This window comes from Myxine glutinosa, chromosome 4, assembly GCF_964187855.1.
Source record: "Myxine glutinosa chromosome 4, kmMyxGlut1.1, whole genome shotgun sequence".
Classification (NCBI taxonomy): domain Eukaryota; kingdom Metazoa; phylum Chordata; class Myxini; order Myxiniformes; family Myxinidae; genus Myxine; species Myxine glutinosa.
Window position 1 is genome coordinate 9,709,175 of NC_136264.1, and position 131,601 is coordinate 9,840,775.

General features: G+C 48.8%; 1 protein-coding gene and 1 long non-coding RNA gene across 2 annotated transcripts; one reads left to right on the forward strand and one right to left on the reverse strand.

Annotated features, from left to right (window-relative positions):
- Positions 1-11,992: 11,992 nt before the first annotated feature.
- On the reverse strand, positions 11,993-81,394 carry LOC144891499 (epiphycan-like). Its single transcript, XM_078775120.1, has 7 exons — positions 81,281-81,394; positions 62,547-62,716; positions 49,984-50,101; positions 41,898-42,056; positions 41,087-41,289; positions 31,398-31,493; positions 11,993-12,458 (listed from the first exon to the last, which is right to left on the reverse strand). Exons 2-7 carry the CDS (start codon positions 62,709-62,711, stop codon positions 12,291-12,293), a joined length of 909 nt encoding a protein of 302 aa, XP_078631246.1. The 5' UTR covers positions 62,712-62,716; positions 81,281-81,394; the 3' UTR covers positions 11,993-12,290.
- On the forward strand, positions 41,684-81,464 carry LOC144891500 (uncharacterized). The gene is made up of 3 exons (XR_013622947.1): positions 41,684-41,799; positions 76,877-77,040; positions 81,327-81,464. It is a non-coding gene; the product is annotated as an uncharacterized LOC144891500 (long non-coding RNA).
- Positions 81,465-131,601: the final 50,137 nt, after the last annotated feature.

The following is a 131,601-nucleotide window of genomic DNA, read 5'->3' on the forward strand; positions in this document are numbered from 1 at the left end:
GCATGTTGGGGTGTATATCCGTGTTAAGATAGCTTTATCGTGGCGTTTTTCCAAGGATGCTTCTAATACCAAAAGCTTAATATTGATGTTATTACAAAACAAAATTAATACTGATATCTTCCCCTCCCCAAAGGGTGTTTCCTCCTTGAACAAACACATGTCAACATCTATTAATAGCTTATCGTTCCATTTTCATGGGAGCACCTCTACCAGAAGTAAAAATATTAGAAACTACAAACACATATGATTACCTTTTTAAACAGTTGGTAATACTGTTTAACACTAAACTGATAGAAATTTGGAGGAATCCTCACATCTGTGAGGCAAATTTTACTTACGGAACTGAGCGAAGATCTACTGTAATCTATATACCCCACAAAGGTGAAATCATGACCCTGCTGCTAACGTGGCGTTTTTTGTGGCGGTCTTTTGAAACAGTCGCTACTGCTGTTTAACACTAAACTGAAAGGGAGGCAACCCAACGTGTGTTCGGTTACCAAGCAGCTAGCTAGCGCTTGCCAAACCACTCGGTTTTGAATGGAGTTTGAATAGTTACAGCTTGATGGTTTTGAATGGAGTTTGAATTGTTACAGCTTAACGGTTTTGAATGGAGTTTGAATCGTTACAGCTTAATGGTTTTGAATGGAGCTTGAATAGTTACAGCTTAATGGTTTTGAATGGAGCTTGAATAGTTACAGCTTAACGGTTTTGAATGGAGTGCTTGCTCGAATGCTTAAGCCCCTTGGAGAGCACTCTACAAGAAACTTGGTAAATGAACACATCCCCTCCCCCTCTCAATGTTCTCGAGGCCCGGCCATCGATCTGCTGTAATCTATATTTCCCAGAGGAATGACCTTTCCTGCCGCCCCCGAAGTGAGCGGGTGTACTCGTCTGTGAAAACTTTTTTTTACTCCAAGACTAATACTAATAGTGCAGAAGGTCTTAAAATAGAATGGTTGTTTTTCTGCAGGTCCGCATGTGCTCCACCCCGGGCAGGGCTCTTCAGCTGGTAAATCCTGAAAGGAAACCAAGTCCGGACACCTTCATGGCCCAATTCAATTTCTATGAGAAACGTAATGGTTGGAGAGAAAATAAACACATAGCTAATAGTCAGGTTCACTATGTTTTTTCGTTCAAAATCATGGTAGATTAGCAAACCTATACATTTTTGGAAACGTTATTACATGGAAAATCTGAAAATCAATGTTTACATTTGCCAATTCCGACCAATTCGATTCGACCAATTCGACCAATCGACCAATTCCATTCGACCAATTCGACCATTCGACCAATCGCTTCATTCGACCAATTCGATCGATTCGATTCATCGAATTCGATTCGATCGACCATTCGACCAATTCGATTTGCCAATCAATTTGACCGACCTTTGCTTGTGTGGAACGGACTGTGAAAACGATGCGGACTATATTGTCGGATACGACACACAGGACAGTGATGACGAACTCTAAATGGCATATTCTGTAATCGTGTATGTTTGATGCCATTGACTGCCTGTGTATATTTTGTCATTGACTGCCTGTGATACTGACTGCATGTGTATATATGATTTTGCTGACTGCCTGTGTATGTTTGGTGATATGAATTATTGTGACACATTTTGATGTTATTATCTGCCTGTACAAAATGATAACGTGTATTTGATTATGCAACTTATCGCGAATATAAAGACAGTATTTTGCAATTCAAAACCTTTGATTCGTGTCTTACCATTCGATTCCCCATAGCACTAATTTGATACTTTCATTGGATTCCTTGTCCCTGAAAATATAGGTTTAGTATATTTTAAAAAGTTTTTAGGGTAATTAGAGGCAGAAATAGAACAAAATATGTATTTTACAGTGGCCATTTTGAAAATCCAAAATGGCCGCCATACAGGTATCTCTCCAAATGTAAACATTGATTTTTAGTTTCCTTATGCTGTAACCTTTCCAAAAATGTATAGGTTTGCTAATCTACCATGATTTTGAACGAAATATAATTTATTGACATAGTGAACCTGACTATAACCTGTTGATGTAATGCATGTCTTGATGACACTGCCCAGAGGGCCAGTGATTTGTCTAGGGTTAGGGTTGATCATTTAGACATTGAACGTGGGAATGAGCTATTGCAATCCCAGCTCCAGAGTTGACATTGGATACCAGACCAAACCATTTTCCATCTCGATGGTATTCATATAATATTTCCTGTGCAGTCAACATGGTGCGAGCCAACTCTTCTGTTTTTGAAGGGTTTTTTTTTCTTTGATCTAATATGGCTGCCAGACCACATGAGCGATTACATCATAAATTTATATTCTATAATATAATTGTTGCATGGATCACGCTCAATAAATTTCAAACTGATCAGCAAAGCGTTGTCCCTGTCAAATTATGACGTCATAATTAAGGCACCAATGAAGTCATCGTTAACAACACCAATTCCCCATAAGGAGTTCTTTACAATGAGCCACGTTGAAATTTTTCCCATGGAGCAGTCTTTGAGATGTCGAGGTACGTTTTTTTGGTTTTGCTAAGATGGTGCCTGTACCACGTGACCTATGATGTCATAATTATCACAAATATTCAACAGGAGGGGCGCTCCAAAGGTAAATTTTGTCAATTGGACCAAGAATTGCAGAAAAAAAAAATTCATACTGATCGGATGAAGCGTTGTACTTGTCGAATTATGACATCATAATTCATCAGAAGAAGACACTGATGACATCATTAACATATTGTTGCGGATATGAGATTGGCCTCCATCCATATCCGCTTGTAAATATTCCCCTATTTCCTCCATACTTCCCAACTATCCCCAATCCCCCATCCCCCATTCCCTAGTCCCATTTTCTGTAAACAACACTCTGTAGACCCGACCTTCCCCTATTTCCCCCATTAAATGTCGCATCCAGGTCCACCGCATCTCACGTAGACAACTATAGGACATCTTGCTAGTTATTCTTAGTCTATGTCAGTTAAGGACTCGTTTCCATTAATTCTGACTCTTCGTTGCACCAGAATGTGATTGTATGGCACCGTTAGGAAGTTTAGGACCTCCCAATACCTCCCCGCAGCTCTTCCTCATGGTACAACAACAACAACAACAACAACAACAGCGGCGGCGGCGCGGGGAGTGTGCGTCCTCACTCCGGCTTGGTTGGTAGGGGGTGTTGAAAGGGCACCAAGCCTTTCCAACGAGCCGCCATCGAGCATGTGCTCGACGGGGTTACCACGTAGGGGCTCGCTGTCAGCTCCTCGTCAAGGGCGGAGCCCGGTAACCCCCCGCACCCAATAGAAGCGGCGGACCGATCCCATCTGGGGGGAGCCAACGAGCCGAGGGCGTGTCACTCCCCGCTGAGCATGCGCAGGAAGAGGGAGGTGACGTCAGATGCGCGCTGGACTTGAAGGAAGAGAGACGCCACCTCCGAGCGCTGCAATACCTCCCCGCATCTCTGGACTGGACCGTGCTTGATTCTGCCCCTGAGCCAAGGTGCACCTTGTGCTATCGACTGCCTGTCCTTCCCTGCCATCAATCCCTGTGTAAGTCAGTCTTGTTCCGTTTGTCTGTGGTCTGTCTGGGCTGGATAAGATTGTGTCTAAGTGCCTATCTCTTCTGTGCTTTACCTCTTACCTTGTAATCTACCCCTTTTCTCCACCACCAATTATATCCTCCTCCGGAGGTCTTGAGAACTGTACCCCTTGTGTCGTTTCATTTATCCCAGCCGTTGTGTCCTTTCCTTCATTGATTTAGCATAGCGCGATTTGGTCAACGTCGGGTGGAATCGGGTAAACTGTGCGAACACGGCGGCCATTCCGCTCGGCCCATCATAACATCTTAATCCGCGTGTCCGTAACAATTGGTGTCGGGAAGTGGGATTGGACCCGAAGCGCGCTTCACGCGCTCGAAATTATTAACGGTGAAATTTGTTTTGTTTTAAAATAAAAACCCGAATTTTGAAAGTCGCGCTATGGCAGATCAAGACGGCTGGGTTCCGGTAGAGGAGAGTGAGGCAGGGTCGATCCAGGACCAAATTGAGGGACATGAGAGCGAAGCAGTGAGGGCGGCAGGTTCGCAAAATGGCGTCCTCGCGCACGAGGTTGCGGGCGCGCAAAATGGCGCCTCGCACATAGCTACGGCGGCCGCACCCGCTGCACAAGTGGGAGGGATGGCCCAAATGCAGGCCCCCTACTCATGGAGCAATTTATGGCGCAAATGCAGGCGTCCCTCAAACTGCAGAGTGAGCAATTGGGGGTAATGGGGAACCGGATGGATGCTCAGGGTGAGCGATTGGAGGGCCAAATGGGGGTAATGGGGTCCAATAGCGAGAAATTGAGGGAGGACATGGGGTCCAATAGCGAGAAATTGAGGGAGGACATGGGGTCCAATAGCGAGAAATTGAGGGAGGACATGGGGTCCAATAGCGAGAAATTGAGGGAGGACATGGGGGCCAATAGCCAATGGTTAGAACAAAGGATGGGGGCCCAGATCGGAGGGTTAGGGAGTAGAATAGAGGGATTAGACAATAGATTAGGGGAAATACAGGAGGGGTTAATGGGGGTAGAAAACAGAATGGCCGTTCAGGAGAATCAAATGGAAGGGATGAAAAAGAGGTTAGAGGGGTTAGAAAACAGTATGGAAGGCAAATTGAGGGACATGAGGGACCAAGCGGAAAGGGAAGTTAAACAAATGGGGCAGCAGATAGAGGGGGTCAGAATGGGGGTAGAAACTAAATTGGATGCTCACAGGGAGGAAATGGAGCAGATGAGGGTGGCATCTGGGCAGGAGATGCAAGTGATGGGAGAAGAGATCAGAAGAGGTGTGAGTGAGGAGGTCGGAGGAGTGCGCGAGGAGGTGAGGCACTGTAAGGAGCGCATGGAGAAGGAGGTGAGAAAGGGGACTGTAAAATTGCAAGGTGGTATAGAGGAGTTGACGCTGGGAGTAGAACAACTGACAGTGGGACAAAAGGAGTTGGGGGACCAGGTAAAGAAGAACACAGCGGTAATAGAGGGTTTAAAATCGACACAGAAGGAGATGAAAAAGGACGTAGGGGTAATTAAAAAAGAGTGTCAGACGGTACATGAGGACCTGACGAGGAAAATGAACAAGGTGGTAGAGGTGATGGAGGTTAAAGAGCGGGAGGTGCGGGAGCACATAGAAAAAAATTAAGTGGAGTTAGAGGAAGAACTTAAAGGGGCGCACGAGGAGATGAAGGAGGTGAAGCAGAAATTAGAAGAAGTGGAAGAAGGGGTGAGCGAAATTAAGAAGCGACAGAGAGAGGATAAGAAAGAGATAAAGGAGGAAGTAAAAGAATTGGTCCAAAGTCTGTGTTCGGATCGTGATGATGTGCTCATTAACCGGATGAGGGATTCGCAGGTGATGGAGGAGAAGCGAAGAGAAAGAGGACCCGGTGTAAGTGGTGACCAATATGGTCGTGCGTATGATGCGCCAGGTGATTTAATAAGCTTGGGGGTCGAGATAGACCCGGATGTTCGTGAGAGGCCAAGAGTGAGGTGTATGGCTGGTCCGGAGGGTATGGAACGAGGGTGCGAGCGAGAGGGTCCGGTGATGGGAGAGGTGCGAGGTGTGAGTGAGCAAGGTTGTGGTGGTGTGGAATGGGTAGCGGGTTGCGGAAGTGTGACCCATGCATCGACACCAACAGGGGTAGTTTTTAGAGGGACAGGGGAGGCACGGGAGCCCCTTGGGGGTAGTGTACTGTGGGGGCCCGGCCGGTTCGGCCCCGCGCTGACCCCGCAAGGGGCGACGCACGGGGTCCGGCAGGCGGGCAACGACTCGCATACGAGGTGGTCCCACAAGGTCCCACTCGCGCCGTATGACGGCAAGAGTGATCTACGTGCGTACCTGGCGCAGTTTGACTGTGTGTGTAAGGGCAACGGTTGGGGTGAGGACGAAGGTGGAGTACACCTGGTGGCCGCATTGCGCGGCGCGGCGGCGGAGGTGCTGACGGCATTACCACCGGGTGCTCTCACCCTGCCAGCCCTCCGCGACGCCCTAATTAATCGATTCGGCATTGAACAGCAGAGCGAGCTTGTTAAAGCTCAGCTCGCGCTGCGAAAACGCAAGCCCCAGGAAGCCATCGGGGAACTTGCCCACGACATTCGCCGCGCAGTGGGGATCGCACATGCTAGCATGGCAGCGGATTCCCGGGAAAGCCTGGCGCTGGACCATTTTATCCAGGCCCTCCCGGATATTGAGCTCCGGCAACAGCTCGCCATGTGGCGCCCGCAGACTCTGAGCCAGGCGGCTGACGCTGCGGCCCGTTGGGAAGCAGCGAGGCCCCTGGCCCGGGGGAGCGAGCGTCACGCAATGGCGGTCCGCCAGGTGGGACCCCCGATGGAGGGCGGACCCCTTAGGGGGCCCGCCCCCGACGTGAGTCCTGACCTGGCGGGCATGGTCCGGAGGCTGGTGGACCAGCGCCTGGCGGGACCTGGACCATGGCAGGCGGCCCCGGAGGTGGCCCGCGGTGGACCACGAGCGGGTAATCCAATTCGGACCTTCAGGGGGGGAAATTTGGAATTCCGGAGACAAGCACCTTATCAGGTGAGGTGCTATACTTGCAACCGTCTGGGTCACCTGGCGCGGCACTGTCGAGCCACGCGCCGGGATGATCCCCGGCGGTTGAGGTCGTCAACTCCGCCCAGGGGGGAGCGGGTTAGCCGACCCCAGACACCCCCCCGCCAGACCCCGGGAAACTAGAAGGCCTTACACCGGTGAGCAGGCGCCCCCGTGGATTGCCTCGGCTTTAGATGCCGAGGCGGGACCCAGTACCTCTGAATAAGGGGGGTTGATTAGTGCCAGAGGACTGGGGGATTGATGAGCGATGGGCCCGGTGGGTAAGGGTGGCATCCCTGCCACCCTTCCCATGAGATGTGGGGCAAATGCGCTATAAGATTATGGGGTGTATGGCAGTGAAAACTAGCCCAGGTGGGTTAGGATATTGTGTGTAGGGATCTAGAAGAGATTGACATTAGGTAACGTTAAGGTTTAGTTAGTGACTGATACCTGTAGTGGGGACGCAGGTAGATTAGTATGGATGATAATGACGAGGGAGCGCAATAGTTTAAAGGGACGACTGGGAAGCGCAAGTTTCAGAGGGGAGTAGTTAGATGAGATGATGCTGTGTGAGAACTGGACAGGTGTGTGGAGCAGTGTATGAGTAGTGAGTGTTGTGGATCAGCCCGAATGCGCTTGGGGGAGAGAAGGGTGCAGGCGGCACCAAGTATGAGAGCACAGGTGTGCAAGTACAGGTGTGTGGAATATATGGAGCAGAGAATGAGTGGTGTGGAGAGAGTTGGAGTAAGTGGTACGGAGTGGTGTGCATGGTGCGAAGGTGTGGATGGGGGAAGAGTGGACCCTTTCACGAGTACCCGGGGCGGGTAGTGTAAGTGTTAGGTAGAGGGTATAGGTAAATTGTGGTTGGATATTGGCATTTGTGGTGCGGTTGCCGAATGGTATTGTGGATGGGTGCATTAGTGTTGTGGAAATGGCTGGGCGTGTAGCCTGTTAGTGTGTGTAGTTGGTTTGGGCACTCCACCACTGTGAGGATGTCGGCCAGGTGAGGCCGCAGGTGGGCTCTGGGAGCCGTTAGTGTCAGTGGGTGCCTGAGGATCCCGGGTGTGGATCGGGCAGCCCGTGCCAGAGAGGGCACTGAGGGGGTGAGAGTGCGAGAGGGCCTTCCCCAGTTAGTTAGGTTAGGGTGAGGAGCAGGTAAGCTCGGGTGGCAACTACAGTGGTGGAGGTGTGCAGGTGGGTAGACCTGCTGGGAGAGCTACACGTCACAGCCCAGAAATTGTGCAAGGGCACCGGGAGATGAATCGGGGGAGTGAGACCCCAAATTGAGAAGCACCACAGTTTGGTCAATGGGAATTGGTTTTTAGAACCCATAGTGTAAGTTGGCCAATGGATTGGCAGGGAAAGACCCCGGGTAATGTAAAGTTGTTAAAGTCATTTAGGAAATAGTTAGGATTGATGAACCTGTCGCACCATACGCAGCCACTTACCTGAGGTGATGATGATGATTCCACACCTGTGTTCCTTTGTTCTGTATTGCAGGAAGGGAGAATTGCTGTGTGGATTTGTGAGACGCATCACGACGTGGATGAGACATTGGGGTGATTCCATCTCTCCCTCCTTAGGAGGGACTGATGATGAATTGGTGATGGCAAATTTTGATGTTGAATTGGAGATGGCAAATTTTGATGAGAGTTGGAAATGGCAAATTTGATTGGTTAGGAGGGAGAGAAGACGAATTTGGTTTATGGGAGGAACGGGGAAGACAGTAGGGACGTTGTTGATGTGTAAAGTAGATGTTTATGGGTAGTGTTGTGTTTTGTGGATACAGTAAGGGGTAAGGGAGGGGCACTGTAGGTTACCTGGTGGGGGAGGGGGGGGCGTACGGTAGGAACGTACCTGTCTCACCTGGTTCCCATGTGCCCCCAGTGTGCATTACCTTATATTGCGTGCACTTTTGCGCCCTTACCACCTTACTCACTTGTTTTCTTTTGTCTCCCACCTCCGAGGATCTGGCTTTGGGGCAGAGAGAGAGGAGAGAGAGGTGCTGGCTCTGCAGTTGTGGGCCTGTACTTTCGCTGCTTGCTGCCTGGATCGATACACCATATGGACCGCAATTTTTGTGGCCGCCCACCATGGACCGCAGTTCTTTTGCGGGCAAGCACCACCCGTCGATGGACCTCTGGGTCAACGTGGCACCTATGCCATACAGGTGAACCACTTATAGTTGGCCCCCCTGACGGCCACAATTTAGAAATGGACGCGGTTGGCGCCTTTCTTTATTTTTAAAGAAGCCAGAAGGCCAAGTGCACTCCAGGAAGGCAAGACCAGCGGCAGAACATCGGCCGGCTGCGACACCACCGGTGACTATGAACACTTTATTGGTGCACCGGATGGTGCTGACTGTGTGTATGGGGTGGTGCTTTTGGTGCTTGGACGGGGTGCTCTGCACATTATTAAAGGCCGTAGGGCCACAGGGCACTCGTGGGTTGGTGTATCGATGCTGGCATGCGTGCTCTCTCTCTATGCATAACATCTGCATGTGTTCCTCAAAGAACAGGTCCTGGATCGTAGTGTAAATATCAGTCTTGTGTAAATAATGCTCCCTACCGGCTGTATGTTTAGTTTGAGAATGCTTTCCGCGATTCGGTTATCCTGTGGGTGTGTTTCTGTTAGGAGAAGGGTGCAACGTCGCAGGGGGAAATATTTACTCATTTGTGAACATCTGTAAAACTGTCGCACTCAGGGTTGAGTTAATAGTAGAGGGAACTACATCTGAGTGCCACACTAACGTAGGTAAAAATTTATCGGGTCGGGACGCCCCGAGGTAGAGAAGGGTGCAATGTTGCGGATATGAGATTGGCCTCCATCCATATCCGCTTGTAAATATTCCCCTATTTCCTCCATACTTCCCAACTATCCCCAATCCTCCATTCCCTAGTCCCATTTTCTGTAAACAACACTCTGTAGACCCGACCTTCCCCTATTTCCCCCATTAAATGTCGCATCCAGGTCCACCGCATCTCACGTAGACAACTATAGGACATCTTGCTAGTTATTCTTAGTCTATGTCAGTTAAGGACTCGTTTCCATTAATTCTGACTCTTCGTTGCACCAGAATGTGATTGTATGGCACCGTTAGGAAGTTTAGGACCTCCCAATACCTCCCCGCAGCTCTTCCTCATGGTACAACAACAACAACAACAACAGCGGCGGCGGCGCGGGGAGTGTGCGTCCTCACTCCGGCTTGGTTGGTAGGGGGTGTTGAAAGGGCACCAAGCCTTTCCAACGAGCCGCCATCGAGCATGTGCTCGACGGGGTTACCACGTAGGGGCTCGCTGTCAGCTCCTCGTCAAGGGCGGAGCCCGGTAACCCCCCGCACCCAATAGAAGCGGCGGACCGATCCCATCTGGGGGGAGCCAACGAGCCGAGGGCGTGTCACTCCCCGCTGAGCATGCGCAGGAAGAGGGAGGTGACGTCAGATGCGCGCTGGACTTGAAGGAAGAGAGACGCCACCTCCGAGCGCTGCAATACCTCCCCGCATCTCTGGACTGGACCGTGCTTGATTCTGCCCCTGAGCCAAGGTGCACCTTGTGCTATCGACTGCCTGTCCTTCCCTGCCATCAATCCCTGTGTAAGTCAGTCTTGTTCCGTTTGTCTGTGGTCTGTCTGGGATAGATAAGATTGTGTCTAAGTGCCTATCTCTTCTGTGCTTTACCTCTTACCTTGTAATCTACCCCTTTTCTCCACCACCAATTATATCCTCCTCCGGAGGTCTTGAGAACTGTACCCCTTGTGTCGTTTCATTTATCCCAGCCGTTGTGTCCTTTCCTTCATTGATTTAGCATAGCGCGATTTGGTCAACGTCGGGTGGAATCGGGTAAACTGTGCGAACACGGCGGCCATTCCGCTCGGCCCATCATAACATCTTAATCCGCGTGTCCGTAACAATATCTTATTCCCCATGGGGAGTACTTGAGAATGAGCCATGTTTCAATTTTTCCATGGAGCGGTTTCAGAGATGTAGAGGTGTGAAGTTTTTCCAAGATGGTGTCTGTACCACGTGATCTATGACGTCGTAATTGTCATTATATTCTACAGGAGGAGGCGCTCCTATGGTGAAAATTTCGTGTCCATCGGACTAACAGTTGCAGATAAATACATTTTCATACTGATCAGATTAAGCATTGTACCTGTTGAATTATGATGTCATAATGAAGGTACCAATGACATCATGATTAACATATCTTATTCCCCATGGGGCGTACTTCGCAATGAGTCTGGTTTCAATTTTTTTTTCCATTGAGGTGTTTCAGAGATATAGAGGTGTGATGTTTTTCCAAGATGGCATCCATACCATGTGACCTATGATGTCATAATTATGAATTTAAAATGTTTACAGGCAGAGACCTATCTCACACCAACGGTTGCCAAAGAGTATGGTAAAATTTCGTCTCTATCGCACCAACAGTTGCCAAGAAAATGAATTTTAAAAATGCTACCCGAATGCAACCGAATGCCTAACCCTGCTTTTCGCTTCGTGAGCGCAAGGTAAATATGCACAGGACGTCCAAGCAGGCCATTATAGTCATGTATGCGAAGGTACAGCAGAGCCTGGCATTGAATAAATTAATGGAGGCTCTACCGGACCACAATCTGACGTTGCAGTTATCGTACCTGAAACCTGGAACAGTTGATGACCCATTCGTGCATGTGGCCTGCTGGGACACCCTCGAGTGAACCCATTATGGGGCTAACCCCAACCCTAACAACTTGGGCTGCAATAAAGTGGTCTGGGGCCAAGGTTGGGTGGGTCAAATACACAAACTCAAATGGTAGACCTTGGCTGGAGGGTTCAACTGGTATCTACCAAATCAAATGAAAGACCAAATGCTGCATTTGAGTGATCAGAGGGTAGAGGCGTCAGATGGATACATTTTGTAAGACATCCAGGCCAGGCAACATATTCCGTTGCCGAACAGGACCATCAGAGGTAATACCCAGCCGTAGGGTTCAGTTGGGGTCTTCAACTGACTGGAAAATAGAGGCTGAGCACAAAGAGGGCATGGAGCCTCCTCGGGAACGCTCAAAAGCTCAGGATGTTGCCAGTGTTTACCATTCCAACAGAAAACCGCAAAACTTCTGAAATTGCCGCAAGAGGGTTTTTTTCTATACTGAGAACTCTGAGCTGCCACACATTTGCATTTTCCATTAGCACGTAATTCTTGTTGGTTTTAGTATCTCCATCAGGTTTCTTTAAAAGAAGTGAAATATTGTGGCTTTGCCTCAACAACCCCAAGGTTCTGTTCTCAACAACCTGCACAGTTTGACAACGTATCGGCATTGCCCTTTCAAGAATGATATTCATAAAATCCCTGCCACATTCCCTGTTCCTGTTTGATCAAGATTCGCAAAAGGACCATTTATTTTCCTACTTTTAAAAAAATTGACAAGATTTGTAGAAAAGCAAATACAGTATATTTGTGCACAAAATAAAAGGATACAGATAGGAGAAGAACACAAGGTCGTATAAGACCATCAGAGCCAGCACTGCAAAAAATATTCAAGACTGTAATGTAAAAGGTGAGAAAGATGGAAGGAAATAGAAAAAAAGGTGAAAAGTGCAAATATAAGAATAACTAGGAAAGGAGGGGTGGGGGTTATCTGAAAGCTATATTGGATCGTTTGAATTGATAGAGTAAGGAAAATGCATGTGTGTGTGTGTATAGTGAGACATTGATGAAGCAGCAGGTGCTGATCTAGAAGCGTCCAGTGGGAGTCCGAGGCAGGCATGTGTAAGCATCAGCTGAGTTGCTGAGGTTGATGGGATTTCCGTCGAGCCTGATGTCCTCTAGGCCTTTGCGGAAGTAGTGCAAATCTTTAGGATTACAGAAGGTGTCATCCTGGAGGTGTTGGATGTTGTTGTTCTGCAAAATGAAGAAGTGTTAATTACAAATTAAAGATGTTTCAGAGAAGAGAGTTTTGTGAGGAGGAGGGAGGGATGTAATCTGACTTGAACTTTATCATTTGATGGTAATACTGTATAAACATGACTTGATTCCTGAGACTGTCCACTTCTGTTATCTCTTGTGAAACTTCTTTTACAAATGGTTGTCACACTTTTGCTACCACAGCGCTGTGAGAGCACAAAGGGCTGCCTATAAAAGGCAGTAAAGCTGAGACCCAGAGACAGCATGGAGAAGCACGTGCACAGCGAGACCGTCACCCTGGAGAAGACAGTCAGCCTGGTGTATTACACAAACAGCCAGACAAGTCAGCTTTGGGAACCACATGCACAGCCGGGCAGTCAGCGAGTTGGGCCTCACACACAGCCCAGGACCCACAGATAGCAAGCCATACAGCCATCGAGACAGAACAGACAGCCGAGGATGGCCATCGAGAGGGTGAGACGTGAGCCAGAGGCGCACAGCCCAGTCAGGATGCCCTGCCAGCTGCAGAAAGCCATGCCTTAGCCATGGAGACCCAAAGGAGAAAGAAGGCACACCAGGAGAGGGGTCTGAAGCCATGCTAGAGCCATGGAGACTCAAAGGAGAAAGAAGCCAGACCAGGAGAGGGGTCTGAAGCTATGCCAGAGCTATGGAGACCCAAAGCAGAAAGAAGCCAGACCAGGAGAGGGGTCTGAAGCCATGCCATAGCCATGGAGACCCAAAGCAGAAAGAAGCCAGACCAGGAGAGGGGTCTGAAGCCATGCCAGAGCCATGGAGACCCAAAGCAGAAAGAAGCCAGACCAGGAGAGGGGTCTGAAGCCATGCCATAGCCATGGAGACCCAATGGAGAAAGAAGCCAGACCAGGAGAGGGGTCTGAAGCCATGCCAGAACCATGGAGACCCAAAGGAGGAAGAAGCCAGACCAGGAGAGGGGTCTGAAGCCATGCCAGAGCCATGGAGACCCAAAGCAGAAAGAAGCCAGACCAGGAGAGGGGTCTGAAGCCATGCCAGAGCCATGGAGACCCAATGGAGAAAGAAGCCAGACCAGGAGAGGGGTCTGAAGCCATGCCAGAGCCATGGAGACCCAATGGAGAAAGAAGCCAGACCAGGAGATGGGTCTGAAGCCATGCCAGAGCCATGGAGACCCAAAGGAGAAAGAAGCCAGACCAGGAGAGGGGTCTGAAGCCATGCCAGAGCCATGGAGACCCAATGGAGAAAGAAGCCAGACCAGGAGATGGGTCTGAAGCCATGCCAGAGCCATGGAGACCCAATGGAGAAAGAAGCCAGACCAGGAGAGGGGTCTGAGGCCGTGCCAGAGCCATGGAGACCAAAAGGAGAAAGAAACCAGACCAGGAGAGGGGTCTGAAGCCATGCCAGAGCCATGGAGACCCAATGGAGAAAGAAGCCAGACCAGGAGAGGGGTCTGAAGCCATGCCAGAGCCATGGAGACCCAAAGGAGAAAGAAGCCAGACCAGGAGAGGGGTCTGAAGCCATGCCAGAGCCATGGAGACCCAAAGCAGAAAGAAGCCAGACCAGGAGAGGGGTCTGAAGCCATGCCAGAGCCATGGAGACCCAAAGCAGAAAGAAGCCAGACCAGGAGAGGGGTCTGAAGCCATGCCAGAACCATGGAGACCCAAAGGAGAAAGAAGCCAGACCAGGAGAGGGGTCTGAAGCCATGCCAGAGCCATGGAGACCCAAAGCAGAAAGAAGCCAGACCAGGAGAGGGGTCTGAAGCCATGCCAGAGCCATGGAGACCCAAAGGAGAAAGAAGCCAGACCAGGAGAGGGGTCTGAAGCCATGCCAGAGCCATGGAGACCCAAAGCAGAAAGAAGCCAGACCAGGAGAGGGGTCTGAAGCCATGCCAGAGCCATGGAGACCCAATGGAGAAAGAAGCCAGACCAGGAGAGGGGTCTGAAGCCATGCCGGAGCCATGGAGACCCAAAGGAGAAAGAATCCAGACCAGGAAAGGGGCTTGAAGCCATGCCAGAGCCATGGAGACCCAAAAGAGAAAGAAGCCAGACCAGGAGAGGGGTCTGAAGCCATGGAGACCCAAAGCAGAAAGAAGCCAGACCAGGAGAGGGGTCTGAAGCCATGCCAGAGCCGTGGAGACCCAAAGGAGAAAGAAGCCAGACCAGGAGAGGGGTCTGAAGCCATGCCGCACACGGGCGTTTCCAGTCCAACCTGGGCTTCATAAGAAAGACCCCCACACAAGGTTTACATTTTTGTACATTTTCCTGTGCACCCTGTATTTCCGACTGAGTCTGCTATGATAAGATTAGTGGCCAATAACAGCCGGGAAATGATCACCAAACCGTAAAGCACGCCATTCAGTTTGTCTATTTTTTTTTTTTCCTGCCATTTTCGTTTCTCGCTCCCACTTCTCCATTATTTATTAAATCTGTCACTTTAAGAATAATTTGCTGTGCATTCTGAGCCCCGATCTTATCTTCTGATGTTGTGCTCCAGCCTATTCAATCCCCACTCCCTCACGCATGCGCAGAAACAGCTGTGCGGTAAAACTTTAAAAAATGTAACCGCACCACCTGCAGACTCTCCGGGTATGCATAGAATGCCTCCGATAACTCGAGTTCATAGAACACCTTATGCCCCTTATGGCCCCTTATGGCACCTTATAGCAGTCTTGAGAAAAAAGACACGGGAAGGGTCTTTTGAACTCTTATTTTGCATTTCGGAGCGCAATCTATATTGTAGCTTTGAATACCAGGTGCGATGGCAACCGTACAAAACCGATGGGACAAACGGAATAGTCCAGATCTGAACCTTCTGCCAATTCTTCTCGAATAAACTGAAGATTTTGGAACTGTCTTTGAGAAAAGATAAACTTTAAACTAAAACTAAAAACAACAACAACAACAAGAAACGGATATTTTGGATGAAGTAAGCTGTGGTTGCATCACTTGGTGCCGCCATTTTGTCTGAATCTCACTGTTCTCCGCCCTCAGACCACGTGCCAGATTTGATTGGTTAAGACCCCGGTAAATTTTTGGCCAAGTACTGCTAAACTGGAGGTTTTCAAATTGCAAACCAGACGATTTGTGTTCTACAGTGTTCATATTACTATAATTCACCAAATGTCCGTCCGCCTGTCTGTTTGTCCGTCCGTTCGAAGGTACCGCAAAAACGGCTGAACCGATTGCAACGATATTTTAGGTGGGTAGTCATGGGATCTCCAGGAGTAAAATAGGGTATATTGTTTTTCAAATTTCAGCTTTGGCCTCCAGCATTTTCAGGTTTGGACTCCCGCATAACGTTATTTTCCTGGGTGCCGCACAAATCGCTGCACCGAATGCTGCACGGCTGCACCGATCGGACTCGGTGACCTCGGACAAAGACCTTTCATAAGGACATGGGTTGAATCCCTGCTTGAGAGAATGCCAACCCCCTCCCCGCCATCACCGTCGTCTCTCCAACTCACAATCCCACGAGATATGTGGGAAGGATGACCCAAAACCAATTATCTTCTTTTTGATTCGTATATAAACATCATTAAAAGTAAATAATGACCTCGGCTAAAGTTCAAACGACGTGAGTTTAATCTCTACATGAGAGAATTCCACATTGCTATTTGGGCGGTGTATACGCTAACAGATCGCCGTCTCCATCGATCTTGCCAAGGCCGTAACACCTATCGGCTCAAAATCCTTTTAACTCTTGACTTGGTAGTTTTTACAATGAAGGAAACATTAACAATGTTGTTAAAAGTGTATTTTGTGATTGGAGTTATGTTGTTTGGAATGAAAAAAGATATATCGAGTTAAAGTGAATGACGACATGCCGTGATGCTTTCTACTTTCCAAATGTGAACTTCGCGGATCGCCATATGCAGATTCACCACGGACCCACGATCGATGTTTCTATACGTGAATGTACCCGCTTGTTTGCGAACGGGTACGTTTTTCATGGAAGTCCTTCACGAACTTGCTGTCCATGTCTGACGTGCGACTGAAGGTGCCACAGGAATGTGGAATTTATTGGTTTCATGCTTTAGCATTTGCCGTATCTGCATTGCCTGTTTGCTTCTGGTCTCCCACCCGTGCATAGCACGGGTATCTCACTAGTATATATAATTTGATTGAAGTGAAATGAAAGTTTTAATGGTTCTAGAAAAGAAACGTTTATTCGGAGGTTTACCGCCACTGATGCATCCTCTATTACACCACCTTATTTAACACATTAAATTACTTATTTGTGCCAGTTGTTTGTGATCTTTATGACGTCCCAAAAAACAAAGTTTCCTGTTTGTAATGATTTTCAATTTTGTTTGACTGACAAACAGACACAGACTGAGGCCATTGTTTACCTTGAGCGCCTTGAGATGACACTCAGTACAATTTCCCAAATTCAGAGGCAATGTACTGCTAAACTGCAGATTCATGTTCCGTCTCGCGTTCTCCAGTGTTCAAAATATTGAATTCATTTGAAATTATTAATTCCTCGATCATAGAAATAGAATGACAGACGGACAGACAACGAACCGATTCCTTTATCCCACTTTGCGCTATCCTCACGGGGTTGCAAATGTTGGCTAATGTCAAAAAAGATAATATTGCTGCGGTTTTGAGATTGGCACATTGAAGTCATTAAAGGTTAAAGTGTTGCCCCCCATAGTTAGTCACACGAGCAACATAAAGGCCCATTTGTAGTATAGTTATGTCTTAGTATGTGTAAGAATAGGCCATTTCCCCTCTTCTTAGTGCCTGCGTTGTGTAAAGACAGGAGAGTAGGCCCCATTCATTTTGCGTCCACCCTCCAATTCTACCTCTATGGGCGTAATCCATCCCGTGCCCCATTTGGCTGCCCACTTGTCGAGTAACACGAGGTAGGCCTAAAAGGGTGGCGGCGGCGTTGAGGTCGGGAGCGGCAGCGGGAGACGGTAAGAGCCACCAACCAATCAGAGCTCTAGCGGCATGGCGTAAGAGGGCGTGGTAAGGCGCGTCTGGTGAGTTCCAGAAGGTTCGCAGGATGTGCCTACATAAGCCGCTGCGCAAAGCCCTCAAAAGGACTTGAAGGACTTGTACCAGTGGCGAAAGGACTTGAAGGGTTTTTGCTTAAGGACTAGCACAGGAACACTTGATTGAGAAGGACTGGCAGAGGATAAGCGCAGTGGCGAAAGGACTTGCAGAGGATACGCGCGTTGTTTGAGGACTTGCGCAGAGAGAGAGAAGAAGAGGTGTTGAACTGTACAAAGTACGTGGGTGCAGCCAGACGCGCCGGTAACGCATATTGCGCTTTTCAGCCACGCGAGTAAGCGCGGCCATAGCCGCAAGTGAATAACTGCCAGCCGCACCAAAGTCCGCTCCCTACCAATTTGCCCCGTGATAACCCGCTCCGTTCAGACGACACGCGGAGAGCTCCTGCTTACACCTACTTCCATCTCCAAAGGACGTGCCGGGGACCGGATAGAACTGCACGAGAGCCATCCCTGGGCAAGCTGGTGAACATCATCCTGCTCATCAGCAATCCCCATGTGAGTGTGTGTGAGACGGGCCCGTTTGTCCTGGGTATTAAGAATAAGACTGTATAAGCTGCGCTGTGTCTCTTCATCCTGTACTGTATGAATGAATGAATGATCGTTTTAAGTCCATTATTTCCCCGCTAGAGCGGGGGCTGGCCTTGCGGGCCCCATGACAATCATGGTTCCCTGTTTGAGGCAATGTTTTTATGGCCGGATGCCCTTCGTGACGCCAACCCTTGGTCGCCTCTTACGATGCGCAGGGATACGGTGTACCTATTCTAAACCGGGGTACACACCGGGATCATTCATCCCAGCAAGCTGGTACTCAATTGGCCGACCTCGGAAGGGTGAAAGGGCTGAGTCAACCCCCCTGGTGTTACTTTAGCGATCGACCGGGATTCGAACCCAGGATCCTAGGATCCCAAGCCAGCACCCTAACCGCTAAGCCAACACCAGGCTGTACACTGTACATACGTGTAATAGTAATTAAACTATTTGTTCTTCCTTTCTTCCCAATTCGATCGTCTTTGTGATTTCGCCATTGACTAAGTGTGGTACGAATAGAACCGCTTGAATCAGGGTCTAGTAAGTAATAACGGCACGGATCACGTGTACGCAACCGCTCGGCGTCTCACCAACACACGTGGTTGGTGCGGGGCTTATTTCCTCGCTTCCAGGGCAGCGCGAGTACTTAGACAAAAGCGAATTTGGTCCTGAAATCCTATTTCGCGCTGTCCGGGAGGGGCGTAATAGGTCCCGGGTCGCGCCAGGTCAGTCAAAGACAAGGGGACTAATCCCCCCTTGGTAAGGGGAGAAGGCCGGCGGCAGATCCGCAACAATTGGTGTCAGGAGTTGGGATAGGACCTGAAGTGCGCTTAATGCACTCCAAATTACGAGCGACCGAAATTTAGTTTTGTAACATCCAAATTAAATTCGTGCCATGGCTAGCCAAGACGGTGGAATGCCGGTGGGGGTAGAAGAGGAGATAGAATTTATAACCCAGGACCCTCGGGAAGAAGTGGGAGAAGAGGAGGACATTGATGAAGGGCCGGCAGTAGGGGTAGAAAATGGCGGTGCCTCGCACGTAGTGGCGAGGGCCGAGCCCGCAGCGCCAATAGATATGAGCCTTTTTATGATGCAACTCAGAGCGTATATGGTAGAGGAATTAGGTAAATTGACTGAAAAATTGGATGCCCAGAGTGACAAATCAAAAATGGAAATAATTGACGCCCAAAAGAATGACATGAATAAAATAAATGGGAGAATGGACATCCAAGAGAATCAAATGAAAGACGGGTTAAATAAGTTGGAAAACAAAATGGACACCCAAAGTGACAAATCAACCAGAGACATTAAAAAAAATGGGTGAGCAATTGGAAGAGGTGAAAAACGGGCTGGGGAGCAAAATGGACACCCGAAAGAACGAATTGAGAAAAATGAGGGTGGTGTCGAAAAAGGAAACGAAAGAGATGGGGAAGGACATAAGGCGCATGTTGAGTGAAAAGGTCTAAAAGGGACGCGATGAGGTAACGCAGTGCGAGGAACACGTGGAGAGCGAGGTGGAGCAGGGCGCGGCTAGGTTGACCGAGGGGATAGAGATCGCAACTCGGGGAATAGAAAAGCCGACAGCCGTCGAATTGAATAAAGGAATGTCGGGAGCGCCGGGGAAGGTCGAATTGGAAGACGAAATTTTATTGGCACCGGCGGTCGTCGAGGACAATGAAATGATGATAGTTGAAATTGGGGCCGAAGAGACGGCAGAGTTAGAGATTAAATCGAGGGAAGTGATGGAATATGTGCAAAGTCCGTGTTCGCATTGTGATGTCGTGCTTCCTAACGAAAATGAAAGTTTGCAGGTGCTGGTGGAGAAGAGAATCCCGAAGGTGAGTAGGAGCGTGTATGGCACGAAAATGTTTGGCGCGAAAAGATTTTTGGCGCGCTTGGGACCGCGACGTAACCCGGGCGCTCGTGGAAGGTCCGTGGTGCGATGTACGCGGGTGAGTGGCACGCGTGTGCGAACGGCACCGAAGCGCGAGTGTATAACGGAATGTGCGGGGAACGAGTGTGCACCGGAGTGTGCGGGGAACGAGTGTGCACCGGAGTGTGCGGGGAACGAGTGTGCACCGGAGTGTGCGGGAAACAAGTGCGCACGAGTGTGCGGGAAACGAGTGCACACCGGACCGTGTGCGACGAGCGAGTGCAGTAACGGAATGCAGGGGGCGTATGGGAGGCGCTGGCGCGCCGCGTTGTGCGAGTGAGGAACAGGTCGCGTGTGGGTGTGAGAATGCGACTCGGGCATCGACCCAGACCGGGGGATTAGCGCGCAGGGCGACCGATAGCCGACGCGAGCCCTCGGTGCGTGGTGCGCTTTGTGTGCAGCGGGAATCGGCGGGTATCGTTGCCGCGGTGGCGTGCACGATTCGTGCCAGGCACCCCCCCATTGTATGGTCGGTGCCGCGCCTTGGCGGGAAAGGCGATTGGCACGGTTTGAGGGGGGGGGGGGGGTAGGAGAGGTCGGAGCTTCACCCCCTGGCGGGTGCGTTGCTCCGATCGTGGGTGGCTGGGCCATCGTGTCGGGGACCGAAAGGCTCTGCGCAGGGATGGCGCCTGGAACCTTGGCCCAACAAAACCTCCTCCCCTGAATCGAAAATGCCGGACGGACCCAACCAACCGGAGACCAACCACCCGCATGCATTGCTCGGCTTTGCGAAGCCGAGCTGTGACGACGATGTATTTCCGCACCGAGAGGCTCAAGTATAGTGGACAAATGGCAGTAGTATTGGGGAATGGTACCCGGCGTGGGGGAATCGAAGTTTTACCATCCCTCAGTTGGGGCGCATGAGCATTAGATTATAGGGATGGCAGTGAAAGCTAGCTGTGGGCGGGCTAGGATAATTGATAGGGATTTAGTAAATGACGGTAGGGACAAGATTTAAGTAGAGACATTGGTGCAGGTAGAGGGGACGTAGAGAGATTAGTTGGATGATAATGACGAGGGAGTGCTTAGTGTAAGGGAAGACGGGAAAGCACGAGTATTAGGGGGAAAAGCAGCTAGTTGGATGATGCTGTGAGTGTAGTAGTGTGGAGAAACTCTGTGTGTGGATGAGCTTGAGCAAATGAGGAATTGAATGTAATTGTGTGTGAGGATGAGCTTGAGATTGAGGCGCAAATGAGGAATTGGTTGGGGATAACCAGTGGTGGTGTATGAGTGGTGCATTGAGAACATATGGCGTTGTGTTGGTATGAATTGACTTGCATGGGGTGCAAGTGGGGAACAGCTGTGTGAGCACAAGAGGTGTGCAAAATAACTTGGTGTGTGGAATAAATGGTGTGGAATGAGTGGTGTGGAATGCATGGTGCGAAGGAGTGAATGGGGGAAGATGGACCCCTTCACGGATACCCGGGGAGGGTAGTTTAAAGTTAGGTAGAGGGTTTAGGTAAATTGTTGGATATTGACACCTGTGGTGCAGGAAGTAGCCAGAAGTGCTTGGATGGGTGCATGAGTCTATGAAATGGCTGGGCGTGTGGGCTTTGTTGGTGCGTATGGTTATTGGGGCACTCCGCCACTGGTAGTTTGTTGGCCAGGTGAGGCCGCAGGTAGGCTCTGGGAGCCAGTCAGAGTAGTGTTCAGTGGGGCCCGAGGATCCAGGAGAAGGACCCGGGTAGCTCAATGCCAGAGAGGACATCAGAGGGGGGGTGAGAGAGCCAGGAAGGGCCTTCCCCGATTTAGGGTAGTCGCAAGGAGCAAGGTAAGCTCGGGTGGCGACTTCAATGGCGGAGGTGCGCAGGTAGTTGGACCTGCTAGTGGAGCCACACGACCCAGCCCCGAAATTGTGCGAAGGCACAGTAGTGAAAAATTGGGGAGTGAGACCCAAATTGGATGGCATCACAGGGTGGGTCAATGGGAATTTGTTTTTAGAACCACATAGTGTAACGATGGCCAATTGAATTGGCAGGGCAAGACCCCGGGTAGTGTAACTGAGTTAATGTTATTAGAGTATAGTTAGGATGAGGAATCTCTTCGCACCATCCACATCCACTCACCAAGGGAGACGGAACTCCACACCAGGTTTTGTGAACTATTTGAGTGGGTGAGACGCATCTCGACGTGATTGGACAACATGTTTATTCCATCTCTTCCTTCTTGGGAGGGATTGGAAGACGAATTTGGTTTAGAGGGGGATATGGGAGACAAGACGTAGAGACGAATTTGTAAAGTGTAAATACAGGGAGGGTTAAAGGTACTGTAGTGTAAGCTGACATGGGGGGTTACGAACGGCTAGGGACGAGCTTGCTCTGCTCACTCTCCCGTGCCCCTCATGTTGCATTACCTTGTATTGTGTGTACCTTTGCATCCTTTCCTTTGCTGACTGTGCTTTGTCTTCCTCCCCACCCATGGACCCATTTTGGAGGGGAAGTGTGCAGGAACACTGAACTGTGCAGCTGCAACTGGCTGCACCTGTGCGGCACTCCTGCTGCATTTTGCTGCACCACTATACACCTTATGGACCACACGTTCTGTGGCCTTGCCTTTTTGCTGAGCAGTCATTTGCTGCAAACTTACCTTGCACCTGCGGACCACTGGTTTTAAGTGGCGTCGATGTCACGCAGTCGGAACACATGAGATTGGCCCTGCTGGCAATAAAAACGGACACGGTTTGTACATTGTATTCTGGTGTGCCAGAAAAGAAGACCTTTAAGTTTTTATTATTATTATTGCACACCGAAGATGAAGCAGGAAGCAAGAAGATGCAGTCAAGCAGCAAATATGACATTTGAAATGTGAACCTTTTGTGAAATGTGTATTGGTGCATTGGTGCATTGCTGTGTTTTCTCCCCTCCAAACTTCTTTCCAAAAAGAACAGGTCCTGGGTTATAGAAATGTAAATAATTAGGTTTAGTGTTGTAAATAAGAAGCTACCCACCGGCTTCAGGTTTAGTTTCAAAACAATTCCGCAATTCGGTTAGCTGTGGGTGTGAGTCTGTTAGTTAGTTACACAACGCAGTAGGTGGGACATATCTAGTGCTGTAAAACTGTCACATACAGGGAGTTAGATTAAATGTTAGACGGGAACCACATCTAAGTGTCACACGTAATTTAAAAACTAGTCCCAAACCTTTCTCAAAACCGGTCGTTCTCACTTGTGTCGGTTCGACTCAGGGACGAGTCTGGCAAGGGAGGGGGGCAGTGCTGCGGTTTTGAGATTGGCACATTGAAGTCATTAAAGGTTAAAGGGTTGCCCCCCATAGTTAGTCACACGAGCAACATAAAGGCCCATTTGTAGTATAGTTATGTCTTAGTATGTGTAAGAATAGGCCATTTCCCCTCTTAGTGCCTGCGTTGTGTAAAGACAGGAGAGTAGGCCCCATTCATTTTGCGTCCACCCTCCAATTCTACCTCTATGGGCGTAATCCATCCCGCGCCCCATTTGCCTGCCCACTATTCGAGTAACACGAGGTAGGCCTAAAAGGGTGGGGGCGGCGTTGAGGTCGGGAGCGGCAGCGGGAGACGGTAAGAGCCACCAACCAATCAGAGCTCTAGTGGCATGGCATGAGAGGGCATGGTAAGGCGCGTCTGGTGAGTTCCAGAAGGTTCGCGGGGCGTGCCTATATAAGCCGCTGCGCAAAGCCCTCGAAAGGACTTGAAGGACTTGTACCAGTGGCAAATGGACTTGAAGGGTTTTTGCTTAAGGACTAGCGCGGGAACACTTGATTGAGAAGGACTGGCAGAGGATAAGCGCAGTGGCGAAAGGACTTGCAGAGGATACGCGCATTGTTTGAGGACTTGCGCAGAGAGAGAGAAGAAGAAGTGTTGAACTGTACAAAGTACGTGGGTGCAGCCAGACGTGCCGGTAACGCATATTTCGCTTTTCAGCCACGCGAGTAAGCGCGGCCACAGCCGCAAGTGAATAACCGCCAGCCGCACCAAAGTCCGCTCCCTACCAATTCGCCCCGCGATAACCCGCTCTGTTCAGACGACATGCGGAGAGCTCCTGCTTTAACCTACTTCCATCTCCAAAGGACGTGCCGGGGACCGGAGAGAACTGCATGAGAGCCATCCCTGGGCGAGCTGGTGAACATCATCCTGCTCATCAGCAATCCCCGTGTGAGTGTGTGTGAGACGGGCCCGTTTGTCCTGGGTATTAAGAATAAGACTGTATAAGCTGCGCTGTGTCTCTTCATCCTGTACTGTACATACATGTAATAGTAATTAAACCATTTGTTCTTCCTTTCTTCCCAATTCGATTGTCTTTGTGATTTCGCCATTGACTAAGCGTGGTACGAATAGAACCGCTTGAATCGGGGTCTTGTAAGTAATAACGGCGCGGATCACGTGTACGCAACCGCTCGGCGTCTCACCAACACACGTGGTTGGTGCGGGGCTTATTTCCTCACTTCCACGGCAGCGCGAGTACTTAGGTAACAGCGAATTTGGTCCTGAAACCCTATTTCGCGCTGTCCGGGAGGGACGTAATCGGTCCCGGGTCGCGCCAGGTCAGTCAAAGACAAGGGGACTAATCCCCCCTTGGTAAGGGGAGAAGGCCGACAGGAGATCCGCAACAACATGTTTTCTCTTCAATCCTAAATCATACAATAGGGGGTGATGGTAATGAAGGAGCTCACATAATAAGAGCATGTATTTCTTATCGACATACTTTCTAAATATGAAATTTTTATGATCAATAATATTACATCACCCCATTATAGACAGTGAGTACATCATCATGTAGGGCTGACTGGATGGCCTAAAGGTACTCACACTCACCGGTAAGCTGTCTAGCCTGGGTTCGAATCCTGACCCAGCGAAAAGCTGTCATCCTGGTACTTCACAGGCAGGGCGATTCATCAATGTGTGTGCCGTCCTTCGGATGGACGTTAAATTGGGAGTCCCGTCTACCGGCATTAGTTAGTTGACTTTAGAAATCCCACAGTGATCTTCACGAAGAGTAGGCGAGCTATCACCAGCACCCTGAACGAATTACAAATTCCTGCCCTAACCAGCAGAGGGCACTGCATTGGCGGAACAGACCACACACCCAGGTAATGATGCTACCCCGCAGTCCTCCTTGTGCTGCATACAAAATAAGAACTTTATTTACCCACTAGTATAAAAGCCCATCAAAAATGACGGGTTGGAACAGCCTATTCGACGGTGCAGCCTCGTGAGCGTGCCAAAGTCTGAAGCCTGGGCCTCGTGTCAGGTGTGCTTATAGCTTCTTTATTTGACATCATACGAATGTAAATAAACATTCGTTTTACTCTGCGCACATTGCCCATCATGTGCAGCGAATTTCACCTCCCTGCGCCTTGTATTTATTATGTTTAAAAAAAAACAAGTTTTATGTACACCGCCCTTGAGGCTCGGTTTGCAAGCCACCGCCTACAATTCCAATAGTACATTATGTTGAAACTGCACATTGTGGTTGAACTGCCAAAATCTAGGCTCTCTGCTCACCTTCACTCTTTCATTCCCCTTTTCTCCCGCCTCTGGAACAAACTCCCTCACACCCTTCAATCCTACTCCTCCCTCCAGGTCTTTAAAACAGCTGTTCACCACCATCTCTTATCTTCCCCATCCAAAACCTTCATCTTTTCTACACCCGCTAATTCACCCCAGATACACTTTTTTTTTGAAATTCCAACTTCTTTCCTGGAAGTCCTTGCAGTGTCCATGTGTTATATACCTCTCCCACCTCCCCCCAAGCCCTCCCCCTCCCACATTTCTCCCGATGTCCCTGCTCTCAAATGTTGTGTTTGTGTCCTTCCCCTCTCTCCCCATCTTGTCTACTGCTCCCCTTATTGTATGTTTTATGTGTCGGTTTGACTTTTTGTGTGATTAATGTTAGCTCTTTCACGAGCCTCGATCTTGTATACAAAAAGAAAAAAAAGAAGAAACATAATTACCCTTTTGCGGAAAATGTTTTTCGAGTTTCTTTTATCCTCCAAAATAGAGTGTAGTGAACACACATTCCTGTTAAAAGCTTGGCCTTCAAAACTACACTTATGAAGGGGGACAGACAATCACACAAACTGATAATGTGCTTTATATGGCAGATAACGATGAGGAGCTTGGCAATTTAAGGGGAAATGTACACAGGGGTTATTCATAAGGGAATTTACTACTAAATTTACATGTGAAGGTTCTAAAAACCGCAACAATATTAAAGGTAAACAGCCAGGAAATGTTCACCAACCCGTAAAGCACGCCATTCAGTTTCTTTTTTTTTTTTACTGCCATTTGCGTTTCTCATGCCCCCTTCTCCATTATTTATTAAATCTGTCACTTTAAGAATAATTTGCTGTGCATTCTGAGCCCCGATCTTATCTTCTGATGTTGTGCTCCAGCCTATTCAATCCCCACTCCCTCACGCATGCGCAGAAACAGCTGTGCGGTAAAACTTTTAAAAATGTAACCGCACCACCTGCAGACTCTCCGGGTATGCATAGAATGCCTCCGATAACTAGAGTTCATAGAACACCTTATGCCCCTTATGGCACCTTATAGCAGTCTTGAGTAAAAGGACATGGGAAGGGTCTTTTGAACTCTTATTTTGCATTTCGGAGCACAATCTATATTGTAGCTTTGAATACCAGGTGCGATGGCAACTGTACAAAACCGATGGGACAAACGGAATAGTCCAGATCTGAACCTTCTGCCAATTCTTCTCGAATAAACTGAAGATTTTGGAACGATCTTTGAGAAAAGATAAACTGTAAACTAAAACCAAAAACAACAACAACAAACGGATCTTTTGGATGAAGTAAGCTGTGGTTGCATCACTTGGTGCCGCCATTTTGTCTGAATCTCGCTGTTCTCCGCCCTCAGACCACGTGCCAGATTTGATTGGTTAAGACACCGGTAAATTTTTGGCCAAGTACTGCTAAACTGGAGGTTTTCAAATTGCAAACCAGACGATTTGTGTTCTACAATGTTCATATTACTATAATTCACCAAATGTCCGTCCGTCTGTCTGTCTGTCCGTCCGTTCGAAGGTACCACAAAAACGGCTGAACCGATCGCAACGATATTTTAGGTGGGTAGTCATGGGATCTCCAGGAGTAAAATAGGGTATATTGTTTTTCCAATTTCAGCTTTGGCCTCCAGCATTTTCAGGTTTGGACTCCCGCATCACGTTATTTTCCCGGGTGCCGCACAAATGGCTGCACCGAATGCTGCACGGCTGCACCGATCGGACTCGGTGACCTCGGACAAAGACCTTTCATAAGGACATGGGTTAAATCCCTGCTTGAGAGAATGCCAACCCCCTCCCCGCCATCACCGTCGTCTCTCCAACTCACAATCCCATGAGATATGCGGGAAGGATGACCCAAAACCAATTATCTTCTTTTTGATTCGTATGTAAACATCATAAAAAGTAAATAATGACCTCGGCTAAAGTTCAAACGACGTGAGTTTAATCTCTCCAAGAGAGAATTCCACATTGCTATTTGGGCGGTGTATACGCTAACAGATCGCCGCCTCCATCGATCTTGCCAAGGCCGTAACACCTATCGGCTCAAAATCCTTTTAATTGTTGACTTGGTAGTTTTTACAATGAAGGAAACATTAACAATGTTGTTAAAAGTTTATTTTGTGATTGGAGTTATGTTGTTTGGAATGAAAAAAAGAGATATCGTGTTCAAGTGAATGACGACATGCCGTGATGGTTTCTACTTTCTAAACGTGAACGTCACGGATCGCCATATGCAGATTCGCCACGGACCCACGATCGATGTTTCTATACGTAAACGTACCCGTTTGTTTGCGAACGGGTACGTTTTTCATGGAAGTCCTTCACGAACTTGCTGTCCATGTCTGATGTGCGACTGAAGGTGCCACAGGAATGTGGAATTTATTGGTTTCATGCTTTGGCGTTCCCCGTATCTGCATTGCCTGTTTGCTTCTGGCCTCCCACCCGTGCGTAGCATAGGTATCTCGCTAGTATATATAATTTGATTGAAGTGAAATGAAAGTTTTAATGGTTGTAGAAAAGAAACGTTTATTCGGAGGTTTACCGCCACTGATGCATCCTCTATTACACCACCTTATTTAACACATTAAATTACTTATTTGTGCCAGTTGTTTGTGATCGTTATGACGTCCCGAAAAACAAAGTTTCTTGTTTGTAATGATTTTCAATTTTGTTTGACTGACAAACAGACACAGACTGAGGCCATTGTTTACCTTGAACGCCTTGAGATGACACTCCGTACAATTTCCCAAATTCAGAGGCAAAGTACTGCTAAACTGCAGATTCATGTTCCGTCTCGCGTTCTCCAGTGTTCAAAATATTGAATTCATTTGAAATGATTAATTCCTCGATCATAGAAATAGAATGACAGACGGACAGACAATGAACCAATTCCTTAATCCCGCTTTGCGCTATCCTCACGGGGTTGCAAATGTTGGCTAATGTCAAAAAAGATAATATGTTTTCTCTTCAATCCTAAATCATACAATAGGGGGTGATGGTAAGGAAGGAGCACACATGTATGAGCACACATGTAGAGCATGTATTTCTTGTCGAGATACTTTGTAAATGTGAATTTTTTATGATCAATAATATTACATCACCCCATTATAGACAGTGAGTACATCATCATGTAGGGCTGACTGGATGGCCTAAATGTACTTACACTCACCTGTAAGCTGTCTAGCCTGGGTTCGAATCCCGACCCAGCTATAAGCTGTCATCCTGGTGCTTCACAGGCAAGGCGATTCATCAATGTGTGTGCCGTCCTTCGGATGGACGTTAAAATGGGAGTCCCGTCTACCGGCATTAGTTAGTTGACTTTAAAAATCCCACGGTGTTCTTCACGAAGAGTAGGCGAGCTATCGCCAGCACTCTGAACGAATTACAAATTCCTGCCCTAACCAGCAGAGGGCACTGCATTAGCGGAACAGCCACACACCCAGCTAATGATGCTACCCTGCAGCCCTCCTTGTGCTGCATACAAAATAAGAACTTTATTTACCCACTAGTATAAAAGCCCATCAAAAATGACGGGTTGGAACAGCCTATTAGACGGCGCAGCCTCGTGAGCGTGCCAAAGTCTGAAGCCTGGGCCTTGTGTCAGGTGTGCTTATATCTTCTTTATTTGACATCATACGAATGTAAATGAACATTCGTCTTGCTCTGCGCACATTGCCCAGAATTTCACCTCCCTGCGCCTTGTATTTATTATGTTAAAAAAAAAAAACTTTTCTGTACACCGCCCTTGAGGCTCGGTTTGCAAGCCACCACCTACAATTCCAATAGAAGAAACATAATTACTCTTTTATGGAAAATGTTTTTCGAGTTTGTTTTATCCTCAAAAATAAGAGTGTCGTGAACACATTCCTGTTAAAAGATTGACCTTTAAAACCACTTATGAAGGGGGACAGACAATCACACAAACTGATAATGTGCTGTATATGGCAGATAACGATGAGGAGCTTGGCAATTTAAGTATTACGAGTATGTTTGTTTGTTATTGCAGATTGAACACTTGATCTTTAATGCTGTAATTTCATGTTCATACAGTGCCTTCAGAAAGTATTCACACCCCTTGACTTTTTTCACACTTTGTTGTGTTACAGCCTGAATTAAAAATGCATTAAACTGAGAACTGATTGACACATAAGACCCTATAATGACAAAGTGCGATTTTACTTTTAGAAATTTTCGCAAACTAATTAAAAAGAAAAGCTGAAATGTCTTGAGTCAATAAGTATTCAACCCCTTTGCTATGACACTCCAAATTGAGCTCAGGTGCGTCCAATTTCCTTTGATCATCCTTGAGATGTCCCCACAACATGATTAGAGTCCAGCTGTGGGCAATTCAATTGACTGGACATGATTTAGAAAGAAACACATCTTTCCATAGAAGGTCCCACAGTTGGCAGTGCATGTCAGAGCCGAAACCCTACCATGAAATCCAAGGAACTGTCCGTAGAACGCCGAGATAGAACTGTGAGGAGACATACATCTGAGGAAGGGTGTAAAACAATTTATAGTGTGTTGAAAACTCCCAAGAGCACAGTGAGCTCCATCATTAGGAAATGGAAAGAATATGGAACTACCCAGACCCTCCTAGAGATGGTCATCCGACCAAATTGAGCAACTGGGCAAGAAGGACCTTGGTCAGGGATGTGACCAAGAACCCAATGAACACTGACAGAACTACAGAGTTCCTTGGCTGAGATGAGAGAAACTGCCAGAAAGACAACAGTCTCTGCAGCCCTTCACAAATCTCTGTTTTATGGGAGAGTGGCCAGATGGAAGCCACACCTGAAAAATAGAACATTACAGTACACCTAGAGTTTGCAAAAAGGCAAATGAGCCTCTTCGAGCATGAGGCAAAAGATTCTGTGGTCTGATGAGATTACAATTGAACTCCTTGGCCTGAATGCAAAGTGCTACGTCTGGCGGATATTGAGCAAAGCTCATCATCCATTTAACATCTCTACCTTGAAGCATGGTGGTGGCAGCATCATGCTGTGGGGATGCTTTTCAGTGGCAGGGACTGGGAGACTTGTAAGGATAGAGGGAACAATGAAGCAGGTTCTCCAAAAGGATTTGCCTGTATTTAGCTCCATTCAGAGTGCAAAAGATCTTAGACTGTGGCGAAGATTTATGTTCCAACAGGACAATGACCCCAAGCGTACAGTCAAAGCATCACTGGAGGATAGCTTCAGAACAAGAATGTGAAAGTCCTTGAGTGGCCCAGCCAAAGCCCAGACTTGAATTCCATTGAAAATCTGTGGAAAGACTTGAAGATTGCTGGTCACCGACACTTCCCATCCAAGTTGACAGAACTGAGCAAATTTGCAAGGAAGAATGGGAGAAACTCCCCAAATGCAGATGTGCAAAACTGATAGACATACCCAAGAAGACTCGAAGCTGTAATCACTGCCAAAACGTGCTTCTACGAAGTATTGACTCAGGGGGTTGAATACTTATGTAAATTAGATGTTTCTGCAATTCATTTTTAATTGTTTTGTTAAAATTTCTAAGAAAATAATTCCACTTTGACATTATGGGGTATTATGTGTGGATTTCTGACAAAAATTCTCAATTTAATCCGTTTTAAATTCACGCTGTAACAACAAAATGTGAAGAAAGTCAAGGGGTATGAATACTTTCTGAAAGCACTGTATTTCGTACACTGTGCTAATTGTCCATTCTCTCCTGATGTCTTCATTGCTGATAATAAAATGCAGGTATCCTCATGTCTACATCATTCACGTGGCCTGGACAAGCTTCTCAATTAGCCGAAGATATTGTAAATGAAAATTAAATGCAGGATCTCTAACTTTTAAAATTAAATCAAGCAATGAAGATTATTATTATTATTATTATTATTATTATTATTATTATAATAACATGACTGAGTGTTCATGGTGATGTACGCCATGATTTTGAGACTAGAGCGTTCCATGATAATTGCAGAATACTGACCTGAAGGTGCAGTACTTTGAGGCTATCAGGTAGGGGGACTGGTACAAAATCCAGGTTGTTATCTGATAGGTACAGAAAATTCAGATTCTCCATATTCTGTGAATCAAGGGTGGGGCAATCACAATAACATTGAAATTAGCTTTCATCATAAGGTTCAACCAGGGCAAACAAGAAATCGATCAGAACAAGGATGAGCAGTGAGTACAAGTTGTACCAGAAAGAGAAATTCATGATGTGGGGTAAATGGTCATGTTATGGCTCAAACTTGGGAGTAATAATGTCTACATCTACATCTGCAACGCAAATTGATTGCACAAACTCAACCTGATGTAAATATTAGGATAGGGATTGATGAAACGTCTGTAACTCAAGAGTTCATAGAACACGATACCCCACACACTGATGATGTATTTACCTCAATTTTAATAAAACAATGATTTTAAAGATCTTTTTTTTTAATCTGGAAGTTTGGCGTTAATAAAGACACCACCCTGTATATACTTGATGCTACTCCGTATACACTTGATGCTACCCTGTATACACTTGATCCTACTCCGTATACACTTGATGCTACTCCGTATGCACTTGATGCTACCCCGTATACACTTGATGCTACCCCGTATACACTTGATGCTACCCCATATACACTTGATGCTACCCTGTATGCATTTGATGCCACCCTCTATACACTTGATGCTACCCCGTATACACTTGATGCTACCCCGTATACACTTGATGCTACCCCGTATACACTTGATGCTACCCTGTATACACTTGATGCTACCCCGTATACACTTGATGCCACCCTCTATACACTTGATGCCACCCTCTATACACCTGATGCTACTCCATATACACTTGATGATACTCTGTATACACTTGATGCTACCCTGTATACACTTGATGCTACCCTGTATACACTTGATGCTACCCTGTATACACTTGATGCTACCCTGTATACACTTGATGCTACCCTGTATACAGTTGATGCTACCCCATATGCACTTGATGCTACCCCGTATACACTTGATGCTACCCCATATACACTTGATGCTACCCTGTATACACTTGATGCTACCCCGCATACACTTGATGCTACCCTGTATACACTTGATGCTACCCCATATACACTTGATGCTACCCTGTATGCATTTGATGCCACCCTCTATACACGATGCTACCCCGTATACACTTGATGCTACCCCGTATACACTTGATGCTACCCCGTATACACTTGATACTACCCTGTATACACTTGACGCTACCCTGTATACACTTGATGCTACCCCGTATACACTTGATGATACTCTGTATGCACTTGATGATACTCCGTATACACTTGATGCTACTGTAGCGGTTACCGCTGGATGCACACAATCGCCTTGCACCGGCCAGAACACGGCCAGACGCGCCTCTCCCGGGCATGCCCGGACTCACTGTTCCCGGGCACGCCCGAACCTCCCGGGCACGCCCGGTCTCGTCTTTCCCGGGCATGCCCGCTCTCGCCTTTCCAGGGCTCGCCCAGAGCGTCCGGGCATGCCCGCTATCGCCTTTTCAGGGCTCGCCCAGAGCGTCCGGGCGTGCCCGCTATCGCCTTTCCAGGGCTCGCCCAGAGCGCCCGGGCACGCCCAGCCTCGACTTGCCAGGCCGCAGCCAAACACGCCCGGGCAGGTCCAGACTCGCCTTTCCAAGGCTCGCCCTTGACACCCGGGCATGCCCGGTATAGCTTTTGCCGGGCAAACTTCCCGACATAAATGTGTATATATATTGCTGCCCGATAAACGGGCTTGTGAGAATACCTGAGCTGTTTTGTTTCAATAAAGCAACTCGGACGAATTCCGTCTTTGGTCGCGTCAATTCTTTCGACTCGCGTTGGAGCGCAGTTCCTTCATTGGTGACCTACCGACATGGATACGGCAGTGACGCTTAAACTGCCTACCTTCTGGGAGGCTCACGCGGCTGTTTGGTTCGCTCAGGCGGACTCTCAGTTCGCCCTGCGAGGCATCACCGCGGACGACACCCGCTTCCACCATGTTGTGGCGGCGCTCGGTTCTGCCACCGCGGCCCGCGCCTTGAGCCTCCTCGAGCACCCGCCGGCTGCTGACAAATACGACGCGCTGAAGACACTCCTCCTCGACGCTTTCGCCCTCTCACCGGCAGCACGCGCACGGCGCCTGCTCGCTCTGCCCGAACTCGGCGACACGCGCCCGTCAGAGCGCATGGACTATATGCTCTCGTTGCTCGGTGAGCACTCTCCGGATTTTCTGTTCCACGAGCTGTTCCTTCGCCAGCTGCCTCACCCGGTACGCCTCGCCCTGGCTGGCACGTTGATCACGGATTCCCGCGCCCTCGCCAGGGAAGCCGATAAGATCTCCTCGGCGGGCCAGCACATCGGCGCGGTTACCTGGAGCCCGCCGCCGTCAGAGGCGACGCCCACGACGCCCGAGCGCCCTGCGCGGTTGGAGGCCGAACTGCCGGTGCAACTGGCGGCCGCCACGCCGCACCGCCCGCTTCCGACACGACGGCCGGAGCCTCCACCTGACCGGGCGTGGTGTTATTACCACGCCAGGTTCGGACACAAGGCTCGGACGTGCCGGCCCCCGTGCACTTTCGGCAGGTCGGGAAACGGCCGGGCCGGCGTTCATTCCCAGCCATGAGCGCCGGCCACTCGGGCAACTTGCTGTTTATTCGGGACAAAGCGTCTGGGCGGCGTTTCCTGTGTGACACCGGCGCCCAACTGAGCGTCATACCCGCCTCCGAGCAGGACAGGCGGGACGCCGTTTGCGGCCCCTCTTTGGTCGCTGCTAATAGCTCGGCCATACGCACTTTCGGCCCACGCGTCGTCACGCTCTGCTTCGGCAGCCAGCGTTTTCAATGGACTTTTGTGACCGCCTGCGTCCCCATGGCTTTGCTGGGCGCCGACTTCCTCTGCGCGCACGGGCTGCTGGTCGACGTCAAACGTCGTCGCCTTGTCAACGGTGAGACCTTCAGCTCCCTGGCGTGCACGATGAGCAGCTCCGCGCCAACCGAACTGGCGTGCACCCTCCCGGCAGCGAACGAGTTTGCTCGCCTGCTCGCGGAATTCCCGGCCCTCACGCGGCCGACGTTTTCGGCCGTCGCGGTGCGGCACGGGATTGAGCACCACATACCCACTACGGGCCCGCAAGTCTACGCCAGGGCCCGCCGCCTCGACCCGGCCAAGCTCGCCGTGGCGAAGGCCGAGTTCGACGCGTTGGAGCACCTCGGCATCGTGCGGCGCTCCGATAGCGCGTGGGCCTCGCCACTGCACATCATGCCAAAGCCGGGGGGTGGATGGCGCCCGTGTGGTGACTACCGCCGTCTCAACGACGCTACCACCCCCGATAGGTACCCGATCCCGCATATTCAGGACTTTTCCGCCCGTTTGGCGGGACGGGTCATCTTTTCGAAAATTGACCTGATACGGGGCTACCACCAGGTACCTGTCCGGGCGGCCGACGTCCCGAAGACGGCCGTCATCACGCCGTTCGGCCTGTTCGAATTTTTGCGGATGCCATTTGGCCTCAAGAACACGGCCCAGGCATTCCAGCGCTTGATGGACGGCGTGCTGCGCGACCTGCCGTTTCTTTTCGTCTATCTGGACGATATCCTCGTCGCCAGCACGTCCCGCGCCGAGCACCTCCTCCACCTCCGAACACTGTTCGGTCGCCTCAGCGAGCACGGCTTAATTGTCAACCCGGTCAAATGCCACTTCGGCGCGACGACCGTTGACTTTTTGGGCCACCGCATCACCAAGACCGGGGCCGTGCCGCTGCCGACCAAGGTCGAGGCCATCACCACGTTCCCGCGTCCCCGTTCCATCAAGGCCCTCCAAGAGTTCCTCGGCATGGTGAATTTTTATCACCGATTCGTGCCCCGCGCTGCTCAGCTCATGCGGCCCCTTTACGAGGCCCTCCGGGGCAAGCCGGCCAAGCATGACATTGTTTGGTCCGCGGCCATGGACGCGGCCTTCGCCAGCGCCAAACGGGCCCTCGCCGACGCAACGCTGCTGGCTCACCCGGTGCTCAACGCGCCCATTGCCCTCACTACGGACGCCTCCAACTACGCGGTGGGCGCCGTCCATGAGCAATGGGTGGACGGGGTTTGGCAGCCACTCGCTTTTTTCAGCCGGCAACTCCGGCCGAACGAGTTAAACTACAGCACGTTCGACCGCGAGCTGCTCGGGCTATTCCTGGCCGTTCGCCATTTCCGACACCTCCTGGAGGGCCGCCCGTTCACGGCTTTCGGCGACCACAAGCCGTTGGTCTACGCAATGGCTAAGGTCATGGAGCCGTGGTCGGCCCGCCAGCAGCGCCACCTCTCCGCCGTGTCGGAGTTCACCACGGACATCCGGCACGTCGCCGGCAAAGACAACGCCGTGGCCGACTGTCTTTCTCGGGCCAGCCCGAACGCGGTCCACCTCGGCGTGGACTTCGCGCTCATGGCGGCCGACCAGACCACCGACGCCTCGGTGCAGGCACTCCGTGCGGCGGACACGGGCCTCCGCCTGGCCGACATTCCCTTCGCGGGCACCGTCCTGCTCTGCGACGTCTCCCAGGGCCAGCCTCGCCCCATCGTGCCCGTTTCCTGGCAGCGCCGCATCTTCGCCTCCATCCACGGCCTTTCTCACCCGGGCCGGAAAGCTTCTCAGAAGCTGGTGTCGGCGCGTTTCGTCTGGCACGGCCTTCGACGAAACATCCGCGACTGGGCCAACGCCTGCACGGCCTGCCAGCGGGTCAAGGTCCACCGCCACACCCAGGCCCCGCTGGCACCTTTCGCCGTGCCTGAACGGCGTTTTGACCACGTCCACGTGGACCTGGTGGGTCCCCTGCCCCCCTCGCGGGGGTTCACCCACCTGCTCACCATGGTGGACAGGACCACCAGGTGGCCGGAGGCCGTGCCCCTCGCCTCCACCACCACCGCCGACGTGGCGCAGGCGTTCATCGCCACCTGGGTCGCGCGCTTCGGCGCACCAGCGGACATCTCGTCCGACCGCGGCCCACAGTTCACGTCTGAGCTTTGGGGCGCGGTCGCCCGTTCGTTGGGGGTCACGCTGCACCGCACCACGGCCTACCACCCCCAAGCCAACGGGTTGTGCGAGCGGTTTCACCGCTCCATGAAGGCCGCACTCATGGCCGGCCTTCAGGACGACGGTTGGGCCGACCGGCTGCCGTGGGTCCTTTTGGGCCTTCGCACGGCCCCCAAGGAAGACCTCCAGGCGTCCGCCGCCGAGCTCGTCTACGGCCAGCCGCTCCGCGTCCCGGGCGAATTCGTGCCCGACGCTACCAGTCCCTGGTCCGCCGCTCGCCAGCGCTCGGACCTCCAGGAGGCCTCCCGACGATTTGCCGACGTCCCGCCACGGTGGCCCCCAGTCCTACGTCCCCCCGGCGCTTCGCACAGCGGAGTACGTCTTTGTGCGTCATGACGCGCACCGGGGGCCACTCCGGCCGCCGTACGACGGGCCCTTCCGGGTCCTGCGACGGGGCGACAAGTCTTTCATCGTCGACTTCGGCGGCCGGCCGGACCGGATTTCTGTGGACCGCCTCAAACTGGCGCACATGGACGTCGACCGACCACCACGGTTGGCCCTTCCTCCGCGGCGAGGCCGCCCCCCGTCCACAGTTCCCCCCGCTCGACCACCCACCACCACGTCGGACCCCTCCCCATGACCCTCCAGGGGTCGCTTCGGCCGGGTCATCCGGACCCCCCTTAAATTGACCCTGCCGGTGCAGGTCGATTCTGGAGGGGCGTGTGTAGCGGTTACCGCTGGATGCACACAATCGCCTTGCACCGGCCAGAACATGGCCAGACGCGCCTCTCCCGGGCATGCCCAGACTCACTGTTCCCGGGCACGCCCGAACCTCCCGGGCACGCCCGGTCTCGTCTTTCCCGGGCATGCCCGCTCTCGCCTTTCCAGGGCTCGCCCAGAGCGTCCGGGCATGCCCGCTATCGCCTTTTCAGGGCTCGCCCAGAGCGTCCGGGCATGCCCGCTATCGCCTTTCCAGGGCTCGCCCAGAGCGTCCGGGCATGCCCGCTATCGCCTTTCCAGGGCTCGCCCAGAGCGCCCGGGCACGCCCAGCCTCGACTTGCCAGGCCGCAGCCAAACACGCCCGGGCAGGTCCAGACTCGCCTTTCCAAGGCTCGCCCTTGACACCCGGGCATGCCCGGTATAGCTTTTGCCGGGCAAACTTCCCGACATAAATGTGTATATATATTGCTGCCCGATAAACGGGCTTGTCAGAATACCTGAGCTGTTTTGTTTCAATAAAGCAGCTCGGACGAATTCCGTCTTTGGTCGCGTCAATTCTTTCGACTCGCGTTGGAGCGCAGTTCCTTCACTACCCTGTATACACCTGATGCTACCCCATATGCACTTGCGCTCTGTTCTTTATCGGCACACCAGCAAATCTTCCTGTAATATTACAACGTTGAGTCGTAGTTTAGGATATGGAGGCTTTATTAATCACGATAGAACGCAGCATCATTCGGCATCGTACATCGCCATTTTTGCGGTCTCTTCTTCACCCTGATAATGCACCCTCTCACATGCCACGCCCTCTTATGCTATATATCGATACATTTCATCATGCTCCTTGGAAGTATTATGAAGGCGATTTGTGTTATACAGCATTCAAATATATAATTAAATTCAGAGGTTTAAAGGTGCACAAATAAACGAATTCTTGGGTTCACCACCGTTTTACCCAGTGTCTATTGCATTAGCTATTCATGCCTGTTGTTTGTGGCCTTTATAACATCCTTAACATTGGTAATTTTCCTGTTTGGAATGATTTTTTGCAAGGCAGACAGACAGACAGACAAAATTATTATCTCACTCCTCTCTGCGCATGTGTGATCGGGCCAAATTTAGAGCCAAAGTGCTGCTAAACGGCAGACTTGTCTTCCTATTCATGTTCCAATTTGTGTTGAAAATATAACATTTGATTAAAACAAGTTGTTCCTCGATCATAAACTGATAAACCGGATGGGCATGAACCAATTGCTTTGCCCCACTTTGTGGGGTAACTTGCAGACACAATCTTTACAGTCTGGATAATGATTGATACTGACTTCCAATTGTTGTATTTATTGGTCAAGCCAAGTTACCTTAACATATATACATACATACAGTGCATTCAGAAAGTATTCAGACCCCTTCACTTTTTTCACATTTTGTTATGTTGTAGCCTAATGCTGAAATCGTTTCAATTCATTTTTTCCCTCATCAATCTACACTCAACACCCCATAATGACAAAGAGAGAACAGGATTTTAGAAAGTTTTGCAAATTTATTAAAAAGAAAAAACTGAACTATCACATTTACATAAGTATTCATACCCTTTGCTATGACACTTGAAATTTAGCTCAGGTGCCTCCCATTTCTCTTGATCATCTTCGAGATGTTTCTACACCTTGATCGGAGTCCACCTGTGGTAAATTCAATTGATTGGACATGATTTGGAGAGGCACACACCTGTTTATATAAGGTCTCACAGCTGACAATACGTATCAGAGCAAAAACCAAGCCATGAGGTCGAAGGAACTGCCTGCAGAGCTCAGAGACAGGATTGTGTCGAGGCACAGATCTGGGGAAGCCTAGAAAAAATTGCTGCTGCATTGAAGGTTCCCAAGAGCACAGTGGCCTCCATGATTCTTAAATGGAAGAAGTTTGGAACAACCAGGACTCTTCCTAGAGCTGGCCGCCCGGCCAAACTGAGCAATCGGAGGAGAAGGGCCTTGGTAAGAGAGGTGACCAAGAACCCGATGGTCACTCTGGCTGAGCTCCTGTGTGTGGAGATTCTGTGTGGAGATGGGAGAAACTTCCAGAAGGACAACCATCACTGCAACACTCCACCGATCTGGGCTTTATGGCAGAGTGCCAGACGGAAGCCTCTCCTCAGTGAAAGACACATGAAAGCCCGCTTGGAGTTTGCAAAAAAGCACCTAAAGGACTCTCAGACTGTGAGAAACAAGATTCTGTGGTCTGATGAAACCAAGATTGAACTGTTTGGCTTCGGGTTCTTGGTCACCTCTCTTACCAAGGCCCTTCTCCCCCGATTGCTCAGTTTGGCCGGGCGGCCAGCTCTAGGGAGAGTCCTGGTTGTTCCAAACTTTTTCCATTTAAGAATCATGGAGGCCACTGGGCTCTTGGGAACCTTCAATGCAGCAGAAAATTTTTTGTAGGCTTCCCCAGATCTGTGCCTCGACACAATTCTGTCTCTGAGCTCTGCAGGCAGTTCCTTCGACCTCATGGCTTGGTTTTGCTCTGATATGCATTGTCAGCTGTGAGACCTTATATAGACAGGTGTGTGCCTTTCCAAATCATGGCCAATCAATTGAATTTACCACAGGTGGACTCCAATCAAGGTGTAGAAACATCTCGAAGATGATCAAGAGCAATGGGAGGCACCTGAGCTAAATTTCAAGTGTCATAGCAAAGGGTATGAATACTTATGTCAATGTGATATTTCAGTTTTTTCTTTTTAATAAATTTGCAAAACTTTCTAAAATCCTGTTTTCTCTTTGTCATTATGGGGTATCGAGTGTAGCTTGATGAGGGAAAAAATGAATTTAAACGATTTCAGCATTAGGCTGCAACATAACAAAATGTGAAAAAAGTGAGGGGGTCTGAATACTTCCTGAATGCACTGTAGAAGTCAACTATATGACTGTACCTGCTATGGTTCCCATAAACATTATGGTCTCTTCTGGGTGTGGTTGAGCTTTTGCTGATAACAGCAATCTTTTTGGATTCATCATCCAAATATTTTGCCTTTGAGATTTGTCAAAACAGTTCGTTTATAGATCATAAATTTATTATAAATATTTTATATTTTATTTACTATATATATAAGAAAGTTTTTGTTTCTTTGTTTGTTTGTCTGTGTGGTAATCTCCTGAACGGTGAAAGATAGGAGGAAACATCTGAAACAAAAAATGTCGGGACAGGCCCCGGGAAGGTTATAGGCTAGGTGGCGAGGCCGGTCGAGGCCGCCTCGGCTGCGCTGGGCCCATTTCGCAATTAAAAGCTGAGCTGAATTATGGTAGTCAATCTTCTACGGCCGTGAGTAAAAGCCGAATTAAAGTTGTAAATTCATTCAAAAAGAACCAAAATTGTTGGGATGGGCCCCGGGAACGTTATAGACTAGGTGTTGAGGCCGCTTCGGCCGGGCTGGGCCCATTTCACAATTAAAATCTGAGCTGAATTATCGTAGTCAATCTTCTACGGCCGCTAGTAAAAGCTGAATTATAATAGTAAATTCATTCAAAAAGAACCCGGGCAACGCCGGGTGCTTTCGGCTAGTATATTATAAATAAAATAAATTATATAAAGAGCGTTTATGTGTTTTATACCTCCCCCACTCTCCTCCACCCCCTTTCCCACGCCTCCTCCTCCCCAAGCCCTCTCCTTCCCACAGTTCTCCCGATGTCCTTGTTCTCTGTTGTTGTGCTTGTGTGCTTCCCTCTCTCTCCCCATCTTGTCTCCCGCTCCCTCTATGATCTGTTTTGTGTGTCCGTTTTTTTCCTCATTAATGTTAGCTCTTACACGAGCCTCGATCTTGTATGCAAAAATAAAAATATAAACAACAACAACAACAACAACAAATGAGAGGTGTCCATGAGACTAAACATCATGAGAGATGGTGTGAGTTGGTGCCTCAACTTCTCACCTGAAAGGCCTCTGCTTTAATCCCATCACTTGTAAGATGGTTCTTCCGCAAGTCAAGGTGAGTCAGAGTGTTTGGCAAGCCAGGTAGCACAGTGAGACTGTTGTCTGCGAGCAACACTTCAGAGAGTGCAGGAAGTTGTTTGAAGGCATCTTCTTCAACCTCCTCGATGGCATTGTTAGAAATGTCAATCCGCTTGAGCTGATCTGGGGGAGATAGGGAATAGGTTGGTGAGGACTATTCAAGAGGTGAGCATCAAATTTGCAACTTGTCTTTAAATTTCCTTGGACCACTGGAACCAACTTCCACATACTCTTTAATGTCATTCTTCCCTCCAGCTCTTCAAGATACTTGTTCACCACCATCTCAGATCGTCCCCAATCCATAACCATCATCTTTTATAACCTCGTTAACCTATAGTGACCTCTTCTTTTAGATGCATCATTTTCGACATGAACAGACGGTGTTGGCAGAATCAATTCACCAAGCTCGTTCCTCACATACTGATGCGCTCCTAGTGGGCGTGGTTTAAAACCAGGAACAACCAATCAACTCTGGGAGTTAAGCATGGGAAGAGAAAATATCATGGTTTGCGATTGGGGATGACCTGAGATGGTGGTGAGCAGCTGTCTTGCAGACTTGGAGGGAAGGAGATTTGAAGAGAATGTGGAAGTTGGTTCCACAGGTGGGGGAAAAAGAGGAACAAATGAATGGAGGTGAGCAGTGATTCTTACTGGGGAGACGATGTAAAATTTGCTAAATGCTCATAGTCAGCAAACTGTGTTATATAGAGATCAACAGTCAAGAGATGTACCGTATCCTGTAAAATCAGCTTTGCGGATGGTGTGGATGTTGTTGTATCGAGCGTAAAAGTAGGTCGTGTCCTTGGGTAGTGGGGGGACCGTCTTCAGCTTGTGATCATCGCAGTACACGGAACCGTGAAGACAGACACACAGCAAGCAGGTGGGCAGGTCTGCAATATACCGAGGGTGCAATACAGTAGTTATCATGATCTCATTGTTTACTATTGCTGTTACTTCCTGTTTCTATATTGGAATGTTCAATCCCTTCTGACATACACTACCGGTCAAAACTTTTAGAACATCTCAATTTTTCCAGTTTTTATTGAAATTTACGCAGTTTAATGTCAATGTTCTCTGAAATTAAGCACAGAACAAATAAACAATTGGAGATAAAATAAAAATCATAGAATCATTTTGTTTAACAAAATTTAATCTAAATTTTTGACTCGGCAAAGTAGCCACCTTTTGCAGATATTGAAGGAGCTGGGGCTCCCACGTCGATCGGAAGAATGGACGCGACAAAAAGCTGGAATTCATCTGAGTTGCTTTATTGAAATCAAACACTCAGGCACTCTGAAAACCCGTTTATCGGTCAGCAATATATATCTATTAACCCAGGAGGTTTGCCCAGGCCCGGCGCCAGGGGGCGTGGCCCAGCGTCCTGGCTGCGGCCTGGCAAGTTGAGGGCGAGCCTGCCCGGGCGTCCCGGACGAGCCCGGCATGGTGATCGCTCCGCGTCCTTGATAGGTGCAAGGCGATTGTGAACACCCAGCGGCAGCCGCTACACACGTCCCCCCAGAATCGACTTGCACCGGCAGGGTCAATTTGAGGGGGGTCCTGATGACCCGGCCGAAGCGACCCCTGGCGGGTCGTGGGAGGGGGTCCGGTGAGGTGGTGGGCGGTCGAGTGGGGGGCACCGTGGACGGGGGGCGGCCTCGCCGCGGCGGAAGGGCCACCCGTGGTGGGTGGTCGACGTCCACGTGCGCCGGCTTGAGGCGGTCCACTGCAATCCGGTCCGACCTGCCGCCGATGTCGATGACGAACGACTTGTCGTCCCGTCGCAGCACCCGGAAGGGCCCGTCGTACGGCGGCTGGAGTGGCCACCGATGTGCGTCGTGACGCACAAAAACATACTCCGCTGTGCGGAGTGCTGGGGGGACGTAGGACTGGGGGTCACCGTGGTGGGATGTTGGCACGGGGGCAAACCGTCGGGCGGCCTCCTGGAGGTCCGAGCGCTGGTGAGCTGCGGACCAGGGACTGGTAGCGCCGGGCACGAATTCGCCCGGGACGCGTAGCACCTGGCCATAGACAAGCTCGGCGGTGGATGCCTGGAGGTCCTCCTTGGGGGCCGTGCGAAGGCCCAAAAGGACCCACGGCAGCCGGTCGGCCCAACCGCCGTCTTGAAGGCCGGCCATGAGCGCGGCCTTCATGGAGCGGTGGAATCGCTCGCACAACCCGTTTGCTTGGGGGTGGTAGGCCGTAGTACGGTGGAGCTTGACCCCCAGGTTGCGGGCGACCGCGCCCCACAGCTCGGAGGTGAACTGTGGTCCGCGGTCTGACGAGATGTCCGCCGGTGCGCCGAAGCAGGCGACCCAGGTGGCGATGAAAGCTTGCGCCACGTCGGCGGTGGTGGTGGAGACGAGGGGAACGGCCTCCGGCCACCTGGTGGTCCTGTCCACCATGGTGAGCAGGTGTGTGAACCCCCGTGACGGGGGGAGGGGGCCCACCAGATCCACGTTGACGTGGTCGAAACGTCGTTCGGGCACGGTGAAAGGTGCCAGCGGGGCCTGGGTGTGTCGGTGGACCTTGGCCCGTTGGCAGGCCGTGCAGGTGCTGGTCCAATCGCGGACGTCCCGACGAAGGCCGTGCCAGACGAAACGCGCCGACACCAGCTTCTGGGAAGCTTTCCGGCCCGGGTGGGAAAGGCCGTGGAGAGAGGCGAAGATGCGGCGTTGCCAGGTGATGGGCACAATGGGGCGAGGCTGGCCTTGGGAGACGTCGCAGAGCAGGACAGTGTCCGCGCAGGGGATGTCGGCCAGGCGGAGGCCCGTGTCCGCCGCCCGGAGGGCTTGCACCGTGGTGTCGGTGGTTTGGTCCGCCGCCATAAGCGCAAAATCCACGCCCAGGTGGACCGCGTTCGCGCTGGCCCGGGAAAGACAGTCGGCCACGGCGTTGTTTTTGCCGGCGACGTGCCGGATGTCCGTGGTAAACTCCGACACGGCGGAGAGGTGGCGCTGTTGGCGGGCCGACCATGGCTCCGTGACCTTGGCCATGGCGTAAACCAACGGCTTGTGGTCGACGAACGCCGTGAAAGGTCGGCCCTCCAGGAGGTGGCGGAAATGGCGGACGGCCAGGTGTAGACCGAGGAGCTCCCGGTCAAACGTGCTGTATTTGAGCTCGTTCGGCCGGAGCTGCCGGCTGAAAAAAGCGAGTGGCTGCCAAACCCCGTTCACCCATTGCTCATGTACGGCGCCCACCGCGTAGTCGGAGGCATCCGTGGTGAGGGCGATGGGAGCGTTGAGCACCGGGTGAGCGAGCAGTGTTGCGTCGGCGAGGGCCCGCTTTGAGCGTTGGAAGGCCGCATCCATTGCTGCGGACCAGGCGATGTCGTGCTTGGCCGGCTTGCCCCGGAGGGCTTCGTAGAGGGGCCGCATGAGTTGAGCAGCGCGGGGCAGGAAGCAGTGATAAAAATTCACCATTCCCAGGAATTCCTGCAGGGCCTTTATGGTGCGGGGACGCGGGAACGTGGTGATGGCCTCGACCTTGGTTGGCAGCGGCACGGCCCCGTTCTTGGTGATGTGGTGGCCCAAAAAATCAACGGCCGTCGTGCCGAAGTGGCATTTGGCCGGGTTGACGATGAGGCCGTGCTCGCTGAGGCGCCCGAACAGTGTTCGGAGGTGGAGGAGGTGCTCGGCCCGGGACGTGCTGGCGACGAGGATGTCGTCCAGGTAAACGAAAAGGAACGGCAGGTCACGCAGCACGCCGTCCATCAAGCGCTGGAACGCCTGAGCCGCGTTCTTGAGACCAAACGGCATCCGCAAGAATTCGAATAAGCCGAACGGCGTGATGACTGCCGTTTTAGGGACGTCGGCCGCCCTGACAGGTACCTGGTGATATCCCCGTATGAGATCAATTTTCGAAAAAATGACCCGTCCCGCCAGACGGGCGGAGAAGTCTTGGATATGCGGGATCGGGTACCTGTCGGGGGTGGTAGCGTCATTGAGACGGCGGTAGTCGCCACACGGGCGCCATCCACCCCCCGGCTTTGGCACGATGTGCAGTGGCGAGGCCCACGCGCTATCGGAGCGCCGCACGATGCCGAGGTGCTCCAACGCGTCGAATTCGGCCTTCGCTACGGCGAGCTTGGTTGGGTCGAGGCGGCGGGCCCTGGCGTAGACCGGCGGGCCCGTGGTTTGTATGTGGTGCTCGATCCCATGCCGTACTGCGACGGCCGAAAACGTCGGCCGCGTGAGGGCCGGGAACTCCGTGAGCAGGCGAGCAAACTCGTTCGCCGCCGGGACGGTGCATGCCAGCTCGGTCGGCGCGGAGCTGCTCAATGTGCATACCAGGGAGCTGAAGGTTTCAGCGTTGATTAAACGACGCCGTTGGACGTCCACCAGCAGTCCGTGTGCGCAGAGGAAGTCGGCGCCTAGCAGAGCCATGGGCACGTTGGCGGTTACAAACGTCCAAGCAAAGCGTTGGCCGCCGAAGCAGAGGGTGACGTTGCGCGGGCCGAAGGTGCGGATAGTCGATCCGTTGGCCGCAACCAAGGAGGGGCCGCAAACCGCGGATTGCCTGTCCTGGTCAGAGGCGGGTATGACGCTCAGTTGGGCGCCGGTGTCGCACAGGAAGCGCCGTCCGGACGCTTTATCCGTGATGAACAGTAAGTTGCCCGTGTGGCCGGCGCTCATGGCTGGTAATGAACGCCGGCCCGGCCGTTTCCCGGCCTGCCGAAGGTGCACGGGGGTCGGCATGTCCGGGCCTTTTGTCCGAACCTGGCATGATAGTAACACCACGCTTGGTCGGGTGGAGGCCTCGGTCGTCGTGCTGGAGGTGGTCGGCACGGTAGAGCGGCCGCCAATTGCGTCGGCAGTTCGGCCGTCGACCGTGCCGGGTGCTCGGGCGCCATGGTTGTTGCGTCGGACGGCGGTGGGTCCCATGTCGCCGCTGCGATGCGCCGTCCTGCAGCGGAGATCTTGTCGGCTTCTCTGGCAAGGGCCCGGGGATCTGTGATCGTCGTGCTTGCCAGGGCGAGGCGTACCGGGTTAGGCAGCTGACGGAGGAACAGCTCCCGGAACAGGAATGCCGGAGAGTGCTCGCCGAGCAGTGAAAGCATGTAGTCCATTCGCTCGGAAGGGCGCGTGTCGCCGAGCTCAGGCAGTTCGAGCAGGCGCCGTGCGCGTTCCGCCGATGGGAGGGCGAAAGCATCGAGGAGAAGCTTCTTAATCGCGCCGTATTTGTCAGCGGCTGGCGGGCTTTCGAGGAGGCTCAGGGCGCGGGCCGCGGTAGCCGACCCGAGCGCAGCTACCACATGGTGGAAGCGGGTGTCGTCGGCCGTGATGCCTCGCAGGGCGAACAGGGACTCCGCCTGTGCGAACCAAACCGCCGCGTGAGCCTCCCAGAAGGTAGGCAGTTTAAGGGCGACTGCCGTGTCCATGTCGATAGGTCACCAATGAAGGAGCTGGGGCTCCCACGTCGATCGGAAGAATGGACGCGACAAAAAGCTGGAATTCATCTGAGTTGCTTTATTGAAATCAAACACTCAGGCACTCTGAAAACCCGTTTATCGGTCAGCAATATATATCTATTAACCCAGGGGGTTTGCCCAGGCCCGGCGCCAGGGGGCGTGGCCCAGCGTCCTGGCTGCGGCCTGGCAAGTTGAGGGCGAGCCTGCCCGGGCATGCCCGGGCATGCCCGGGCGTCCCGACCGAGGCCTGGCAAGTTGAGCGCGGGCCTGCCCGGGCGTCCCGGACGAGCCCGGCATGGTGATCGCTCCGCGTCCTTGATAGGTGCAAGGCGATTGTGAACACCCAGCGGCAGCCGCTACAATATAACCGCCGAACACACTCGTGGCATTCTTTCTACAATGGAAATCAAATATTGTTCGGGAAGTTCTTCCCAACACTGTTGCAGAAGTTCCCACAAATGTGTTGCACTTGGAGTTTGCTTTGCTTTCACCCTTCTGTCCAGTTTATCCCAAACCAGCTCGGTGGGGTTTAAGTCTGGAGACTGTGCTGGCCATTCCATGATTTGAAGCCGACCGTCTTGTTCCTTTCCTCGAAGGTATTTTTGACATAGCCTGGAGGTGTGTTTAGGGTCATTATCTTGCTGTGGGATGAACCCCTGACCAACTAGGCGTATACCAGAGGGTATTGCATGGCACTGCAAAATGCTGTGGTAGGCCTTTTGGTTCAGGGTGCCAGTCACTCTGTGTAAGTCGCCGACTGGATCCAGCAAAAGAGCCCCAGACCATCACGCTTCCTCCGCCATGTTTGACAGTTGGTGTCACACACTGAGGAACCATCCTTTCGCCTCCTCGACGGCGAACAAAAACCCTGCGTGATGAACCAAAGATTTAAAATTTTGATTCATTGGTCCAGAAATCCTTCTTCCAGACTTCAGTAGTCCACTGGCGGTGCTTCATGGCCCAGGCAAGCCTCTTTTTCTTATTTTGCCATCTTAGCAATGGCTTTCTTACTGCCACTTGACCTGTCAAACCTGCAGCTCAACGTCTTCTCTTCACAGTTGAAACTGAGACTTGCTTACTTCGTCCAGTGTTAAGCTGTGCTTGAAGCTGTTGTCCTGTGAGCCGCCTATCACGCAAGCTGTACACTCTCAGAAACTTGTCTTCTGATTCTGTTGCAGCTTTGGGTCTGCCAGACCTCTTCCTGTCAGAGTTTCCTCCAGTTTCCAATATACTACTTCCTGCAGTGCAAGATTGACCAAATAATGCTTTGGAGGGTGGAATAACAGTCTGTTCCAATACTGCTTTTATACAGACAGGGGGTTTGTAATCAGGTAATCAGCAGAGGTTGGGACACCTGTAGGAATTGTTTGCATCAACTTTCAAGGTTGAATTTACTTACATTGCTGCAGAACAGCTGTAAGTTGTTTACCCATTACTTGTTCCCTGAAGACGGCCTTTTTTTTTTACAATATAACTGTGTAATTTACATTATTTCCCCGTTTTTGCGAACTTAAACTTTTTTTAAACCTCGAGCAGTTTACTGCTTACCTTTGTACCATTTCAGGTTATTCACTGGACATTAAACTGCGTAAATTTCAATAAAAACTGGAAAAATTGAGGTGTTCTAACACTTTTGACCGGTAGTGTATGTTAGCTTTTACATTACTAGGGCGTGCCCGTACTATATATATATCTAAAATTATATCCCCCCCCCTCTATTTACATGAAATGGTTTGGTCCATTCGCAAAGCCAAAGCGAACGGCTTGCGAGTACGGTGACAATCCCCCCCTCTATTTACATGAAATGGTTTGGTCCATTCGCAAAGCCAAAGCGAACGGCTTGCGAGTACGGTGACCATACCTTGGGAACCACTTGTCCGATTAATTTCAAACCTTGAAAAGGCACATCCTCGGGTCCCCAGCAATATACCTGGCAAGTTTCAATTAGATCGGACCCGTGGTTGTCGAGAAACAGCGGTCACAGACAAACACACACACATACACACAGAGATTACTGGAATTATAGATAGATGACTGATCATCTTCATAGCAAGAAAGACACAAAAAAAGACGTCGTGCAGAGCACGATACATACAAAATCCACCCCACCCCCCACCGCCACCCCCCAAAAGTTGCCATGGCGACTTCAAATTGTCCATTTCATTAAAATTGACAATCTTAATCATAACCTGGGTCAATTGGATGAAAATTGATTATTTTTCAGTTGAAAATTGATGGTTTTAGAAGTTTGACCTTAAGTTGACCTTTGACCCTTTGACCTCAAAATAGTTGGTTTTCCAATTCAATGATGAACTGTGTGTGCAATTGCTCTTTCGTTTTCAGGTTAATCAGATGAAAATTGATGGTTTTAGAAGTTTGACCTTCAGTTGACCTATGACCTTTTGACCTCAAAAATAGTTGGTTTCCCAATTCAGTGATGAACTGTGCAATTGCTCAGTAATTTTCAGGTTAATCAGATGAAAATTGATGGTTTTAGAAGTTTGACCTTCAGTTGACCTATGACCTTTTGACCTTAAAATAGTTGGTTTTCCAATTCAGTGATGAACTGTGCAATTGCTCTTTCATGTTCAGGTTAATCGGATACAAATTGATGGTTTTATAAATGCGAACTCAAGATGACTGACTCCAAAATCAATGTTTCTCGGTTGTGACGACCTCTAAACTTGGTAAAGTTTCATGACGATCGGTTTGGAATTGTGACCTGTGGGCGAGTGACAAACAGAAAAACAACTAGACGGAATGATTAGCAATTTAAGTTAATTACCCCGTTTAATTACAATTATTATTGAATTCTTGCTTCTCAAGAATGAGCTCAACATGGAGTAAGCAAGTAATGGCGGAGAGAAGTCAATTGGTCGTTTCAATCATTGCATACTTGTTAAGAGTTCATCCTTCACAGAGCCAATTTTTCCATTGTTTCGTTTGCAGCCCATGGTGGCTGGTTGCATCATTGCCAAGAGTGTGGCTTTGCTGCTGGTGCAGTGCCCCTGTTACCAGTACGAAGAAGAAGAAGATCACTGCTTTTTGCATCTTCAGATACATATGGCTGCCGAGCAGTTTTTTGGCTATTGGGCACAATCCTGGACAAGTCGCCCTCCAACACAAGATACTGGAATGGCTCATTCATCCCAGTAAGCTGGTACTCAAAAGGATAACAGGTTGAGTCAACCCACCTGGTGTTAATTCAACAGTGTTACAGGGGCTTGAACTCAGGACCCTAAGATCTATAAGTCAGCCATCTTAACCGTTCAGCTAACACCAGGCCGAGGCCAATACATCAAGCAAAGAAAACTGCAATGGGGACATCTTGCCCCACCTTCCTCTATTGTTCTAACTTCACAATTTATCACCGATATGAAATTATTTGTCTGAGACCTGCAGTTCCCCACCATGTGGTTTTGCCTCGCGGCCTAGTAGATCAGGCTTGCTATCTGTTGCAACCAGTGCTGAACCAGCTTCAAGCCCTCCCTCTTCATGATCCGTTGAGCCTTCCACCTGTAACTGTGCCTGTGCATACGTACGACACACATTCATTGGAGTTAGTTAATCGGTCAAATTGTTACAAAAAGTGAAAATGAATAGAACATGTGATTTGAAAACAAGAAACCATCGAATCACCACGAGAAAAACAAAATGAAATTGTGAACAACTAGTGAGGTACCTGTGCTACGCATGGGTGGGGGGCCAGGAGCAAACAGACAATGCAGAAACGGCTAATGCTAAAGCATGAAACCAATAAATTCCACATTCCTGTCGCACCTTCAGTCGCACGTCAGACATGGACAGCAAGTTCGTGAAGGACTTTCATGAAAAACATACCCATTGGCAAACAAACGGGTACGTTTGTTTCATACCCAGTCAATGGCGAATCTGCATATAGCGATCCGTGAATTCACGTTGACAAAGTGGAAACCATCATGGCATTCCGTCATTCACTTGAACTCGATATCTCTTTCTTCATTCCAACAGCATAACTCCAATCACAAATTAAATAACATTAATATAAAAAATAAACTTTTAACAACATTCGTGACATAAACAAATATTTAAATCCTGATGTGAAGTTCCGTATGGGTGGGTGAATACAATTACGAATTCAAAATCGTAATTGTATTCACTCAATTCCAATCATCAATTGATACTTCAACAAAACGATTAACACGATTAACGTTTAACGATTTAACATTACGATTGAATGACGGTTGTATTTGGATATTATCAAACTCGCACATTGCCGTCATCTGTCCACTTCCACTTTCGCGGCAGGTTCATAATTGTCATCAAAATCTAAACAGTGTTTGTAGAATTTCAATGAAAGCCACAGCACTGTTCATGTCGGTAAATATTACTCCATCGTGTTTGGAAAAACTGGAAAATTTGAAAATTGGAAAACTTGGAAAGCTTGGAAAAACAATATAGCCTATTTTACTCCCAGGGGTCCCAGGAATACCCACCCAAAATATTGTTGCGATCGGTTGAGCCATTCTTGCGGTACCTTCGAACGGACAGATGGACATTTGGTGAATTATAGTAAGATACCAACAACAACAAAATGTGATGAGTAGAAGCAGGTTCTATCCCCGTTATGATTCCCACCATCCATCCCCATCCATCCATCCACCCCCCTTCCCCATCCATCCCAATTCTACTCCACCTCCCCCTCTTAAACCCCACACTTTCTTGGAAATCCTCCTTTTTCATTTAATCCATCTCAAATCCCTCATGTCCATACATTTGAATCCCTTTTGTGCATTTGCATCCTTTTTATGTCTTACAGTACACGCATTAAATTACAGAACATGATCAGAACCACATCACAAGGTAATTCCTGCGTTGGGTGCGTAGTCGACAACGCGCTGCGTGGACCAAAGAGCTTCGAGGGCAGAGGGCAGCACATGCAATACTTGGGTGCACAGCGGCTCCACTCTCTAATACACACTCTTTCCTCTCTGTCTCTATACCCTAATATGTATACTTGAGACACACGAAAGAAACCTATCAACGCTGTAACCTCTTGACCTGTCTGGGCAAGGTACTGACACGCACCTCACACCTTTCCTGCTTTCCATCTAGTGTCGACTACACTGCACACGCTGCATCTCTCCCGACACTGCACTGGCACATACACCACATTCCATTCCTCCCCTTCCCTCTCTTTCCCCCCACTTTGGACCAACGCAAGGTGGCCTGCTTGCATAGGGTGAACAAGGGGACAACCCAATGCCCCCAAACTTTCCCTCTCCCTCTCTCCCTCTCCCCCTCTCTCTCTCTCTCTTTTCCTTGTATGATTATGGTGTACCTGTCCTGTGCTTAGATAAGTTAAGATTGTAGAAAGGGCTTTTTTACATGCTCAGCGGTTAAGTTCTGTTATTGTGTCTCTGAATTCTGTTTATACTTGAATTGTGCCTGTAAATACGTGTCTAATTACTGGTAAACTGCTTCAAACCTGCTCATGTTCCTCTTTCCATTATTGGTTCGACATATTAAAAAAAAAAAAAAAAACCTTTAGAGGCCATTTCCCCCCGCAGAGCAGGGGTTGGCCTTTTCTTTGGGCACCATGGTCACCTTTTTGAAGCAATGTTTTATGGCCGGAAGCCCTTCCTGCCGCCAACACTGTTGGTCGCCTCTTGCGACACACAGGGAATTACCAGTGAGCTGGTACTCAATTTGCCGACCTCGGAATGATGGCAGGCTGAGTCAACCCCCCTGGCATTAATTCAGCGATCGACCGGGATTCGAACCCAGGATCCTAGGATCCCAAGCCAACACCCTAACCGCCACCACCAGGCTTCATCGACATATCATACATAATAAATAGATGGGAAGTTGTGCCCCATTTATCCGCTATGCTACTAGTATAGCCAACACCCACCTAAGGTTTCGCTCTGGTGTACACTATAAGTAGACGAGGTAGGACGTTGAGAGCACAGTTCCCCAGTTGAGATGACTTGGTCACCAGGTAAGGTAATGTGACGCTGGGCACGAGGTCACTGCTAGATCCACTTGCCTCAACCGGCATCAGCGGTTACCCGGCGGGTCACAGACTTATCCGTGACTTGTTGGCTTCAGAATCGGAGGTCAAGTAACGGGTTAGAGTGAACCCCGTGCTTACCCCGAAACCCACAACAATATATTAACGAATATGGACAAGGGGTTATCAAAACAATCTGGCATTTTTGCTTTCATAATAAATAGATGGGCTTTCAAATCCATCTTTGAGAGCCAGCAGAAGAGGGATCACCTTAGGCAGGATTAACAACGGAAGTGATCAAAACTTAATATATAATTTGCTTGCGAACTAGTAGTCATGGGGTGGAGCTGGGCCTTGAAAAATTCCAGACTGGAAGAGGGACCTAGACACACCTGGTTCCCAACCTATAAGGGACGCTGCATAATCAGACACTTGAATATCTCTTTATATGGTCATAGTAGTAACAATGATCATGTGAGGCATTGCCATTGCGTTTGAACTGTGGTCAAACTCAGAACAGCTTGAATTTCGGTCATGGGGAATAAGAGTTTGTGCCCAGGCCACAGCGGAAGAGATTTTCTCCATGGAAAGTGCGACATTAAATGCTGTTGACAGGAAAGTCAGGAGTCTGTTGTCTTCCATTTTAAAGGCCTGAGTTCATCAAATGGTGGTGAGCCAGTTCTGGGAAAAGGGCCAACCGAGAACATCTTAATGAGAACCTGTGACGTGCACTCAGGTAATGTCTTGATCCCCATGTGACCCATGAGCAGCGCTAGCTCATTGACTATCGAATGCTGTCTGGCTCCAGGAGTTCCGGGTCCACCATGATTGAACTGTGACTCTGTGAAGAACTCACAATTCCCTCCTTTTCATCCCCTCTGCACCAGCAACAAGTTAATTAACACTGCAGAGGTATTTGAGTAGCCAAGGTAGAAATAACAGTAATCTACAGTATTAGCACCAACAGATCTGCCAACTAAGACATCCAAAGGCACCCCATGATGGAGTGGGCCGAGCTAGCACAATGGTTGCTCACCTATGGTTGTTTGTCCGTGTTCTATCCTCTTTAAGTGTCTTCACGGGTCCAAGCACCATATGATGCCGAATAATAAGCCACCAGTTACTAACACATGTATTTCATTTGATTGTTTTTGTATCACAGATTGATAAAATATTGCTTGGTTACAATCAGGGATAGTCGCGTTATCTGGTAGTGCATTATATTATACTAATCGATCAATTTTCCTTGTTTGAAGAAAGATGAGCTTGTAGCACGCGGTGCTACACGCGCGACTTGCTACCAAGGAGGAAGCGGACAACGCGGTAAGTTTATAGTTCTTTATTCCAAAGAGGTCACTGTAGCACTGGCGCGCTCCGGGCTGCGCGCCCGGTGTATATCCTGAGGCCACGACTACCCCTCTGGCGTGGCCGCCGCCCACTTGGTGCGCGGAATGATGTCACCACGCCAGTGGGCTTTCGTGTACGCCACACGCGCCCCCCCAGAATTCCCGCGCACCTGGAGGGCCAGTTTGCGGGGCAAACGGATGACCCGGCCGAAGCGCCCTCTGGCGACCGGCGGCGTCCGGGGTGCAGGGATGTCAGGTGGGATGCCCCCGGCTGTACCCGGGATGGGTGCCGGACCGGGGGGCGGCGTGCCTGCGGTGCTGGGCGGTGCCGGGGGTCTGCCCGCAGGGGGGCGGCCCCGACGCGGGGGCCGAGCCACCGGCGGTGGGTGGTCCACGTCGAGGTGGGCCGGCTTGAGGCGGTCTATGGAGACCCGGTCAGGAGTGCCACCGATGTCCAGGGTGAAATGTTTCACCCCGGTCTCCAGCACGCGGAAAGGCCCGTCGTACGGGGGCCGCAGTGGTGTCCGGTGGGCGTCGTGCCGGACGAAGACGTACTCCGCGGTGCGAAGCTCCTGGGCAACGTGTGTAGGAGGGTGCCCGTGGTGCGCCGTCGGCACCGGGGCAAACCTCCGGGCGGTCTCCTGCAGCGCAGAACGCTCCTGCGCCGTGGACCAAGGTGCCGTGGGGTCGGGGAGGAACTCGCCCGGCACCCACAGCGGTTGTCCAAAGACCAACTCCGCCGCGGATGCGCGCAGGTCCTCCTTGGGCGCCGTCCGGAGGCCCAGCAGGACCCAGGGGAGCCTGTCGACCCAGCCGCCGTTGCGGAGGGTGGCCCGGAGTGCGGCCTTCAATGAGCGGTGGAATCGCTCGCACAGGCCGTTGGCCTGGGGGTGGTAGGCCGTGGTTCGGTGCAGCTGGACCCCGAGCCCCCGCGCGACCGTGGCCCAGAGCTCCGAGGTGAACTGGGGGCCGCGGTCGGATGAGTTGTCCGAGGGGGTGCCGAACCGGGCGACCCAGGTGGCGATGAACACCTGCGCGACGTCTGCCGCCGTCGTCGCCGCCAATGGCACGGCCTCCGGCCACCGGGTGGTGCTGTCCACCATGGTAAGGACATGGGTGAAACCCCGCGAGGGGGGCAGAGGTCCCACTAGGTCCACGTGCACGTGGTCGAACCGACATTCCGGCACCGTAAACGGGGCCAAGGGGGCCTGGGTGTGCCAGTGCACCTTCGCGCGCTGGCATGCGAGGCACGTCCTGGTCCAACCGCGGACGGCCTTCCGGAGGCCATGCCAGACAAACTTGTCAGCGACCAACCTCTGGGAGGCCTTCGTGCCCGGGTGGGACAGGCCGTGGATGGCGTCAAAAGCCTGGCGCTGCCAGCCTGCGGGCACGATGGGGCGAGACCGCCCGAGGGAGACGTCGCAAACGAGGGCCGTGCCCGTGCCGTCGAAGGGCACCTCGGTGACGCGGAGGCCCGTGACGGCGGTCCGCAAGGCCTGGACCTCGGGGTCGGCGGCCTGGTCCGCCGCCATCCGGGCATAGTCGATGCCAAGGTGGACTGCGTGGGCGACGGCCCGGGAAAGGCAGTCGGCCACCTGGTTGTCCTTTCCCGCGACGTGTCGGATGTCCGTCGTGTACTCGGACACGGCCGCGAGGTGATGCTGTTGCCGGGCCGACCACGGCTTGGCGACCTTGCCCATCGCGAAAACCAGCGGCTTGTGGTCGACGAAGGCCGTGAACGCACGGCCCTCGAGCAGATGGCGGAAGTGCCTGACCGCCAGGTGGAGCCCGAGCAACTCGCGGTCGAAGGTACTGTACCGGCGTTCGGGCGGGCGAAGCTGCCGGCTGAAGAACGCCAGCAGTTGCCAAGCACCACGCACCCATTGCTCATGCACCATGCCCACCGCGTAGTCCGAGGCGTCGGTGGTGAGGGCGATCGGTGCATCGGGCGCCGGGTGCGCGAGCATGGTGGCGTTGGCCAAGGCGAGCTTCGCGCCCGAGAATGCCGCGTCCATCTGCTCGGTCCAGGTAACGTCACCTTTGCCCGGCTTCCCTCGAAGGGCCTCATGTAAGGGGCGCAGGAGCTGGGCGATGCGGGGCAGGAACCGATGGTAAAAGTTTACCATGCACAGGAACTCCTGGAGCCCCCTGATCGTACGGGGGCGCAGAAAGCCCTTCACCGCCTCCACCTTGGCCGGTAGGGGGACGGCCCCGTGCCTGGTGACGCGGTGCCCCAAAAAGTCGATTTCAGAGACACCGAACCGGCACTTGGCGGGGTTCACGATCAGGCCGTGCTGGCCCAGACGTTCGAAGAGCGTGCGGAGGTGACGAAGGTGCTCTTCGCGGGACGCGCTGGCGACGAGGATGTCGTCCAGGTAGACGTACAAAAAATCCAAGCCGCGCAAGACGCTGTCCATGAGGCGCTGGAATGCCTGAGCCACATTTTTCAAACCGAAGGGCATCCGAAGAAATTCGAAAAGCCCGAACGGCGTGATGACAGCCGTCTTCGGGATGTCCTCCGGCCTGACAGGGACCTGATGGTAGCCGTGTACGAGGTCCACCTTTGAAAAGAAGGACATCCCCGCCAACCGGGTGGAGAAGTCCTGGATGTGGGGGACGGGGTAGCGGTCGGGGGTGGTGGCGTCGTTGAGGCGCCGGTAGTCCCCGCACGGTCGCCATCCCCCGCCGGGCTTGGGCACGATGTGGAGCGGTGATGCCCACGCGCTCTCGGAGCGCCACACGATGCCGAGCCGCTCCAGCGTAGCGAACTCCGCTTTAGCTACGGCGAGCTTCGTCGGCTCGAGGCGGCGTGCCTGGGCATAGACCGGTGGCCCGGCGGTGGGGATGTGATGTTCCACCCCGTGCTTGATGGTCCCCGCCGAGAAGGTGGGCCGCGTGAGGGCTGGGAAACCCGCGAGGAGGCGGGCGAATTCGTCCGCTGCCGGAAGCGTACAGATGAACCTGGCCGGAACGGAACCGCTCAGCAAGCCGCTCGGCGAGCCGCTCGGTGAGCCGCTCTGTGAGCTGCTCAACGAGGCGGGCAGCGCACACGCGAGCGAGCTGAACGTCTCAGCCTGGACAAGCCTTCTGCACTTTACATCGACCAGTAATCCATTAGTACATAAGAAGTCCGCACCGAGCAGTGCCATGGGCATGTCGGCCGTAACGAACGACCAACGGAAAACCTGACCTCCGAACTGCAGGGAGAGACAGCGATTTCCGTACGTGCGTATAGACGTACCATTGGCCGCAAGCAGCGCGGGACCTCGGCCCGCGGTGTGCTTGTCAGACGTACCGGCAGGAACGACACTCACCTGCGCCCCCGTGTCGCACAGGTAACGGCGCCCGGACAAGGTGTCCGTTATATACAGAAGGCTGTTTGAATTGCCGACGCTCACCGTTTCCACCGAGCGCCGGCTCGCCCGTTTCCCGACCTGCCGAATGAGCATGGCGGGCGACACTGCCGAGCCTCGTGGCCGAACTTGGCGTGGAAGAAACACCAGGCGGGCAGCTGCGGCGTCGGAGGCCGCGGTTTTCTTCGCGGCGGCGGCGGTGGTGGTGGGCGGGGCGTGACGGCGGACACGAGGTGCGGTGCATCGGGGAAAGCCTCGGGAGCCTCGGGAACGGCAACCACGCCAAGACTCGCCTGCGTGTCCAAAGCCGCGTAGTATTTGTCGGCCTCAGCAGCGAGCACACGGGGTTCCGTTAACGTGGAACCAGCCAAAGCGAGGCGGACTCGTGCTGGCAGCTGGCGTCGAAACAACGCCCGGAATAGAGCGTTCGGGGTTTTGTCGCCCATGAGCGCCAGCATATGGTCCATACGGACCGACGGTCACGTGTCCCCGATCTCGGGGAGGTCCAAGAGGCGATCGGCCCGTGCGTCCACCGTAAGGCCGAACGTGGCGAGGAGGAGACGCTTGACCACCTCGTACTTGCCGTCGGCAGGTGGATCCCTTAGGACCGATACGACGCGGGTGGCCGTGCCGGGCCCGAGGGCGGTGACCACCGTGGCAGTACATGGTCTCGTCCACCGTGATGCCTCGAAGTCGGAACTGGGCTTCCGCCTGCAGGAACCAAACTTCGGCTTGTGACTCCCAGAATTCAGGGAGCTTGATGGAGACCGCGTTGGTAGCCATTGTTGCGGCGGTTTCGGGTAGTCAGCGACAGCTGACTCGAATGTCGGAGGTCACCAATGTAGCACGCGGTGCTACGCACGCGACTTGCTACCAAGGAGGAAGCGGACAACGCGGTAAGTTTATAGTTCTTTATTCCAAAGAGGTCACTGTAGCACTGGCACGCTCCGGGCTGCGCGCCCGGTGTATATCCTGAGGCCACGCCTACCCCTTGGACGTGGCCGCCGCCCACTTGGTGCGTGGAATGATGTCACCACGCCAGTGGGCTTTCGTGTACGCCACAAGCTCATATCTTCTGTCCACATCCAGGGGTAAAAATGGTTGATCAACTAAACGGGATTAAATTCAGCAATCGCAATGGTAAGGCTCGGACCGCTCAGTCATTCTTGTTATGCTCGGACCGCTCAGTCATTCTTGTTATGTTCGAACCGCTCAGTCATTCTTGTTATGCTCGGTCTTCAGTCGATTTTGTTATTATTGGACCGCTCAGTCATTCTTGTTATGCTCGGACCGCTCAGTCATTCTTGTTATGCTCGGTCTTCAGTCGATTTTGTTATTATTGGACCGCTCAGTCATTCTTGTTTTGCTCGGAACGCTCGGTTATTCTTGTTATGCTCGGTCTTCAGTCGATTTTGTTATGCTCGAACCGCTCAGTCATTCTTGTTATGCTCGAACCGCTCAGTCATTCTTGTTATGCTCGGTCTTCAGTCGATTTTGTTATGCTCATACCGCTCAGTCATACTTGTTATGCTCGGACCGCTCGGTTATTCTTGTTATGCTCGGACCGCTCAGTCATTCTTGTTATGCTCGGTCTTCAGTCGATTTTGTTATGCTCAGACCGCTCAGTCATTCTTATTATGCTCGGACCGCTCAGTCATTCTTGTTATGCTCGGACGGCTCAGTCATTCCTGTATGCTCTGACCGCTCAGTCATTCTTGTTATGCTCGGACGGCTCAGTCATGCTTGTTATGCTCGGACCGCTCAGTCATTCTTGTTATGCTCAGACCGCTCAGTCATTCTTGTTATGCTCGGACCGCTCAGTCATTCTTGTTATGCTCGGACCGCTCAGTCATTCTTGTTATGCTCGGTCTTCAGTCGATTTTGTTATTCTCGGACCGCTCGGTTATTCTTGTTATGTTCGGACCGCTCACTCATTCTTGTTATACTCGGTCTGCAGTCGATTTTGTTATGCTCGGACCACTCAGTCATTCTTGTTGTGCTCGGACCGCTCGGTTATTCTTGTTATGCTCGGTCTTCAGTCGTTTTTGTTATGCTCGGACCGCTCAGTCATTCTTGTTATGCTCGGACCGCTCAGTCATTGTTGTTATGCTTGGGCTGCTCAGTCATTGTTGTTATGCTCGGGCCGCTCAGTCATTCTTGTTATGCTCGGACCGCTCGGTCATTCTTGTTATGCTCGGACCGCTCGGTCATTCTTGTTATGCTCGGACCTCTCGGTCATTCTTGTTATGCTCGGACCGCTCAATCATTCTTATGCTCGGACCGCTCGGTCATTCTTGTTATGCTCGGATCGCTCAGTCATTCTTGGTATGCTTGGACTGCTCGGTCATTCTTGTTATGCTCGGACCACTCGGTTAAATCTTGTTATGCTCGGACCACTCGGTCATTCTTGTTATGCTCGGACCGCTCGGTTATTCTTGTTATGCTCGGACCCCTCGTTTATTCTTGTTATGCTCGGACTGCTCGGTTATTCTTGTTATGCTTGGACCGCTCGGTCGTTCTTGTTATGCTCGGACCGCTCGGTCATTCTTGTTATGCCCGGACCGCTCGGTCATTCTTGTTATGCTTGGACCGCTCGGTCATTTTTGTTATGCTCGGACCGCTCAGTCAATCTTGTTATGCTCGGACTGCTCAGTCATTCTTATGCTCGGACCACTTGGTCATTCTTGTTATACTCGGACCACTCAGTCCTCAGTCGTTCTTGTTATTGTCGTGTGACTATTCTGTGTGGTGAACATTGCAGGGTGACATGGAAGACTCAACGAGCTTTAACTCCGAGGCGTTCAATTCAATATGACGGTATTCGTTACACGTGAGGGAAAAGGGGGATGACAAACTTACCTGGACGGCCTCCACCCGACGTCTTCACACCTGGATAAATTAACTCAAACAACACGGAATTAAAATGTACAAAAATACCGGATTTATTAAAGAAAATGCCGGTAACAAAGAAAACATGATAAAACTATATTCCTAACTGGAGCACTCCTGCACAGACCCGAATACAGACAAAGGATAAAATAACTGGAAAATAAAAAGGTGTGATTTGTGGCACTTATCTCCAATCGGCTGGTGTATCTCGTCAGGAATCGTCAAAGATCGTCTGAGGCCTTGGCGGGAAACACACATTCATTGGCGCGAACTAGGCCTCACTCGCGGCCCGCTCCCTCATGGCTCTGTACGCGAAGCGAACGGCCTTGGTGCACAACTCGCTCTTCCAGCCACGCTTGTCCTCACGATCTCTGCATGGGAAACCGCAGTTCTCGGTCGCAGATCTTCCTCCTCATGACCACGAGCAAGATGTCCTCCGCACGACCGTTTGCGATGAAGCTTCCTTGCGCAAGAGCATTTCCGACCGTTCGCTATGGGATCCAGAAGGAGAAGAACCAAGAGGATGTCGATGCTGAGAGATGCGACCGTTCACCAACAAAGTCTGGACCCAAGAGACAAGATGTCCGCCGTCCTAATTCTTTCATACTTGAGGCTCTGATGTCATCCCACGGCGTCTCCGTCTCGGCTCCTCTCAGCCAGTCTAATCTTACCAGTCTTTGTGCCAATCAAATCCCAGCCAATCACTGCTCTTTGAGGCGTGGCTTCACGGACCTTTTGTGCCTCTGCTCTCACCAAGTCGGTTTTATCAGCGATAGTGCTTGATGCCTGGTTTCCGGTTGGTTTTTAATTAGTGTGGTTAATGGCTGATTTCTTATTAGGTGTCTGTAGTGTGGTGTCATAACGAACACAGGAAAAGATTACAGAGGCAATTACACACAGGGGATTAATTTAAAACCCCACCCCTCTCATGGGGACAAAGATACACTTACACGACATACGGTCTACACAAAGTTCCTACTTGTTACATAGGGTTTCTTCTTCTCCACAGCAGTCGGAGCACACTACCTATGCGCATCCTACCTGGCTCTAAGGTAATCACTGCCTACCCCCTACAAACGTAACATTATGCTCAGACAGCTCTGTCCTTGGTCGTTCTTGTTATGTTCAGACCACTCGGTCATTCTTGTTATGCTCGGACCGCTCGGTCGTTCTTGTTATGCTCAGACCACTTGGTCGTTGTTATGCTTGGACCGCTTGGTCGTTCTTGTTATGCTTGGACCGCTCTGTCCTTGGTCATCCTTGTTATGCTCAGACCGCTCTGTCCTTGGTCGTTCTTGTTAAGCTCAGACCGCTCAGTCTTTCTTGTTATGCTCGGACCGCTTGGTCGTTCTTGTTTTGCTCAGACCGCTCTGTCCTTGGTCAATGGTCATGCTTGTTATGCTCGGACCGCTCTGTCCTTGGCCGTCCTTGTTATGCTCGGACCGCTCGGTCGTTCTTGTTATGCTTGGACCGCTTGGTCTGTTTCTTGTTATGCTCGGACCGTTTGGTCGTGCTTGTTATGCTTGGACCGCTCAGTCCTTCGTCGTCCTTGGTATTCTCAGACCGCTCGTTCACTCTTGTTATGCTCGGATTGCTCGGTCGTTTTTGTTATGGGATCACAGTGAGATGAGCATTGATACTGTACTGTCAAGTCTGTGTCACATCCCATCTCACAACACAGTTCTTGTAATTAGACCTCAGTCGTCTTTCCCAGCCTGGTGTTGGCTTGACGGTTAACGTGGCTGTCTTGAGATCTTTGGGCCCAAGTTTGAGCCCCTGTCGTGCCATTGAATTAACACCAGGTGGGTTGACTAGGCCAGTCATCCTTCTGAGGCCGGCAAAATGTGTACCTGCTTACTGGGAAAAGGGAGCACTGCATCAGCGGCACATCCACAGTTCCAGAAAATGATACAACTAGCAGCCATAAGCTGCATACAACCACTAATCATCCTTCCATGGCAGGTCGGCCTTATTAAGACATCAAGTAACAGCAAAGCATGGAATAGCATCCAAAATTCCTTCGTGAAGAGTAAGCGAGTTATCGCCAGCACCATGGCCACATTCCTGCTCTAACCAATGGATGGCAATGCATCAGTGACACAGCCATTCCCTCTGCCAATGATGCCTTGTGCTGCATTCAATAGAAGAAGAAGAACATACGATGGAAATTGCCTGAGCTGCAAACACATTAACTTCAGTGAATGACAAATGGAAATGAAAGAGCACTGTTTTGTTGTTGTTTGTTTGTTTGTTATGATATTGATAAGTGGTATATTTACTAATCATCACTTACTTATCAGTCATGAATGAGCAAAACATATACAGAGACAGAGAAACAATTCTGTGCTGTCCGCACGACAACAAAGACAAAAAGACACATGAAGTTCATACACCTGATGGAAAACGTGTTCTTCCTCCCGCATGTATCTGTCTTGCTCTTCGTATGTTCCGGGAGGTAGTTCTTCTTCCCCCGCAAGCAGGTAGGGGTCCATTGGCAATGTCCAGGCCATGCCAAGAACGCTCACAAGTGCTACCAGCAAACTTGGTGGAACCCTCATCCTTCCTGCAAAAAGGAACTTTCTGGTGATAATAAATATGATTTAGAATAAATGGCAAAGAGTGCTAGAAATTTTAAATCTTGACATTAATACAAAATAAGGCAAAATATCAGAAATTTAAGGCTTTTTATTTATTTTAAACGATTTATATAAACATCCGTTAAATCATATCACACGCAAATCATCAAAATCTAAACAGTATTTGTAGAATTTCAATAAAAGTCACATCACTGTTCATATCGGTAAATATTATTCCATCAGGTTTGGGGAAATTGGAAAATTGGTAAATTTGAAAAATTTGAAAAACAATCTAGCCTATTTTACTCCTAGGGTTCCCAGGATTACCCACCCAAAATATCGTTGCGATCGGTTCAGCCAGGTTGTGGATTTGAGAATTGTGTTGTGGTTTTTAAATTATTATCGTTGTAATGAAGCTTGTGTACATATCACCCTCCGTGTTGTGTGTAAAGGTCAAAGGGCGTCCCTTAGTTAGGTCATATACAATCACGTAGCAAATCATAGATCTCCCTGTTCAGTAGTTATCTCCTTATTATGTGTATTAGTTTAAGGCTTTGTCTTCCATTAATTGACACTCCATTGCACCGAATTCAAATAAGGTAGATTCCCTTCCAATGCCCCTTTTGCCAGCGATTGCCAACTGCATTCGTCCTCCATTACGCACGCGGTCGGTTCGGGGAAGAAAGGCGTGGCCCCCACCTCATCATCAAGGGTGGAGCCCCGAACGACCAACCACAGGCTCGGTGGGTATGGCTTGGTGAGGCGTGGCATAAAACCCGTGGCGGGACGCCCCCACCTCAGATGAGATAGAGGAGAGATGAGTGAGGAGGGCGCACGGAGCAGTCAGTGAAGGAGGAGCTGAAAGTGGAGCTTTGACGTGCAGTTTTCGACCCGCTGTGGCGAAGCAACTCGACCGTGCGACCCAGATTGCGGAGGATCGGTGGCCACTCACCTCGAGCCTTGCCGTTTACACGGACCGGACCCGCATCCTCCCCGCCTTGTGATCCCGCCTCGTCCATCCAGCCATCCCTCTGGTCCGAGCTGAACCTGCCTCCCTTTCCAGCCATTTGTGCCTGCCTTCATTTCCCATTCGTGTGAGTCTGTCTTTGTTTGTTCTGTCCTGGGTTTGTAAGTAAGACTGCCATAGGTAAGCTAGCGTTGCACTGTGTCCTTCTGGTCCGTCCCTCTTTCTGCAATTATTTTATTATCCTTCCTTCTCCTTGGTTTCTTTGGTCTTGTAAATAGTAGAAATAAATCATATTTGTATTTCCTACCTTGGTTCTTCTTCTTCTTCTTCTTCTTGACATCCGTTCGTCTTTGTCTTTTCCCCATTGAAAACCTGTGGCGCGATTTTGGCCAATGCTCAAGAATCGGGTCTCGTCCTTGTTAATAGTTCGTGCCGCGGTTGCTAAAACCGCTCGGCAATTAACATCTGTCCGCGGTACGAACGGGGCTGCGCACCTGCCTTTCCGGAGGTAGCTATGTAGCGTCAGGAGCGGAGACGGCCAGTGAAAATAGAAGGGGGGATTAACTCCCCCCCCTAAGGGGAGTGCCATACTCTGGTTCCGTAACAATTGGTGTCAGGAGTGTCGGATTCGGACCCGAAGCGTGCTTAACGCGCTCAAATTACGAGTGGCCAAAATTTTAGTTATATCCAAATTTGAAATCGCGCCATGGATGTTCAAGGCGGCCGGATGCCGGTGGGGGAATTAGAAGAGGGGTTAGAGTCGACCCAGGACCCCAGGGAAATGTATATGGAGGAGGAGAGCAATGAGGATGTGGTAGCGGAGGTCTCAGGCACACGAGATGGCGGCGCCTCGCATGAGGTGGGAGGCGCACAAAATGACACCTCGCACGAGCGCGCGGTAGCCGAGCCCGCTGTACCAGCGGGCTTTGACATGCCGCAGTTCATGGCACGGTTCAGTGAATATATGGCGGAGTCGAAGTGCGACAACGAAAAAAGAAGCAGAGAAATGAAAGAAATAAGGGATGAGGTAAGGGGGAGCAGGTGTGAATTGACCTAAACAATGGGAAGCCAAATTGTAGGATTGGAAAACAGAATGGGGGAGCGATTAAAAAATCAAATTGGGGGGCTAGAAGCTAAATTTGAGGGTTTAGACAATACATTTTAGGGTTTAGACTAAATTTGAGGGTTTAGACAATAAATTTGAGGGGTTAGACAATACATTCGAGGGGATAGACAACAGGTTGGAAGGGCTAGCAGGTAAATTGGGGGGCCAACTGAATGACGTGGGTAACCAAATCGGGGAAATGAAAGAGGGGTTAACGGGGTTGGAAAATAGAATGGCTGCCCAGGAGAACCAGATGGAAGGGGTGAAGAATGGGTAAGGGGGGTTAGAAAACACAATGGAAGGCAAATTTAGGGAAATTGATCGGGGCGGTCACGGATTTTCGAAGCTGTTCCACGATCTTCACGCACGCTCGAAGCTAAGTCATTGTCACATTTGTATTCTTGTCTAAACTGTTTATCTTACGTGTGTGTCCCTTTTAAGTGTCCCTCGGAAGTTTTATCGGGGTTAATCTTTCATACCTGTAAAAAATAGTCGAGTATCTCGTGCCGCGCGCGGCCACGCGGCCTAGTTGTTGAAGCTTCCGACCTGGAGGCTTGGTTTCTCTCCGGGCATCCAAAGTGGTTATTTTTTCATTCGTGTGTTTGTCAAATTTCAACTCGTTACTTTATCGTCCATGCTTTATTGTTTGTTTATAGTTAGTTTTGGTTTGAATTTCCTGTAACTCGTAATTAATTAATCCTGTTCTGCGCCTCGTGTGCGGCCGGCCTTGTACCCCTGTCGGTGTTTGTTAACTTAAGTCCCCTACATCGTGTTTTGCTTGGCTCTCAGTTTTTCCCTTCTACACCGAACGTAATACTCTCTGTTTGTTTATAGTTAGTTTTGGTTTGAATTTCCTGTAACTCGTAATTAATTAATCCTGTTCTGCGCCTCGTGTGCGGCCGGCCTTGTACCCCTGTCGGTGTTTGTTAACTTAAGTCCCCTACATCGTGTTTTGCTTGGCTCTCAGTTTTTCCCTTCTACACCGAACGTAATACTCTCTGTCTAACGTTTTAAATCCCCACCCCACCCCACCCACCCCCCCCCAAAAAAAACAAAAAAACATTTATTTTTCCTTTCTCCACGTGTGCCGTTGTCTCATCCTGTACTTTCTGTCCAGGTGTATCGCGGTGCTTTTCGCCCCGCCCCCATTATCTCCTTGCCATCCACCTTTTGCCCTGTTCACGTGACTCGTGGTGGTCCCTCTCGGCCCTCCCCCCGTTGGTATTTTGTGCATATAAGATTGTTCACGGTTCTGTTTAAATATTATTTTAAATATGTTTAACCTTTCCCCTTCAGTGGTTTATTCAGTGGTATATTACAACACGCTGTTTTTCTTCCTATTTAAAAGGCTTTTCTCAATTTCCTCTCCAACTCATTCCACGTCAAAAAAAAGAAATTCAATATCTTATACGTCTCCCTCACTACATGGTCTAAATTCACATTCATTCCATCCCTCCTCCATCGTTCTGAATCGGATTGCTAACTTGAAAATCACAACAAACCCAATTTGTTATCAATGTTCGTCTTTCATTAATCATCCACTTTCTAAACTCCCCTCTTGCCCCTCCCCTCCAAATCCCCCCCCTTGCACCTACACTCCTAAACTCCCCCCTTTCCCCTCCACTCTTAAACTCCCCCCTTGCCCCTCCACTCCTGAACTCCCCCCCTGCCCTTCCCCTCCTAAAGTCCCCCCTTGCCCCTCCCCTCCAAATCCCCCCCTTGCCCTTCCCCTCATAAACTCCTCCCTTGCCCCTCCCCTCCAAATCCCCCCCCTTGCCCCTACACTCCTAAACTCCCCCCTTGCCCCTCCACTTCTAGACTCCCCCCTTGCCCCTCCCCTACTAAACTCCCCCCTTGCCCCTCCCCTCCTAAACTCCCGCCTCACTCCTCCCCTTCAAAACTCCCCCCCAACTCCTCCCATTCAAATCTCCCCCCATACCATTCCTCTCAAATTCTCCCTCCTCCCCCCTCCTCAAAGTTGCCTCCTCCCCACCTCGTCTCCCTTCTACCTCATGCCTCCACCCCCCCCCAACCTTCTACTGTCCCATGCCCCCCCTCAAACAACCCCTCACTCTGCCTCATCCCTTCACCACCAAACCTTTCATCCTCTTCATCCTTCCTTTTCTTGGAACTCTTCTGTAATCTCTGACACACTATCAACTGCTCTCCCTACCTCCCCCTCTCATCCTTCATCTTACCCTACTCCTCCCCTCCCCTGTCCTGTACCCGATGCTCCCCCTCTCTCTTCTTTAACGGTATGGACCTCAAACATCCGGGGCCTTCGCTCAAACCTGACTGATCTCTCCATACAGGTTGCTTCTGACAATCCAGACTTGATCTGCTTAACAGAGACTTTCCTCCTTCAAGATGTCTCTGATTCCTCAATATCTCTTCCTGGTTACTCCCTCTTCCGGTATGATAGACCTGAGCCTCGTCCTGGTGGTGGGGTGGCTATCTTTATCAAAAACTCTCTTCCTCATTCTCCTTGCACTGCCCTCTCTCCTCCTCACCCCCAGGAGTACCTCTGGCTACGGCTTCCTCTCCGCTCCCACCTTTTGTTCATATGTGTTCTGTACCGTCCCCCAAACAGTGATGACTCAATTTACATTTCACTCTCTGACAACATGGACCAACTTCTATCCACTCATCCCAACTCTCTCTTCCTCATATGTGGTGACTTCAACTCTCATCATGCCACCTGGTTGGGTGTGGGTTCCTCTCTCACCAGTCATGGCACCTCAGCAAAGGACTTCTGTGACTCACTGGGATTGACACAATCTGTCAATTTCCCGACCCGGATCTGAGCCAATGGAGTTTCTTCTCTTCTAGACTTGGTTATGACAAACTTCCCTGCTAATGTCTGCTGCTCTTCTTCTGCTCCAATCGGTTCTTCTGATCATGTGCTTGTCAAAGTGGACATCTCTCTGGCCATTCTCAGAGAGCCTCCTCAGCGTCGAAGAGTCTGGCATTTCACTCAGGCCGACTGGGACGGGCTTCAAGCAGCCATCAATCGTCTGGATTGGTCTCCCATCTCCACTGCCTCTGACATCAATTCTTCCTGGGAATTCTTCCAAAGCAAACTGATCTCTCTCATGCACAGATTTATCCCATCTCGTCTTCAGTTGTCTTACCCTTCCTCCCGTCCATGGTACACCGAATCTTGTGGTGAGGCAGTTGCCCTGAAACAACTTGCCTTTGCCTCTTGGAAGTCTAATCCAACTGAAGGCAATCTCAGTTCCTTCCACCAAGCTCGGAACAAGTGTGTGTCTACCCTCAGGAGTGCCAGGAAGCACTATCTCTCCTCACTCAAGAACGAACTCTCAAACCTGTCTCCTTCCTCCAAATCCTGGTGGCGTCTGGTCAAATCCGTTTCTGGTGTTTGTTCCCCCTCCATCCCCTCCCTTACCTCAAATGGCCACACAGTTGACATCGCACGTGACAAAGCCGAATGCCTCAACTCTGTGTTTGCCTCAAAATCTTTAGTCCCAAACCCATCTCTCTCTGTTCCCACCTTTCCCAGTCGAACCCAACTGCTCCTGGACTCTGTCCTTCTCTCCTGACAAGGTGGAGGAGTTTTTGTCTAACCTCGACTCTGATTCTGCAACTGGACCAGACGGCATCAGCCCACGGGTCCTAAAATCCTGCTCTGCCACTCTATCTCACCCTCTCTCTGTTCTTTTCACCCTATCTTTTGCTCAAGGTCATCTGCCAGCATCCTGGAAATCGGCAAACATTACCGCTTTACACAAAAAAGGTGCAAAAACAGATCCTTTTAACTACAGACCAATCAGCCTGCTCCCAATTATCAGCAAAGTCATGGAATCCATCATTGCTTCGGATATGAAATCTTTCCTCTTCTCCAATGGCTTGATCTCTGATCATCAATTTGGATTCAGACCAGGTCACTCTACTCTGGACATGCTGCTTCTCCTGTCTCAACAATGGATGGAGGTCCTCAATGCCAAACAGGAAATTAGAGCTGTCTCCCTCGACATATCACGTGCCTTCGATACGGTCTGGCACCCAGCTCTGCTCACCAAACTCTACTCCTATGGTATCCATGGAAATCTCCATGCATGGCTTGCGGACTTCCTCTCTGGTCGTAGTCAACGTGTGGCCCTGAATGGATTTCTCTCATCTCCCCTTCCTGTTCAGGCTGGAGTTCCCCAAGGCAGTGTGCTGGGCCCTGTGCTTTTTCTGGTCTTTATCAATGATCTCTCCGACTCTCTGGAAAATCCTCTCTATCTCTTTGCTGATGACTCCACTCTCTGCCGCTCCATTCCTCTTCCCTCAGATCGGCAGTCTGCAGCCTCCTCACTCTCTGAAGACCTGGACAAAATCACAGACTGGTCAAACAAGTGGAACATGTCTTTCAATCCTGACAAATCTCACACTCTTACTATGTCTCTCCGAAAAGATCGACTGGACAACCCTCCCATCTACTTTCTCAACAATCCTCTCCAAGAAGTTCTGTCGCTCAAGCTTTTGGGTCTCACTATCTGCCATGATCTTTCTTGGGAAAACCACATTTCCAAGCTGGCCTGCAAAGCCAGTCGCCGACTGGGCATCCTCCGTCGTGCGAAGTCCTTCCTAGGCACACCTGAGCTCCTCACCACATACAAGGCTTTCATCCACAGCTCAATGGAATACTGTTCTCCCCTATGGGCTGGTGCTCCTGCCTCACACCTAGCTCGGCTTCACGCTGTTGAAACCAAAGCTTTCAGAATCATTGGAATCTCCCGCGATGAAGCTATCTCTGAGGGCCTTTCACTCACTCACCGCAGGCAGGTAGGTGGTCTTTCTGTCTTCTACCGACTCCTCTCCGGCCTTGCTCCCCCAGCTCTCTCTGTGCTCTGTCCCCCAAATATTCCTACAGGTCGCACAAGATCTACCAGCAAGCCTCTGATGGTTAAACTGCCAAAATCTCGACTCTCTGCTCACCTTCACTCCTTCAATCCTCTTTTCTCCCGCCTCTGGAACAAACTCCCACACTCCCTTCAATCCCACTCCTCCCTCCAGGTCTTTAAAACAGCTGTTCACCACCATCTCTTATCTTCCCCCATCCAAAACCTTGATCTTTTCTACCCCCGCTAATTCACCCCAGATCTACCTTGTTTGAAATTCCAACTTCTTTCCTGGAAGTCCTGGCAGTGTCCATATGTTTTATACCTCTCCCACCGCCCCCTTCCCATGCCCCCCCCCCAAAGCCCTCGCCCTCTCTCAGATCTCTCGATGTCTCCATGTCTCTCGATCCCTGCTCTCAAATGTTGTGTTTGTGTCCTTCCCCCTCTCTCCCCATCTTGTCTACCGCTCCCGATGTTATATGTTTTATGTGTCGGTTTGTCTTTCTGTGTGATTAATGTTCGCTCTTTCACGAGCCTCGATCTTGTATACAAAACAAAAAAACAAACAAACAAAAAAAAAAAGCATATATATATATATAGGGGAGCAATCCGCCCGGGAAATCAAACAGATGGGGAACCAGATAGAGGAGGTGAAAATCGGGTTGGAAGGTAAATTGGATGCTCAGAGGAATGAATTGGAACAGATGAGGGCGGCATCTACCAAAGAGATGGGAGAAATGGGGGAGGAGATAAGACGAGGTGTGGGCCAGGTCTCGGGGGTACGCGAGGAGGTAAAGCGAGGTGAGGAGCGTATGGAGAAAGAGGTGAGAACTAGTACGGCTAGGTTACAAGGGGGAATAGAAGATCTAACGAGGGGAGTGGAACAGCTGACGGTGGGACAGAGGGAATTAGTGGATCAAGTGGAGAAGAACACTGCGATAATCGGGGGGGTTAAAGGCGACGCAGAAAGACATCAAGAAGGAACTTATAGCGACAAAGAGGAAATGTCAGATGGTACATGAGGGATTGACAAAGAGGTTGGACGAGGTGACGGAGGCAATGGAGACGAAAGAAAGGGAGGTGAGGACGCACATAGAAACGGTCAAGGTGGCATTAGAGGAAGAGATCGAGGGGGCGCACCGGGAAATGAAGGAGGTAAAGGAGAAATTAGAGGAAGTGGAAGAGGGGGTGAGTGAAATTAAGAAGAGACGGAGGGAAACTAAGAGGGAGATAAAGGAGGAGGTGATGGAATATGTACAAGGTCGGTGCTCAAATTGTGATGATGTGCTCACTAACCAAATAAAGAGTTTGCAGGTGGCGGAGGAGGAACGGAGACGAGGTGCCAAGGTGAGTGGCGATATACTCGGAAATGTATATGGTGTGAGGGGAGATTCAGTCGGCTTGGGGGTTGGTTTGGACCCGGGTGTTCGTGAGAGGCCGCTGGTAAGGTGTGCAACAGGTACAGAGTGTGAAGGAGGAGGTGTGCGAGGATGTCCGACTATGGGGTGTGTGAGGAAAAAGTGCGCGCCGAGGAGTGAGTGTGCTGTCGAGAGTGAGTTGGCCGTAGCGCGTGTGCGGGGGGGCACATGGAAGCGCGTAATGGGGAGTGTTACAGGGGATGTAACGGAAGAATGCACACCTGTGGTGAGTGTTACAGAGGGTGTAATGGGAGAGTGTGTGCAAGAGGATGCGTGAAAAAGGTGTGTAACAGAGGAGTGCATGATTACAGAGTGTGCGGTCGAGAGTAAGGGTGAATGCGCGACCGAGTGTGGTGGTGAAAGTAGTGAGAGTGACATGGAGCGTGAGTTGGTTGTGGCAGGTGAGAGAGAATGTACACCTGGAATGAAAGGATGCACACCTGGAATTGTCGAGCGCGTGTGGGAATGCACGCTTGAGTTGGTAGTGGAGGACGTGATTGGGTGTGCGGAGGAGAGCACACCCGTGGTTGTCACAGAGGATGTGACCGAGGAGGGGGCGTGAAGAGGTGTGTTGGTGAGGTGTGCGAACGACGAGTGTGTGCTAAGGTGTGCGGTGGTCAGGTGTGTGACGAAGTCTATGAGTGCACCTGGGTGTTGTATAAGAGAAGGTGCAATGACGAAGAGCATGGAGACAGCTGGATGTGTGAGCAAGGAACGGAATGCGGGGTGTAAGCATGCAAGTGGAGCTTCGACGCTAAACGGGATAGCGGTTAGATCGACTTGTAGCCGAAGCGAGCCCTCGGTTCGTGCCGGGGTTTGCGTGCCGCGGGAACCAGCGGGGATCGTAACCACGGCGGTTTCGAAAGAACCGCCGTACGCGATCCACACCGGGCCGCGCGCTGAACGGCCGCGTCCGTGCTCCGCTAGGCGGAACGGGCGGCCCTGTAGGAAGGGTCGTCACGGCAACCCCTTGTGGTTGAGATGTCCCGGCAGGGCGAGATCGGGTCATCGGACGGCTCCATGCCGAGATGGTGCGTGGAATCTCGGCCCGAGTAAACCTTCCCTGAACAAAGTGCCGGACGGATCCAACCGCGGGAGACGAACAACCCGCATTCATTGCTCGGCTTTGCGAAGCCGGGCTTTGGGAATGAATTGGCGCACCGAGAGGCTCAAGTGAGTAGACGTGTGAGGGTGATAGCAGTAGTGAATTTGAACAGCAAAATTTGTGATTGGCAAAAATTTGATGATTGGCAGATGATTGGTAGAGTGAGTGGCAAATTTTTGATTGGCTGAAATTTGAGAGCAAAATTGATAGTGAGATATGCCCGATGTGGTGGGATGGCAACTTTGCCATCTCTCACATAGCGGGGGAAAGGAGCTATAGGTTTATGGGGTTTGGCAGTGAAAACTAGCCCGGGAGGGTTAGGATAAAGTGGTAACTGTAAGTTAAGTAGCAACAGTGGACAGGTAGTGGGGACATAGAGAGGGTAGTTGGATTATAATGACGAGGGAGCGCAATAGTTTAAAGGGGCGACTGGGAAGCGCGAGTTTCAGAGGGGAGTAGTTAGATCAGATGATGCCGAGTGTTTGAGGATCGGAAGTGTATGGAGCAGTGTATGACTGAGTAGTGGTGATGGTGTGTTGTGTTGACCAAATGGTCCAGGGAGGAAGGAGGGTGCAGGAGGCACCAGGTGTAGGAGTGATTGCACAGGTGTGCAAATTACAGGTGTATGGAGAATGGTTGTGTGGAATACATGGAGTATGGAATACATGGAGTATGGAATGGATGTTATGGAGTGAGTATGGTGGAACCTGCGTAGTGGAGTGGATGGTGCGAAGGTGTGGATGGGGGAAAGGAGGATGGACCCCATCACGAATACCCGGGGAGGGTAGTTGAAGAGTTAGGTAGAGGGAGTAGGTAAATTGTGGTTGGATATTGGCATCTGTGGTGCGTGTGGAAGAATGGTGTTTGGATGGGTGCATTAGTGCTGTGGAAATGGCTGGGCGTGTGGCCTGTTAGTGTGTGTAGTTGAATGGACACTCCACCACTGTGAGGATGTCGGCCAGGTGAGGCCGCAGGTGGGCTCTGGGACCCGGTAGTGTTGTTGTGGATGGGGCCCAAGGATCCAAAGGACGGACCCGGGTAGCCCAGTGCCAGAGAGGGCACCGAGTGGGGAGAGCGCCAGAGGGCCTTCCCCAATTAGATAGGTTAGGGTGAGGAGCAGGTAAGCTCGGAGGCAACTGCAGTGGTGGAGGTGTGCAGGTGGGTAGACCTGCTGGGAGAGCCACACGACCCAGTCCTGAAATTGTGCAAAGGCACAGGGAGTTGAATCGGGGGAGTGAGACCCCAAATTGATGAAGCACCACAGTTTGGTCAATGGGAATTTGGTTCTTAAAACCGCATGGAGTAAAATGGCCAATGGATTGGCAGGGAGAGACCCCGGGTAGTGTAAAGTGTATTAAAGTCATTTAGAGGATAGTTAGGATTAAGAATCTCCTCGCACCATCTCCATCCACTCACCTGAGGTGACAGAACTCCACACCATGCCAGGTTGTTTTTATTATTTCTTGTGCAAATGTTTGGATTGTGAGATGCATCATGACGTGGGTGTGAGATTGTGCTGATGTTCCATCTCTCCCTCCTTATGAGGATTGATGATTAATTTGGTGATGGCAAATTTTGGTTAGAGGGATTGTGGGGACGAATTTGGTATAGGGGAGATATGGGGAAGACGTGACGGCAGCGACGAATTTGTAAATGTGTAGATTTTTGTACATATGGGGTAAGGGCAAGGGTAGAGTAGGTAACGGGGGGGGGGGGGGGGGGGTGATGTACAGTAGGGACGAGCTGCACCTCGTCTTGCATTGCCTTGTTTGATGTGTACCCTTGTGACCTTACCCCTCACTCACCTGTCTTCTATCCCCCTGTCTCCCACCCGAGGACTGTGCTCTCTGGGCACCGAGGGGAACGTGCGGGAGTCCGCCATTGTGTGCCCGAACTCTCACAACCACGGCTGCCTGCATCGATGCACCACTAATGGACCACATGTCTGTGGCTGAGCACCACTCATGGACCCCACGGGTTGGGGCATGGCCCCTCTGCTGGAACCGGCCATGATGGCCCGAGATCTTGGTGGCGGACCTTGGTAGCATGGTACCTATGCCATACAGGTGAACCACTCCTAGTCGGCCCTGTGGGCCATAAATAAAAACAATGGACACGTTCTGTGCTTGTTTTATTATGTCCAAATAGGCCGCCAGCAAGGAGACCATGAGAATGACAACAACTGGAAGAATAACAATGGCCAGCAGAGGGAGCCGAAGAGGAAGACCAGCACCAGGGGTTTGTTTATTTTTATTATGAACTGTGGTGACTGTGCACTGGTTGGTGCTTTTGGTGCTTTATGGCGTTTTGGTGCGTTTTTGGTGCTTTATGGTGCGTCGATGCAGGACAGGCTGTCTCCCCCCTCAAAAGAACAATCACAGGTCCTGGGTTAGTTTTGTAAATACAAGTAGCGTCAACTGTAAATATTGCTCCCCCATCGTTCATGTTGTAGTTTGAAGACAATTCCGCAATTCGGTTAGCTGTGGGCGTAAATCTGTTAGGCAGGGTGCAATGCAGCAGCGGGACATATTTATTTGTGTTTTAAAGCTGTCACACTCAGGGTCAGGTTAAAAGTAGAGGGAACTACACCTACGTGCCACACTAAAGGTAAAAGTTTAATAGGCCCGGGACGTGCCTAAGAGGAGGAGGGTGCAATGTTGTGGATTTGAGAATTGTGTTGTGGTTTTTTTTTATTTATCGTTGTAATGAAGCTTGTGTAAATATCACCCTCCGTGTTGTGTGTAAAGGTCAAAGGGCGTCCCTTAGTTAGGTCATATACAATCACGTAGCAAATCATAGATCTCCCTGTTCAGTAGTTATCTCCTTATTATGTGTATTAGTTTAAGGCTTTGTCTTCCATTAATTGACACTCCATTGCACCGAATTCAAATATGGTAGATTCCCTTCCAATGCCCCTTTTGTCAGCGATTGCCAACTGCATTCGTCCTCCATTACGCACGCAGTCGGTTCGGGGAAGAAAGGCGTGGCCCCCACCTCATCATCAAGGGTGGAGCCCCGAACGACCAACCACAGGCTCCGTGGGTATGGCTTGGTGAGGCGTGGCATAAAACCCGCGGCGGGACGCCACCACCTCAGATGAGATAGAGGATAGATGAGTGAGGAGGGCGCACGGAGCAGTCAGTGAAGGAGGAGCTGAAAGTGGAGCTTTGACGTGCAGTTTTTGACCCGCTGTGGCGAAGCAACGCGACCGTGCGACCCAGATTGCGGAGGATCGGCGGCCGCTCACCTCGAGCTTTGCCGTTTACACGGACCGGACCCGCATCCTCCCCGCCTTGTGATCCCGCCTTGTCCGTCCAGCCATCCCTCTGGTCCGAGCTGAACCATCCTCCCTTTCCAGCCATTCGTGCCTGCCTTCATTTCCCATTCGTGTGAGTCTGTCTTTGTTTGTTCTGTCCTGGGTTTGTAAGTAAGACTGCCATAGGTAAGCTAGCGTTGCACTGTGTCCTTCTGGTCCGTCCCTCTTTCTGCAATTATTTTATTATCCTTCCTGCTCCTTGGTTTCTTTGGTCTTGTAAATAGTAGAAATAAATCATATTTGTATTTCCTACCTTGGTTCTTCTTATTCTTCTTCTTGACATCCGTTCGTCTTTGTCTTTTCCCCATTGAAAACCTGTGGCGCGATTTTGGCCAACGCTCAAGAATCGGGTCTAGTCCTTGTTAATAGTTCGTGCCGCGGTTGCTAAAACCGCTCGGCAATTAACATCTGTCCGCGGTACGAACGGGGCTGCGCACCTGCCTTTCCGGAGGTAGCTGTGTAGCATCAGGAGCAGAGACGGCCAGTGAAAATAGAAGGGGGAATTAACCCCCCCCCCCTAAGGGGAGTGCCGTACTCTGGTTCCGTAACAATATTGGTAAATATTATTCCATCAGGTTTGGAAAAACTGGAAAATTGGAAAATTGGTAAATTTGAAAAATTTGAAAAACAATCTAGCCTATTTTACTTCTGGGGTTCCCAGGATTACCCACCCAAAATATCGTTGCTATCGGTTCAGCCGTTTTTGCGGTACCTGGGAACGGACGGACGGACGGATGGACATTTGGTGAATTATAGTAAGATGCTGCATGCTTTATTTAATTGTTTTTAAATTTACGTTCATCAACCCTTGAACCGATCCCTCTTTGTTTCCCTCCTGTAAGTACATCCCACACCGAAGGTTCATGGAGGTTATGTTTTCACCCTTATTTGTCTGTTTGTCTGTCCTGGAGCAGTTATGCTCTCAAAAAGTTATGGATGGATTCGCACGAAATTTGGTGGATGAGTTGGGTAGATGACAAGAACAAGGTGATTAGATTTTGGTTCAGGTCCGAATCCAGATCCGGCCTATCAATGGGATACAAAAACTTAAACTGTTCAGTCTGGCGGAGGTTTTGCTTCACTTCTGTCTGTCCATCCAAATACTTCAGTTTATGATTGAGGAACATCTTCGATTCAGATGAATGTTATATTTTAAACACGAATCAGAACATTAATCGGAAATTCAACCTGCAGTTTAACAGTACTTTGACTCTGAATTCGTCATGATCGTGCGCAGGATTCGAGCTGTCTCTGTCAAACAAAATTGAAAATCATTACAAAGATAAACTCATTGTTTTTAAGGATATCATTAAGGGCACAAACAACAGGCACAAATAATTAATGTAGCATGTTGTTGTTGTTGTTGTTGTTGTTGTTGTTGTGTTGCCCCAGGCAGTTCTCTCCAACAAGCCCGCGGCATGGAGACGGCCGATCGATCTTCCAAGAGTGACCTGGAGATCCCCCACATCCAGAATGGTGTACCTTCACAAAGTCAGGGCCACAACGGAGTTAGAGAGAGATGTTCTGGGAGGCAGTTCTTCTTCCCCCGCAAGCAGGTAGGGGTCCATTAGTGGACTTGTCTTCTCGGAGTTCGAGAGAGATAGACGGAGATGGGAGGGAAAGAGCCGGTCCACGGGGACCGATCGGCGTGATGCCCTGACAAATTCGTGCAGCAGGGAAGAATGGGGAAGATTCGTCTCCGACTTGCATTGAGGGGTACAACCACCACGAAGAGGCGTCCCTGATAGTTGTAATGTAACATTTTAATTAAGGCGGTGTAATAGACACTGTGTCAACGGTGATAAACTTCTGCAATTAATTTATTTATACGACCTTTAAAGTCTTTATTTTATTTCAATGTAATTATACACTTGAACACAAGAACACAAATCACCTTCTTATCACTTACAAAAAACTCCAGTTTTGCAGTACTTGGACATGTTAAATAAGTGGACTGCATCAAGGAAGCTACACTTTGGGAATTTTTTTATACGCCTTTTAAAATAATTATTTTATTCCATTTTGAATTACATACTTGAACTGTGTGGGTTAAGGTGACACTATGGACACTCTAATTACCTCCGTCACCGAAGGTAGATGGAGGTTTTTTTTAAGTCCTTTGTTAATTAATCATCGTCATATTTCCTTGCAATGTCCTTATGCAATCGAATGCCCTTAATGTAAGATTTTAAATTTTCTCTTAAAATTAGTATATACTACTGTGTTCAAAAAGTATCCGACCTTTATTTTTCGTGCATAAAAAAAAAAGAACCTAGGGAGGCGTTGATTGGTGCACGTATGTAGGCGATCCTAATGCGCACGCGTGAATTTTTTCCCACCTGCAGAAGCTGTCATTCGACGGCAGACCGCCGATGAGTGAGGACATGTAAGTGAGCGCCGTCGGATTTTCGTTTTTGACAAAATGACGGAAAAACTTGAACAACGCTACTGCATCAAATTTTGTGTAAAGCTTGGCGATTCCCAAGTGGAAACGATCCGCAAGATTCAACACCGTTCATTCCATTATGAAGGAGGATTTGGGCTTCAGGAGAATCTCAGCGAAGTTCGTACCAAAGCTGCTAACGATTGAGCAGAAGCAACTCCGTTTGGAGATCGCACAGGACATGCTGGAGACTGTGAACAGCATACCCATAAACCCAGGACTCATCGCCAGTGATCACTGTGTTGAGGAAGCTGGGATCACTGTTCACAGTCTCCAGCATGTCCTGTGCGATCTCCAAACGGAGTTGCTTCTGCTCAATCGTTAGCAGCTTTGGTACGAACTTCGCTGAGATTCTCCTGAAGCCCAAATCCTCCTTCATAATGGAATGAACGGTGTTGAATCTTGCAGATCGTTTCCACTTGGGAATCGCCAAGCTTTACACAAAATTTGATGCAGTAGCGTTGTTCAAGTTTTTCCGTCATTTTGTCAAAAACGAAAATCCGACGGTGCTCACTTACATGTCCTCACTCATCGGCGGTCTCCCGTCGAATGACAGCTTCTGCAGGTGGGAAAAAATTCACGCGTGCGCATTAGGATCGCCTACATATGTGCACCAATCAACGCCTCCCTAGCTTCTTTTTTTTTACGCACGAAAAATAAAGGTCGGATACTTTTTGAACACACTACGTATCTGTCGATTACGATCTTCTTGTTTAATAATATGCTTATTCTATTTGTATTGTTACAGTTGTGGGGGTGGGGGGAGGTGTTCATAGTTTACAAAGCATGGATGTTGATGCGTGACATTTAAGGTGTATTACGTAAAAAATGCTGGGTCAGCTGTGGGATAAAAAATTGGACCTTTTAAAATTTATTTTCCCTTTTTGTTTCCTTTTGTCTAAAATTCCCCTTGTATCCACCCGCCTTGACTTCTCGTGGCATTTTCACAGATAGTAGTGTGCCTTGTTCTTCTCCATCCGAAAAGAGGATGAAGAAAGCGGCCATTCTTTTTCTCTATGGAAATGTTCCGTGCATCGTGGCATGAGCGACCTCAGCGTTTCGGATCCGGTCTCAGCCTGAAGAGCCATGTTTTCACAGATAGCACACACACACACACACACACACACACACACACACACACACACACACACACACACACACACACACACACACACACACATGCACACACACACACACACACACACACTTCTTCTTTTAACAATAGATGCAAAAAATATTGTTATAATTTAACTTGTGGCCCTGCAACCAAGCAATATATTTGTAAAAGCCTTCACAGCTCCGATAGCTCCCCCAACCCTTCCCCCTTCCCCTCCCTACATGATTAATTAATGAACAGCATCACCTTATACTTATCCGGAACATTCATAAGCCACAGATACGTCCTTCACATCGGTGTTCACACCTAATCCAGATACACATTGCGTTCAATGGTGGTGATCCGTCTGTGGTTTGTGTAGCACATGCCCGTCCAATTTCAAGAGGGAAGTAATTTACAAAAACAGCAACCCAATTTCAAGAGTTTCAGAGGAAGTAATGTTGGGGAATAGACGGTAGAAACCAGAGAGATCACCGACCCCCCTGCGACGTGAAAGCAACATACCTCGTGCTTTGGTCTCATCACAAGAGATTCCGTCATTTTGCGAGCTTTAGATTCCACGAAATCCCAGAGAGGCAGATGTGAAGCTGTGGTGCCTGCCCATAGCGGAGAGCAGTACTCCATTGAGCTACAGCCAAAAGCCTCGTTGACTGTGACTCTGTGAGTAGTTCTAGTTTCGCAAAGAAAGACCTGCGGCTGGTTTACCAGTCAATCGAAGAAGATGCCCAGTCTACAGCTGGCTTTGGAGGCCAACATTGCTGTGGGGTCATTCCTCTTTCAGTGCATGACCATTGGAAATAGATTGGTGGGTTCGTTTGACGATCATTTCCAGAATGTCAGACTGAGATTTTCCAGGATTGGATGACATATTCCATTTATCAGACCGATTCTAATCATTTCCATATCAGCAGAGAGAGATATGCAGCTGTCTGCCTAGCAGAGGAACAGAACACAGAATGGAATGGAGGAATGGAATCGACAACACAGAGTGGAGCTGTTTGCAAAAAGGGAGAGAGGGTTTTCCAGAGCATCGGAGAGGTCATTTCCATCTTGGCTCTGTCTCTCCCTCTCTCTCTTACTCTGTAATGGCCCTGACTGCGTGAAGGTGGAGGTACACCATCCTGGATGTGGGGGGTATCTGGGTTGCACCTGCGAGATCGATCGGCTGTCTCCGTTGGCTTGTTCAAGAACTATTCGGGGCTAAACAACAACAACACATTGACTGTGTCAGCGGAGGAAGTCAGAAATCCAGGAATGAAGGTAGCTTTCGATGCCAGAGTCAGAGAGGTTGGGAGGCAAAGCAGGATGTTGATTTTCAAAATAACTCCAATTTTTTTAAGGTGTGGGTTTGGCTTTCCATGTTTAGGTGTTGTTTTTAGTAAATCCAGTTTATCTTTTGTAAAATCCGGTTTATCTAGTTTTCCGAGAGGTTTATTTATTTCCTGGAGGTTCATCCCCACTTGCTTGCATTTTATATCTCATTATCTGAATTGGATTAAAAACTGGTTCGCTGAATCCAGCGCCCAAAGTCATTGGAGGCATCACCGCAGTCATGTGATGCACCCCTCCCCTCCAATCCAGTTCCTTTCCCATTGGTGGGTTTTTAACAGCTAGCGCACCATGCTCATAGTCCCCAGGTGAAGCCAACTGTCAGTGGTCAAAATGTTGGATCTGAGCCTTGGCAAGCTGGACAGTTGCATGATGCTTGGCAAAGATTTATCCATCCATACATCCATGACCATGCTATGTTTTCATATCGTCAGTTGTGACCATACCTGGAGAGGTCTCCACCCCGTTGCGAGGTCCTGCAGGTTCGAGGAGGCATTTGGAATTGGGGTAGAGTTTGGCACTTACATGGAATGGTCTACTCTTATTGACATCTTGCTTAATGCGCCTCAAAAGTATGACAAGCTCATTGATGCGGTGCCAATAAGTATGATCCCATAAGATTGAATGAAATTGATAATCATGGTCAAAAAAACGGGCAACAGCAACTCTTCAGTTGACTAAGTTCCCAACTCGGTTTTCATCCTGTCAAACTTCCTTGATTCACTTTTGGGAAAACGAATATTCTTCAGATGTGTCTTTCATACATTCAAATATGCAAATGTAGGTAGGAAGACCTGTGAAGATCATCAATAATCAAATGATAAATTACTTGGTGCAATCTTATGATATATTGGAAGGAATGTTTTCAAAGCAAACTTTAATACATTTCATATGTGTAAGGGCTTACCTTTGGGTAATGTTGAAGCTCCCAAGGGTTATTCCTTCCTCACCAGTTCCTGACTTGGCTGTGACTGGAGCTATATGTTCTTCCAAGCTTCCCAGCTCGAGTTCAACGACTAGTGGCTGCCACTGGCTTCCCTGGGACGCTTTCCTGCAGCCCATCCCTCAACTCCACTTCAATCCAATCTCACCCTCCCTGGAGCCCCTTCTTCTTCTTCTTCTTCTGGCTCTCGCGCTCTCCTAGTTTTTTACGCTAATGTCCACAAACGAAGGGTATTAGTATTCAGAACGGTGGTGACACAACTGAGGCCTTAGCTTGGTGACACAGGCTTCTCTGTCTGTTCTGTATGAACATTTCCATTTGTTTATTTATCTGACAATGCATCCGAAACATTTGAAATGCAATGCAATGAGAGTTAGTATATTATACATAAGGGGTAGTAGCGGGTAGAGCGTCAAGATGAAGGAAAAGGGAGTCTGAACCAAGATGAAGCAGAGATTCCTTTTTCAGTTGAATTTGTTAGAATGTGGAATAATTTACCAGGAACGGCAATGGAAATGAGAATAGTTTTGGACGGTGGAAAAATAATCTTACAATAATTCACCAAATGTCTGTCTGTTCCCAGGTACCGCAAAAACGGCTGAACCGATCGCAACGAAATTTGGGTGGGTAATCCTCGGACCCCCTGGAGTGATATTGTTTTCCCAATTTTCCAGTTTTTCCAAACACGATGGAATAATATTTACCGATATGAACAGTGATGTGGCTTTTGTTGAAATTCTAGTAATACTGTCTATATTTAGATGATTTGCGTGTGATATGATTTAACGGATGTTTATATGAATCGTTTAAAATAAAAAAGCCTTCAATTTCTGATATTTTGCCTTTTCATTTGGGCCTCCCAATTGAAGCCCCGCCCAAAGGGCAGGTACCGTTGCGAGTTGAATAAATACCTCGAGGTAGAGTATGCGAATACAGGTATCTTTGGTGAATAGGCAGACGAGAGTGTGACTGTGCGTGTGCATGTGCAATACATGTGCTTTGCTGTTGGACTTCTGATTAAAATTGTTTGGATGAATTAACAATCCTTTCAAATCACTAACCTACACACATGATGTGCGAAGGTTTTGCTAAAGGTTCTGACAGACCAGAACTTTGTTATTGTGGGATCTGGGCTGTCATTGATTCCACCTGGTTTACGGTGCTCAATAATCTTCTTTGTGCTCCGCTGACTTTCCTTCTCACAAGCTCCCCAAAACCAAGGCTCCCATGCTTATGAGACATTCCGCAGGATGGCGTAAACCAGTCTTTTTATTTAAACCTCCAATTCCATCTCCACCCACCAATTCCCTCTTTTCAACTCTTATGCTGGACTTCCTCCACTTTCCACTTTCCTAGGTAGAGAGAGCGCACACCTCCACCTGGCTGAACAGTTTACGTTTTGTATCCCACTGATAGGCCAGCTCTGGATCCGGACCTGAACCCAAATCGAATCGGCTTGTTCTTCTCACCTGATCAAATCGTCCACCTAGTTTCGTCACAAGTAGTCCACAACTTTTTGAGATATCCTGCTATATATCGGTTTTAGCCCGATCACTCAATGGTGAAGAATCACTTAAAGAAATTCTTGTGTCTGGATCCGGATTCAGATCTTCACCAAAATTGAATCAATTCTTCATCGTCACACACCTGACCAGTCCACCAGGTTTTATCCCAATCCCTCCATAATTTTTGAGATATCCTGTTCACAAACAATCCTGTTTTTTTTTAACTCCTCCCCCCAAGCCCTCTCCCTCCCACAGATCTCCCGATGTCCCTGTTCTCTGTTGTTGTACTTGTGTGCTTCCCTCTCTCTCCTCATCTTGTCTCCCGCTCCCTTTATTGTTTGTTTTGTGTGTCCGTTTTTTTGGGGGGGGAATTCATGTTAGCTCCTACACGAGCCTCGATCTTGTATACAACCCCCCCCCCCCAAAACAAACAAACAAACAAACAAACAAACAGGGCTGAAAACAAAGCCTCCATCCACTTTTGGTGACGGAGGTAACAAAATGACTCATGTTGGTTGTTAACGATTGGTCTTCCAATGATGCTGGTAGTTTATTTATAAAAACAAGCAAACTTCCATTGAAAAATACAGAGTAAATGTAATACATTTTTCAGAACAGGCAGCTTACAATAACCTAATATAACATTTTTTGTTGTTGTTGTTGTTGTTGTTGTTGTCTACTAATAACGAATTACAAAGAAAGAATAAGCCACAAAGAGAAAAAGGAAATCAAGATGTCAGTGATTATATTGAAGATGTTAGGGTTAGCCCATCAGAGACTATTCAACAACAGATGTTAGTGACTATATTGAAGATGTTAGGGTTAGCCAATCAGAGACTATTCAACAACAGATGTTAGTGACTATGTTGAAGATGTTCGGGTTAGCCCATCAAAGACTATTCAACAACAGATGTTAGTGACTATATTGAAGATGTTAGGGTTAGCCCATCAGAGACTATTCAACAACAGATGTTAGTGACTATATTGAAGATGTTAGGGTTAGCCAATCAGAGACTATTCAACAACAGATGTTCATCATTATATTGAAGATGTTAGGGTTAGCCCATCAGAGACTATTCAACAACAGATGTTAGTGACTATATTGAAGATGTTAGGGTTAGCCAATCAGAGACTATTCAACAACAGATGTTAGTGACTATATTGAAGATGTTCGGGTTAGCCCATCAAAGACTATTCAACAACAGATGTTAGTGACTATATTGAAGGTGTTAGGGTTAGCCCATCAGAGACTATTCAACAACAGATGTCAGTGACTATATTGAAGATGTTCGGGTTAGCCCATCAGAGACTATTCAACAACAGATGTTAGTGACTACATTGAAGATGTTAGGGTTAGCCAATCAGAGACTATTCAACAACAGATGTTAGTGACTATATTGAAGATGTTAGGGTTAGCCAATCAGAGACTATTTAACAACAGATGTTAGTGACTATATTGAAGATGTTAGGGTTAGGCCATCAGAGACTATTCAACAACAGATGTTAGTGACTACATTGAAGATGTTAGGGTTAGCCAATCAGAGACTATTCAACAACAGATGTTAGTGACTATGTTGAAGATGTTAGGGTTAGCCCATCAGAGACTATTCAACAACAGATGTCAGTGACTATATTGAAGATGTTTGGGTTAGCCCATCAAAGACTATTCAACAACAGATGTTAGTGACTACATTGAAGATGTTAGGGTTAGCCCATCAGAGATTATTCAACAACAGATTTTAGTGACTATATTGAAGATGTTAGGGTTAGCCCATCAAAGACTATTCAACAACAGATGTTAGTGACTATATTGAAGATGTTAGGGTTAGCCCATCAGACTATTCAACAACAGATGCTAGTGACTATATTGAAGATGTTAGGGTTAGCCCATCAAAGACTATTCAACACCAGATGTTTGTGACTATATTGGAGATGTTAGGGTTAGCCCATCAGAGACTATTTAACAACAGATGTTAGTGACTATGTTCAATATGTTAGGGTTAGCCCATCAGAGACTATTCAACAACAGATGTTAGTGACTATATTGAAGATGTTAGGGTTAGCCAATCAAAGACTATTCAACAACAGATGTTAGTGACTATATTGAAGATGTTAGGGTTAGCCCATCAGAGACTATTCAACAACAGATGTTAGTGACTATATTGAAGATGTTAGGGTTAGCCCATCAGAGACTATTCAACAACAGATGTTAGTGACTATATTGAAGATGTTAGGGTTAGCCCATCAAAGACTATTCAACACCAGATGTTTGTGACTATATTGAAGATGTTAGGGTTAGCCCATCAGAGACTATTTAACAACAGATGTTAGTGACTACGTTGAAGATGTTAGGGTTAGCCCATCAGAGACTATTCAACAACAGATGTTAGTGACTATATTGAAGATGTTAGGGTTAGCCCATCAAAGACTATTCAACAACAGATGTTCGTGACTATATTGTAGATGTTAGGGTTAGCCCATCAGAGACTATTTAACAACAGATGTTAGTGACTATGTTGAAGATGTTATGGTTAGCCCATCAGAGACTATTCAACAACAGATGTTAGTGACTATATTGAAGATGTTAGGGTTAGCCCATCAGAGACTATTCAACAACAGATGTTAGTGACTATATTGAAGATGTTATGGTTAGACCATCAGAGACTATTCAACAACAGATGTTAGTGACTATATTGAAGATGTTAGGGTTAGCCTATCAGAGACTATTCAACAACAGATATTAGTGACTATATTGAAGATGTTAGGGTTAGCCCATCAGAGACTATTCAACAGCAGATGTTAGTGACTATATTGAAGATGTTAGGGTTAACCCATCAGAGACCATTCAAAAACAGATGTTGGTGACTATGTTGAAGATGTTAGGGTTAGCCCATCAGAGACTATTTAACAACAGATGTTCGGGACTATATTGAAGATGTTCGGGGTAACCCATCAGAGACCATTCAAAAACAGATGTTGGTGACTATGTTGAAGATGTTAGGGTTAGCCCATCAGAGACTATTTAACAACAGATGTTAGTGACTATATTGAAGATGTTAGGGTTAGCCCATCAGAGACTATTCAACAACAGATGTTAGTGACTATGTTGAAGATGTTAGGGTTAGCCCATCAGAGACTATTCGACAACAGATGTTAGTGACTATATTGAAGATGTTAGGGTTAGCCCATGAGCGACTATTCAACAACAGATGTTAGTGACTATGTTGAAGATGTTAGGGTTAGCCCATGAGAGACTGTTCAACAGCAGATGTTAGAGACTATGTTGAAGATGTTAGGGTTAGCCCATCAGAGACTACTCAACAGATGTTAGTGACTATATTGAAGATGTTAGCATTAGCGCATCAGAGACTATTCAACAACAGATGTTAGTGACTATTTTGAAGATGTTAGGGTTAGCCCATCAGAGACTATTTAACAACAGATGTTAGTGACCATATTGAATATGTTAGCGTTAGCGCATCAGAGACTATTTAACAACAGATGTTAGTGACCATATTGAATATGTTAGCGTTAGCGCATCAGAGACTATTCAACAACAGATGTTAGTGACTATGTTGAAGATGTTAGGGTTAGCCCATGAGCGACTATTCAACAGCAGATGTTAGTGACTATATTGAAGATGTTAGCGTTAGCCCATCAGAGACTATTCAACAACAGATGTTAGTGACAATTTTGAAGATGTTAGGGTTAGCCCATCAGAGACTATTTAACAACAGATGTTAGTGACTATGTTGAAGATGTTAGGGTTAGCCCATCAGAGACTATTCAACAACAGATGCTAGTGACTATATTGAAGATGTTAGGGTCAGCCCATCAAAGACTATTCAACACCAGATGTTTGTGACTATATTGGAGATGTTAGGGTTAGCCCATCAGAGACTATTTAACAACAGATGTTGGTGACGATGTTGAAGATGTTAGGGTTAGCCCACCAGAGACTATTCAACAACAGATGTTAGTGACTATATTGAAGATGTTAGGGTTAGCCCATCAGAGACTATTCAACAACAGATGTTAGTGACTATATTGAAGATGTTAGGGTTAGCCCATCAAAGACTATTCAACACCAGATGTTTGTGACTATGTTGAAGATGTTAGGGTTAGCCCATCAGAGACCATTTAACAACAGATGTTAGTGACTATGTTCAAGATGTTAGGGTTAGCCCATCAGAGACTATTCAACAACAGATGTTAGTGACTATATTGAAGATGCTAGGGTTAGCCAATCAAAGACTATTCAACAACAGATGTTAGTGACTATATTGAAGATGTTATGGTTAGCCCATCAGAGACTATTCAACAACATATGTTAGTGACTATATTGAAGATGTTAGGGTTAGCCCATCAAAGACTATTCAACACCAGATATTTGTGACTATATTGAAGATGTTAGGGTTAGCCCATCAGAGACTATTTAACAACAGTTGTTAGTGACTACGTTGAAGATGTTAGGGTTAGCCCATCAGAGACTATTCAACAACAGATGTTAGTGACTATATTGAAGATGTTAGGGTTAGCCCATCAAAGACTATTCAACAACAGATGTTCGTGACTATATTGTAGATGTTAGGGTTAGCCCATCAGAGACTATTTAACAACAGATGTTAGTGACTATGTTGAAGATGTTAGGGTTAGCCCATCAGAGACTATTCAACAACAGATGTTAGTGACTATATTGAAGATGTTAGGGTTAGCCCATCAGAGACTATTCAACAACAGATGTTAGTGACTATATTGAAGATGTTATGGTTAGCCCATCAGAGACTATTCAACAACAGATGTTAGTGACTATATTGAAGATGTTAGGGTTAGCCTATCAGAGACTATTCAACAACAGATATTAGTGACTATATTGAAGATGTTAGGGTTAGCCCATCAGAGACTATTCAACAGCAGATGTTAGTGACTATATTGAAGATGTTAGGGTTAACCCATCAGAGACCATTCAAAAACAGATGTTGGTGACTATGTTGAAGATGTTAGGGTTAGCCCATCAGAGACTATTTAACAACAGATGTTCGGGACTATATTGAAGATGTTAGGGGTAACCCATCAGAGACCATTCAAAAACAGATGTTGGTGACTATGTTGAAGATGTTAGGGTTAGCCCATCAGAGACTATTTAATGAGCTCTGATGATTAGCCCATCAGACTATTCAACAACAGATGTTAGTGACTATGTTGAAGATGTTAGGGTTAGCCCATGAGCGACTATTCAACAACAGATGTTAGTGACTATGTTGAAGATGTTAGGGTTAGCCCATGAGAGACTATTCAACAGCAGATGTTAGAGACTATGTTGAAGATGTTAGGGTTAGCCCATCAGAGACTACTCAACAGATGTTAGTGACTATATTGATGATGTTAGCATTAGCGCATCAGAGACTATTCAACAACAGATGTTAGTGACTATTTTGAAGATGTTAGGGTTAGCCCATCAGAGACTATTTAACAACAGATGTTAGTGACTATATTGAAGATGTTAGCGTTAGCGCATCAGAGACTATTCAACAGCAGATGTTAGTGACTATATTGAAGATGTTAGGGTTAACCCATCAGAGACCATTCAAAAACATGTTGGTGACTATGTTGAAGATGTTAGGGTTAGCCCATCAGAGACTATTTAACAAAAGATGTTCGGGACTATATTGAAGATGTTAGGGTTAACCCATCAGAGACCATTCAAAAACAGATGTTGGTGACTATGTTGAAGATGTTAGGGTTAGCCCATCAGAGACTATTTAACAACAGATGTTAGTGACTATATTGAAGATGTTAGGGTTAACCCATCAGAGACCATTCAACAACAGATGTTAGTGACTATGTTGAAGATGTTAGGGTTAGCCCATCAGAGACTATTCAACAGATGTTAGTGACTATATTGAAGATGTTAGCGTTAGCCCATCAGAGACTATTCAACAACAGATGTTAGTGACTATGTTGAAGATGTTAGGGTTAGCCCATCAGAGACTATTTAACAACAGATGTTAGTGACTATGTTGAAGATGTTAGGGTTAGCCCATCAGAGACTATTCAACAAACAGTAACTCTGATTTCTACTTCCCTTTTACTTTGAAATCAAATGTTATTTCTTGTTAAGAGTTTGTGCAACAACAAAACAGATTTAAATCAGTTACTCGGACAAGGCTCAAGCCCCACTTTTCAACATTCATCCACAGACTGTGCAGGCAGCATGCTGCGGAAATAAAAATAGAGGAAGACATGATTGAGGAAGAGTGGAGGGGACGATGGAGGGATAACGTTATTTTGATTAGGAAGTGAAACCCAAGCACTCATTGTCATCTCTTCTCATTGTTTAATTTTAACGGGATCAAGACGATGAACAACTGTTGTTGTTGTTGTGCTTGTGTGTTTTCCTCTCTCCCTCCTCTTTGTCTCCCGCTCCCTTTATTACCCTCGCCAGAGGAGAGGGTATTGCATTTGAGTCCCTTTGTTCCTTGCAAAATCGAAGATTTTTCAAGTATATTGGTCGGTTGTGTTTGTGGTTCTGTCTGTCTGTTTGTCTGTCTGTCTGTCTGTTTGTCTGTCTGTCTGTCTGTTTGTCTGTCTGTCTGTCTGTTTGTTTGTCACCGGCCTACAGGTCACAATTTTCAACCGATCTTCACGAAACTTCACCAAATGGTAGAGTTGGTCAAAAGGAAGAAGCCTATTGTTTTTGGGGTCAATAGGTCAAAAGGTCAACATAGGCCAAAGGTCACCAACATTGCTACATTTCTAAAATCCTAAATTTTCATCCGATTGACTTGAAATTTGAAGAGGACTTGCATATCTGGTCACTGAATTCAACCACTAAGTATTCTTGAGGTCAACATAGGCCAAAAGGTCAACATAGGCCAGAAGGTCAACATAGGCCAAATTTCTAAAATCCTCAATTTTCATCCGATTGACTTGAAAATTGAACAGCATTTGCATATCTGCTCACTGAATTCAACCACCAAGTATTTTTGAGGTCAACATAGGCCAAAAGGTCAACAAAGGCCAAATTTCTAAAATCCTCAATTTTCATCCAATTGACTTGAAATTTGAAGAGGACTTGCATATCTGGTCACTGAATTCAACCACAAATTATATTTTAGGTGAACATAGGCCAAAAGGTCAACATAGGCCAAATTTCTAAAATCAACAATTTTCATCCAATTGACTTGAAATTTGAAGAGGACTTGCATATCTGGTCACTGAATTCAACCACAAATTATATTTTAGGTGAACATAGGCCAAAAGGTCAACATAGGCCAAATTTCTAAAATCAACAATTTTCATTTGATTGACTTGAACTTCTTAGAGGATTTATATATATGGTCACTGAATTCAACCACCATCTATTTTTGAGGTCAACATAGGCCAAATTTTTTATATCATCAATTTTCATCCGATTGACTTGAAAATTGAACAGCATTTGCACATCGAGTCACTAAATAGGGAAACTAACTAGTTTTGAGGGCAAAAGGTCAAAGGTCAACTCAAGGTCAACCTTCCAAAATCATAATTTTTCATCTGAAAAATCGTCAATTTTCATCCTGTTGACCCGAGCTTTGATCAAGATTGTAAATTATATTCTTCATGAAGTGGACAATTTGCTGTATCAATGGAAAACTTTGGGGGGGGGGGGGGGGGGATTTTGTAAGTATCGTGCTACGCATGACGTCTTCTTGTTTGTCTGTTTGTCTGTCTGTCTGATTGTTTGTCTGTCTGATTGTTTGTCTGTCTGTTTGTTAGTCTGTCTGTTTGTTTGTCTCTTTGTTTGCACAGAATAAATATGATTTTCTCTGCAACCATTTGTCCGATTGACAGGAAAATTTCATCATCGGTGTAGCTCCACTTCCAGAATTTTTTAAATAATTATGACATCATAGGTCATGTGGTTCGGCCGCCATCTTGGGAAAACCGAAAATTTTTTCACCTCCATGTCTCCGAAAGCGCTGAATAGAAAAAATTGAGACATGGCTCATTGTAAAGAACTCTCCATGTGGAATAGCATCTGTGAATGATGTCATAGGTGCCTCCATTATGACGTCATAATTCGACAAGTACAAAACTTCATCTGATCAAGATGAAATTTATTGAGCATAACCTAGGAATAAATTAGTGGGGAAAAAAATTAATGATGACGTCATCGGACACGTGTTTCGGCCGCCATATTGGTTTTAACGCAAAAGCCTTAAAAAGCACTGAAAATACATCCTGGCGAGGGTTTGCAATCTCCGATTGCTCTTTTTCTTGTTTATTGTATGTTTTATGGGTCTGTGCCTGTTCTCGTGTGTAATGTGTTAGCTCTTACACGAGCCTTGACTCTGTATCCTAAAAAGGAAAAAAACTTTCCATGCTGTCTGTGGAGTCCCCTCATATAGACCACTTAGTTGCGGAATTGATTTTTCTGAGCCTTTGGTGGCATGGCATTTCATCAGCTAGTTGTTTGATGAGATAACCAATTCAAATTACAGTGTATTTATTCTCTGCTCCTCATGACTCTTTGAAAACAGCTATACCTTACATTTAGCCCTCAATGTGATGTGATGCAGATCCCAAGGCAGGGACTAGTTGCAATAACCATTTTCTACCCGGATATGTGTGAACAGAAATGAACAAAAATAAATGCGGAAATGGTCAGACATGCTGTGTTTGACTTGTGAAACAAACGACAGTTGAGTATGACAACATGTGTGAGCAATGAAAAATTTATGCAAGGAACTGGCATTAAAAATGAACTAAGATTTAAGGGGAGAGTTAGGAAATCAAAGTACAATTGTTTATATAGGGGATTATACCAAAGGAGGTGTGCTGGGAAGAGGACATTTCATATTGAACTGCAGGACACAGTCCTTTCAGCAACATTCTTGTCTCAGAACAACATTTTCCCAAACACGTTGTAGACAGTGGTACGTGCCGCGGGGTAATTCGGATCTTTTGATTTTGTTTCCATCCAAACGAAGGACACGGAGATCAGAGTAACTTCCAGAATGGCAGAAGCTTGAAGGAGACAGCTCTGTGGAGGAATATAATATTATTGGCAATTAGAAATTTATTAATGAGAAATGTACAAAGATTAGAAAAATTAGAAAGACATTGCATTGAGAATGCTGCATATTATATCGAAATTGTTAACCCGATGCATGAGATGGCAATTCTGATCAGAACATGCAAATGAGCAAATTGTAATCATTAAAATGTGCAGATAACTGCTTATAAATTATGAGTTGATCGTTCTTCAAACAAGGAAAATTTATAAACTATTTATCAGGAAGTCGGTAGGATTTGTTTTGTCGGGATGGCATGGATGGACGCTTCATATGTTTAATACAACACACATCTTCAAATAAATCTATCAAGATACAAACCTATCAACCAATTAAATAAATGAACAGGATTATAACTAATTAATTGACACATGTGGGAAAATTCCACTCCCGGAACAGGAATTGAACCCAGGTGTTCTGGTGAATCGTACCCGTGCTGTACCGGGTCACCCAGCTAGCTCAGATGGTAGAGCACTGGTATGACATACCAAAATACCTGGGTTTGATTCCTGGTCCGGGCGTGTAAATTTACCACATATGTCAATTATACACCAATTATTGGGGGAAATGCCAGGGGCATAGAAAAGGCCCCTTTATATAGTATGCGCCATGTTGAAAGTATAGAAAAGAAGGGACATTCCATAGCTTGTAGAAAATTCCAAACAATAGAAAAGAGGAAACATTCAAAAAATCTCATGTGCATGCTGGACTACCTTTGTGTTCTTAGGAGGAACCAAGTAATGCTCTAGAAAAGCTCATATAAAGGGGCGCCCCACATCTGGCAAATGAAATGCATTTACTTCTTCATGCAGGTGTATGAATCAAATTGGCGCCAATGTTTGAGCAAGGTGGTTCGAATGTTTGATTGACCCTCTCCCTTCTACAGTTGTTTTTTGAAAAAAAAATCACAGATCCACAATGACATTGTATTTTGAAATGAAATTGACCTTAAGAGTGGTAAGTTTTAAGTTGACTTTACTCACCTGTTTCAGTACAACATTAATGAACAGCACTAGAGTCGTATACATTGGTTAAATATTTTATGGGAAAGGACTTATTTTGAATGCTATGCAGGCTGGCACACACACACACACACACACACACACACACACACACACACACACACACACACACACACACACACACACACACACACGCCGAAAACCTGAGATTTAGCGACTCCCTTTTTGCCATGTTATGCCTGCAGGGAACCGAGCTCCATGAGATCAAGTAACGTCCTTCCCTTTCTGTCCGCCCCATCCTTCCCTTTCTCCGAGCTATTCTGAAATCTCTGACACACCTCCAACAGCTCTCCCTACCTCTTCCTCCTCTTCCACATCTTACCCTACCCCTCCCCCCCACTGTTCTGTATCCGAAGCCCCCCCTTCCTCTTCATTAACGGTATGGACCTCAAACATCCGGGGCCTTCGTTCAAACTTAACTGATCTCTCCATACAGGTTGCTTCTGACAAACCAGACGTGATCTGCTTAACAGAAACTTTCCTCCTTCATGATGTCTCTGATTCCTTAGTATCTCTCCCGGATTACTCCCTCCTCCGGTATGATAGACCTGAGCCTCGTCCTGGAGGTGGGGTTGCTATCTTTATCAAAAACTTTTTCTCACTCGCCCTGCACTGCACTCTCTCCACCTCGCCCCCAGGAATACCTCTGGCTACGGCTTCCCCTTCGCTCCCACCTCTTGTTCATATGTGTGTTGTACCGTCCACCAAACAGTGATGACTCCATCTACATCTCGCTGTCTGATAACATGGACCAACTTCTATCTACTCATCCCAACTCTCTCTTCCTCATATGTGGTGATTTCAATTGTCACCATGCCAGCTGGCTGGGTGTGGGTACCTCTCTCACCAGCCATGGCTCCTCAGCAAAGGACTTCTGCGACTCACTGGGACTGACACAATCTGTCAATTTACCGACCCGGATCTCAGTCAACGGAGCATCTTCTCTTCTGGACTTGGTTATGACTAACTTCCCTGAAAATGTCCGCTACTCTTCTTTTTTTTTTTTCTTTTTTTTTTGTATACAAGATCGAGGCTCGTGAAAGAGCTAACATTAATCACACAAAAAGACAAACCGACACACAAAACACAAAAAACAAGGGGAGCGGCAGACAAGATGGGGAGAGAGGGGGAAGGACACAAAAGAAAGGGGGAAGAGGGGGAAGGACACAAACACAACATTTGAGAGCAGGGACATCGGGAGGACTTGGGGGGAGGTGGGAGAGGATTAAAACATATGAACACTGCAAGGACTCTGGGGTGAATTACCGGGGGTAGAAAAGATCAAGATTTTCGATGGGGGAAGATAAGAGATGGTGGTGAACAGCTGTTTTAAAGACCTGGAGGGAGGAGTGGGATTGAAGGGAGTGGGGGAGTTTGTTCCAGAGGCGGGAGAAAAGGGGAATGAAAGAGTGAAGGTGAGCAGAGAGCCTAGACTTTGGCAGTTTAACCATAAGAGGGTTGCAGGCAGATCTTGTGCGACCTGAAGGAATATTGAGGGGACAGAGCACAGAGAGAGCTGGGGGAGCAAGGCCGGAGAGGAGTCGGTAGAAGACAGAAAGACCACCAACCTGCCTGCGGTGAGTGAGTGAAAGGCCCTCGGCGTTGACTACATCGCAGGAGATTCCAATGATTCTGAAAGCTTTGGCCTCAACAGCGTGAAGCCGAGCAAGGTGTGAGGCAGGAGCACCAGCCCAGAGGGGGGAACAGTATTCCATTGAGCTGCGGATGAAAGCCTTGTATGTGGTGAGGAGCTCAGGTGTGCCAAGGAAGGACTTCGCACGACGGAGGATGCCCAGTCGGCGACTGGCTTTGGAGGCCAGCTTGGAAATGTGGTTTTCCCAAGAAAGATCATGGCAGATAGTGAGACCCAAAAGCTTGAGCGACAGAACTTCTTGGAGAGGATTGTTGAGAAAGTAGATGGGAGGGTTGTCCAGTCGGTCCTTTCGGAGAGACATTGTAAGAGTGTGTGATTTGTCAGGATTGAAAGACATGTTCCACTTGTTTGACCAGTCTGTGATTTTGTCCAGGTCTGCAGAGAGTGAGGAGGCTGCAGACTGCCGATCTGAGGGATGAGGAATGGAGCGACAGAGAGTAGAGTCGTCAGCAAAGAAATAGAAAGGATTTTCAAGAGAGTCAGAGAGATCATTGATGAAGACCAGAAAAAGCACAGGGCCCAGAACACTACCTTGGGGAACTCCAGCCTGAACAGGAAGAGGAGATGAGAGAAACCCATTCAGGGCCACACGTTGACTACGACCAGAGAGGAAGTCTGCCAGCCATGCATGGAGATTTCCATGGAGAGCAGAGCAGGGTGCCAGACCGTATCGAAGGCACGTGAAATGTCAAGGGAGACAGCTCTAATTTACTGTTTGGCGTTGAGGACCTCCATCCATTGTTGAGAAAGCAGAAGCAGCATGTCCAGAGTAGAGTGACCAGGTGTGAAACCAAATTGATGGTCAGAGATCAAGCCATTGGAGAAGAGGAAAGATTTAATATCTGAAGCAATGATGGATTCCATGACTTTGCTGATAATTGGGAGAAGGCTGATTGGTCTGTAGTTGCTGGGATCTGTTTTTGCACCTTTTTTGTGCAAAGCAGTGATGTTGGCTGATTTCCAAGCAGATGGCAGATGACCTTGAGCAAAAGAGAGGGTGAAGAGAACAGAAAGAGGGAGTGAAAGAGCAGAAGAACATGATTTTAGGACCCGTGGGCTGATGCCGTCAGGACCAGTTGCAGAATCAGAGTCGAGGGTTGACAGAAACTTTTCCACCTTGTCAGGAGGAAAGGACACAGAGTCCAGGAGCAGCTGGGTACGACTGGGTATGGTGGGTACAGAGAGGGATAGGTTTGGGACACAAGATTTAGAGGCAAACACAGAGTTGAGGCATTCAGCTTTTTCACGTGCGGAGTCAGCTGTTAAGCCGTTTGAGGTGAGGGAGGGGATGGAGGGGGAACAAACACCAGAAACAGCCTGGTGTTTGTTCAGCCTGGAACAAAACTGGACCAAACACCAGCTTTCCAGGAGACGAAGGCAAGTTGTTTCTGGGCAACAGCCTCACCACAAGATTCCGTGTACCATGGATGGGAGGAGGGGTATGACAACTGAAGACGAGATGGGATAAATCTGTGCATGAGAGAGAGCAATTTACTTTGGAAGAATTCCCAGGATGAGTTGATGTCAGAGGCGGTAGAGATGGGAGACCAGTCCAGATGATTGATGGCTGCTTGAAGACCGAGCCAGTTGGCCTGAGTGAAATGCCAGACTCATGTCTCATGTCATGTCATGAAAGACTCATGTCATGAAATGCCAGAGACATGAGTCTGTCATTGAAGCATTCACCCAGATCGTTGACTTTCACTACAGTGGCTGGTTTCTTTGTCAGCTTATGCACAAGTACCATCCCATCCACCAGTGCAATCTTCCGACTTGTAGGTTTACTAGATGTGGATGCCATAGTTCTTGTGTCCATTGGATCTTCTTGTAGAACACTTGCAGCTGGTGTCTGCTGCTGATCTTCGGGGTGAATTTCTGCTCTTGCTAACTTGTCGAGGAGATGAATTAACTTCGACTTGTCAGTGCATGGAAGAATTGTCCCATCTGGAGCGAACAGTGCTCTTGGTGTCACAGTGAACTCGTAATTTCCGAGGGCATTTTTCTGGTTGACGTCTCTGTTTGACTTGGCAAGGACCATGAGCCTTCCGTACAGTTCCTTAGTCTCCTTCAGATCCACAGTCCTGTCTCTGAGTTTCACTGTGGTTCTCTTGTTCCCAGACGTGAACATCTTGTTGTTCTCCTTCTTGACTGGTGCCCAGAGGCTAACATCTCCATTGATACGCTCTGACACGTAGTCTTCATACAACTTCTAACCAGTGACATCAATGTTCAAGATCTGTGGTACATACTCGTCTGGGATGTAAGCATTCGTTATCACATTGTGCAGCTTGTCACCTTCAGTGTCAAATGGATTCCCGTGACTCAGTATCGCAGCCTTGATCTTGTTGATTGCTTCATGCTCCCTCTTGACTGCACTTGGACCAAGGTCATGATGTTCTGTGATCTTGTCACCTTCCAGGCCTAACTGACTCTTGAAGTCTTTTGACAGGCGTGATAATTCTGGTGTAACCATGAAGAATCTCTGTCTAGCATTGGCATTGTTAGAGATGCCAATCAGTCCAGAGTGAATCTTCATCAGCTTGTTCAGATGTTCACATGCATGATCTGGTCCAATGGATACAAACGGGATGTCATTCTTGGTTACTGATAGATTGCCAGCTCCTAGTTCTTCCCAGGTCCTAGGGTGATTGGTTCTTAGGTCATACATGTCTGTGATGTATCGGGGCCAGAGCCGCTTGTATTTGATCCGGTCCATGGCAAAGAATAACTTGCTCAGTTCTTCTCCAGCTTGGAGGTGAAGCACCAGGTCAGCACTCCGTGATGCTGCCACGAATAACAGGATTGTCTCCACCCGATGTAGATAGTTCATCATTGACTTGAACATTGCATTCTTGGATCTCTGTGCTTCCCACTCCTCGAGTGCCGTCACCACCCCATCAGATGTCAAGACTTGAAGGAGTTTGGTGTTTGCTTGTTTTACAGATTCAGCTTTCGTGCACTTGTTCGTCTCAGCACAGGCAGCTTCTACTCCCTCTGTTGCCTCGAAACACACATCCTTTACTTGTGGGTTGTCCTTCAAGAACTCCTCCAGAACCATTTCATAAAGTGCTACATATGAATATATATGGGCACGGAGAGACCGCTTGTAGTGTGTACATTTCAGGATTTGCCGCGTCGTGGCTGGACCATAGACATCAGCTTCTACCCAAGCATCATCAATGCCTGAGTTCTCCATGGAGGCTACGAGGGCTCGGAGAGCCGCCATGACAACATGCAGCTCACCCAGTCTGGGGACGACTGTGCGTTTCAAGTCAGGTCTTGCATCCAGCAGTTGCACCACCTTCTCGTAGAGGGCCATGTCAAATGAAATTACAGTGGGATGATCTTCACCAACTGCCAACATCCTTAGCTGACTGGCTTGCATGATCACGGTCAGTAGGGTTGGCCACTCATGCGCCACCTCTGGAAGTAGTGGCAAGGCACCAACCCGAGTCATGGACTGGCGTTCAGACAAGAGCGAGTTGTATCCTGCCCAACCTGGAATCTTGCTGGAGTGTTCCCTCGCTTTCATCCTGGATAGAGCAGAAGCAACAACCCATCCCAGTTGTCAGTTGATAGGATCTGGAGACCCCCTTGTTGATGACAAACTCCTCTGTTCTCTTCGTAAGCTGTGGTTTCGGCTTGTCACAGTGCAGCACATCTACATGGTATGGAGTGACCGATAGACTCTGTGCATCACCGATGATCAGAGGTTGCGCAACTGGTTCTCCAGGGACATCTGACTTCTGGTACACTGCAGTAATCGTTGCGTGAGTGGTTCCTTTCCTGTCAGGAGTAACCTCGGCAAAGTTCGTGTTGTCTGCAGCAAAGAACACAAAGGCTCCCCTTTTCAGGAATGGTGGCACGTACAGACCTTCAAACTGCCTGGTGTTTTCTACGACAGCATTGGCAAGAGCAGTTTCCATGAGGAGGGCGTGGACAATCGAAACACAGTAGCCATGTGCATTGAGAAGTCCCATCAGCTTTTTGTTGCGTGTGTCATGATGGACAGTCAGAGCCAATCCCAGGACTTGGGGGTTTTCTCTTGAATGGGGTGGCCTGAATGTTGCGGATTCGCTGCTTGGTTTGTACTTCACCTGTCTGTTGGATTTGAATCCATACATGATGTTCTGACTCACAGTGAGTGTTGATCTGTCAACAACACTGGTCCTCTTCTCAGTTTCCAGCTTGTCGACAGGCCCTACCATTACCCAGCGGATCATGGTGTATAGTTCAGCCGGAACATCGTTGATATCGCTGGACACCTGTATGGTATTTGCTTCCTGGTCCTTCTTAATGAATTCTGCGATGCTCTTCCGTATCACTTGTGCTGCTTTGTAGATTGTCTTCAAGTTGTTCTCGTCATCGCCATCACTTGTGATTGCAGAATGAACCATTGAACCATGCTTTCCTCACATGCATCTGGACAGTAGAGGATGGCCGATTTTCTTCGGTCTTTTTGGAGAACAGATGTCATGCTTGGCAACTCAGTGACGATTCTTTCTTTCAGCCACTTTCTATTGAATGTAGGTACATGCTTTTCCAAGTGTTCTGCGCCAATCATATTGACATAAGTGGTTTCAATGTCATCCATGGAGAGATAAGTTTGGTTTTGTGTTTTGACATCTATCAGGTTGATCATCTCAATCAGACTTGCCCGTTGCAGCAATAGTTCTTTGTCTGCGCTGCTTCTGTTTGCGCTAGGTCTGTCTCGTACTACATGGAACACATGTCTTCTCCAACAAGATTTGTGGTATCGAAGGTCAATTGCGTGTGCATCACCTGGTGAGATACATGTGTTGAATCATGTTTTCAATAATGCATCTTGGGACTTCTCTACAGCCTCTCTAAGCTCTTGACCAGCATTTTCAGTCCTAACCTGGTAGAGTAGTTGGCCATCATCTTTTTGGCAGAAGAAACACTGCTCTTTATCCAGTGGCACTGTACACGAGCGTGTGAACGGGGATGTTGCATCAGATGTTGATGAGCCTGGCTCGTCCATTTCTGTGCTTCCTCTCTTCTGTCCGCGTTTTTTTGCAGTATAGTGTCCAGTTGTTACTGCATGCGCATGGCGGTCTCTGGCACGTTGTATCTCGCTCTTGTTAGTTGCACTGGAGTAACAAGTGCGATGCCAAACTGCCTTCTCTGTAGAGAGTGTTTCTTTTGTGCTGTTTTGGAGTCGTTTATGGACTTGAACGTAGATGCCATCATGCAAACTGGCCCTTTCTTCTATTGTCTTCAATAAATGTTGGTAGGAATCTATTCTGGGGTTTAACACCAAGGATCCTTTCTTGACATCACCAGCCTTGCATAAAATGCACTGCTTACAGTTCGTGGACTCCTGGGCTTGCCCCGCCCCTTCACCATCTTGTTGCATCTCACTCATAATGCGACATGTAGAACCTGCAAAGACAGCAAAGCAAAGGGAACCGTCACCGATATACAACCACCACCACAGACATATTGATGTATAATAGGCTACAAATACACTACCACCATCACCACAATATCAGGTATATTGCTCAGTATATAAATAATACAAAAACACACGCTGTAAACTAATTATTTTCCTCAGCTGTACCCTGGGGATCAAACTTATTACTTTAGTAGCTTGTCCACCCGTAAACAGATTGTAAGTTCTCATGAACATTAGGAGTATCTGTGTGTTATTTGGCAGTATGCCACAAAGGCCCACAAAGGGCAAAACACTCGCAGTAGAATAGTATTTCTCATTACAGTCAACACAGTCAGGTTCAGCATGTCCAGATTTTAGATTTCGTTGGATTGTTTTTGGGATTTAGAAAAATCAAAGCTCCGTCTTATTTAGAAGATGAGATCCTGAGAAACATCAATTTTACGGCGGCCAGTTTGAAAAATCCAAGATGGCCGCCACATAGGAGCTCTATGGTCATGTCTAGCTTATCGAACTTGTTACCATTGGATTCGGGGCCCTTGAAAATGTATGTTTAGCCTGAAGGAACTGCGCTCCAACGCGAGTCGAAAGAATTGACGCGACCAAAGACGGAATTCGTCCGAGTTGCTTTATTGAAACAAAACAGCTCAGGTATTCTGACAAGCCCGTTTATCGGGCAGCAATATATATACACATTTATGTCGGGAAGTTTGCCCGGCAAAAGCTATACCGGGCATGCCCGGGTGTCAAGGGCGAGCCTTGGAAAGGCGAGTCTGGACCTGCCCGGGCGTGTTTGGCTGCGGCCTGGCAAGTCGAGGCTGGGCGTGCCCGGGCGCTCTGGACGAGCACTGGAAAGGCGAGAGCGGGCATGCCCGGACGCTCTGGGCGAGCCCTGGAAAGGCGATAGCGGCATGCCCGGACGCTCTGGGCGAGCCCTGGAAAGGCGATAGCGGGCATGCCCGGACGCTCTGGGCGAGCCCTGAAAAGGCGATAGCGGGCATGCCCGGACGCTCTGGGCGAGCCCTGGAAAGGCGAGAGCGGGCATGCCCGGGAAAGACGAGACCGGGCGTGCCCGGGAGGTTCGGGCGTGCCCGGGAACAGTGAGTCCGGGCATGCCCGGGAGAGGCGCGTCTGGCCGTGTTCTGGCCGGTGCAAGGCGATTGTGTGCATCCAGCGGTAACCGCTACACACGCCCCTCCAGAATCGACCTGCACCGGCAGGGTCAATTTAAGGAGGGTCCGGATGACCCGGCCGAAGCGACCCCTGGAGGGTCATGGGGAGGGGTCTGACGTGGTGGTGGGTGGTCGAGCGGGGGGAACTGTGGACGGGGGGCGGCCTCGCCACGGAGGAAGGGCCAACCGTGGTGGTCGGTCGACGTCCATGTGCGCCGGTTTGAGGCGGTCCACAGAAATCCGGTCCGGCCGGCCGCCGAAGTCGACGATGAAAGACTTGTCGCCCCGTCGCAGGACCCGGAAGGGCCCGTCGTACGGCGGCCGGAGTGGCCCCCGGTGCGCGTCATGACGCACAAAGACGTACTCCGCTGTGCGAAGCGCCGGGGGGACGTAGGACTGGGGGCCACCGTGGCGGGACGTCGGCACGGGGGCAAATCGTCGGGCGGCCTCCTGGAGGTCCGAGCGCTGGCGAGCGGCAGACCAGGGACTGGTAGCGTCGGGCACGAATTCGCCCGGGACGCGGAGCGGCTGGCCGTAGACGAGCTCGGCGGCTGACGCCTGGAGGTCTTCCTTGGGGGCCGTGCGAAGGCCCAAAAGGACCCACGGCAGCTGGTCGGCCCAACCGTCGTCCTGAAGGCCGGCCATGAGTGCGGCCTTCATGGAGCGGTGAAACTGCTCGCACAACCCGTTGGCTTGGGGGTGGTAGGCCGTGGTGCGGTGCAGCGTGACCCCCAACGAACGGGCGACCATGCCCGAAAGCTCAGACGTGAACTGTGGGCCGCGGTCGGACGAGATGTCCGCTGGTGCGCCGAAGCGCGCGACCCAGGTGGCGATGAACGCCTGCGCCACGTCGGCGGTGGTGGTGGAGGCGAGGGGCACGGCCTCCGGCCACCTGGTGGTCCTGTCCACCATGGTGAGCAGGTGGGTGAACCCCCGCGAGGGGGGCAGGGGACCCACCAGGTCCACGTGGACGTGGTCGAAACGCCGTTCAGGCACGGCGAAAGGTGCCAGCGGGGCCTGGGTGTGGCGGTGGACCTTGACCCGCTGGCAGGCCGTGCAGGCGTTGGCCCAGTCGCGGATGTTTCGTCGAAGGCCGTGCCAGACGAAACGCGCCGACACCAGCTTCTGAGAAGCTTTCCGGCCCGGGTGAGAAAGGCCGTGGATGGAGGCGAAGATGCGGCGCTGCCAGGAAAACGGGCACGATGGGGCGAGGCTGGCCCTGGGAGACGTCGCAGAGCAGGACGGTGCCCGCGAAGGGAATGTCGGCCAGGCGGAGGCCCGTGTCCGCCGCACGGAGTGCCTGCACCGAGGCGTCGGTGGTCTGGTCGGCCGCCATGAGCGCGAAGTCCACGCCGAGGTGGACCGCGTTCGCGCTGGCCTGAGAAAGCCAGTCGGCCATGGCGTTGTCTTTGCCGGCGACGTGCCGGATGTCCGTGGTGAACTCCGACACGGCGGAGAGGTGGCGCTGCTGGCGGGCCGACCACGGCTCCGTGACCTTAGCCATTGCGTAGACCAACGGCTTGTGGTCGATGAAAGCCGTGAACGGGCGGCCCTCCAGGAGGTGTCGGAAATGGCGAACGGCCAGGAATAGCCCGAGCAGCTCGCGGTCGAATGTGCTGTAGTTTAACTCGTTCGGCCGGAGTTGCCGGCTGAAAAAAGCGAGTGGCTGCCAAACCCCGTCCACCCATTGCTCATGGACGGCGCCCACCGCGTAGTTGGAGGCGTCCGTAGTGAGGGCAATGGGCGCGTTGAGCACCGGGTGAGCCAGCAGCGTTGCGTCGGCGAGGGCCCGTTTGGCGCTGGCGAAGGCCGCGTCCATGGCCGCGGACCAAACAATGTCATGCTTGGCCGGCTTGCCCCGGAGGGCCTCGTAAAGGGGCCACATGAGCTGAGCAGCGCGGGGCACGAATCGGTGATAAAAATTCACCATGCCGAGGAACTCTTGGAGGGCCTTGATGGAACGGGGATGCGGGAACGTGGTGATGGCCTCGACCTTGGTCGGCAGCGGCACGGCCCCGGTCTTGGTGATGCGGTGGCACAAAAAGTCAACGGTCGTCGCGCCGAAGTGGCATTTGACCGGGTTGACAATTAAGCCGTGCTCGCTGAGGCGACCGAACAGTGTTCGGAGGTGGAGGAGGTGCTCGGCGCGGGACGTGCTGGCGACGAGGATATCGTCCAGATAGACGAAAAGAAACGGCAGGTCGCGCAGCACGCCGTCCATCAAGCGCTGGAACGCCTGGGCCGCGTTCTTGAGGCCAAACGGCATCCGCAAAAATTTCGAACAGGCCGAACGGCGTGATGACGGCCGTCTTCGGGATGTCGGCTGCCCGGACAGGTACCTGGTGGTAGCCCCGTATCAGGTCAATTTTCGAAAAGATGACCCGTCCCGCCAAACGGGCGGAAAAGTCCTGAATATGCGGGATCGGGTACCTGTCGGGGGTGGTAGCGTCGTTGAGACAGCGGTAGTCGCCACACGGGCGCCATCCACCCCCCGGCTTTGGCACGATGTGCAGTGGCGAGGCCCACGCGCTATCGGAGCGCCGCACAATGCCGAGGTGCTCCAACGCATCGAACTCGGCCTTCGCTACGGCGAGCTTGGCCGGGTCGAGGCGGCGGGCCCTGGCGTAGACCGGCGGGCCCGTAGTGGGTATGTGGTGCTCGATCCCGTGCCGCACCGCGACGGCCGAAAACGTCGGCCGCGTGAGGGCCGGGAATTCCGCAAGCAGGCGAGCGAACTCGTTCGCTGCCGGGAGGGCGCACGCCAGTTCGGTCGGCGCGGAGCTGCTCATCGTGCACGCCAGGGAGCTGAAGGTCTCGGCGTTGACAAGGCGACGACGTTTGACGTCGGCCAGCAGCCCGTGCGCGCAGAGGAAGTCGGCGCCCAGCAAAGCCATGGGGACGCAGGCGGTCACAAAAGTCCATTGAAAACGCTGGCTGCCGAAGCAGAGGGTGACGACGCGTGGGCCGAAAGTGCGTATGGCCGAGCCATTAGCAGCGACCAAAGAGGGGCCGCAAACGGCGTCCCGCCTGTCCTGCTCGGAGGCGGGTATGACGCTCAGTTGGGCGCCGGTGTCACACAGGAAACGCCGCCCAGACGCTTTGTCCCGAATAAACAGCAAGTTGCCCGAGTGGCCGGCGCTCATGGCTGGGAATGAACGCCGGCCCGGCCGTTTCCCGACCTGCCGAAAGTGCACGGGGGCCGGCACGTCCGAGCCTTGTGTCCGAACCTGGCGTGGTAATAACACCACGCCCGGTCAGGTGGAGGCCCCGGCCGTCGTGTCGGAAGCGGGCGGTGCGGCGTGGCGGCTGCCAGTTGCACCGGCAGTTCGGCCTCCAACCGCGCAGGGCGCTCGGGCGTCGTGGGCGTCGCCTCGGATGGCGGCGGGCTCCAGGTAACCGCGCCGATGTGCTGGCCCGCCGAGGAGATCTTATCGGCTTCCCTGGCGAGGGCGCGGGAATCCGTGATCAACGTGCCAGCCAGGGCGAGGCATACCGGGTGAGGCAGCTGGCGAAGGAACAGCTCGCGGAACAGAAAATCCGGAGAGTGCTCACCGAGCAACGAGAGCATATAGTCCATGCGCTCGGACGGGCGCGTGTCGCCGAGCTCGGGCAGAGCGAGCAGGCGCCGTGCGCGTGCTGCCGGTGAGAGGGCGAAAGCGTCGAGGAGGAGTGTCTTCAGCGCGTCGTATTTGTCAGCAGCTGGCGGGTGGTCGAGGAGTCTCAAGGCGCGGGCTTCGGTGGCGGAACCGAGCGCCGCCACAACATGGTGGAAGCGGGTGTCGTCCGCGGTGATGCCTCGCAGGGCGAACTGAGAGTCCGCCTGAGCGAACCAAACAGCCGCGTGAGCCTCCCAGAAGGTAGGCAGTTTAAGCGTCACTGCCGTATCCATGTCGGTAGGTCACCAATGAAGGAACTGCGCTCCAACGCGAGTCGAAAGAATTGACGCGACGAAAGACGGAATTCGTCCGAGTTGCTTTATTGAAACAAAACAGCTCAGGTATTCTGACAAGCCCGTTTATCGGGCAGCAATATATATACACATTTATGTCGGGAATGTTTGCCCGGCAAAAGCTATACCGGGCATGCCCGGGTGTCAAGGGCGAGCCTTGGAAAGGCGAGTCTGGACCTGCCTGGGCATGTTTGGCTGCGGCCTGGCAAGTCGAGGCTGGGCGTGCCCGGGCGCTCTGGACGAGCACTGGAAAGGCGAGAGCGGGCATGCCCGGACGCTCTGGGCGAGCCCTGGAAAGGCGATAGCGGGCATGCCCGGACGCTCTGGGCAAGCCCTGAAAAGGCGATAGCGGGCATGCCCGGACGCTCTGGGCGAGCCCTGGAAAGGCGAGAGCGGGCATGCCCGGGAAAGACGAGACCGGACGTGCCCGGGAGGTTCGGGCGTGCCCGGGAACAGTGAGTCCGGGCATGCCCGGGAGAGGCGCGTCTGGCCGTGTTCTGGCCGGTGCAAGGCGATTGTGTGCATCCAGCGGTAACCGCTACAAGCCGTTAGAATCAAAGCTCTATGTTATTTAGAAGCTGCGATATTGAGAAAAATTATTTCTACGGCGGCAATTTTGAAAATCCAAGATGGCCGCCATACAGGAGTCTGTGCAAATAGCAACATTGGTTTTCTGACTGACTATACAATATAGTTTCCAAAAATATATAGTTTTCCAAATCCCCCAAAAAATCCAACGAAACTTTTAATCTGGACATACTGAACCTGACTAATATTGTCCAATCAATAGGTCCTGGTGTGTTTCGAGGTGAGGACAGCTTCTCATGTTCAATGAGCTTACACTTTTTCCGTGTCGACATTGTGGGAGCTCCGAAGGTTCAGACTTAACACCTGGATGGCATCATTGGCGCTGTGGAAGTGAAATTCAGTGTAACTTATTGATTGGCACTGGTAACTTATTGATTAAGACTGGTAACGAAGCTGATACATTTTACCTGCAACCTCTGTGAAAGCCGAGTTCGTAAATGAGTGTCAGGAATGTGCCCGAACATGGTAATCTCTTGTCCACCTGGTCACAGCCCCAGGCTGGAGCACCCTCCTACTGTGTAAATGGAAATCACAGCAGGAGGGGAGCGAGTTGATGCCAGGGCTTGGTGCAATACATGACCTCGGGGCATCAGCGGAAGAAGGATTAACGTTTCAGCGGACAGAGGATTAAGTCCAGTTCGTCCATATAAACTAGAGCAAACGTGGAGTCGAGAGGACTTGCTACGTGAAGCGCTGACCGAACGGGAGTGTCGGATGAACGAGAAGGACCAGCGAAAAGAGTTAACCTGATCCATTATATTATGCGGTATCATTTTGGTAATTGGATGAAGTGAATACAGTTTAATAAACTAGACCTTTTGTAACCTGTGTCCGGTCGTTGGAGTCCTGTGAGTCCCCCAGTACAAATTCCCTGACAATCTTGGAGGCACCGCTGACATCAATTGTACACACAAACAAGTCTTCTTTAAAAGGTGAGTGTGTCTTGTTTGGTCCAATATGATTTACGAACTTGGAAGTTATGGGTACATACATGGGGGAGCAGGTGGACTGGGGCTTCTTTGCGCACCGATGCCGCGATATAGGTGGCGTGAGCCATCACGAATGGGATTTCGATAAACGACTGTAGCAATTTATTCGTTTTTTTCTAAACGATTTCTGTAAATACGTATTTTTGCGCTGGTTATTAAAGGGCCTTACTGTAACCTGGAAGCAAACGAAGCAAGTGTGCACCTTGCGACCGCTTGCTTCCAGGACGTGTAAGGCCGGTACACTCGTTTACCCACCCGCACACGGATAAAGTACTACTTTTTTTTTGCACTTGTTCGAAGCACTTGACTTGATCGGCGCTCGGCGAGCGACAGGGAACCGGGAAACGGAATTATATTTATATATATATATATTTCCAATATGGTACACCGGCCACAACGATTTTAGCGATTATCCGAGTTTTTTTTAACGATTTCTGTAAATACGTATTTTTCCTGCGCTGTGTAATTCTTCTGACACGCGCCACGAAGAAACGCACCACTGATGTGCATGAAGCGACTTGTTTGCCGGTTCGGTAAGGTCCGTCCGTACACGTGTACAATCGTGTACACCCGTTTTAAATAAATAATTTTTTTCAGTTTTCCCGCCATGCCTATAAATTCATGACAGACAACCCCCCCTCATGCCGGTCCAGAATTATGATGAAAGATGGCGATTGAGAAAAAAAAATTGCATCAAATTTTGTCCAGGTCCATCAAGAAGCCTTTGAGACATGCTTCACGGTTGAATAAAAAAACCACCGTTTAGAGTACTTCTTTTTTTGTTCAAAGCACTCGACTTGGAGCCAGCGACTTGCTCGGCGGGGGATATAATTTTAGATATATATATAGTACGGGCATGCCCTAGTGAGAGATAATTACAGGAAATGGTGTTTGTGAGTAACAACCACCCTCTGGTCGAGGCTCATAGAAGGGGTGATGCTTACTGATTCGGCACGCTTACAATAGGTGTTAATGGTGGGATGTCAGAGGTTTTGGTGTGGGTTAATGTTCACACTGTTTTGGAAAATAATGCTCGATGCAACATGATCCTAAAAAAAAAAAAAGAACCCAGCCCTACATCGAAAGATCAGGAAGGGAAGGAATGGAAAATTTGTCAAGGTTTGAAATTAATCGGACAAGGGGGTCCCAAGGTATGGTCACCGTACTCGCAAGCCGTTCGTTTTGGCTCTGCGGATGGACCGAACCATTGCATGTAAATAGAAGGGGGGTTCTGTGGTCGTTCGTTTTGGCTTTGCGAATGGACCAAACCATTCCATGCAAATAGGAGGGTGGTTCTGTGGTCGTTCGTTTTGGCTTTGCGAATGGACCAAACCATTCCATGCAAATAGGAGGGTGGTTCTGTGGTCGTTCGTTTTGGCTTTGCGAATGGACCAAACCATTCCATGCAAATAGGAGGGTGGTTCTGTGGTCGTTCGTTTTGGCTTTGCGAATGGACCAAACCATTCCATGCAAATAGGAGGGTGGTTCTGTGGTCGTTCGTTTTGGCTTTGCGAATGGACCAAACCATTCCATGCAAATAGGAGGGTGGTTCTGTGGTCGTTCGTTTTGGCTTTGCGAATGGACCAAACCATTCCATGCAAATAGGAGGGTGGTTCTGTGGTCGTTCGTTTTGGCTTTGTGAATGGACCAAACCATTCCATGCAAATAGGAGGGTGGTTCTGTGGTCGTTCGTTTTGGCTTTGCGAATGGACCAAACCATTCCATGCAAATAGGAGGGTGGTTCTGTGGTCGTTACTGCCACGTGGTTTCAAAGTTTTGTTGTTGTTGTTTGCACGCATGTTTTTGCAAGCACGTACGGGCGAGCACGTACGTGCGGGCACGCCCTAGTATATATAAATTGAGGTAATATTAAGTTATGGAATTAATTGCTTTCAACAATGCAAAGGGTGATAAAATATGGGATTTTAATGGGATTTTTTAATGGGATATTGGTTTCGGAATGTTTAGAGGTCATTGCAATGTGATAATAACTTGCTGTTGGAACTTGTTGTTGGAACTTGCTGTTGGAACTTGTTGGAACTTGTTGTTGGAACTTGTTGTTGGAACTTGTTGTTGGAACTTGCTGTTGGAACTTGTTGTTGGAACTTGTTGGAACTTGCTGTTGGAACTTGTTGTTGGAACTTGTTGGAACTTGTTGTTGGAACTTGTTGTTGGAACTTGTTGTTGGAACTTGCTGTTGGAACTTGTTGGAACTTGTTGTTGGAACTTGTTGTTGGAACTTGTTGTTGGAACTTGCTGTTGGAACTTGTTGTTGGAACTTGTTGGAACTTGCTGTTGGAACTTGTTGTTGGAACTTGTTGGAACTTGTTGTTGGAACTTGTTGTTGGAACTTGTTGTTGGAACTTGCTGTTGGAACTTGTTGTTGGAACTTGTTGGAACTTGTTGTTGGAACTTGCTGTTGGAACTTGCTGTTGGAACTTGTTGGAACTTGTTGTTGGAACTTGTTGTTGGAACTTGCTGTTGGAACTTGTTGTTGGAACTTGTTGGAACTTGTTGTTGGAACTTGTTGTTGGAACTTGTTGTTGGAACTTGCTGTTGGAACTTGTTGTTGGAACTTGTTGGAACTTGTTGTTGGAACTTGCTGTTGGAACTTGCTGTTGGAACTTGTTGGAACTTGTTGTTGGAACTTGTTGTTGGAACTTGTTGTTGGAACTTGCTGTTGGAACTTGTTGGAACTTGTTGTTGGAACTTGTTGTTGGAACTTGTTGTTGGAACTTGTTGTTGGAACTTGTTGTTGGAACTTGTTGGAACTTGTTGTTGCAACTTGCTGTTGGAACTTGCTGTTGGAACTTGTTGGAACTTGTTGTTGGAACTTGTTGTTGGAACTTGTTGTTGGAACTTGCTGTTGGAACTTGTTGTTGGAACTTGTTGTTGGAACTTGTTGTTGGAACTTGTTGTTGGAACTTGTTGTTGGAATGAATGGGAACATTCAAATGTTGGGTTTTGCTAACGTTTCCACAACGTCGCTACAACGTTTCACTTTCGTTGTTGCAACGTTTTGCTCCAACGTTTTGGGGACATTCGAATGTCAAGTGAATCGAATGAGAATTCAGGAATTATTTCATTATTAACGATTAATGAAGTACTTATTTAATTAATTACATTTCTTATTACATTACAGTAATTACATTAGGGTAATTACCTGAGGTAATTACAGTAATTACAGTTCCGGTAATTACAGTAATTACAGTAATCATTACAGTAATTGCAGTAATCTTATTACAGTAATTACATTACATTAACTCAGGCACCTTTTGAGTAAGGAAGCTGATATTTGGACATGACACTGACCAAGTGATGTGGCTGTCAAGGAAATATTGATTTATTGATTAATCATTTAATAAATTAACTCGTTGATTTATAAATGACTTATTTAATTAAAATTCCTCAGAGATACATCTTCGGATGAGATACTTGCAGATTGGTTATGCTATGAGCCAATTGATTAAGGAAAATATTTTGTGATGGCCATATTGGCAATTTCGTGGCCATATTCGTGGCAACTCAGTTAGTGCCACTGCACCTTTAAAATGCATCCCTGCGTTCATTTTTCGATCAATTGAGTTGAAATTTTGAACAATCGGATCTGGACTGTCGTTGTTAACGACTCTAGCACGCACTCGTCCAATCAGGATGGAGCGGTATGGTCCCCGGATCATCACTGCCCGCAGTTTTAATTAATTTTACTTTTTCTCTTGGGCATATAATTTTGAAGACATGCATGTCATGATAGAGGAAATGTTTGTTCTGTTAAACGGAATAAATGTTGTTTATTTGTGTGGGTGTGTATTTTTGTGTATTTGGATATATTTTCACGACTAATTCCAGTTATCGTCCTGCAAAAGGTCTGCTCGTTCTTTTCCTTTGAGTCGTAAATTCCTGTTGAATTCTCATTAAAAAGCGGAATTAAGTACGCTGTGTGATGATGGAGATCCTTGATGACGAATCAGGAATAGTGAATGAGCAGACAAATATCACGGATGGTACACCAGATAGGGAAAATGTAGATGAAACCCCTTTTGCTCAGGTGCTGTGTAGCGCTGCACAAAGATCCATATGAGCGGGGCCTGGGTGCTGTGTAATTAGTACACAAAGAACCAATTACTAGGGTGCTGAATAAACACAAAGATCCATTTTTGGAGCTGGTTCTCCCGGTGCTGTGATTTATTCAAAGAACCAAAATCTTGTAAGAATTAAGATATGATTTGTCGACATCATAAATACTTTAATATATGTAACGATTTTTGTAACGATCATCCTGCAAAAGGTCTGCTCGTTCTTTTCCTTTGAGTCGTAAATTCCTGTTGAATTCTCATTAAAAAGCGGAATTAAGTACGCTGTGTGATGATGGAGATCCTTGATGACGAATCAGGAATAGTGAATGAGCAGACAAATATCACGGATGGTACACCAGATAGGGAAAATGTAGATGAAACCCCTTTTGCTCAGGTGCTGTGTAGCGCTGCACAAAGATCCATATGAGCGGGGCCTGGGTGCTGTGTAATTAGTACACAAAGAACCAATTACTAGGGTGCTGAATAAACACAAAGATCCATTTTTGGAGCTGGTTCTCCCGGTGCTGTGATTTATTCAAAGAACCAAAATCTTGTAAGAATTAAGATATGATTTGTCGACATCATAAATACTTTAATATATGTAACGATTTTTGTAACGATCATCCTGCAAAAGGTCTGCTCGTTCTTTTCCTTTGAGTCGTAAAATCCTGTTGAATTCTCATTAGAATGCGGAATTAAGTACGCTGTGTGATGATGGAGATCCTTGATGACGAATCAGGAATAGTGAATGAGCAAACAAATATCACGGATGCTGCGGCTGGAGCAGGGGAAGCGATTTTTGAATTGTTCAGTGATTATTCGATATTGTTATGACTTATTGTCAATAGGTATACTAAGTGGCCATGAGGTAGCCTGTTGCTATGTACAGTTTTATTCTATTGTTGATTATACCACATAGCTGTGGTGATAAAGGAAATGTTCGTTTTAAATAGATGATTATGATAGGACCATGACTATAAAATCATGATGATTATTATGAATGATATCATAGGGTTCAAATGCAGAATGCTGCATGAACTTGGGAAAGAACTTTCAAGCCCTATGGGATAAATTGGGTATTACAAGCGATGGAGTTTCAAAATTTAGCATGATTGAAGAAATTTTACAGTCTTATTTCAGGAGTTTTACGAAATTTATATTGCCAAGAGATTTTGGATACTATTAAAAGAAAAATGATGAGATATTTTTCCCAATGAACTTTAATATCTGCCATCCATTTTGGCTGTCTCACGAATGAAGGATGAGTTGCCTTTAGTGGTTGCAAAGAAAATTTGTGGAGACCAGGCAAAATGGGGAAATATGTCAGATATGACCCTAGGACAGGACGGTGATTCATCAATTGACATGAGGTACGAACCAGAGGTGACGACCGATGAGTCGATCTCAGTCAATGGATGGACCTGTCCTGACATCATTGGGGAAAGGGCTTATGCAAGGAGTCATTCAAAATGATTAATTTGATTTATTGATGAATATTGATGAATTAATTGAAATTGAATAATTGATTGAATTGTTAATTGATTGAATCTAATTGATTGAATTTAATTGCATAAATTGAACTGAATAAATTGAATTGAATATATTGATTGTTTGATTGATGAAAATGCGGTCTCAAGAAAGAAGCTTTGATATCTTTGCGTGATATTAACAATGTGGAGACAACCTGGGAATATTGAGCAAGGTGGTGAGTTTATATACAGATATATATGTGCGGTTACCATTGTGTGATTTCCCCGTCAACAGAGCGGACACCTGAGGATTCACCCATTTCATACTGACCCTCCGGCTCATCTGCAAATACTGATCTGTGAGATTGGATTGTGCAAAAGCCACGGCTGAGGGAGATTCTCTGGAAATCACCGTGTGAACAGGTGGAGAGACCCTTCCTGGAGGTACGAGTGAAGCTTTAGAGGAACAAACTACAACACATCCAACGCTACTTTGATAAAAGGCAGAATGGGAAATGGAGCCTGCAAGAATACACAAGGACAACAAGAGATTCCACAAAAAGGTACTTGTACACATCATATGTACGACCGTTATGGTGCAGAAGCTATAAGGCAGGTCGAGAATTGGTATTTGTGGACAAAGGGACATGATGAGGAGTTTCCAAGAGATGGTACATTTGAGCGAAGTCGATTGGAAAGATTGGAACAAAGATTGAAAGCCAGGAAGAGACAGAATCTAACGGTAGACTGGCTTGCATTCCATCTTTGGGATGGTGAATCCAGACAACGGGAACAGCAAGAACGGATAACGGAACTAGAACTTAAAATAAAAAGGATACAGGATACAGTGGAGGAGACAAATGCACAACTGCCCTCGAAATTAGGAATGAAAGTGACAGTTGTCCCATCTGATTTCCAGTTGTCTCCCCAAAAAGGACGGTACAGAGAATTTTTTCGTGTTTCAGGAGATAACGAGAGATTGCAGTGGCAACTCAGGGATGTAGAGATGCAGCCCAGCAATACAAGTGCACAGGTGCACAGATCAGACAACGACAGAAACCGGTGTTTCGAGTGTGGAAAGATGGGACATTGGAGAAGAAGATGTCCGTATGTCAACAGGAAGACAAGGTCATGGGGCAAACCAAGATCAAGGGTACCAGTGCTTACCGGTACCTCAGACAATGATTAGGCCTTCATTGCTGCAAATCCCAAATGATGATTGGCCTCAACAGATTCGATTACTGGACAAACATGAATAACTGTCGATGATTCTTGTGTCTGAAAAGTTTTCAGAGCAAGAATGATTCATTTTTCTTTTTTTTGCTTGTTAACAAATTAATAATTAATTGATCAAATGCCAAAATTGGATCTTCTATTTTGGGCACAGCAATTTTAAATTTACAAAGTTTGGAACAATTGCGTTGCAATTTTTTGGCAAACCAAGTGACAAGAGTCACATGATGATCAGGTGGGAATTTCGGACTATTGTTCCGCACGATTGATAGGTCAATGGTCGACTGACATGCAAATGGGTGTGTAGTCAAAATTTGGATAGATTATTGTGAAGGCTGAAAGGGTAATTTCAATGTGACATCATGAGGGTTTTCTAAGAATGGACTTTTGGTTTATTTGTCTATAAGCATTTTGAATTTGATTGACAAATTTTATGAAATTGAAATAAAATTGACACCCATCTGATCTGTAAATAATGGTTCCAACGCAAACAAATATGCATAATGCATGTGTGTGTGTGTTTTTGTGTATCAATCTTACAAGATTGTTGACACCGACAGTGTGCCTGTCTGGAAATGGATAGTTTTATGTGGATGGGATTGGGATATGTGGATGGGATTGAATATCCAGAGAATCCGTAAAATAAAATAGAAATATAATTTGATTATGAACATTATCTCTTTTGTCAAGGGAAATGGAATATAAAAAAAATTTGATGTGCTGGGTTATGAGCAGCCATTAATTAATAGTAAAATTGTGAGTAATTTTGGGATTCCATTTTTTGATAGAATGTATATGAGAATAACATCTATTTATGGATATGAGCTTCATAAAAGGAAATGAGGAAGTACAAAATCATCCAAATTTGGGAGAGGTCTTACACTGACTTCCCAGAATACTCTGCTCATGGATTTTATATATATAAACTTGAATTTTATCAGCATATAAATTGTGCTGTATGTATGGATGTGTTTTAGGCATAGATGATATGGGAAAAGAGTAAAGAAAATTTTGCTGGTTTGAACTATTGTGGGTTTTCAGTTCTGGAGTTTAAACAAAGTCACTGGTTAACAGATGAGAAAGGATAGTAAATAAATTATTCTCTGCTGGGCAAATTAAGTACGATATTACTAAGACTTATGAGAGCTATTGTTCCGCCTTACAGCAGTGGAAAATTATTGGAAAAAATTAGATCCAACATAATGAATCTATAAAAGAATGTGATAGGGATAATATCCTCAATTTGTACTAATTATTTGATTGTGGGTAAAGGAATTAAGTCATCGTAGTGGATTGTTAACAGCAGCCTGAAAATGTCCTGAGAGTGTGCATCCATGTAATCAGAAATCCCAGATTTGTTTTTACAAACAACATTTTGGTAGAGGTCTTGTGTGGAACACTTCCTTGGTAGATAAAAAACGGTACTGCATGCTGGCAGCCACTTTTGCGGCCAGTTAGGCCAAACAAATTGAGAGGAAATTGTAGTTAAATACGTAAGTTACACATGGCTATTTGTAAAAAAGGAAATTTGTTGAGATGGGAAACATTTTTTCGAAGGTTTATTAAGGTGTTATAATATGACATGTGGCAAGGCAAACTATTGGATGGGAAAATTAGATCTGGCTATAGAATAAATTTATTGACCCCTTGAAGTTAATCCTTCGAATCATTGTTTCACTGGCATTTTGTTCAAATTGGAAATAGTTTGGTAGAGCTTTGGTTAAAACCTTTGGTTGCGGTATCTTGGAACGAATTGATAAACCATAGGAGATTGATAAGAATAGAAACAAAGATGGACCCAAAATAGAAAGTTGGATTCATGCCCCTCATTGCAAACAAGCACATGGGGCTAAGGTGGACGATCCCACAGAAAATGAGGCTGCACCTAGCAGCCCAGCAGAACATTCAGTGGTAGGTAAATGATAGTAGTGATTTACAGTCATTTGAATTACATTTTAACACCCCTTGCATTGATAAACACGTGATACACAGAAACACACAGAAACACACAGAAACACGTGATTTTCAACATGTGATATTCCTACTTGGGATAGTGACATTTATTTGCCTACATGACATACAATTACCTGCTGATATTAATACAACATGAGTGAAAAATGTATCACAACTACACTCATGATCAGGGGATTGAGTTCAACCCCGGGAGATAGGGGGATCATTTGTAAGACAAATAATCTGATTATGTTACATATTAAGGGATTTTCTTTATTTACCTTTTAGGAAGCTTGTTAGTTTGGTATATAATGTCTACAAAGAGTAGCAGACTTGTTTGTTGGTTTAGTAGTTATATTGGCAATTGTTTTAGTGGTGGCTTGCTTGAAAGCCTTAGTGACGGTGTGTTTGAATAAGGTAACCAACAACACGATGATAACGCATGAAGTGACAAATGAGGAAAGAAATGTGGATCCAGAAAAGGAAGACTTTTATGGCGACATAAACAGTAGAATTAAGATAATGGCATAACGACAATGTTATGAGTTGTGTCAATTACAATATCAGTGAACTCATATCACCACAAGTGCCACACTGTTAAGGGAAAAAGAGGGAAAAGAAAAAGTGGAGAGGAATTATGGTAATAATACATTATGCTTAATTTGTTGGTTTGGGAAAATTGTTGTTGGGAATTAGGTATTCCCGTTTGTGATTGTAATCATATACAATTGATTTTCTTAGAGTAGTGCTAAAATACCTGCATGAGTTAATTTTTGAACTATATTAACCTGAAAGCAATTGTGGATGCTATTCTTAGTTTAGTAATAAAATACATACCTGATTGAATATTAGTTGTGTGACGCATATAAATGAATATAACTTTTGTGTTAAGGAAAAACAGCAAATTGTTGAATGTGAAACTATCGGAAGATATACATGATTATGCTGATTTCATGGTAAGATGTACCCTATCTGATTCAGTGTGTGCGGAAAGCAGATTCAGATGTGACTGAGCATAAGGATAAGACGAGATCACATTTTGAAGGGAGTGCTAACGGAATTGGGAAGAAGTTCGAGAAAGAAAATTTGTGGCTAAAAATGAAGTTAATCATGGCATACACCCTCTTTCTCAAAGAATGATGAAGACATTCTCCCGTGTAACTTGGAGATGAATGCTTACCTTCACCAAGGAAATTTATGTGACCATTTGCCTGGATCACACTGCAACATATGAAAGAAAGGCGATCACTTACTCTTGTTCGAAGGCTTCGAACATTCATCACATCAGAAGTTGCAGGACAACGACATTTTACCTGCAACCTCTGTGAAATGCGGGGACATATGTTATTACTTCACCAACGCCCGGGGAACCAGCATGGAGCTGCAAAAAAACGGCTGTGCCCTTGTCACAACAGCTGTGCACGATTCTGCTGGTTGCTCCTGGTAAGGACCATGAATGACCTGAACACCATGGTCCCAACATCATTGTGGATGCATCCGGCATCCCTGTTCCACATCTTGCTGGCCAATCAACGTCACACCAATACTGGCTGCCCACTCATAATGAGGGAGGAGGCAAGTCGACTACAACTGGGCGAAGGCCTTGTTCAAGGAATCATTATGGTTCACAGCAAAAAGTGGCAAGAATGCTACAAGGAGAGCAGGGTCAGTCTATGACTCCGCAATGTTACCACAACAGCGAAATCCTACACGAAGTAGTGCAGGAGCTATGAAGACATTAGGAGAAAATGTTTCATACCTGGATTCAAACACAAGTGATCAGCCCTTCCTTTCAAACAAAGTCAACATTTGTGTGGAGGCAAACGTTTTTGCCAGATGGTGCAGATGCTTTACAAAACTTGAAAATGAAGTGAAATTGTTGTATCTTGGTGATGGTGAAGTGTTGTTTTGAAAATATATTTGTGATGCAAATGCAATAGATTGAACAATATGGAAGGAGTCAATGACCAACGAAATGTTTTGTGATTCTTGCAGGATGACGGTGTATGCCTAAGGGAATTTGATTACCAAAGTGATTGATTATTTACTTATACTTGTAATGATGTTTACTTGTAGTGATTGATTGTTTACTTATATTGATGTTTAGATTAATGGTTAATATAAACAAAAACAAAAAGATGAGGGAATTGTGGAAGTGAAATTCAGTGTAACTTATTGATTGGCACTGGTAACTTATTGATTAAGACTGGTAACGAAGCTGATACATTTTACCTGCAACCTCTGTGAAAGCCGAGTTCGTAAATGAGTGTCAGGAATGTGCCCGAACATGGTAATCTCTTGTCCACCTGGTCACAGCCCCAGGCTGGAGCACCCTCCTACTGTGTAAATGGAAATCACAGCAGGAGGGGAGCGAGTTGATGCCAGGGCTTGGTGCAATACATGACCTCGGGGCATCAGCGGAAGAAGGATTAACGTTTCAGCGGACAGAGGATTAAGTCCAGTTCGTCCATATAAACTAGAGCAAACGTGGAGTCGAGAGGACTTGCTACGTGAAGCGCTGACCGAACGGGAGTGTCGGATGAACGAGAAGGACCAGCGAAAAGAGTTAACCTGATCCATTATATTATGCGGTATCATTTTGGTAATTGGATGAAGTGAATACAGTTTAATAAACTAGACCTTTTGTAACCTGTGTCCGGTCGTTGGAGTCCTGTGAGTCCCCCAGTACAAATTCCCTGACAGCGCCATACATGTAGACCTGACAGAAAAGAGAAAAGAATTGTTTCTGAATACAGTTAATAGTCATATTAGAAAGTAAGCATTCACCTTTCCGACTGTTGTCATCGTGAATATTCCAAATTGTAATCCGGTCAATTGTTCGTCGATTGTTGACAATTTCGACAAAAACATGCCCTTTATGCTGAAATAAATGTATTTTATGAAAGAATTAATGCTGTAATTGGATTCCTTGTGTCTGAAAACATACAAAATGATGTTTTATTCATGTCTGTAACTTGAATATTAAAGAAAATATCGGGTTTAATAGAAATTCATGGCTCGGCTGGTGGCCATCTTGGATTTTGGCCAAATATGGCCACCAGGGGGATTTTTTTCTTGGCACTATATCTGAAATCGATTATTATGTATTCAAGATGAACTGTACGAAATTTGGTGCTTTTACCACAATCTGAACAATTGTACTGATATTTGGCACTTAGCTGCCCCGCTAATAGTCTATTTTATTCCAGGGGGTCCCAGGATTACCCACCCAAAATTTCGTTGCGATCGGTTCAGCCGTTTTTGCGGTACCTGGGAACAGACAGAGAGACAGACATTTGGTGAATTATAGTAAGATAGTCTCTGCCACCAAAGGTGGACGGCGGTAATGTTTTCACACCTGTCTATCTATCTGTCTGTCTGTGAGGAGGATATTTCAAAACATCATGGACGGATTCGGACGAAACTTGGTGGACAGGCTGCATGTGTGACAAGGACGAATTGATTAGATTTTGGTAAAGATTTGGATCCAAATTCGGATACTACAATTAGTCTCCTCTGGGTTTCACCGAAGGGGACTATAGGTTTGCTCTCCGTCTATCCATCCACCTATCCCACCTGTGGTGCTTAGACCTTTTCCCATACCCTTTAACATATTCAACTGAAACTTGGGACATGGCTTTCTTATGATACGTTACAGAAAAAGTTTGAGTTTTGGGGCATTTCGTCAATTTTTCAAGTAATTTTGCCTTTTTATTTATTTATTTATTTGTATACAAGATTGAGGCTCATGTAAGAGCTATAAATTAATGACAAAAATACAAAACAAACGGACACATAAGACGAAATAAAGGGAGCAGGACACAAGATGGGGAGAGAGGGGAAAGCACACAAGTACAATATTTGAGAGCAGGGACATCAGGAGATCTGTGGGAGGGAGAGGGCTTGGGGGAGGCGTGGGAAGGGGGGTGGGGGTGGGAGAGGTAAAAAAAACCACATGGACAGAGCTAAGACTTCCAGGAAAGAAGTCGGTATTTCAGAAAAGTGGATCTGGGGTGTTTCAACGGGGGTAGAAAAGATCAAGGTTTTGGATGGGGGAAGATAAGAGATGGTGGTGAACAGCTGTCTTCAAGACTCTTTTTTTTTTTTTTGTATACAGGATCGAGGCTCGTGAAAGAGCGAAGACCTGGAGGGAGGAATGGGATTGAAGAGGAATTTTTTACATTTTACATTCCAACATTCCATTTTTTTTACATTCCAACAGGACAATGACCCCAATCATACAACCGAAGTAACACTGGAATGGCTATAGAACAAGAACGTGAAAGTATTTGAGTTAAGTGGCCCATATATATATATATAGATATACTGTACATACACATGTATAAGCAGAGACGTTAACTATTCTTTTGGTAACGGGAGTAAGATATTACCAGTTCTGTCATTAATAAATGTCTAGCGGTCGCGCATACGCTATTATAGCAAATAAAGTATGGAAAATCAAGTAATTTTAATTTAGCCTCATTCATTCAGATGGTCGCATCATGAAAACTCACAACTAAGATGGTGCTGCCATCTTATGCAAATTTACAGGGATGCAACTTTCAGCAGGTTTCGAGCGCACTTCGGAACATATAATATGCATTCCATGATCGTTTCTTTGTAGGAGAGGGTATGAATGATTCGTGGAAAAGCTAAAGTTTAAGGAGAGAAGTCTTAATAGAAGAAAAGTTTATGACTGGGTGCCTAAGTTATTAAGCAAAATGGCTTGTGTTGCAGCCGCACTCACTGCATCTGGGTCGCCCCCATTTGGGGTCTCATCTGAAAAAACAAAACTGGTGATTTTCCAATGATTAAATTCATAATTGAGATGGATATGTTAGAGCACCGGGTGCCCTCATAATTTAGAGGAGAGGAGACTGTGCAGCGAATTCGGGAAACATTCCAACGCAGTCCAATAAAGTCAACCAACAGAGCAAGTCGTGAGCTTGATTCCACAGGCGACTGCAGAAGGGCCTAATCATGAAACCTTACAGGTTGGAGTTACGGCAAGCCCTGAAGGCCTATGACAAAGTCTTTCGTTACGATTTCTGCTGTGAAATGCAAGATGGACTGGAGGAAGAAAGGTTTGCAGAAAGATTAATTTTCTCCGATGAAGCAATTTTCAACTTAAATGGGAAGGTCAACCTCCACAATATCCGTGTATGGGGCTCTAAAAATCCACGTGTTATCATCGAACATGAACGCATTTCAATTAAAGTTAGTGTGTTTCCGCCATTTCCAAGTGTGGGAAAAACTGGATTCTCGACTTAACATGTGCCACATCACACATGGGAGTCATATTGTGTGCCGCGTCACACATGGGAGTCATATTGTGTGCCGCATCACATGTGGAAGTCATATTGTGTGCCGCATCACATGTGGAAGTCATATTGTGTGCCGCATCACATGTGGAAGTCATATTTTGTGCCGCGTCACACATGGGAGTCATATTGCGTGCCGCGTAACATGTGGAAGTCATATTGTGTGCCGCGTCACACATGGGAGTCATATTGTGTGCCGCATCACATGTGGAAGTCATATTGTGTGCCACGTAACACGTGGGAGTCATATTATGTGCCGCATCACATGTGGAAGTCATATTATGTGCCGCGTCACACGTGGGAGTCATATTATGTGCCGCATCACATGTGGAAGTCATATTGTGTGCCGCGTCACACACGGGAGTCATATTGTGCGCCGCATAACATGTGGAAGTCATATTGTGTGCCGCTTAACACGTGGGAGTCATATTACGTGCCGAGTCACACATGGGAGTCATATTATGTGCCGCATCACATATGGGAGCCATATTGTGTGCCGTATCACATGTGGAAGTCATATTGTGTGCCACGACAGAGGTGGGAGTCATATAATTTGCAACATCACACATGGGAGTCATATTGTGTGCCGCGTAAAACGTGGGAGTCATATTATGTGCCGCTTCACACATGGGAGTCATATTATGTGCCGCGTCACACATGGGAGTCATATAATGTACCGTGTAACACATGGAAATCATATTGCGTGCCGGGTAACACGTGGGAGTCATATTATGTTCCACGTCACACATTGGAGTCATATTGTGTGCCGCATCACATGTGGAAGTCATATTGTGTGCCACGTAACACGTGGGAGTCATAGTATGTGCCACGTAACACGCGGGAGTCATATTATGTGCAACATCACACATGGGAGTCATATTGTGTGCCGCGTAACATGTGGGAGTCATATTATGTGCCGCGTCACACATGGGAGTCATATTATGTGCCACGTAACACGAGAGAGTCATATTATGTGCAACATCACACATGGGAGTCATATTGTATGCCGCGTAACATGTGGGAGTCATATTATGTGTCACGTCACACATGGGAGTCATATTATGTGCCACGTAACACGTGGGAGTCATTATGTGCAACATCACACATGGGAGTCATATTGTGTTCCACGTAACACATGGGAGTCATATTATGCGCAACATCACACATGGGAGTCATATTTTGTTCCGCGTAACACGTGGGAGTCATATTATGTGCAACATCACACATGGGAGTCATATTGTGTGCCGCGTAACATGTGGGAGTCATATTATGTACCGCGTGACACATGGGAGTCATATTAATTATGTGCCACGTAACACGTGGGAGTCATATTATGTGCAACATCACACATGGGAGTCATATTGTGTGCCGTGTCACATGTGGGAGTCATATTATGTGCCGTGTCACATGTGGGAGTCATATTGTGTGCCGTGTCACATGTGGGAGTCATATTGTGTGCTGCGTCACATGTGGGAATCATATCGAGAGCTTGTATGGTGTTAAAATAACTCTTAAATATCTCCCTTCAGTCTAAGGGGTGTTGCAAAACATTTTACCTTTTTTTCCCCCGAATGCGTGCATAACCGTAACGGATTCTCGGGGGAGAAAAGGTAAAATGTTTTGCAACACCCCTTATGATTTAACGGATGTTTATATAAATCGTTTAAAATAAAAACAAGTACAAAAAGTTTTAATTAAAACAAAAGCCGCGTCGATGTTACACAATGCCTAGATGCAGCTGTGCCTATAACGTCGATGTTATAGGCACAGGACATTGCTATTGATTCGATTACTTGATGTTATTTTTGTGCAAAGTGAAAATATATCTCGGCAATTTCCCGTGCGTGGCGACGAATTTTTAATATATCTCGGCATTTTCCCGTCTGTTATTTCAGGCGGTGTATGACTGACCCTGCCGCGATTTAAAAAATATATATCTCGGTAATTTCCCATATGTGGCGACACGTGAACGAAGCTATCTCCTCTCTCCACATTATTGTGACGACGTATAAATTAAATATTTCATCGTGACGATTATCATCAAATGGACGAATTTTTAATATATCTCGGCATTTTCCCGTCTGTTATTTCAGGCGGTGTATGACTGACCATGCCGCGATTTAAACAAAATATATATATCTCGGCATTTTCCCATCTGTTATTTCAGGTGGTGTATGACTGACCATGCCACGATTTTAAAAAAACAACAATATATCTCGGCATTTTCCCGTCTGTTATTTCGGGTGGTGTATGACTGACCATGCCGCGATTTAAAAAAAAAAAACTCAATGGACGTGAAGTTACAGGCCTTTGAGAATTCATTTCGTTCTATAAAGAGCAACTTTCATCGGATTTTCTTCACGTTTTTTTTCAACCGAGTCTAAAACTACGTTAGCGACTGTGAAAAATGAAATGATGTATCGAATTTGATTTGAAAGAAAACTGTGTGAGAGAGCAAGACACCACGGGCCTACAAAACAGGCCTCAAAGCTATGCGAGTTAATAAAATGGTGGATATTTGTTTATATGAAGCCTCTCCCACAATGGGTGGAGCTGAAGGAACTGCGCTCAAACGCGAGTCGAAAGAATTGACGCGACCAAAGACGGAATTCGTCCGAGTTGCTTTATTGAAACAAAACAGCTCAGGTATTCTGACAAGCCCGTTTATCGGGCAGCAATATATATACACATTTATGTCGGGAAGTTTGCCCGGCAAAAGCTATACCGGGCATGCCCGGGTGTCAAGGGCGAGCCTTGGAAAGGCGAGTCTGGACCTGCCCGGGCGTGTTTGGCTGCGGCCTGGCAAGTCGAGGCTGGGCGTGCCCGGGCGCTCTGGGCGAGCCCTGGAAAGACGAGACCGGGCGTGCCCGGGAGGTTCGGGCGTGCCCGGGAACAGTGAGTCCGGGCATGCCCGGGAGAGGCGCGTCTGGCCGTGTTCTGGCCGGTGCAAGGCGATTGTGTGCATCCAGCGGTAACCGCTACACACGCCCCTCCAGAATCGACCTGCACCGGCAGGGTCAATTTAAGGGGGGTCCGGATGACCCGGCCGAAGCGACCCCTGGAGGGTCGTGGGGAGGGGTCCGACGTGGTGGTGGGTGGTCGAGCGGGGGGAACTGGGGACGGGGGGCGGCCTCGCCGCGGAGGAAGGGCCAACCGTGGTGGTCGGTCGACGTCCATGTGCGCCGGTTTGAGGCGGTCCACAGAAATCCGGTCCGGCCGGCCGCTGAAGTCGACGATGAAAGACTTGTCGCCCCGTCGCAGGACCCGGAAGGGCCCGTCGTACGGCGGCCGGAGTGGCCCCCGGTGCGCGTCATGACGCACAAAGACGTACTCCGCTGTGCGAAGCACCGGGGGGACGTAGGACTGGGGGCCACCGTGGCGGGACGTCGGCACGGGGGCAAATCGTCGGGCGGCCTCCTGGAGGTCCGAGCGCTGGCGAGCGGCGGACCAGGGACTGGTAGCGTCGGGCACGAATTCGCCCGGGACGCGGAGCGGCTGGCCGTAGACGAGCTCGGCGGCGGATGCCTGGAGGTCTTCCTTGGGGGCCGTGCGAAGGCCCAAAAGGACCCACGGCAGCCGGTCGGCCCAACCGTCGTCCTGAAGGCCGGCCATGAGTGCGGCCTTCATGGAGCGGTGAAACCGCTCGCACAACCCGTTGGCTTGGGGGTGGTAGGCCGTGGTGCGGTGCAGCGTGACCCCCAACGAACGGGCGACCGCGCCCCAAAGCTCAGACGTGAACTGTGGGCCGCGGTCGGACGAGATGTCCGCTGGTGCGCCGAAGCGCGCGACCCAGGTGGCGATGAACGCCTGCACCACGTCGGCGGTGGTGGTGGAGGCGAGGGGCACGGCCTCTGGCCACCTGGTGGTCCTGTCCACCATGGTGAGCAGGTGGGTGAACCCCCGCGAGGGGGGCAGGGGACCCACCAGGTCCACGTGGACGTGGTCGAAACGCCGTTCAGGCACGGCGAAAGGTGCCAGCGGGGCCTGGGTGTGGCGGTGGACCTTGACCCGCTGGCAGGCCGTGCAGGCGTTGGCCCAGTCGTGGATGTTTCGTCGAAGGCCGTGCCAGACGAAACGCGCCGACACCAGCTTCTGAGAAGCTTTCCGGCCCGGGTGAGAAAGGCCGTGGATGGAGGCGAAGATGCGGCGCTGCCAGGAAACGGGCACGATGGGGCGAGGCTGGCCCTGGGAGACGTCGCAGAGCAGGACGGTGCCCGCGAAGGGAATGTCGGCCAGGCGGAGGCCCATGTCCGCCGCACGGAGTGCCTGCACCGAGGCGTCGGTGGTCTGGTCGGCCGCCATGAGCGCGAAGTCCACGCCGAGGTGGACCGCATTCGCGCTGGCCCGAGAAAGACAGTCGGCCACGGCGTTGTCTTTGCCGGCGACGTGCCGGATGTCCGTGGTGAACTCCGACACGGCGGAGAGGTGGCGCTGCTGGCGGGCCGGCCATGGCTCCGTGACCTTAGCCATTGCGTAGACCAACGGCTTGTGGTCGACGAAAGCCGTGAACGGGCGGCCCTCCAGGAGGTGTCGGAAATGGCGAACGGCCAGGAATAGCCCGAGCAGCTCGCAGTCGAACGTGCTGTAGTTTAACTCGTTCGGACGGAGTTGCCGGCTGAAAAACGCGAGTGGCTGCCAAACCCCGTCCACCCATTGCTCATGGACGGCGCCCACCGCGTAGTTGGAGGCGTCCGTAGTGAGGGCAATGGGCGCGTTGAGCACCGGGTGAGCCAGCAGCGTTGCGTCGGCGAGGGCCCGTTTGGCGCTGGCGAAGGCCGCGTCCATGGCCGCGGACCAAACAATGTCATGCTTGGCCGGCTTGCCCCGGAGGGCCTCGTAAAGGGGCCGCATGAGCTGAGCAGCGCGGGGCACGAATCGGTGATAAAAATTCACCATGCCGAGGAACTCTTGGAGGGCCTTGATGGAACGGGGACGCGGGAACGTGGTGATGGCCTCGACCTTGGTCGGCAGCGGCACGGCCCCGGTCTTGGTGATGCGGTGGCCCAAAAAGTCAACGGTCGTCGCGCCAAAGTGGCATTTGACCGGGTTGACAATTAAGCCGTGCTCGCTGAGGCGACCGAACAGTGTTCGGAGGTGGAGGAGGTGCTCGGCGCGGGACGTGCTGGCGATGAGGATATCGTCCAGATAGACGAAAAGAAACGGCAGGTCGCGCAGCACGCCGTCCATCAAGCGCTGGAACGCCTGGGCCGCGTTCTTGAGGCCAAACGGCATCCGCAAAAATTCGAACAGGCCGAACGGCGTGATGACGGCCGTCTTCGGGACGTCGGCCGCCTGGACAGGTACCTGGTGGTAGCCCCGTATCAGGTCAATTTTCGAAAAGATGACCCGTCCCGCCAAACGGGCGGAAAAGTCCTGAATATGCGGGATCGGGTACCTGTCGGGGGTGGTAGCATCGTTGAGACGGCGGTAGTCGCCACACGGGTGCCATCCACCCCCCGGCTTTGGCACGATGTGCAGTGGCGAGGCCCACGCGCTATCGGAGCGCCGCACGATGCCGAGGTGCTCCAACGCGTCGAACTCGGCCTTCGCCACGGCGAGCTTGGCCGGGTCGAGGCGGCGGGCCGTGGCGTAGACCGGCGGGCCCGTAGTGGGTATGTGGTGCTCGATCCCGTGCCGCACCGCGACGGCCGAAAACGTCGGCCGCGTGAGGGCCGGGAATTCCGCGAGCAGGTGAGCGAACTCGTTCGCTGCCGGGAGGGCGCACGCCAGTTCGGTCGGCGCGGAGCTGCTCATCGTGCACGCCAGGGAGCTGAAGGTCTCGGCGTTGACAAGGCGACGACGTTTGACGTCGACCAGCAGCCCGTGCGCGCAGAGGAAGTCGGCGCCCAGCAAAGCCATGGGGACGCAGGCGGTCACAAAAGTCCATTGAAAACGCTGGCTGCCGAAGCAGAGGGTGACGACGCGTGGGCCGAAAGTGCGTATGGCCGAGCCATTAGCAGCGACCAAAGAGGGGCCGCAAACGGCGTCCCGCCTGTCCTGCTCGGAGGCGGGTATGACGCTCAGTTGGGCGCCGGTGTCACACAGGAAACGCCGCCCAGATGCTTTGTCCCGAATAAACAGCAAGTTGCCCGGGTGGCCGGCGCTCATGGCTGGGAATGAACGCCGGCCCGGCCGTTTCCCAACCTGCCGAAAGTGCACGGGGGCCGGCACGTCCGAGCCTTGTGTCCGAACCTGGCGTGGTAATAACACCACGCCCGGTCAGGTGGAGGCCCCGGCCGTCGTGTCGGAAGCGGGCGGTGCGGCGTGGCGGCCGCCAGTTGCACCGGCAGTTCGGCCTCCAACCGCGCAGGGCGCTCGGGCATCGTGGGCGTCGCCTCGGACGGCGGCGGTCTCCAGGTAACCGCGCCGATGTGCTGGCCCACCGAGGAGATCTTATCGGCTTCCCTGGCGAGGGCGTGGGAATCCGTGATCAACGTGCCAGCCAGGGCGAGGCGTACCGGGTGAGGCAGCTGGCGAAGGAACAGCTCGCGGAACAGAAAATCCGGAGAGTGCTCACCGAGCAACGAGAGCATATAGTCCATGCGCTCTGACGGGCGCGTGTCGCCGAGCTCGGGCAGAGCGGGCAGGCGCCGTGCGCGTGCTGCCGGTGAGAGGGCGAAAGCGTCGAGGAGGAGTGTCTTCAGCGCGTCGTATTTGTCAGCAGCCGGCGGGTGCTCGAGGAGGCTCAAGGCGCGGGCCGCGGTGGCGGAACCGAGCGCCGCCACAACATGGTGGAAGCGGGTGTCGTCTGCGGTGATGCCTCGCAGGGCGAACTGAGAGTCCGCCTGAGCGAACCAAACAGCCGCGTGAGCCTCCCAGAAGGTAGGCAGTTTAAGCGTCACTGCCGTATCCATGTCGGTAGGTCACCAATGAAGGAACTGCGCTCCAACGCGAGTCGAAAGAATTGACGCGACCAAAGACGGAATTCGTCCGAGTTGCTTTATTGAAACAAAACAGCTCAGGTATTCTGACAAGCCCGTTTATCGGGCAGCAATATATATACACATTTATGTCGGGAAGTTTGCCCGGCAAAAGCTATACCCGGCATGCCCGGGTGTCAAGGGCGAGCCTTGGAAAGGCGAGTCTGGACCTGCCTGGGCGTGTTTGGCTGCGGCCTGGCAAGTCGAGGCTGGGCGTGCCCGGGCGCTCTGGGCGAGCCCTGGAAAGACGAGACCGGGCGTGCCCGGGAGGTTCGGGCGTGCCCGGGAACAGTGAGTCCGGGCATGCCCGGGAGAGGCGCGTCTGGCCGTGTTCTGGCCGGTGCAAGGCGATTGTGTGCATCCAGCGGTAACCGCTACAGAGCTATGGTTCCCAGAATGGGTGGAGCTTTGAGGTTTTGTCTTCTCTGCAAGAACAACAAGAACAAGAAGAAGAAGAAGAAGAACAAGAACAACAGCAGAGGGCACTCTATGAGCAGCATCTGCGACGCGGCTAAAAAGCCTTCAATTTCTGATATTTTGCCTTTTCATTTGGGCCTTCATTGAAGGCTCGCCCGTAGGGTCGGTACCGTTGCTAGTTTATGCAATTTCGCTTTGATGTCTACAAAAGTGGTCGTTAAGTATCCGAATAATTCATCAGCAATCGACGAAGCCATGTATAATGGCAATGTATGTGGCATAATAGGGTGCATGGATGTGGATGATATGGGTATATGGACCATAATAGCAATGGGACATAATAGTATAGTGTGTTCAGTTAACGATGGTATTTTTGTTCAGAATGAATGTGTGAGACATGTTCCTTTCTGTTTCACAATTGGCATTTCAAGTGGTCTTTGTAACAAGACAGTTATTGTAAAACACACAAAAAGATTTTTTTTTTTTGTATACAAGATCGAGGCTCGTGAAAGAGCGAACATTAATCACACAGAAAGACAAACAGACACACAAAACAAATAACATCGGGAGCGGTAGACAAGATGGGGAGAGAGGGGGAAGGACACAAACACAACATTTGAGAGCAGGGACCGAGAGACATGGAGACATCGAGAGAACTGTGGGAGGGAGAGGGCTTTGGGGGGAAGGCATGGGAAGGGGGGGGGGGGGGGTGGGAGAGGTATAAAACATATGGACACTGCCAAGACTTCCAGGAAAGAAGTTGGAATTTCAAACAAGGTGGATCTGGGGTGAATTAGTGGGGGTAGAAAAGATCAAGGTTTTGGATGGGGGAAGATAAGAGATGGTGGTGAACAGCTGTTTTGAAGACCTGGAGGGAGCAGTGTGATTGAAGTGAGTGTGGGAGTTTGTTCCAGAGGCGGGAGAAAAGAGGAATGAAAGAGTGAAGGTGAGCAGAGAGCCGAGATTTCGGCAGTTTAACCATCAGAGGGTGGCTGGCAGATCTTGTGCGACCTGTAGGAATATTTAATTTTCCCATATTTTCCCACATGTGACACGGGGAATAAACAAATATCCACCATTTTATTAACTCGCATAGCTTTGAGGCCTGTTTTGTAGGCCCGTGGTGTCTTGCTCTCTCACACAGAGAGGAAGTATTGTTAAAAACACCGAGGAAGTGGCATTCAGCTGAAAATGTAATGAGTTTTATAGTGTGTGCATGTTTGTGTGTGTCTCTCGTACCTCCAGCTTTTGACCTTCGCAAGACATGGCATTGGGGGAATTGTGGTGGACAGCTGCAAATGCTGGGGCAACGATAGCCATAGCCCAGGTAGCCTGAGAGTTTGATGCCAACTCTGGCTGTCCGCATGAGGGTGAGGAACACGGACAGAGATATACATGCAAGTAAGCAAGTTTCACATTAATCTCAACCTTCCCTGGGCCAGCGCTTGTGCTGAGGCCTGCTGCAATTTGGGTATTTGCTACTTTATTAAATAAGTTATGTTTTTTGCCCACACTTTCTTTTAGTGACCATTTTTGCATCTGATCTGTATATTGGTGTGGTTGTGAGTAATTACTCACATGATATGTATGACTATAATTGTAGTTTGACTTCACAAATAAGTGGGAATGTTTTACCCCAACACGTTAGTGTCATATGAGCTGGAGAGCGCAGCCATATACGTATTTACAATCAGATACTGCAATGGATGGAGTCATCAGAAGGAATCAAAAGAAGCAAAGATGGAGTCATCAGGAGGAACCCAAAGAAGCAAAGATGGAGTCATCAGAAGGAACCACAAAAGCAAAGATGGAGTCATCAGGAGGAACCCAAAGAGCAAAGATGGAGTCATCAGGTGGAACCCGAAGAGCAAAGATGGACGCATCAGGAGGAACCCAAATAACAAAGATGGAGTCATCAGGAGGAACCCAAATAACAAAGATGGAGTCATCAGGAGGAACCCAAAGAGCAAAGATGGAGTCATCAGGAGGAACCCAAAGAAGCAAAGATGGAGTCATCAGAAGGAACCACAAAAGCAAAGATGGAGTCATCAGAAGGAACCACAAAAGCAAAGATGGAGTCATCAGGAGGAACCCAAAGAGCAAAGATTGAGTCATCAGGTGGAACCCGAAGAGCAAAGATGGACGCATCAGGAGGAACCCAAAGAGCAAAGATGGAGTCATCAGGAGGAACCCAAATAACAAAGATGGAGTCATCAGGAGGAACCCAAAGAGCAAAGATGGAGTCATCAGGAGGAACCCAAATAACAAAGATGGAGTCATCAGGAGGAACCCAAAGAGCAAAGATGGAGTCATCAGGAGGAACCCAAAGAGAAAAGATGGAGTCATCAGGTGGAACCCGAAGAGCAAAGATGGACGCATCAGGAGGAACCCAAATAACAAAGATGGAGTCATCAGGAGGAACCCAAATAACAAAGATGGAGTCATCAGGAGGAACCCAAAGAGCAAAGATGGACGCATCAGGAGAACCCAAAGAGCGAAGATGGAGTCATCAGGAGGAACCCAAAGAGCGAAGATGGAGTCATCAGGAGGAACCCAAAGAGCAAAGATGGAGTCATCAGGAGGAACCCAAAGAGCAAAGATGGAGTCATCAGGAGGAACCCAAAAAGCAAAGAAGGAGTCATCAGGGGGAACCAAAAGAGCAAACATGGAGTCATCAGGAGGAACCCAAAGAGCAAAGATGGAGTCATCAGGAGGAACCCAAAGAGCAAAGATGGAGTCATCAGGAGGAACCCAAAGAGCAAACATGGAGTAGGTGGAGATGAGTTCAGTTGTGCCAAGGAAGGACTTTGTATGAGCACACAAGCTTGCGATCCTTCTGCCCTCATTCACCTCATCCTCCATGAGGGAACATTTAAGACATACAGTAAAAACTTGGTGTTTCATGAACATATTGTTACGTGGAAGGGGAGTGAAGGGGGTATCCATGGATAGATCACGTTAATCCTTTAGCATGGACCATGTGATCATGTAGCTTAGATTTACTCTTGTATCAGGGAAAATGTCATAGGCAAGTCCGCTTGTTAAACGTGCACTGAGGAGGCAGTCAGCATCCCTTATAGAGTAAAAATGTATCGGGTGAAACCTCTTGTTTTCAGGTGAGGCCAGGTGAGGACTTGTGACCACCAAAAGGCATAGGAAGCACTGCACATTTAAAGGAGGCACCATCATGGACCTTTTGGCTGGCACACCACAAGCCATGGTGATGAGGTTGGCTGCGGAGCCCTGGAGGGGAGCATAACACTTTTGTTCAGAGCTGTCCCATGGAGAGGGGTGGCCCAAAAGATTGACACCATCCCCAAGCAGTGGGGTGGCGATCATGGGACCCGCCACCTGTGAAGGAGCTCCCAGAGTTTACGAGAGCCATATGATGGATTTTAAAAAGGTTAATTGTGCTGTACTCTTGGTTTCACTCAGAGATAAAGCTCTCAACTACTTATACAGCCCACCCCGGTATGATGGTGCAACATCTGGTCACTGTAGAAGGTTGACTTTGAAAACATGTATATTATGCTTCATTCCACTTGCCA

Coding starts and splice junctions, on each gene's coding strand:
- LOC144891499 (XM_078775120.1), bottom strand. CDS start 62,711: ATGAGGGTTCCACCAAGTTTGCTGGTAGCACTTGTGAGCGTTCTTGGC. Junction 42,057..49,983: donor CCGCGAGGCAAAACCACATG/GTGGGGAACTGC, acceptor GGTATATTGCAG/ACCTGCCCACCTGCTTGCTG. Junction 31,494..41,086: donor TTAAAGCAGAGGCCTTTCAG/GTGAGAAGTTGA, acceptor CTTGATTCACAG/AATATGGAGAATCTGAATTT.